At 38.9% G+C, this 135,362-nt stretch overlaps 18 protein-coding genes and 1 pseudogene across 22 annotated transcripts; 7 read left to right on the top strand and 12 right to left on the bottom strand.

The window, feature by feature from the left end:
* Positions 1-1,789: 1,789 nt before the first annotated feature.
* Positions 1,790-10,174, bottom strand: LOC147277982 (uncharacterized). 3 transcript variants are annotated; one of them, XM_086252237.1, is made up of 8 exons: positions 10,092-10,174; positions 5,282-5,351; positions 4,900-5,004; positions 4,555-4,814; positions 4,385-4,471; positions 2,977-3,246; positions 2,198-2,274; positions 1,790-2,072 (listed from the first exon to the last, which is right to left on the bottom strand). In XM_086252237.1, the coding sequence occupies exons 3-6, from the start codon at positions 4,993-4,995 to the stop codon at positions 2,985-2,987; spliced, it is 705 nt and encodes a 234-aa protein (XP_086108363.1). In that variant the 5' UTR covers positions 4,996-5,004; positions 5,282-5,351; positions 10,092-10,174; the 3' UTR covers positions 1,790-2,072; positions 2,198-2,274; positions 2,977-2,984. The 3 variants fall into 3 exon arrangements, with proteins under 3 accessions (XP_086108363.1, XP_086108362.1, XP_086108364.1); XM_086252236.1 differs by lacking the exons at positions 5,282-5,351; positions 10,092-10,174 and having other exon boundaries at positions 4,900-5,019; XM_086252238.1 differs by lacking the exons at positions 4,385-4,471; positions 5,282-5,351; positions 10,092-10,174 and having other exon boundaries at positions 4,900-5,019.
* Positions 10,175-10,689: 515 nt separating this feature from the next.
* On the top strand, positions 10,690-14,644 carry LOC147277981 (Pentatricopeptide repeat (PPR-like) superfamily protein). Its single transcript, XM_086250825.1, has 5 exons — positions 10,690-12,580; positions 13,145-13,297; positions 13,407-13,478; positions 13,698-13,885; positions 14,303-14,644. The coding sequence occupies exons 1-4, from the start codon at positions 10,817-10,819 to the stop codon at positions 13,806-13,808; spliced, it is 2,100 nt and encodes a 699-aa protein (XP_086106951.1). The 5' UTR covers positions 10,690-10,816; the 3' UTR covers positions 13,809-13,885; positions 14,303-14,644.
* Positions 14,645-15,090: 446 nt separating this feature from the next.
* On the bottom strand, positions 15,091-19,432 carry LOC147277980 (Zn-dependent exopeptidases superfamily protein). The gene is made up of 11 exons (XM_086251328.1): positions 19,160-19,432; positions 18,721-18,778; positions 18,537-18,647; positions 18,144-18,281; positions 17,466-17,535; positions 17,182-17,237; positions 16,717-16,842; positions 16,375-16,514; positions 15,703-15,775; positions 15,536-15,610; positions 15,091-15,447 (listed from the first exon to the last, which is right to left on the bottom strand). The coding sequence occupies exons 1-11, from the start codon at positions 19,309-19,311 to the stop codon at positions 15,130-15,132; spliced, it is 1,317 nt and encodes a 438-aa protein (XP_086107454.1). The 5' UTR covers positions 19,312-19,432; the 3' UTR covers positions 15,091-15,129.
* Positions 19,433-20,137: 705 nt separating this feature from the next.
* On the bottom strand, positions 20,138-20,719 carry LOC147277979 (limonoid 7-O-acetyltransferse-like). The gene has a single exon (XM_086250090.1). The coding sequence runs from the start codon at positions 20,717-20,719 to the stop codon at positions 20,138-20,140; it is 582 nt and encodes a 193-aa protein (XP_086106216.1).
* Positions 20,720-44,064: 23,345 nt separating this feature from the next.
* On the top strand, positions 44,065-44,803 carry LOC147277978 (uncharacterized). Its single transcript, XM_086250089.1, has 2 exons — positions 44,065-44,176; positions 44,277-44,803. Exons 1-2 carry the CDS (start codon positions 44,065-44,067, stop codon positions 44,801-44,803), a joined length of 639 nt encoding a protein of 212 aa, XP_086106215.1.
* Positions 44,804-45,308: 505 nt separating this feature from the next.
* On the bottom strand, positions 45,309-52,183 carry LOC147277977 (1,4-alpha-glucan-branching enzyme 1, chloroplastic/amyloplastic-like). Its single transcript, XM_086250678.1, has 14 exons — positions 51,978-52,183; positions 51,340-51,459; positions 50,770-50,980; positions 50,533-50,602; positions 50,165-50,434; positions 48,962-49,868; positions 48,568-48,684; positions 48,087-48,149; positions 47,554-47,661; positions 46,729-46,830; positions 46,346-46,413; positions 46,121-46,202; positions 45,837-45,953; positions 45,309-45,660 (listed from the first exon to the last, which is right to left on the bottom strand). The coding sequence occupies exons 1-14, from the start codon at positions 52,068-52,070 to the stop codon at positions 45,496-45,498; spliced, it is 2,493 nt and encodes an 830-aa protein (XP_086106804.1). The 5' UTR covers positions 52,071-52,183; the 3' UTR covers positions 45,309-45,495.
* A 2,300-nt stretch (positions 52,184-54,483) lies between these two features.
* LOC147277976 (small nuclear ribonucleoprotein SmD3b) lies at positions 54,484-56,508 on the top strand. The gene is made up of 5 exons (XM_086249922.1): positions 54,484-54,714; positions 55,536-55,588; positions 55,689-55,755; positions 55,840-55,896; positions 56,209-56,508. The coding sequence occupies exons 1-5, from the start codon at positions 54,556-54,558 to the stop codon at positions 56,266-56,268; spliced, it is 396 nt and encodes a 131-aa protein (XP_086106048.1). The 5' UTR covers positions 54,484-54,555; the 3' UTR covers positions 56,269-56,508.
* Positions 56,509-56,883: 375 nt separating this feature from the next.
* Positions 56,884-63,275, bottom strand: LOC147277975 (BTB/POZ domain-containing protein). The gene is made up of 13 exons (XM_086249921.1): positions 63,118-63,275; positions 62,134-63,004; positions 61,327-61,656; positions 60,876-61,106; positions 60,356-60,517; positions 59,467-59,679; positions 59,323-59,370; positions 59,159-59,217; positions 58,158-58,290; positions 57,981-58,055; positions 57,804-57,884; positions 57,645-57,713; positions 56,884-57,490 (listed from the first exon to the last, which is right to left on the bottom strand). The coding sequence occupies exons 2-13, from the start codon at positions 62,929-62,931 to the stop codon at positions 57,272-57,274; spliced, it is 2,418 nt and encodes an 805-aa protein (XP_086106047.1). The 5' UTR covers positions 62,932-63,004; positions 63,118-63,275; the 3' UTR covers positions 56,884-57,271.
* A 2,577-nt stretch (positions 63,276-65,852) lies between these two features.
* Positions 65,853-68,700, top strand: PUB15 (Plant U-Box 15). The gene is made up of 4 exons (XM_086251354.1): positions 65,853-66,425; positions 66,535-66,651; positions 66,973-67,398; positions 67,505-68,700. The coding sequence occupies exons 1-4, from the start codon at positions 66,117-66,119 to the stop codon at positions 68,558-68,560; spliced, it is 1,908 nt and encodes a 635-aa protein (XP_086107480.1). The 5' UTR covers positions 65,853-66,116; the 3' UTR covers positions 68,561-68,700.
* A 2,581-nt stretch (positions 68,701-71,281) lies between these two features.
* ABCE2 (RNAse l inhibitor protein 2) lies at positions 71,282-78,351 on the bottom strand. Its single transcript, XM_086251573.1, has 13 exons — positions 78,131-78,351; positions 77,264-77,387; positions 76,323-76,408; positions 76,129-76,226; positions 75,931-76,048; positions 75,725-75,814; positions 74,948-75,252; positions 74,633-74,828; positions 74,369-74,554; positions 73,996-74,265; positions 72,174-72,419; positions 71,710-71,842; positions 71,282-71,622 (listed from the first exon to the last, which is right to left on the bottom strand). Exons 2-12 carry the CDS (start codon positions 77,364-77,366, stop codon positions 71,723-71,725), a joined length of 1,818 nt encoding a protein of 605 aa, XP_086107699.1. The 5' UTR covers positions 77,367-77,387; positions 78,131-78,351; the 3' UTR covers positions 71,282-71,622; positions 71,710-71,722.
* Positions 78,352-79,551: 1,200 nt separating this feature from the next.
* LOC147277972 (F-box family protein) lies at positions 79,552-83,483 on the bottom strand. 2 transcript variants are annotated; one of them, XM_086251001.1, is made up of 8 exons: positions 83,321-83,483; positions 82,705-83,039; positions 82,308-82,383; positions 82,002-82,112; positions 81,134-81,308; positions 80,928-81,046; positions 80,132-80,192; positions 79,552-80,030 (listed from the first exon to the last, which is right to left on the bottom strand). In XM_086251001.1, the coding sequence occupies exons 1-8, from the start codon at positions 83,396-83,398 to the stop codon at positions 79,960-79,962; spliced, it is 1,026 nt and encodes a 341-aa protein (XP_086107127.1). In that variant the 5' UTR covers positions 83,399-83,483; the 3' UTR covers positions 79,552-79,959. The 2 variants fall into 2 exon arrangements, with proteins under 2 accessions (XP_086107127.1, XP_086107128.1); XM_086251002.1 differs by having other exon boundaries at positions 82,705-83,111; positions 83,321-83,460.
* A 2,389-nt stretch (positions 83,484-85,872) lies between these two features.
* On the bottom strand, positions 85,873-86,892 carry LOC147277971 (uncharacterized). The gene is made up of 2 exons (XM_086251517.1): positions 86,658-86,892; positions 85,873-86,315 (listed from the first exon to the last, which is right to left on the bottom strand). The coding sequence occupies exons 1-2, from the start codon at positions 86,850-86,852 to the stop codon at positions 86,097-86,099; spliced, it is 414 nt and encodes a 137-aa protein (XP_086107643.1). The 5' UTR covers positions 86,853-86,892; the 3' UTR covers positions 85,873-86,096.
* Positions 86,893-87,022: 130 nt separating this feature from the next.
* LOC147277970 (zinc knuckle (CCHC-type) family protein) lies at positions 87,023-92,555 on the bottom strand. Its single transcript, XM_086251516.1, has 7 exons — positions 92,248-92,555; positions 92,061-92,123; positions 91,788-91,951; positions 91,589-91,711; positions 90,488-90,689; positions 88,485-88,599; positions 87,023-88,390 (listed from the first exon to the last, which is right to left on the bottom strand). Exons 1-7 carry the CDS (start codon positions 92,467-92,469, stop codon positions 87,597-87,599), a joined length of 1,683 nt encoding a protein of 560 aa, XP_086107642.1. The 5' UTR covers positions 92,470-92,555; the 3' UTR covers positions 87,023-87,596.
* A 1,709-nt stretch (positions 92,556-94,264) lies between these two features.
* On the bottom strand, positions 94,265-97,217 carry ABCG14 (ATP-binding cassette 14). Its single transcript, XM_086249992.1, has 4 exons — positions 97,026-97,217; positions 95,922-96,789; positions 95,545-95,736; positions 94,265-95,447 (listed from the first exon to the last, which is right to left on the bottom strand). Exons 1-4 carry the CDS (start codon positions 97,197-97,199, stop codon positions 94,594-94,596), a joined length of 2,088 nt encoding a protein of 695 aa, XP_086106118.1. The 5' UTR covers positions 97,200-97,217; the 3' UTR covers positions 94,265-94,593.
* A 10,553-nt stretch (positions 97,218-107,770) lies between these two features.
* On the bottom strand, positions 107,771-114,419 carry UMAMIT2 (nodulin MtN21 /EamA-like transporter family protein). Its single transcript, XM_086251655.1, has 7 exons — positions 114,003-114,419; positions 113,121-113,183; positions 112,837-112,953; positions 112,397-112,682; positions 110,296-110,451; positions 108,525-108,676; positions 107,771-108,244 (listed from the first exon to the last, which is right to left on the bottom strand). The coding sequence occupies exons 1-7, from the start codon at positions 114,239-114,241 to the stop codon at positions 108,034-108,036; spliced, it is 1,224 nt and encodes a 407-aa protein (XP_086107781.1). The 5' UTR covers positions 114,242-114,419; the 3' UTR covers positions 107,771-108,033.
* Positions 114,420-115,906: 1,487 nt separating this feature from the next.
* On the top strand, positions 115,907-119,693 carry LOC147277967 (alpha/beta-Hydrolases superfamily protein). Its single transcript, XM_086250857.1, has 6 exons — positions 115,907-116,368; positions 116,640-116,751; positions 117,024-117,117; positions 117,289-117,466; positions 118,852-118,921; positions 119,237-119,693. Exons 1-6 carry the CDS (start codon positions 115,938-115,940, stop codon positions 119,543-119,545), a joined length of 1,194 nt encoding a protein of 397 aa, XP_086106983.1. The 5' UTR covers positions 115,907-115,937; the 3' UTR covers positions 119,546-119,693.
* Positions 119,694-123,940: 4,247 nt separating this feature from the next.
* On the bottom strand, positions 123,941-125,569 carry LOC147277966 (conserved oligomeric Golgi complex subunit 6-like; annotated as a pseudogene).
* Positions 125,570-125,829: 260 nt separating this feature from the next.
* On the top strand, positions 125,830-131,279 carry LOC147277965 (GDA1/CD39 nucleoside phosphatase family protein). Of its 2 annotated transcripts, none has more exons than XR_015123612.1 (3): positions 125,830-128,331; positions 129,023-129,125; positions 129,473-129,611. XR_015123612.1 is itself a non-coding variant. In XM_086252582.1 (3 exons), the coding sequence occupies exons 1-2, from the start codon at positions 126,360-126,362 to the stop codon at positions 129,781-129,783; spliced, it is 2,283 nt and encodes a 760-aa protein (XP_086108708.1). In that variant the 5' UTR covers positions 125,830-126,359; the 3' UTR covers positions 129,784-129,807; positions 130,863-131,279. The 2 variants fall into 2 exon arrangements, 1 of the variants encoding a protein (XP_086108708.1); XM_086252582.1 differs by lacking the exon at positions 129,023-129,125 and adding an exon at positions 130,863-131,279 and having other exon boundaries at positions 129,473-129,807.
* Positions 131,280-133,751: 2,472 nt separating this feature from the next.
* On the top strand, positions 133,752-135,339 carry LOC147277964 (protein root UVB sensitive 1, chloroplastic-like). Its single transcript, XM_086252394.1, has 3 exons — positions 133,752-134,514; positions 134,611-134,886; positions 135,212-135,339. The coding sequence occupies exons 1-3, from the start codon at positions 133,819-133,821 to the stop codon at positions 135,287-135,289; spliced, it is 1,050 nt and encodes a 349-aa protein (XP_086108520.1). The 5' UTR covers positions 133,752-133,818; the 3' UTR covers positions 135,290-135,339.
* Positions 135,340-135,362: the final 23 nt, after the last annotated feature.

Below are 135,362 nucleotides of genomic sequence, written 5' to 3'. Positions count from 1 at the left end.
GACGTCCAAACACTATCTTATCAAGCATCAAGAACTGGGAAGCGATGGTCCGGCCACTTAGGATATGCTCGTTTCTACAAGCTTATGCACACCGTGTCATGCTGCTGAAGGACCCCATTAAGGATGCATTTGAATGCCCCTGAGGAGAAAAATTAAAAAAGTTTAATAAGAACCTAAAAGTATTAAAAAAAAAAAAAAGGCAAATTACACGCAGGTACCTCAAGTATGCACTCTTGTTCACTTGAGTACCCCAATTAAAAAAAGTTGCTTAGAATTACCTTAACTACTGATTTTGCACACTCAAGTACCTCCGTTAACTAGTTCGTCGGAGAGGCCGTTAAGTGCCTACGTGGCACACTAACATACCCTTAGAAACATGACACGTGGACAAAAAAATAATAAAAAATGAAATAAATTTTAAAAAATGAATTAATTATTTTAAAAAAAAAAATGGAGTTGCAGGGGCTAGCTCCCAGCCTCCCTTCGCCTCCCACCCCTCCCTCCGAGACCTACCCAACCCAGCCATCCACCCCTCCGACCCCAGCTACCCTGCCACCGACTCACTCGGCCACCCATCCCCTCTCCTCTCTCTGCCTCACTCACTCTATCTCTCTCCCCGATCGAGCCACCCACCCTCTCTCTCTCCCCTCCCCTCTTCTCTCTCTCTGCCTCACTCTCTCTCTCTTTCCCTAAAACCCCAGCCCCGACCCGAGCTCCACCTTCGTTTAGATCTGAGAGAGACAGAGGAAGAGAGAGTGACAGAAAGAAAGAGATGAAGCTGGTGGCCGGAGAGGGGAGGGAGGTGGGTGGGTCACTGGGGGAGGCGGAGGGAGGAGGGCTCGGGGCTGGGCTTGGGCTGGGGTTTCGGGGAGAGAGAGAGAGAGTTAGAGAGAGAGAGAGGAAAGGGGCATGCAAAGAGAGGGGGTGGGTCGGCGGCAAGGTGGCTGGGGTCGAAGGAGTTGGTGGCTGGGTTGGGTGGGTCTCGGAGGGAGGCTGCCAGCTAGCCCCTGCAACTCCATTTTTTTAGTTTTTTTAAATAATTAGTTCATTTTTTTAAAATTTTTTAAATTTATTTCATTTTTTATTATTTTTTTGTCCACATGTCATTTTTTTAAAAGTATGTGACTGTGCCACGTAGGCACTTAATGGCCTTCCTGACGGAATAGTTAACGGAGGTACTTAGGTGTGCAAAATCAGTAGTTAAGGTACCTCTGACAAATTTTTTTTAATTTGGGTACTCAAGTGAACAAGAGTGTATACTTGAAGTACCTGCGTGTAATTTACCAAAAAAAAAAGGTACAAACACAATATAATAACTACTTGATTAGCATCTTGATACCCCTTAATTTTAAACTATTTGGGCATTGTTTGCAATTCCAGCGATCCTGAATACTGTCAATATGTTTCACATAGACAGCTTCTCAAACAAATCACCCAAGATGAAAGTCATAATCACAAACTATGCTACATGACTGAATGTTATAAAGAACAAAAGAAAAAGGATGGATAAATCAACAACTCGCCTACTGAAAATATTCCGATTATTGTTAAGATTCTTCAAGGGTCTTGGTTCAGGACATCCACAAGCAAGTTCTAAATGCACCCAGAATGAAACCTAAGAAACAATTCAAACTACCATTTACAGTAAACTTGAAACTAATTGAAAGTCTGGATAATCACCACATAATTTCTACGAGCAAAATGTTTTATTATGTCTTATTTTCTTCAAGAGATCTCTCACAAAGCTGGTCAATTTCCTTTCTAAATTTTACCCTTTCTTTTATTTAAAAAAAAAAAAAAGAAGAAGTAAATAATAGCAACAGATCTTAACTTTGTTACATTTGCTGGCCCCCAATAATCTTTCCTAAATTAATAGCAACAGATTATTACAAGTGGATAAAGGCCAATACAACAAAGAAAAGTTTCTATGGAAAAACATTTTCACACTGGGATAGATTTCTCTTACAATCTATCTTGAGAATATAATTATCTTACCAACAGGTTCCTTGATGCGTACCAACAGGTTCCTTGATGCAACCACGATGACCACATTTGGTCCACACCTCCACAGGCTGCCATCACCATGCACATCAATAAAGTTATTCATAATGGTTGAAGAGCATTCTTCTGATATGGTACACCATAAATTTAGAGAGAGAGAGAGAGAGATATTAGGTATCTTCTATGAGATTCTCACCTTAAACCACCTCACATCCTCTGGGTTATGAACATATACCTTACAGAAGCTTTTAGTTTTGATACTCGTTGAGGGTACTGCATCAAAATATGCTTATGGAGTTAAGGTACAAGAAATCAAAACTTTCAAAGGCAAACATCCAATGGTGTATCTCCTAGTGCTGCATACACTAAAAATTAAGGAAATCTCAAAAAGCATGTACTAGCTCTGCCAACAAGTATAAGCATATAATTCATCCTGAGCCTTACATTACAAAGGTTTCAAGTTAGAGAATTTTTCAGTCTACAAGTGGAGCTTGGGTGTTTGGAAAATACTAAAATATACCAAATACGTGATCACCATGTTGGACATCTGTCTGAGCTTTGGTTCATATCTATCATGTTTTATACAAGAACCATTCACATGTCATGCAAGTTTAACCATTAAAAACTAAAACTAAACTGTTGGAAAGATAGTCAGGAATGTGTATTATAGAATTGGAAGTATGGTTGTCAAAACAACAATGTAATGAAAGCTCTTCAGAAATAGGATTTTCAAATATGGTTTGGTTGTAACTAAAGGGTGTAATGATTAGTAACAATATACATTTTTGCAAAGATGGCATAATATTTGGCAAAATTCATTGATGGGATTTTCTCTATGTTGTTAAGCACGTGCTGAAACATTCCACCACAAAACCCTTTTCCTTCATGGTCATTACTATTACCTTTGGTACATACACATTGTATGCTTGGGAAGGGAGGGAAGAGAGGGGAGAAGGGCTGTAAAATCACCATAACCTTAAGCCTCAATCAATGGTCGAGCATAAATCATACCCAGTTAAAATGATCTTCTTTAGTATAATCCTGTCGGGCTCAATGCTTCTCAGTGAACCAACAGCAGCAACTGTAGGTGCACTTGCCACTCCTTCAGCCCTTTTCAAAGCTATCAATGGAAGAGGGGGAAATGAGATCGGAGCATAAATGGAAGCTATGGAAAAACGTCCTGCATGAAGAAACCTCTCCATTTTGTGCTTGTCAGAATTAATGTTGTCAGTAGAATATATTGGTCTGCAAAGAGATGAGCAAAAACATAAAAAACTTCATTACAAATCAACTTTTTTTGTGAAAAGAACTTTATTAAAAATCAATAAAAACCAGTGTTTTCAGACGCAAAAGCGTCACGCGAGGCGTTTGCAGTCTCGCAAGGCGAGGCGTAAGCCTTGACGCGTATAGCGTAAGCCTTTCGGGCATAAAAAAATATAATAATAAAAAAATTATAAAAATAATTATATAGCTAAAAAATAGTATTAATTGTCATTCATAAATAAAAATCATCCATATTACATATCAAATTCAATAATATTGTCCAAATTAAATAGAAATCCAAACAAGCATATTGATCTAATAAGTTCATTCACAAAAACATAGTAAAAACAACCACTTCATTCATCCCACTCATTATCATCAATATCATTCAAACTAATATCACTATCATCCTTGTCGAAGGAATCGATGTGGGAATGAGGAAGCACATTATCAAATTGAAGAGGAGCTTCTAGTTCTACTTCATCATTTTCATCCACAAGCATTGGGCCTTAATCTGAGCAAAAAACTGAAAAGCCCATTAATATTTCTAAAAGGCCCAAGCCCAGACCAACATAACTAGTCACTTCACTAGTCTTTCACTGAACCAAACTTCCAGCTATTCAGCTTTTGAAAACACTGCTCGCAAGTCGCAACCCACACTCTAATTCAAGGTCACTCATGGCCCTTCTTTTTCTACATCTTAGACCGATCCTCTTACTCTCTCTCTTGCTTTTCGGCCCAATCATCTTGTCCAAAGTTGCCTTGGGGTCACCGGTCGCCGACGAAGACTTCTCAGAGGAGTTGCTGCTGAGACCGTTACCGGATCGGAAAGTTTTGGGACTGAGTTTTTGAAAAAAAAAATCCCGCAGAGGTGGTCGCGGGGCGTCCGCCTTCAACGCCTTGCCGTTGCGAGGCGTATACCTTCAACGCCTTGCCGTCGCCTTTCAGTCCTTTTACAAATTCCGGCGACGTCGTGCGCAATCGGCCGCCGCCTCGCCATGACTCGCGCCTTGAGGCGCGCCTGAAGAACGCCTTTGAAAACACTGATAAAAACTACAGTTAAAGGTATGCTTTGAAAAATCAATAAAATCAATAAGAACTTTTTTTGTTAGAAAACTACCTAGCAACAAATTGGCGAAAACCAACATGAAATAAAAATTCTTCTTTGGCTTTGATAGGAGTACTGTTTGTGTCATGCTTTTTTATGCTGCAAACATAGATAATCTAAACTCATGAGACCTCCTCTTAAGAAGATCACAAAACTGCAAGTTTTGCGCATATACAAGATACCTGAAATGGAGTACAGACATCTTGGACTCATGCTGCAAAAGGCCACATGCTATAACAGGCATTGCCTTTGCATGCATACATAACTTAGAAGCAACAGTAGTTGGCACTTCTTTGATATGCAGCCTTGCATATGAGCTAGCTGCTACGCAGTCATCCCTGTTTTCTTGCTCTAAATCTAAAGCTTTGGCAAGAACGTGTTTCTGTGTTCGGTTGAAATTATCGAATGCAAAGATTCTGGCATACTCTGGAGGTAGAGACTCCTGAAATACATTAGAAGCTTATGTCAGTTGAACATTTATGTTCAGAATAGCGTGAACTTCTATTATACAAGTACAAAAATATTACTTTGGGATCCCATGAAGAGGTCCTAAAGGACTTGAGGCCTCTATACTTTGCAAAACGTTTTCTTGCTGGAATGTCTAGCGGGGGTATCCACTTCATCTGGAAATTCTGAAACATAACCAATAAACCATTAACAAACAGCTAGATGATGCAGCAGTAGCAGTAAATTGATTACAATAAGCCTAGTGTCAAATTAGGTTTGTCAAAAGTCCAACAAGCTAATATCTTATTTTGTGAAACCATGAAAAGAGATGGGAGAAAAAAAAACACTACAGAGACTAATGCCCAAGATGCTTTAAATATAGTTTTCAATGATATATATCATATAGAAACAAAATGAACATAATGAAAATTTTTATTTCAAGTAGTCCAAGAAACAACACACGGGGAGGACTTGATGATCCACTTGAAGCCCTCTTCTCTTTCAAAAGGGCTGCTCGTTTCTGTTCCCGTACCTACAGAGTGTGAAGTAGAGAGCATTCAGGTTGGCAACATTGGCACCGAAGAGAGAAAAGTGTAGAGCTGAGAACAGATATGCTTGAAGACTGACTTGAATATTATTAAAAGGATACATTTATACAGATCAAACAAAACTAATACTCCTTAAAAGGAGGAACACCTAAACGACTTTGCAGATACTTAGTAAACAAAAGAAATAACATAGAATTCAAATAGAACCACAACACTAGCTAGAGTAAGGAACGGTTACAAAGAGACCAAGTCAGAGAACAGCTCTTCGACATGCCCCCTCAAGATTGGCCGCTGCTGTGCAGCCCAATCTTGGTCTTTAACTGACTGAACCTGTGAGAAGCTAAAGGCTTAGTAAGAGCATCAGCTAGTTGGTCGTGAGAAGAGACATGGGCAACACATAAGGCACCTGAGTAAACCAATCCACGAATGAAGTGAAAATCAATGGCAACATGCTTCATTTTGGAATGGAAAACTGGATTGGCAAACAAGTGAGTTGCTCCAACATTATCACAGTAAATAACAGGTGCAGCAGGAAGTGGGAACTGAAGATCAGTGAGGAGAGAGCAAACCCAACTAATTTCAGCTGCTGTGTCAGCAACAGAGCGATACTCAGCTTCAGTCGACGATCGAGCAACCGTGTGCTGTTTGCGAGAGGACCAAGAAATGGGTGTCCGGCCAAGATAAAGTATATATGCACCAGTGGAGGAGAAATCATCTTTGTTGCCTCCCCAATCCGCATCAGAAAAAGCATGAAGAAGGGAAGGGGAATGCCTATATATGACAATACCATCACTTACAGTACCACTCAAATAACGAAGTAGTCTTTTAGCCAGCTACCAATGCACGTCAGTGGGCTTGTGCATGAACTACGACAACTTGTTAACATCATATGAGATGTCCGAGCAAGTAAGGGAGAGATATTGCAAGCTCCCAACCACAGCCCGGTATTGAGTGGGATCAAGGAGTTGCTGGCCCATGGAAAGACACGGTGGAGCGCCGGATGGCAATGGCATGGAAGTGGGCTTCGCTCCAGTCATGTTGGTGCGCTGCAAGAGATCCAAAATGTAGCGTGATTGAGTGAGAAGCAAGCCCTGAGAGTGCGGTTGAACTTCAACCCCTAAGAAGTAAGACAGAGAACCCAAGTCTTTGAGTGAAAAACGTTGTGCTAGGTCCTGCACAAATTGAGCTACAGCAGCTTTATTATCCCCTGTGACAATGATATCATCAACATATACCAAGAGATAAATCAAACGAGAACCATAGCAGAAGATGAACAGAGAGGTATCAGCCAATGAATTTTGAAACCCAATGGAGATCAAAAAATGGCGTAGCTCATAATACCAGGCGCGTGGCGCTTGCTTGAGACCATAGATTGCTTTTCTAAGCTTGCAAACATGTGTGGGCTTGTCTCCATCAATAAAACCCTGAGGTTGATCCATGTATACATCCTCAGTGAGATGGCCTTGCAAGAAGGCATTATTGACATCAAGCTGGCGTAATGGCCACCCATGACTCACGGCAAGGCTGAGAACTATTCGAACCGTCGTAGGCTTGACGACAGGGCTAAATGTCTCGTGATAATCAAGACTAGGTCGTTGATTGAACCCCTTTGCCACAAGCCGAGCTTTATAGCGTGCCACTGTACCATCAGAATTCCTCTTGGTCCGAAAAATCCACTTGCAACCTACAACATTGGAAGCAAGATGTGAAGGAACTAAGTCCCAAGTCCCATTTCGGACAAGAGCATCAAATTCTTCGGACATTGCTTGACGCCAATGATGGTGTTGGAGGGCTTGATTGACGGTGGAGGGCTTAGAGGTGTTTAGTGTTCGAAGGTGAGTGTTTAGGGTGAGTTTTTGAGTAGGTTTATGAATATTAATTTTTGAACGAGTGGTCATAGGATGTGTGGGTTGTGGTGGAGGGTGGGGCAATAATGGTGGATTTGGAGGAACCGAGGAGGAACTTGTAGGAGGGGAAGATGGGGGTGAAGAAGGGGGAAAAGATGTGGTAGGAGAATAAGAAGTCGTTACCTGTGGTGTATCTTGCGAAGTGATGCTCACGGGGGGAGGCAAAGAGCGTTCAGCAGGCTGAAGTGTAGGAGGGCAAGTTGAACACGTTGGGATTGGAATGGTGGGAGGAATCCACATGTCAGAGGTGTTGGTGGTGGAGGAAGACTCTTGTGATAGAGGAGTTATTGAAGGAAAAATTGACTCAAAAAAGGACACATGACGTGAAACAAAAATTTTGGAGGATTCTTTTTCAAAACAAAGATAGGCATTTTGAGATAAAGAATATCCCAAGAATATGCAAGGTTGGGATTTTTGTTGTAGCTTGTGAGTGATATACGGCCGGAGCCATGGGTAACATAAGCAGCCAAAAATCCTAAGCTTTGCATAGTTTGGGGTTTGTTGAAAAATGAGTTCATAAGGGGAAGAAAAATTCAACGTTGGGGTAGGCATTCTATTGATTAAATACACTGCAGTGGAGAAAGCATAGGACCAAAATTTTTGTGGGAGTGATGCATGGGAGAGAAGAGAGAGTCCTGTTTCAACTATGTGCATGTGCCTACGCTCCGAGAACCCATTGTGTTCAGGAGTATAAGGGGGTGAAGTCATATGGGAGATGTCATGGAGAGCAAAATAGTCCTTAAGTGCAATAAATTCTCCTCCGTTATCTGAATAAAAGGTGACAATTTTTGGTTTAAAATGATTTTCAACAATGGGTTTGAAACGCAAAAAAGTGGATTTGACATCAGATTTATGTTTTAACGGGTAGAACCAGATGTATTTTGTGAAGTGATCAACAAAAATAACATAATACTTGAACCCATCTAAAGAATATACTGGTGATGTCCACACATCAGAGTAAATTATTTGAAGGGGATGGTCAGATTGTAACGTTGAAACTGAGAAAGGAAGCTTGTGGCTTTTATTACATTGACAGGCATTACATACAAAATTTTTTTGAGTTGAAGGAGATGACTCTAAATGAAAACGTGACAAAATGTTATTTAAAACTGGAAGAGTAGGATGTCCTAGTCTATAATGCTAGTTTATGGGTGCTATTTTGACACTTGAAATAGCAAGAGGAGAGGTGGACAACATGGAGAAGCCCGGCCATTCATACACTCCATCCTTTGGTTCACCCTTTGCTCGAACTGCCCCCGTGAGAAGGTCCTTCACAAGAAAACACCAAGGTAAGAATTCTATAGACACATTGTTAGCAACACAGAATTGATAAATAGAAATCAGTGAGAGTAAATGAATGAGTTGGGGTTTTAAGTGACGTAGAGCCTGTGTGCGTTATTCGGAGACCAGTACCATCACCAATCATCACATCATCCCCACCAGTGTATGGAGAATGAAGTGACAAGTTTCGGAGATCAGACGTGACGTGGTGAGATGCACCACTGTCAAGTAGCCAAGGGGAGCTTTCGGATGGAGTAGCAGCTGCAAAATTTGCTCTGGGTTGCCAAGGACTTGAGTTGGCGTTGGAACTCTGATTCAGAGAGCCAATAGGTGTAAACCGAAATGAGGAACACCGTTTGGCTGTGTGCCCTTGAACGCCACAGATTTGGCAGTGGCCAAGGTAGGGTCTCGGAGGTGGACGATTTGAAGCAGCAGGAAAGGTAGGATAGTGAGGTCGAGACTGATTATTGTACTGTGGCCAGTTTTGGTGATGATTGAAGGATGGGCGCTGAGTGTTGGAACGAGACTGGTTGAAGGAACGTGTGGTGGGATGAGCAGTGGGCGGGAATGATATTGTGGACTTGTTGATGATGCTGAGGGAGGCTTCAAATGTTAGAAGCTTCTCATGCAATTCGTCAAACCGAATTGGTGTGTCCCGGGCTTGAACAGCACGCACGAGCTCCTTGTAATCATCGCCAAGTTCTTCAAGGATCTTTTCAGTGAGATCTTCATCATCAACTGCAGCGCCTAAAATGCCAAGCTCGTCTGCGCGGGCTTTGACAGCTTGCAAGAAATCAGTGATACTAAGAGTACCCTTAGTGAGAGCTTTGAACTGAGCCTTGACTTGCTTGATGCGGCCCCTGGAAGGAGTTGCATAGGTGGTGGCGAGGACATTCCATGCTTCTTTGGAGGTCTTGGTTCGAGCAATGAATGGAATTATTGTTGGGGACAGAGATCCAACAATGGCGTTGAGGATTAATTGATCCTGACGAACCCAGGTGTGGTACGCTGGGTTGGGAGTGGTTGTGGTGTCTGTGGTGATTGTCTCAAGAGGACAAGGCCTGGATCCATCAATGAATCCTTGAAGGTCATAACCAGTGAATAGTGTTTGAAATTGAAATTTCCAGGATATGTAGTTGGAGCTTGTGAGCTTGAGGGGGGCTTGGACTGTTACATTTATGGTAATGAGGTTAGTGTTTGAGGAAACAGGAACATTGAGAGGAGCTGCTTGTGCGGACATGGTGGTTTTTCAGGAAAAAAAAAAATAAAGAGGCTCTGATACCATGTAGAGCTGAGAACAGATATGCTTGAAGACTGACTTGAATATTATTAAACGGATACATTTATACAGATCAAACAAAACTAATACTCCTTAAAAGGAGGAATACCTAAACGACTTTGCAGATACTTAGTAAACAAAAGAGATAACACATAATTCAAATAGAACCACAACACTAGCTAGAGTAAGGAACGGTTACAAAGAGACCAAGTCAGAGAACAGCTCTTCGACAAAAAGGAGATTTGAAAATCAGTTACCATCTTGTTACGTTGAATTCGAGCCGCCCGAGCTCCCTTGGCATCATTGCGCTCCGATTTAGCAATCATACCCTTATCTGAAGCACCAAAAACCTCAAATTTAAAACCTGAAGTTGCTCACTTGCTTTGAGTTTGAGCAAACAAAGAAAAGAAAAATACTTGAAGTTTTGTGGAGGTGACGCGTAGAATTTGAGGAAAAGAGCGATTTATGGGGCTTGTTCAGTTGAACTCGCGAACCTCCCATGGCCACTGTTGACTGTTGCAGAGAAACCCTACCAGTAGCCGGTGGGCAAGCAAGGGTTTAACTTTAAAGCGATGCATTTTTATAATGCCGACCGCGATTATTCTGTATTCTGCATACATCCAATTCAAAGTATCAGGTGGTTCCGCGACTAGCCGACTACAAAAAAAAAATGTAATAAGCTTATGTGGCGCCTCAAAGATTTATCTGGGAAAGCAAATTCCTGTTTCGCAAGACAGAGGATAAGCTCTCCATCTATTTTACACTTTTATTATCTAATATAAAAATGTGAGATGTCCAGCATACTATTATTTATAACCTTTTCTCCTCTCCACAAAAACTATCCCAGGAAACGAAACCGATAAAATATTACTCGTGGCTTAACAGCCGATCCCCCCTAACCCACAGACACACATACACTGTCTGCACTCACTGAAGAGTGAAGAGTGAATTGAAGTCTGGAATAATAAGACCAACAATCAACATGCTTCTTGTACCTCTGCCACTACCAGGTTCCACCCACTTCCCTTGGAATCAATTAGCTTCTCCAATACTCATCCTCCGCCACCAGCACCACCAGCACCACCAGCACCATATATTCCACGTGCCTCTCGCCGCCACAACAGTCACTGCCGTTGCCAACTCTTCCATCGAAGCCCATCTCCCATCCTCAAGACGACGCTTTGACGACCAAACCGCTTCCCGCTATGACTTCACCCCCCTCCTCAACTTCCTCTCCAACTCATCCACCAACACCACCACCACTCCTGATTCCGCCTCACCAACCTCACTCGACCCAACCGAGTTCCAGCTGGCCGAGTCCTACCGAGCGGTGCCGGCCACTCTCTGGCACTCCCTCCTCAAATCTCTCTGCTCCTCCTCCTCCTCCTCCTCCATTGGACTAGCATACGCCGTCGTTTCATGGCTCCAAAAACACAACCTCTGCTTCTCTTACGAACTGCTCTACTCCATCCTCATCCACGCGCTCGGCCGCTCCGAGAAGCTCTACGAGGCCTTCCTGCTCTCCCAGAGACAAACCTTAACTCCATTAACCTACAATGCTCTAATCGGCGCTTGTGCTCGCAACGGTGACCTCGAAAAGGCCCTCAATTTGATGTCTAGGATGCGCCAAGACGGTTACCGATCGGATTTCATCAATTACAGCTTGATCATTCAGTCCCTCACCCGCGCAAACAAGATTGATTCCCCAATTATGCTCAAGCTTTATAGGGAGATTGAGTCCGAGAAGATTGAGATTGACGGGCAGCTCTTCAATGATATAATTGCTGGTTTCGCAAAAGCCGGTGAGCCGAGCCAGGCTATGCATTTTCTAGCCATGGTCCAGGCCAGTGGGTTGAACCCCAAGACCGCCACTCTGGTTGCACTTATTTCGGCTTTGGGGAATTCCGGTAGGGTGGTTGAAGCCGAAGCTATTTTCGAAGAAATGAAAGAAGGTGGATTGCAACCCAGGACTCGGGCTTACAATGCCCTTCTAAAAGGGTATGTAAAGGCAGCTTCTTTGAAAGACGCGGAATCCATCGTCTCCCAGATGGAGAAGAGTGGCATTTCACCTGATGAGCACACTTACAGCCTTCTCATTGATGCTTATGCAAATGCGGGTAGGTGGGAAAGTGCAAGAATTGTGTTGAAAGAGATGGAAGCTAGCAATGTGCAGCCTAATTCCTATGTTTTCAGTCGGATTTTAGCCAGCTACCGTGATAGAGGGGAGTGGCAAAAGTCATTCCAAGTTTTGAGGGAGATGAAGAGCAGTGGGGTGAAACCCGATAGGCATTTTTACAATGTGATGATTGATACTTTTGGAAAGTCTAATTGTCTTGATCATGCTATGGCTGCCTTTGAAAGGATGCTATCGGAGGGGATTCATCCCGACACTGTCACCTGGAATACGCTTATAGATTGTCATTGTAAGTCAGGCCACCATGGAAGGGCAGAGGAGTTGTTTGAGGAAATGCAGGAAAGTGGGTGCGCGCCTTGTGCCACCACCTATAACATCATGATTAATTCATTTGGGGAGCAGGAAAGGTGGGATGAAGTGAAAGGCTTGTTGGGGAAGATGCAGAGTCAGGGTCTACTGCCCAATATAGTTACATATACCACGCTAGTTGACATATATGGAAAGTCGGGGAGATTTAACGATGCAATAGAGTGCTTGGAGGTGATGAAGTCTGCAGGCTTGAAACCATCCCCGACAATGTATAATGCCTTAATTAATGCCTATGCACAAAGAGTAAGTTTTCTTCTCTAGACTTCTCCACACCTTCTCTAATTTCCATAATGGTTACCTTGCATGCCATCTTATCTTAGGTGATCTTACCTGCACTTTTTCATTGCACTATTCTATGAATTCAAACCATGATATGGCTAATTTTTTCTTCACTGTCCTGTCCACTTGTATTGACATGACCATCATTGAGTGGATACTGTACCATTTGAGATAGCTGCACTGCCTCATTTTTTAACCTCAGTACAATCTCAAACTTGTCATCAATATTACCAGTGGCGAGGTTCAAAAAAATGCTTAATATACCATGTTCTTCTTCCTGAATTATTAAACTTAATGGTCTGTTCGAAGTTGTAGGGTCAAGCTGTTATGTGTCTGTGTGTATTTATTTATGTATCTTGGACTGCTGAAGCTTTAGATGGATATGCTGATGAATTGTCCACCAGAAAGCTTTCATCTTACTCTACCATTTTTATCTTTCTATTTGGATCTCTGAGAATGAATTGGATAGTCTTATTGTAAGTGTGATGGTTGAGCATTCATTTCATCTTCCATGTTAATGCTTGACAGGGTTTGTCTGAGCAAGCACTGAATGCATTTAGGGTCATGAGAGCAGATGGCTTAAAACCCAGTCTCTTAGCTCTCAATTCGTTAATCAATGCATTTGGTGAAGATAGAAGGGATGCTGAGGCCTTTTCTGTGTTGCAGTTCATGAAGGAAAATGTAAGTTCTTCTAATGTTGTTCACCACTACGATTACTAGTTTACTACACAAATGGTAAAATTGAGCTTGCCATTTTACTACAACTACACTTGTTTCCTTATAACTGCAGGACTTGAAACCAGATGTAGTTACATATACTACACTTATGAAAGCCCTTATCCGTGTCGATAAATTTTATAAGGTATGAATCTTATGTAATGTCCTTTATCATAGATGACTTCTGCATCTTTTTGTATGCATAATAGGCCTTCAGCTTTTGTGGTGCCTCCATTACCTTTTGCAATAATATAAAAGTTTTTATTGTATATATTACCGTTTCACTTCTTTATATGTTAGATAATTTCAGCATCTGTGTGATGTTTTATATATTGAAATATATTAGTTGCTGGTTTGGTTTCAGGTTCCAGCTGTGTATGAAGAAATGATTCAATCTAGGTGCACTCCAGATAGGAAGGCCAGGGCAATGCTACGGTCTGCTCTGAAATATATGAAACAGACACTGAGATCATAAATGATATGATTGAGTCATACAGCCAAAGTTACATGTGTTCTTCTACTATGTCTGATCTAGTCAGGTCTATTTTGAAGGTAGGCCAAAACTCTCACGTTATATTTACACTTTTTTTCTTGCTTATCATCAGCAGTTTAACATATGTATAAATACATTACAATGCGGAATAGGTCTCACAAGCCATATCTCATCATATTTAAGATGAGGTATACCTCAACGGAAGCGGCATGTCTATAAATATATATATATATATATGCAGACTCCTTCTATTGAGGTATACCTCAACTTATTTATGTTGAGGTATACCCTATTGGGGCTCACACGAGTCGTTTTGTGTCGATCCGAATCGTGTATATATATATTTATTTATATATACTATATACAAGGATATTATATAAGCCTGAATTTATGCTAAAGGTTGTAACAAGATCACCAGCTACCACATCAAACAACTTTTTCTCTGGTCTGATGATTTTGTGGGAATGATGATTTAGGCTGGCCATCATGCAAGGGAATTCAACTTCAACGGCAATCATGTCCCAGATTTTGGGAACAAGAAATTGAGAGCTAAGGGACTGGGAACCAGGAATTGAGTCTAAGAGACTGGATTTTAAAACCACACCTTAATGACAAAACAAGAACAGTTGAAGAAACACCCCCTGTTGTAATTCTTTTTCTATAAACACCAGATAAAACATGATTTGTTGCTTGTATCTTGTAAATAATTGCCGATTATTTTTATATCATGAAGTGGAATGTAACTATAACACTAAATTGAATTATTTTTTCGTCATTTTTTTTAAGGGAAGGGCATGTTAATCACAACATTTTCTGTTTCCACATTTCTTCTGTCGGCAAAGAGGTGTGCATTATGTTTGTCTTGTTTTGTGATATGCACACAAAAAAGGGATTTCGTTTCAGACAATTTTTTTTTTTTTTCTTTGGGGATGGTATTTTGAATTAAGGACCTCTCCAACATTATTAAGAGAAATGTCAGTGCACCATTAGCTAAATGCAATATATATATATATTTAACTGAAGTTTGTATATCATAGAGTAAAATGCTTGATGCATTCTCTTGGCTATTGAGGGGGTGTACGAGGATTAATTCTTTAAAGTAAGATGCGGATTCAGTCTAGTCGCATGCATTCAATCCAAGCAAATACATTGATGCTTCACTTAAAAAGAATATTATAAGTTTTACAGAGAAAAATTACACTATGAGTTACAAAAATGTTTGTAATTGTGTGTACTTGTACAAATATTTTTTTTAGAGATATCCTTCCTCAAAATTTTGGCATACACCCTTTATATCTCAATGTCAGAGTGCAATAGCAGAAACAATTGGTCTAGCACACTTGCTTTTTGAAATTCTGGAACAGAACATGAACATTAACAGAACTGAGGATAGCAAGAAGAGCCTGAAATATGTTCTTATCTCCTGCATTCCTAGCTCAAGCACCTCCATCTTCTTTCCATATCTACTACTCCTCTCGACTAAGTACCCATCAAGATACTCATCTATTGATACCCACTTGTCTAAGGTGAGCACAGAGGCCTTTGAATAATTTTCACCAAGCTGGTCTGGCCCCAATTTAAAAATTGTGAAAAAAGCAGCAGACCATTCATTGAGAACTCTCTGACAACGAATAACATTTACACTGTTAATTTCACCAATGTTGGTTCTCTATATGCTGGAACTTAAAAGATGAACCAAAGTAACATACATTGAAGGTACCAAAGTCAGTGGGATTGAACATTTTGAAGCAATCTCTTGATGAGGCTGCTCCATCTCCATATATCTGCGTCACAATGAAAAAGGATACAGTTTTTATGAGTCAAATTTGCTGTGAGATTAGAAATTTGAAGGGAAAAGCGGGATGATTTGACAAACCTCAAAGGTGAAAGCCATTGGCACCCTTACAATGTCGAACATAAAATCAGTTGCTGTCCCATGAGCCAGATACCTAGAATTGAGCAATAATAACCTTGTTGGAAAAACTTACAATAAGCATTTTGAAACAGCAAACATTGAATCCTTTGAACTTTGGCTCATGAGCTGAAAAGATGGGGAGGGGTAAAGGTTAATGAATCAATTAAGCCACTTAAAATTGCAGACCCAGCATGGCTTTAGCCTTGCAGCCCCACTACCAGCATGTCCTTAGGAGTGCCAAGTTTCTTCTGTAAAGCCCACTAAACCTCAACCTCTGGCATCATTCAATGGATTTGAGACCAACATGCTCTATACCCACCAAATTGAAAAAATGCCATTGCACCATCAATCTTCTCCCTGAACCTTCCTTTCAAGCTCCACTCTTCCTAAGAATGCTCTACCCATGACCATCTTGTTTGGTACGAAAACGCTGATTTATTATGATGGGCACTAAGTAAACATTGTCTTTGCTTGACCTAAGTAGATTAGTAGAACTATGGCTGCCCATAGTTATTTCTCATCACAAAATGATAACAATTTTGAAAATCAAGTATTTATGACATCAATAGTAACAATGAACAACTAAAACTGGTACGAGACCCAAGGTTGGGTCTTGGTATCAGTAATACTAACCCAACAGAACCTCCACCAGACCCAATCATGCAACGCTTTTGGCAATGCAGATGGTTCAGTTCTTTAAGCAATGACTTCATCTGGTGCGAGGAAACTCCATCAGGGGTTGTGTTCTTATGGTCATACGGCATAAAGAGAGCCTGAACAAACCAGAAGCTATGTAAGAAATGTGCTATATGCAGAGTACAGAACCGAAACCCTAAATTGAAATGAAACACAAATTAAGGAGCACCATGAAACTTGACTGGTAATTGGTAAAAGAATATAAAACTGAATAGATTGTAAGTGATGAAATGGTATTGCAACAGGAGGAAATATGAATTGGAAGTTAGTTTGACCCACCTCCATCCCGGAGTGTATATTAACCCATACGTGTGGATCAAATGACAATGCAACTTTCCGCATAATTTGAGTTTCAGGCTCACTGAAAGGAGCAGTTCCAGGATTTTCCTCATATGGATCGTAATCCTGTGATAGAAAAACAACATCAAATAGAAAGAAGAGTCTTAAGCACAGAATAGCAGAAGAAATGAAATGACAATTGAATATTTAAGTAAAAGAAAGGAAGCAGGAACACCAATGGATAAGACTACAGCCTCATTTAATGGTGCGTTATACATAACTATTTCAATAGTAATGAATTTATACATTAAGCGTACTACTATATAATCTTAAAGAAGGTCCACCTCAAGAAGGCATCTTGACCAATACACTTGAAAAATGATATAAGCAAGCAACAAAATAAATGTGGTATAGCACGAATAAGAAAATAGGACTTGAGAGCATAAAATGAACAGGCATATTAACCTTCTCCTTTTTGCCCCAATCTACGCTCCAATTACGGTTGAGATCAACTCCTCTTCCTGTCGCAAAATACAAACTTAAGCATTTAAATACACATACATATATATGATGGAAAGTGGTGTAATTTACAATTACTATACTAAACTTACTTTTAAAATCTATTATTACTACCCTTTTAAATAACAAGAGTATATTTAAGATTTCATATATTCTGGTAGACAGAGAGGGTTCTGTTTATAATAGTGTGTGTGTGTATCATTTAAAGTTAAAAAAATCAACTGCATTACCATTTCTCCTTTCACAAAGGTCTCCTGCTTCAACAAGTCTGCGGCCATTTAAGTTTTCCATTGGGACCACCTGACATAAAACTTATATATCAGAACTCAAAAAATACCAAAGTTCTTGAAGTATCTCCAAATAAACAGCTAAGTCTTCAGGAAGAAAATATTTCAATTCCTGGGGGATGGGGTTCTAATGATGATTAATATAGCTCAACAACACCTTTCCAACTAAAAACAATTTTGGAAACCGCTAAAAAGTAAGAATACTACAAAATTCTCATCAGTAATGTATGCAAATGGATCCATGAGCAACATGGACAGAAATCATCCCCATGTAAGAGTTGCCAATGTGTAAGTTTGATCTCATGTACTCACACTAGAGTAAACAGCAGAGGCCACACCAATAATCCTTTAATTTCTGGAGAATGCAAGATAGATTGAAATGAAAGCCAAAGACTTGAAGTGGGAGAAAATGAGGATAAGAGGAGGTGATTATCTATTGTTTTCAAGTTCTAGTCTAGCCCTATTATTGCTAGCTCCTACAGTGGGGTGCTGCTTAGATGGATAAATCAAAATGCAAAAATGTTTGCATAAACAATTTACAACACTTGGTAAAGCAAATTGCAGCTACATCAATACTAACCATTAGAGAAAGAGTCTTCCAACATATTAATAAAAAGTTACCTTAATCACAAGCTTGTCAAGGGTACGTTCTAAGGAGGCTGGGTCCAGGTTGGGTAGAAACTTTTCTTTACTCAAGATTGAAAGGATTCGCAATGCAAGCTCAGATGTAATGAGCTCCCTCCCGTGCTGCCCAAAACTCTGGAAGACAAGGAATCATCTGTCAAAAACACCAGCCATTACCAATCTGAGATTATCTACACACTAAATATCAGATGATAAATATTTTGCAACTCGTTACTACATTTTAATGTAATGTTAAAGTAACAGAAATTCCGTCCTTTCTATAACTTCAGAAATCAAAAAAATCCCAAGGCATACAAACAGTCAACCCACAATGCAAAATCTGATTAAAAGGAATCATGTGTTAACACATCAAAATACTAGAAAACTTACAAGAAGGATCCGAAACTTTGGCCTGTCATCAGCTTCTTGCCTTCTCCGGCAATAAGTAACTACTGCGATCTCAGCAGAGTAGCCCTTGTTTCGAGATTTAATTGTATCCAACTGTCATTAAAATCAAAGTTTTAGGACATCAAATGAATTTGAGAAAAATGAGCGACCGGCAAAGGGAACCTACTGTGAGCTTGTCTGGGTGACGAAGGACCAAAGCTTTTATTTCTTTCATCAAATCCCCACTGCAGATGAAGAAAAGGAAAAATTGGATAGTTATATATGGTGTTCAAGGTTAAATTACCAGAGAAATTCAAAAGTTCACATCAAGTAAGCCAATTAATTGATTGAAAAGTTAGTGAATAGCCAAGATTCAGGCTTTCAGTTCCCTACAATTTTCAAGCAACCAACCATAGAGTCAGTCACTTATCAGCCTTAATTCTTTCCACCAAGAAAACAAAATTAAAGAAATAAACAGAAAACCCATGTCAAGATTCAAAGAAAAACCGATGAATCTGTTACTACCAAATTCAGCACAATTCATTAATAAAAAGATATGGTGAGTGCAAAAAGATTGGGAAACAATAAGGAAAAGAAAAATGTTGGATAAAGAGAGTAGACCTAACCTGGAATGGTAGAGATCGCGGTTAATGGGCGTGAAAGAAGAGTGGGTGAGATTAGTATTTCCATGGACGACCAAGAAACCGTGCAACCAAGCAAAGAAACATAAACTGATGGATAAGGGAGAAAAAAGGTGATGATGAAGGAGATGAGCCATGCCAGTTAGACAAAAACCAAGAAGAAGAACCAGAACAAGGCAAAGAAGAAGAAGAAAGTTTCTCTTTTTTTCTTTCTTGATGTTAATTTCTTTTTTTGGATTCTTGTCGTTTTCCTTTCCATCCTTGAAGCTGTCCGTTGTCAGTTTGTCCTGATTGTTCCAACTTCCACGTTCAACGGTCTTGATGGCTCCGTATATTCTTCCCTTCCTTTTTATTTTTTTTGGCCAATCTTCCCTTCCTTTAAATTATTTACAAAATATGGTTCCATCATCCATCACATTCACACAATCACACCACTGGCCACAGTACACGGTAGCAAACTAGCAACAGATTAATAGATTGGTGTCCGCAACTTCACTTTCTGAACCAGTTACATTTTTTTTGATACATTACCAGCCCAGCCCAGCCCAATCTAAATGGGATTCAATCCACTGTGCATCGGAATGACATCAGAACCACTTAGTTGAGCCCAGTCCAATTCGCTAGAAATTTATATCCAGTTGCTTTTTATTGATTTCCTCGTTTTTCCTTTGACTTTCTTTCTCATTTTTTTCGTTGGATAGTTATACTTTGGATGTACACATACTGCATATGAATATATGATCACTGAACAAGACACCATTTCCGGCCATTTGTCAATTAATCTAGAAAGAGAAGAGAGTAGACCAGAAAAATATGCCAGATTGCTAGAATTTCCTTTTCTTCTTCGTTCAGTTCTTATATATATATATATATATACATATATATATCACAAACTTAATTATCAAGATGATTAATATGAAAACATGCATGCATATATATAATTAATTAAAGGAGGCCGGCCGGTTAAATATTTAAAGGACTGGGATCGAATGAAGCAAATTTTTGGAGGTGGGAGTTGGACAGGAGACGAGCCATGTGATGTTGATCCAAGGTGACCCATGCTTCTATTCCGTCGCCAAACTTTGTGTCTACCAAAATGATAAGATTCATGAAGACAGGAGCAGTTAAAGCAATGCTGCTAACCCACAAGGGATTTCCCCACCCAAAATCTGCTGCTTCGTAGAACCCCAACTTACACCAACTGCTAAAACCATAATAATCTTCCCCATCTATCCGCATCCCTATATTAGTAATTTCCTTAAGACACTCAAGCATGAGAGTTTTCCTTGCATCATCATCAGGTGATCTAGATCTATATGGCATTATTATTTTCTTAACAAAATCACCATCAATTTTTGACAAAGCATTCCTCAACTCACTCACCAACCCATGCAGCAGCTGATCATCATCATCATCATTTCCTGGAAATGACGTTCCAGCTGCTGCAGGCGCAATCCAAAGGAGGTTTCCAATAGAATACTCCAGATTATCCAATCGTCCTACTACCGCAGGTGCAGGCTGGTCACACTCATGAGTCTGATGCATTAATATTCTTGTGCGTAGGTGTTGATGCAAATTCTCGTAGGGTAGATGCAACAACTTAGATAAGATGACCTGGCTGATCAGGTGCTTCGCTGGATGATGAAGTGGATACTGGTTGAGATCTTCCTGGGAATGGCGGCGGAGAGCCGAGCCGAGCCGATACGAACACATGTTCCCATGCGAAGACACGAAGTCCATATGTGGTCGGATCGGACATGGGATTCCAGGCCGAGCCGGTCCATAGATTGGAGTCTTTCCGAGCCCTAACTGGTCGACGCCAGAACTCGGAAGGAAGCCATCTCTTGTGCCGAGCCGAGCCGAGCCGGGATGATCGTGGGAAGATGGACACTCGATCCCATGGAAGATCATCGGTTCGGTTCGGACCGAACAAGGAGGGGCGGTGTGGAGATCCGGTCTGAGCTGATAGAGGAAGTGCTGATCAATGATGACGTGGAAGTCAAAGTTTGACCACTGAGAATTGACTCCGAGGTGGATGTTTGACCAGCCACGTGTCGAGCTGTGACTGGCTGTTCGGATTGATGTGGATTTTCCCACAAACAGGAGTCCCCCAACTTCCGATCCGAGCGGGCAGTCGTGGATTGGAAGTTGAAGTGTAAGGGCTACCCCAAAGATAGCAGGTTGCTCGATCCGAGCCGAACCCTGCGAGCCCATATTCCCGAAGATCCGAACACAAGACGACTTGTGATTGGCCAAAATATCTCAGGGACATGTGAAGGGACGTTTGGTTTTCTGCATGGGGGAACGTAAGGGTCACCTCGTTATGGGTATTTTTGAATGCTTGACAGGTGTCAAGATGTGGCATGCGAAGCGCCAGAAACGAAGGGCTGAGATTTGATTTGCATGGGGTATAAAAGGCCCCCCCTCTCTCTCTTCCTGTTCACTTTCCAGCTTTTCCAGAAATCTCCACTCTCTCTCTCTGCGAATCCTCTCCTCCACCGCGAGTCCTCTGCTATCTCCGTCGTCAGTGCAGCAGTCCGGCCGCAGTTCCGACCGAGCGTGGCCGTAGGCGAGGTTGGTCTGAGTGTGTGAGGGGTGGAGACTTTGGGCGGAGGAAAACCAGTAAGTGATTCTCCTCACTTTTGAGTTTTTTGTATTTTCGGGTTTGTGGGTGTGTGTTCTTGGTGTTCTTGAGAGAGACTGTCTTTTGATCCAAAAAGCAAGAGAGAGAAAAGTGAGAAAGTGTTTGTAATGTCTGAGACTGACTCGAGTGGCCGGCTCGGCTCGGGAGAAGCCTTTGAAGGAGACAGTGAGGCCGAGATGAGCCGAAGTCCATCGGTGGGTGAGGCCGAGCCGAGCCGAGGCCCACCTGCGGGTGAGGCGAGTTGGGACGGGTTGTCCGAAGAATTGGACGAGGCCGGCTCGGCACTAAATCGCAATCCAGGCGGAGAGCGCCGAGCCCGAGGGGACCAAGAAAATCCCGAGATACTGAGTTCCGACTGGGAACAAGGAACGGCCGAAGGGGGCGACGAAGAGCCTCTCGACGTTGAGCCGATCGCCACCATCCCGAGCAGACTCACCTCAGGCTCGGATGAAAGGGACAGGGGTCACGAGGCGTCGACCTCGGCTCAGGGGGTGACGGGGAGTCCGATCGACCCGGACTTCTACGAAGAATTGGCGTGGAAGGCCGATCAAATCCCCAATGAGATGACAGAGTATCATCTCAGGGATTTGAGGGATAGGTACTCAGTCCCTGACTCCGTGCTGATGAGGTTGCCGAATGAGGGGGAGAAGCCGAGCCGACCCCCAATTGGATGGGTGACAATGTACCCCGAGATGTTTGAAAATGGGGTCCGGCTTCCCCTGCATCCCTTCCTGCAGGACTGGCTCGCGACGATCGGCGCGGCGCCGCACCAGCTGAACCCGAACGTATACAGGATCATCCTGTCCATGCACATCTTGTGGCACAAAGTGCACAAGTGTGTGCCACACAAGGATATCCTGTTCTGCAATTACGCGCTGAGGTCGAAGCAGAGCGAGCTCGGATTTTATAACCTCCAGGCGTACTCGGGACCACTCTTCGGTGGGAATCCCTCCTCCCAGAAGACATGGAAGAAAAGATACTTCTTTGTCTCTAGGGATTGGGAGTTCGCCGATCCGAACAGAATCACCTCGGCTCGGGTCCCCAGAGCTTTTAGAATTCCAGGTGGGCATTGGGAGTTTGGGGCCGGTCCGAGGACAATTTGTATATGTCTTGTAATAATTGTATTTTTCCTAACTCTTTTTGGTTTCGTCTTTGCAGTCAGCTGGGGCAAGTACAAGCTCCGAGGCGAGCTCAAGGACCAGATCGCCGCGATCAGGGACTCACCAGCAGAATACTTGTCAACCAAGTTTCTGCTCGGGGAAACCCAGATCAGACAGAGCGGGATCTCCTGGTTTGTACCCAGGTGGAATCCTCGGGCAGAAAGGGGAATGGCGCCCACCGAACTGGAGGCTCGCCTAAGGAGGAAGGCTGCTCGGAGCGTCCAGAGGAGGGCCGCAGGACGGGCCCCCGCCGAGCCGGTCCAGGTTCCTGCCCCAGCGGCAGCTCAGCCTAGATCTCCTGCGCCGAGACCGGTTCGGCAAGCGGAGAAGAGGAAGGCTCCCCAGGCCGAGGCCCCGGTGGAGAAGAGGGCTCGGGCCGAGCCCGGCGGTTCTGGTGTCGGAGCGTCTGGTTCGGCGCCCCTCAAGGCGGTGGAGGTAGACCCCGGCCTCGAGCCGTTCGTCACGGGCCTTAAGCGCGTGATGACCGCGAGGGTGCAGGAGGGGCTGTGGGCCGATCATGGCGAGCCGGGCTTCAGCCACCAGGCTCTGATCGCATCCCGCCAGGCCATGTTGGTAAGTCTCTTTTACTTCGGATTTCGTCTATTCGCTCGGCTCGGATTAGTAATGAATTTGTTTTGTTTTGTTTGTTGTTTTTTTTTTTTTTTGCAGCTCGCCATGAGGCAGTTCGAAGCTGCCAAGGCCGCCGTCGATGCCGAGGCGAAATTGGAGAGGTTTCGGGCACGAATCCTGGAGCTAAAAGAAAAGCTAGCCGAGGCCGAGCGGACGGTCAATGCCGAGCGTGAACGGTCGGAGGGTCTGCGGTCCAGGCTGGCCGGGAAGGAGGAGGAGGTCGCTCGGCTCGGCAAGGAGCTTGCCTCTTCAGAGCAAAAGGTGGCCGACCTGGGGCAACTTGCTGACCAGCTCCAGCGGGATGTTGATGAGGCTGAACGAAGGGCGGCCGAGTCTCGGCGTCGAGCTGGGCTTCCAAGCGCCCAAGCACTGGCTGATGCCCACTTTGATGGGTATCAGGAGCTCTTGGAGGCGATCAAAGCGAAGAGGCCGGACTGGGATGTCTCATTCCTCGGCGAGTCCGATGACGAGGGGGAAGATACCCAGGGGAGTTATCAGGATGAGCTTCCTCCTCTCGATCGCCAAGTCCCCGCAGAAGCCGAGCCGACTCCGGAAGACCCTCCACTGCCTGCGTACGAGCCGACCCCGATCCCCCCGGTCCCCGAATCCGATCCCAACGCTGAGATGCAGATCGGCGGGGTTGAGGTGGTGCAGCTCGGCGAGGAGACGCCCGAGGAGTCAACTGAGCCGATCCAGGAAGGCCCTGCCGAGCGATCTGCATGATGGCTTATTTTGCTTAATTGTAAAGTTTATGTTTTTTTTATATTTCTCCCCGAGCCGAGGTGTGGCTCGGGTTTGACTAATTTTGGAACAGATTATATTTTGGATTTATCTCGTTTAATTTTATCAGTATTTTCTTTTTATGATACAAGTTGTTGTCAGTTCGGCTCGGAAATTAAGCTAAAGACAAAACTAATAACACATGGACAAGAAAATGATAAAAATGAAAAACATAATAAATTAGAACTTGGAGATCGGCTCGGCATGTCGATCGTGATGAAAATGAATGGTAATGATAAATTAGAACTTGTCTTCGGATCAGCTTGATAAGCATAACCAAGATAAGTAAAAATTTAAAGACCCTAGTCATCTCGGATGGGCTCGGCATACCCATTGAGATATTTAGGAATGCAGTTTTTTGAGAAAAATATTCAAACCTACTTTCAGATCGGCTCGGTATGCACGATGAAAGTTTTGGTTGGAGTGTATATTTTTCTTTTAGAAATATCCTGTTGAACGTTAGGACTGTAGGAAGTCACTTCGGCTCAGACAGGGATTTTTATAGACCTGATAAGTCTGTACCATGCCGAGCATTGGGCCGAAAGTGGCGCGCTAGCTCGGCACGGGAGTTTATAGACCTGATGAGTCTGTAATATGCCGAGCATCGGGCCGGAAATGGCGCGCCCGCTCGACACATGAGTTTATAGACCTGATGAGTCTGTAATATGCCGAGCATCGGGCCGGAAATGGCGCGCCCGCTCGACACATGAGTTTATAGACCTGATGAGTCTGTAATATGCCGAGCATCGGGCCGGAAATGGCGCGCCCGCTCGACACATGAGTTTATAGACCTGATGAGTCTGTAATATGCCGAGCATCGGGCCGGAAATGGCGCGCCCGCTCGACACATGAGTTTATAGACCTGATGAGTCTGTAATATGCCGAGCATCGGGCCGGAAATGGCGCGCCCGCTCGACACATGAGTTTATAGACCTGATGAGTCTGTAATGCACCGAGCGTCGGGCCGAAAATGGCACTTCGGCTCGGCACATGGGTTTACTATTTTTTTCGAAGGAAACACTTAGATCTTTCCTCTTTGTTAGAAGTGTATAGGAGTGGAGTCCCCAGTGTTTGCTTCGAAAAATAAGTAGGAAAATGAGTAGAAATGTGTTTATCCTTTCATTGATTGGAATGGGTGTTAGGTCGGACAGTCCCCGACCCTAACTACATTTTTACTGGTAATAAGTCTTCAAGTGTTCAGCGTTCCAGCTATGCTTGAGAGGCTTACCAGCCAGAGTGGCCAAGTTGTAAGTGCCGGGCTTGACTATGCCCGTGATTCTGTATGGTCCGGTCCAGTTCGGATCGAATGAGCTCTCTTTGATGGCAAGGGGATTCTTTTTCATGACGAGATTGCCCAATCCGAAGCTTCTGGGTCTGACCCTTTGATTGTAGTACTTGGCTACCCTCTGTTGGTAGGCGGCTCGGCAGAGATTGGCGTCGGTTCGCCTCTCCTCGACCATGTCCAGGCCGAGCCGAAGTCCGGTGTCATTGGTCTCGGGATTGTATGTGCCGGTCCGGAATGAAGGAGTCCCCATTTCGACCGGGACGACGGCGTCAGTTCCGAACGCCAATGCATAGGGTGTTTCCTTCGTCGAGTTGCGATAGGAAGTTCGATAAGACCAAAGCACCTCTGGCAGGAGTTCAGGCCAATTTCCCTTACCATTATCTAGTTTAGTCTTGAGGGTTTTCTTGATGATCTTGTTGATGGCCTCGACCTGTCCGTTCGACTGCGGATGGTAAGGCGCGGTGAAGCGCAAGTTGATGTTCAGACGTGAACAAAAACTCCTGAATTTCTTGCAGTCGAACTGCTTGCCATTGTCCGCAATGATGGTGTGCGGCATGCCGAACCGGCAAATGATGTTCTTCCAGACGAAGGTCTCCATCCGTTCGGCTGTGGTTGTGGCTAGGGGCTCGGCCTCGGCCCACTTGGTGAAGTAGTCGACTGCTACCACTGCCATGGTGACTTGCCCTTTTGCCTTCGGCATAGGGCCGATCAGATCGAGTCCCCACTGCGCGAACGGCCAGGGGCTGGATATGGAGGTCAGCAACTGGGGAGGTTGATGGGGAACCGCGGCAAATTGCTAGCATTTGATACAAGCGCGAGACAGATGATCTGCGTCCTTGTTCAGTGTTGGCCAGAAGTAACCCTGTCTGATCGTCTTGTAGGCGAGGGCTCTTCCTCCAGAGTGGTTTCCGCATATCCCCTCGTGGATTTCTCTCAGCACATCCTGACCTTCTTGGGGAGTGACACACCGTAAGTAAGGCAGGGAGAAACTCCTCTTGTAGAGCTGACCATCGATCATGCTGAACCGAGCCGACCTCGTTTTGATGAGACGTGCTTTATCCCTCTCCGGGGGAAGGATCCCGGAGACCAAGTAGCTGATGATCGGCGTCATCCAGTTCGGCTCGGCCTCGGTCTGCATAATTGCGGCCTCGGTTTCGGCGGTGCTAGGTCTGTCCAGGATTTCGACTGGAACATGCCTGGCGGATCCGGTGTCTGTGGCCGAGGCCAGGCGTGCCAAGGCGTCGGCCCTGCAATTTTCTGCCCTCGGGATTTGGGATATTTTGTATTCGTGGAAGTTCCCAAGTAGCAGACGAGTCTTCTCGAGGTAAGCAGTCATGCTGGGCTCTCGAGTCTCATACTCTCCCAGAATCTGATTGACGATTAGCTGAGAGTCGCTGAAGATGTTTAGTTTGGTCGCGCCGAGCTCCTTTGCCAATCTGAGCCCGGCGATGAGTGCCTCATACTCTGCTTCATTGTTTGATGCTTGAAATCTGAAGCGAAGAGCATACTCCATCACAACTTGTTCTGGGGAGATCAGAACAAGCCCGGCTCCGCTTCCCATGGCGTTGGAAGATCCGTCCACATAGAGGGTCCAGGTGAGGAGATCAACCTGGCCGCGTTCGCCGATTGTGTTCGGATCGGCTGCTGTTGTCATAGCGTCGGTGCGTGGTGGATCCTCCGTCGAGGTGGTCGACTCACAGATGAAGTCCGACATGGCCTGACCTTTGATGGCCGTCCTGGGACGGTAGATGATGTCAAACTCGCCGAGCTCGATTGACCATTTGATGAGCCGACCCGAAGTCTCTGGTTTTGCCAGGATTTGTCTGAGCGGCTGGTCCGTCAAGACAACGATGGAATGAGCCTGGAAGTAGGGCCTTAATTTCCGAGCCGAGCTAACCAGGGCGAGAGCCATTTTCTCGAATTTTGGATACCTGGTCTCGGCATCGGCGAGGGCTCGGCTCGTATAGAAGACGGGGTGTTGTACACCGCCGACCTCTCTCACTAGAACTGAGCTGAGAGCCGAGTCAGAGACAGAGAGGTAGAGAAAAAGTTCTTCACCTTCCTCTGGTTTGGATAAGATGGGAGGTTCCCCCATGTGCCTTTTCAAATCTTGAAAGGCCTGCTCGCATTGGGGGGTCCATTCTATGCTCTTCCCTGCTCCCCTTAAGGCTTTGAAGAAAGGGAGGCACCGGTCAGTAGATTTTGAGATGAACCGGTTCAGGGCGGCAACTCTTCCAGTCAGACTCTGGATTTCCTTGCGTGTCCTTGGGGGCTTCATGTTGATCAAAGCCTGGATCTTCTCCGGATTGGCTTCAATCCCCCGTTGGCTGACCAGGTAGCCCAGGAACTTTCCTGACCGAACCCCAAAGACACATTTGGCTGGGTTCAGCCGCATCTGATACTCCTTCAGGACTCCGAACATGTCTGAGAGGTCCTTGACGTGATCGTCCGCCTTGATGCTCTTGACCAGCATGTCATCCACGTAAACCTCTACGGATTTGCCGATGGAAGAACGGAACATGTGGTTGACCAGCCTTTGATAGGTGGCTCCGGCGTTTTTGAGGCCGAAGGGCATGACCTTGTAGCAGTACATGCCGCGATCAGTTATGAAAGATGTGCCTTCCTGGTCGGACTTGTGCATCAGGATCTGGTTGTATCCAGAGTAGGCGTCCATGAAACTGAGGAGCTGATGTCCTGCTGTTGCATCGACGAGCTGATCTATTCTGGGCAAGGGAAAACTATCCTTGGGACAAGCCCTGTTCAGATCGGTGAAGTCCACGCACATCCTCCACTTTCCGTTGTTCTTTTTCACCATGACCACGTTGGCGAGCCAGTCGGGGTAGTTGACCTCCCGGATGAACCCGTTGTTTTGCAACTTGGTTACCTCTTCAGCCATGGCGGCGTATCGAACCGGATCGTATGACCTCCTCTTCTGACGGACTGGTTTGCATCCCGGGTCAGTATTCAGCCTGTGGGTGATCACGTCAGACGATATGCCTGGCATGTCATCGTAAGACCAGGCGAACACTTCCGCGTTGGCACGGAGGAAGTCAATTATGGCGGAGCGCTGCTCGGGGCTGATCTGAGTCCCCACTCGGACGAGCCGATCCGGTGTCTCGGCCGAGATCGGCACTTCTTCCCAAGCTTCGGCGGGGAGGGGCCGAGAATCTGAGCTCGGCTCGGAAGTGAAGTCGAATGTCTCCGCCCTCGGCCACCTGCCCGAATCGGCGATGGAGTCAAGCTCCTGCGAGTTCGGCAGCTGACCCTTCTGCTTGATCGAAGCGGCGTAGCATGACCGAGCCGAGCACTGGTCTCCCTGAATGACAATGCAGTCGTCGCCCACCGGACATTTGATGAGGAGGTTGGCGTAATGGACGATGCAGTCAAGGTCGACCAGAGCCGGTCTGCCCAGAATGATGTTGTAGGCTGACGGCCGCTTGACGACAATGAAGTACGTCATGCAGGTCTTCTTGATCGGCCCCTTCCCGAGCGAAAGGGGAAGGTAGATGTGTCCGAGGGGTTGAACCACTTCTCCCCCGAACCCGACCAAGGCAGGTGTATCGGTCTCCAGCTTATCCTCGCCGATGCCCATCTGCGCGAACGCAGAGTGGTAGAGGATGTTGACTGAGCTCCCTCCATCGACGAAGGAACGCGCGACGGTTGTTCCGGCCACCTCAGCCACTATGACGACCGGATCATAGTGGGGGAAGATGATCTCGTTTGCCTCGTTCGGCTCAAAGGTGACCGGCGCCCAGTCCTTCCGCTGTCTTTTTGAAGTGTTGGGCTGATCTGCCTGGATCGACAGGGACTCGTGAGCTTGAGCCGCCTGTCTGACATACTCCTTCTGGGATCGGTTAGAGCTTCCCACGAAGGTCGGTCCCCCGCCGATTGATCCGATGGCAGCATCCTGGACCTCGATGGTGTTGGTGGGCTTCTTCGGCGCGGCCTTGGGCACCCTAGGCCCACCGGCCAGGAATTGATTGATCTTACCCGCCCGGGCAAGAGTCTCAATCCCGTCGCGGAGGGCGTAGCAATCACCTGTGACGTGGCCGTGATTGGAATGGTATTTGCAGAAGACGCCCTCCTTGATTTTGTCCGGGGGTGGTCCCTTTATCTCCCTCGCGACTGGGAGTTGATCCTTGACCTTGGAGTAGATTGTCTCCAGACCGGCGTTGAGGGGAGTGTACTCCGTGTACTGGACAAACTTGGGTCCCTTGCCCAGAAGTTGGCGTGGCTCCTCGGTCCTGGTCTTCTTGGGTTGGACCTGGGGTTTGGGACTTGCGACCTCTCCCTCCTTCCTCTTGGCCGAGGTCGGCCTGGGATTCAGGGCCTCCACCTGGGCATCCCACTCCTCAGCCCGCGCCCACTTAGTGGCTTCGGCAGAAAGCTCATCGTAAGTGTAGGGAGGATTCCTCATTAGGTGGGAGCGGAGTCCCCCGGCGTGCAGACCCTGCATGAGGGCATTCTTAGCTGACCTATCGTCGCAATCGTCGCACTTCGTGTATTCGATGTTGAAGCGGATTAGATAGGCCTTGAGGCTCTCCCCTTCCTGCTGTTTGATGAGCGACATATCGTTCAAGTTGTAGAGTCGTTCGGATACAACCCGATATCTCGCCAGGAAGGCTCTCCGGAGGTCGGGGAAAGAGTCGATGGAGTTCGGTTGGAGGGTTCGGAACCAACTCCGAGCCGAGCCCTTCAAGGTCGAAGGGAAGATTCTGCACTTCGTGGCTTCAGATGCCTGGCGGGCCTCCATGGCGTATCTGAAGCTGTCAAGATGGTCGTAGGGATCCTTGGTCCCGTCATACTGGTCCATCTTGGGGGGCTTGGTGTCACGAGAGACCTCAGCATCCATAATTCTGCTGGTGTACGGGAGGGGGAGTTCCTCTCCGTGGTCGGCCCTACCAGTGTACCCCCTGGAGACCTCGACATGTCCGAGCCGATCGTGGACGCTTCGGATTTGGTCCTGGACCAAAGTCCGAACAAGATTTTCCACATTGGGTGGGGTCGGCTCGGCCACATTCTCTCCTGAGCACTCGGCCCGGTTGCCGAGTCTCTCACTCACCGGCTGACGAGTGAGCCTTTCGCTCGCCGGTTGCCGATCGGACATGATCATGGTAGATCCCAGTCGGTCGCTCACTGATCGCCTCCCCGAGTGAGCTCCTGATGGGGAAGGATCCTGGTTGGCGATAGGGCCGAGTCTATCCCGAATCGGGCCCCTGGTTTCAGTTGAACCGGCCGGACTGTTGGCCCCCAATCTTGATTGGGCCGGGGGTCGTCGGTTTGTATTCGGGTCGGCACGGTTTCCGCCCGAGTTCCTGGGGGCATGCTTCCCGAAAGCCGCCTGTTTTTGCTGAAGAAGACGGTGGGCGTTCAGGCATTCGGCCTGTTCGGCCGGGGGCATGTCTCCGAAGCCCGGGAAGACGTAATCAGAATCCTGCCGATCGGTCTGGTCGTTCGGCTCGGCAGGAATGCTTTGCCGAGAAGGAGACGGTGAAAGGACCTCCTGCTCGGTTCGGGTCCGGCGCGATCGGAAACCCGATCCCCCACTGTTCTCGAGCTGAGCACGATGGCGTGCAAGTTCCCCGGCCAGCTCGGCCTGTTTTGCGAGCAGCTCGTTATTCTGCTTCAGGAGTGCATTCTCAGCGGCCAGGTGTCGCTGACTCTCCTTAAGGAGTTTGTGAGCGGCTCGGATTTTGGAGGAGCCTTTGGACTTTGGTGTTCTGGGGAGTTGTGCTCCCCTCGTTTTCTCAGGTGTCTCAGGCTGATGTTGTTCATCATTCTGAGACGCTCCTGAAGAAGAACTGGTGTCCCGATAGACGGTAGCCATGATGACTTGTTTGAAGGAAGAGCTCAGCGCTTGCAGTGATGAGCACAACGGCTGAAGTCGATCTTCCCACAGACGGCGCCAATCTGTTGATGCAAATTCTCGTAGGGTAGATGCAACAACTTAGATAAGATGACCTGGCTGATCAGGTGCTTCGCTGGATGATGAAGTGGATACTGGTTGAGATCTTCCTGGGAATGGCGGCGGAGAGCCGAGCCGAGCCGATACGAACACATGTTCCCATGCGAAGACACGAAGTCCATATGTGGTCGGATCGGACATGGGATTCCAGGCCGAGCCGGTCCATAGATTGGAGTCTTTCCGAGCCCTAACTGGTCGACGCCAGAACTCGGAAGGAAGCCATCTCTTGTGCCGAGCCGAGCCGAGCCGGGATGATCGTGGGAAGATGGACACTCGATCCCATGGAAGATCATCGGTTCGGTTCGGACCGAACAAGGAGGGGCGGTGTGGAGATCCGGTCTGAGCTGATAGAGGAAGTGCTGATCAATGATGACGTGGAAGTCAAAGTTTGACCACTGAGAATTGACTCCGAGGTGGATGTTTGACCAGCCACGTGTCGAGCTGTGACTGGCTGTTCGGATTGATGTGGATTTTCCCACAAACAGTAGGTTCACAGTGTGGGTCACTAGCGAAGGCCTTTGGAAACCATACTTTTCCTTAGAGGCAGCCATGGCGCATTTCCATATCAAAGCTGAAACCACTTCAACACGCGTGGCCGTGGCAGTGGCAGTGGGCCGTCGTCCTTGCGCAATTGATGATGATGATGATGATGATGATAATGAGCTCGTACAAATCTTTTTGAGAGCAGCAATAGCTGCGGCATCGAATACAAATCTTTTTGTGACACATGATGATGTCTTGCCTTTTATGAACAAGGAACCCCACATAAGAAGTGATGAATCTCTAAGCCATAATTCATTATTTGTGGGGAATAGAGAAGCTGCAGCAAATAAATTGGGGTATATTAATGCAGGCGCTGCTGCTGCTGATGTAGTAATATTTGTACTACTAGTAGTACTGCAGCAGCCACCAAGAGAACGAGGACGATGTCGTCCTCGTGCAATAGCAGTCCAGGCTTTGAGAAAGGTGCACAAAGCAGCACCATCAAGGATTTTGTGCGAGATGCATATGCCAATGGCAATGCCACCACAATTAAATACATTTACTTGAATATTGGTGACAGTTCTAGTACATGAATTAATATTACAATTACTACTACTACTACTACCTGATCCTGCAGCATCAATATTATTTGATTCATCTTTCACAACGATAAATTCACAAGGGAGGAATCGATTTAGCAACAACAGGTCTGGTCGATTAAGAAATTCATGCAGAGAATTACAGTACTTAACTCGGGCTTCCACATAGTTAGCTCCTTCATCGTTGCACTCAATGGAGAGGTCATCTTTGATCTTCCCAGCAAGTGGGTAAAACCCACTACTTAAGGTCTCTGATAAAGATGTCTTTAGCAAATCTAACCTATTTCTGATGACATGATCATTATCAAGATCATCGTATTGATCATGGCTACTACTACTAGTAGTAGTGCTGCCATTATTTATAGGAGGTGGATGATCATAAAAGAGGATAATTGGAGCATATGGAGCTGGAATTAGCTGATCAAGAAGAGAAAGCTTGAAAATCCTGAGGTGAGAAGGTGTTGGGGAAGACGGTTTAATTTTCTCTTTGGAAATGATTTCTACTTCCATTTTCATTGTTTGGCTTGCTTGCTTTCTTTCTTTCTTTCTTTATTTCTTTCAGTACGTATATACATATGGTGCGAGACGTTCAAGTTGATTGATATTAATTATTGGAGGGGAGGGGGAGGAATTGACATTGAATATTAAACAAGCGCAAAAATATTATAATAGGAGGAAACTAAATTGACCTAGCTAGCTAGCTAATTAATTAATCACTAGTTTTTTATTGGGAAATTAAAGGAATCTTTCTCCATGAGGTGCGGCTCCAGCTTTGATTGTCATATTATGATGGGTATTTTTTTTACTCTTTAATTAACTTAGAGTATAGTGGTTGCATGAGTACGGTGGTTGTATGACATACAGAGAAGCATGTATATATATATATATATATAACTTTATTCAGGTGTAAATGTTTGATACTGAGAACTTGATGTATGTAGGCTGAACACTGTGTGAACATATGCATCTGATCGAGTTTATATATATATATATGTTTAATTACAAGTTTAGACTTTCAACATTTTTCAAATTATGAATTTAGCACTTAATTGATGGCCGCCATGATTTATTACATTAAGAGGTAAATCACCGTTAAAACATAAATTTTTACTTTTTAATTCACAACATTTAAATCATTAATAATCATATATAGCAATCACTACATGGTATGTGACTTTTTTGTACTATTAGATGTTAAGTTGTTAACAAGTTTACCTTTTTATTATTAGGATATAGATTTTTAGATATATTTGCATGTGATAAAAAAAATACTGTATCTAAGACTACACATAATTGAGTAGCATATAGATGCATGTAGAGAAACCTTTTCATTTTTTCAATTACAAACTTGTTATAGTCTAATTAATTAATGTATCTTGACACCTAGCTACTCAGTACGCACTCACTCTTGTTCAAAATTGGATCATAAGAACCTTTGACATCATGTAGGGTCGTCTTTGTCCTCGATCGCCTCGCAAAATGAAGCCAGCTAGCTCTCTTATGAATCATATATATATGCCTCTCTAAATTAATGATATATAAGCTGATCTCTCATCTCATTCGTGCATATATGATTAAAATATATGATGATGTAACATGCATGCCAACCGCAGCCGGCTTGCCTGTCCTAATTAAGTGATCCCTAAGGACCCTAACCATCGAGCAATTAACTACTACATATTGTATGCATTGACCATTCAATATAAGTGTTAATAATCATTTTCTCTAGTAAATGATATTCAATTAAAAATAATAAAAAAATCAAATTCAAATCTTTTAAACGATAATTAATTAATTAAAAAAAATGAGTAAATTGCACCCAACTATCTTGATTTTACATCATTTTTTCAAGTTGGTACTTCAGTTAAAAAAAATTGCAAATACGTGCCTTAACTATTATTTATTGACACTCATGCACATATTTTTGTCAAGTGTTTTATCTACAAAGCCATTAAAAGTGTCAATGTGACATACTGACATATTGACATGATTTTAGAAAATAGACACGTGGACAAAAAAAAAAATTTTGAAAATAAAATAAACTTTTAAAAATAAAATAATTATAAACAAAAAACCCAATAATTCAATTTAAAAAATAAAAAAACAAAAAACAAAATCATCCCCCTTACACAAAATCAACAAAAATCATCAACCAGAACAATTCAACAAAAAAAAAAAAAAATCAGAAAATCAACACAAATCATCAAAAAAAACATTGTTCGTATGACTAATCATCTGGGTATAACGACAAGTCACATAAGGCTTAACATCATGTCATTTAGGCCTGGGCCCAAAGGATAAGCCCCTCCTAAGTTCCTGGGCTCCGACTTCTTAGGCCCAAAGACTAAGCCTTTCCTGGGCTCTTGGGCTCCTAGCCCCCGACCTCTTAGGCTCCGGCTCCCTAGGCTCCAGCCTCTCAGGCTCCGGCCTCATAGGCTCCAGCCTCCTAGGTCCTGACCTCCTAGGTTCCGGCCTCTCAAGCTCCAGTCTCCTAGGCCCCGACCCGTGTCAACTCATTCGGATCCACGAGACAGGTGACATGTGGCACTCCTGCAGTGCGAGTCATTACAAGGGACACGTGTCATCACCGGATTGGTTGACACTTTTCCAAAAGTACTATAAAAGAGGTACTTTCTTGTCACAAAAGGACAACTGAATCATTATCATATTATTCACTCACTCTGCTCACAGATTCTCTGAACACTGACTTGAGCGTCGGAGGAGCTTCGGTCGGTACCACACCGGTGCCCCTCCCGCTCACTTTTGTGTACTTGCGCAGGGTGCATTGGATATTACTCTTTCTCCATTATTCACCAGTCGAACCCAGCTACCTGTTCCTACCCCACTTCGACGTGTCATTCACTCAGTGGTGGGTCAACAAGTCCACGTGGTTTGACTCGACGTTGACTGTTTTACCATTTTTCAACATCAACAGTTTGGCGCCGTCTGTGGGAAAATTACAACTTTTCCCCATTTGATTCTCTACCCTCAGTTGAGGTGTGAAAACCTTCCGACCTTCCGACCCCCACAATGTCTGACGGAGGTCCTATTCTCGACCAAGTCGACAACACCCCACTGGGTGACAAACGAGGCAAGAAGATTGTCGAACTTGATCAGGAGGCATACATCCAACGGTTGGAAGCTCAACTCCAACGAACCCAGGAACAGCTCGACCTCCAAAAGGACACGACACAGCTGTACGAACGACTTCTCCACGACAGGGAAGAACATACCACTCTCCGGAGTGGTGAGAGGAGGAACCCCCACGACATGGAAGAACATACCTCTCTGGAGTGGTGAGAGGAGGAACCCCCCCCTGAAGGGACCGAAATGTTCTGCATCAACTGGACATAGGGCAAGCTAGCCGCCCACCACCAGGTTTCCAAAAGAAACTTGTCCACCCGGTCAGCCGGGCCCGATCTGACGAGCATCCTACCCGCTCTGAAGAGTTCCACATTTATGGGGACTGCCGCCATCTGCTCGACGACAACCGTTCTAGACGAGATAAGCAGCGGGCGACCCAGGGTGAATCCAACCCACGTCCCCAAGACTTTGAGGAAGAGGAGGCTATTCGTCCCAAGCGACGACGAGGAGAAGAGCAGGCTTTTTCGACTGGACGTCGTGCAGGAGATGATGCTTTCACAGGCGAGCAAATCGCTGACTCCGGTAACAGCGGATCTCTTCCACCAGACCAGCTCCAACAACTCCTCATGGACATCAGTGAGCGCCTGAGGAGAATGGAGGGGGGAAGTCGTGGTGGACACCCATCTTTGGAAACAAGGGAGCTACCTGGACCTTTCACAGCCCGCATCATGTCCATTCCCCCGGTTGGCGATGTCCGACCTCCCAAAATCACTCCATACACAGGGAAGGAAGACTCATATGACCACCTCATGAGTTTCCGGTCAGCTCTGGAGTCTAAAGGTGCCGATGACGTTACAAAGTGTCGGATCTTCCCTTCTACCCTCTTTGGCAGTGCAATGAATTGGTTCTATCAACTTCCTCCCGGCTCGGTTGATTGTTTCAACAAGCTCCGAGAGCTCTTCCTAAGCCAGTATATCATCCAGACCGATAGGATTTACACCACGGATGACCTGACGCGAGTCCGCCATGGCAGCAGAGAATCTCTTCGGGAATATATCACCCGATTTCAGCTAGAGCGATCTCGGTGTCGCGACTGTGATGAGAAGGTAGCCTTCGCTGCTTTCAAGGGTGGTCTCCTAGAGGGGGACTTCTTGTTTGAAATCAACCGCCGCAATCTGCGCACCTACAAGGAACTCATGCAAGAGGTCATTGCCTATGCTACTGCTGAATTCAAAACATATGGGAAGAAGCCACCTACCATAGATCGTCCAAGTACCGACCAGGCCATCATAGTGCCACCCCAGCTCAAGCCCTACTCGGGTAACCAGTATGGGGGGTCCGGGAAAGAGTTCAATAAATTCACCAAGAAACAATTTGGTGATGGTAGAGGTGGAGGATAACGAAGGGAGGAAACTTGTTAGACATCCTATGCCTCCAGGTTCCAAGTCTATACAATTCTCACTGTTACTTATACGGAATTGTATCCCGAGATCAAGGACATACTTCCTAAGCTCCCACCCCGCCCACCACAAACACGGTACCGGGCTAACAAGAACTTTTTTTGCCTTTACCATGACGACCATGGCCATGACACCGAAGTATGCAGAGCCTTTAAGGAGGCCATAAAAACTTTGGTACATGCAGGAAAGTTGGATGGTTTTGTAGACAAGGAAGCCACTGAGAAGGCTAAGACCGAAGGACAACGACGGGGGCGAGTCAATACCATCTGTGGGGGCCCGACCCTCGCTGGCAACTCCAACAGGGCTAGGAAGGAATACGCCCGAAGTGCTCAGCAATGCTCCGGCATTATGGCTGTTGACTTCCACCGTGGCAAAAAGACTCATAAGCTCGGGTGGTCGCCCATTTCCTTTACTGAGGAAGAGGAACGTGATTTAATCTTCCCACACGATGACCCTTTGGTCATTGAGGCCACCATAGCTAACTTCGACGTGGCTTGGATGCTTGTCGATTGCGGTAGCTCTGTCAACATCCTCTTCGCCCCAGCCTTCACAGCTCTTGGAATTCACCAGAAGAGGCTTGACCGGTTGGTCGCTCCTTTACTCAGCTTTTCGGGTGACATGGTCACTCCTCTTGGCGGGATCTACCTCTCACTCACCCTCGGACGATATCCTTCGTCCGCTACCACAACCACTCAGTTTTTGGTGGTCGACTGCCCTACAGCTTACAACGTCATCCTGGGACGACCGGCCCTTAATCAACTGAAGGTTATGATCTCCACTCACTTGCTTTTGATCAAGTTCCCGACCCCATGGGGAACGGGGGTAGTCAAAGACAATCAGGTATCAGCCAGGTCCTGCTATATGACTTCAGTCAAGAGGAAAAAAGAGGTCAAGCCCTCTATGGCTGTTTATGTCTCCAACACCTGCCCTACCCCAGACGCCCTACAAAATCATTGAGGTCATCCGTCCGGGCACATATAGGATTCCGCGCCACAACCAGCAAAGAACTCGGCCACCCATGATATGCCGAGCACCTCCGTTACTTTTACAAGTTGTACCCCCCGGGGACCTTTTCAATTTCATCTATCTTATATCACTTTAATGAATGAATGTCATACCACGGACATCTTTTCATTCCAAGTGTTGATTGTTTGTATGGACCTCCGGGCCATCATACATCCGACCCTACTCATATCTGTACCATGCATTCAAGTGAAGCTAAGTACCATGCATTCAGGCGCGGTTATGGAGAATGCATTCAAGGGAAACTAAGTACCATACATTCAAGGAAAAATAAATTTCATGCATTCAAGGGAAACTAAGTACCATGCATTCAAGAAAATTCCACAATACCATGTATTAAAAAGAAGAGCATCCTCCCCATAACGGATCAGACACCCTCCAAATCATCCAAATATCATCAAGTACAAACTTTATAATCTAAAGAGTTTGTAATTTGGTACGGGCCACATCCGACCCAACCATATAACTCAAACAAAAATAGGACGATGATCCGCCCACCCCTGCCCCCGGGCCATGTTTGCTTCAAACATTTATTTGGGATCCTTTCCCATGTCATGCTCCACACTTGTATGCTCCATCCTCGGGCTCTTCCCCCTGGGTACCTCCCTCTGGGACGTTGGCATGCCCATCATTACTGTCAGCCCCTAGCAGACCACGCACGCGGTCCCAGTCAAAATCAAAGCACATCTGCTCGAGCTCTAATTTGCAATCGCCAAAGCCCATTGCATAGCCGCTGTTATACTCGTTGTCCAACTTCTTCTTAGCTTGGCTCAGCTCCTGCCCGCACTGTTCCAACTCTTGCCTAGCCTGGTCCGCCTCCTTCCTGGCCTGCAGTAGCTCGGCCTGCAATGCATTGTTCTGCCCGACCACTTGCCCACTCCCATGTTTCCACACCCCATCCGGGGTCGGGGCACACTTGGCCTCGTCAGTGTCCCATCACTTGTAGACGCCTGGTCGGACTCTCCATCATCCATGGAATTGCCCTCCCTTAACGAATCGTCTGAGGAAACCATGAAATGTCTGACCCCACCACACCTGCCCATCCAAGACAAAAAAAAAAAAATCAAGATGGGAAGTGCTCGGAATACCAAGACAACACCATGAACATATCAGATCACTACTGGTTTCCCACCCCTCATATGTGCTCTTCCAACCCCAAATTTACAACATTCACCCTATCACTTTCCCGTGTTCACATAACCAACCATTTATCAAAGCCAATATTCACAATATCAATTCAAGAGGAAGAGCAATAAAAACCCAAGCTTTACCTGTATTCCGCGGCTTCCACAGCTCAGACAGGTTCCGACCCACTTATCTTGTTTCCTATGTACCTGGCCAAAAAACACAACAACACCCAATAAATTACAAGTTCAAAAATGAAGGCTTGTCGCCTACCCAGTGCTCGGCAAGGTTCATACCCGTCTGCCCCTACTCACAATTTTCACAATCACAATTCAAAGGTCTGCATCGAGTTGCACAATTACAATTTCTCACAATTCTAAATTTTCTAAGGCAAAATCAACAATTCAAGTGGCTAGGAAGATTCTCAACTACCTCAAGTGCTCGAAACAAGCTCCAATTTTCCGACCCGCCCAACCCGAGCTGCTGCCCCGCGCTCCCGAGCAGCCCCCATGTGCCCTCCGCGCAACCACCCAATGCACAACTTCCGAGCAGCCACCCACCTGCCCAACGCCCGAGCCGAGCAGCTCCAGCTCGACCCGCGCCCTTCGCGCACCGCTCCACCACGCAACGCCCCTCCGCGCAGCACCACAACAGACCAGAGCTCCTCCTGCTCCTCCGCCCAGCGCCTTCCGAGCAGCCCCCCCTGCGCAACCACCACCCTCGAGCCGCGACAGAACAGACCCCTCTCTTGCGAAGCACCTTCGGCCCGAGCCGTGACAAAGCCACCACCCCCCTAGCCGAGCTCCTCCGCCCAGAACCGAAGTGAGCTCGCCCTCCTAGTAGCCGCAAAGACCGATCCGAGAGATCCCGGCCTCCCCTGCTCTGTGCCGCGCCGCCAACCTGAGCTGTCCACTGCTCACCAGCTCCCGCGCGCCGATCCGACCCGACCACTGCACGCAGCCACCCCCCATGCGCCAACCAGAGCAGCAACACACACAACCGGCCCGAGCCCAGCCTGTGCACCACGCCTCCGGCCCGAGCCCAGCCTGTGCACCACGCCTCCGGCCCGAGCCCAGCCCGCGCCGCGCTGCCGATCCCAGCCTCCTTCTCTGACCCGCCCCAACGAGCAGCCTCCTCCGCGCACACTCGAACTCCGGCCCGAGCCCCCTGTTCGGATCCGAGCAGCCCGATCCGATCCGAACGCCGGCTCCTCCGCTCCGCTCCGCAGACCCGACCACCCCCTCGGTCCGACCCGAGCACTACCCCCACCCACCCGAGCCGAGCCCTTTTCTGCACTGCTTCCTTTCCAAAACAGCCGAGCCTATATTCGGTTATCTAAAAAAAAAAAGGGGGGGTCAGCTCTCTTTCTCCTACAATGGTCACCAAAGAAAAAATAATAATAAAAAAGGGGGGGAGAGATGAGGGTGTGGAATCCTTATATTTGGGCTCTACCATTTAATTCAAGATTCTCATTTACAAATGGCAACATCCCCCCATTAAATTGGACGGGATTCACTGGGATTTTGCGAAGTGTCTACTGCTCGGAATACAGAGTGATCAAATTCAAAATTCAAAATTCAAAGAAAAAAAAAATTGATCTTTTATATCTTACCCCCCAAGCTTTCTTACAGTACAGCTTTTCTTGATCAGGAACTTGGGGGACTTCTGGACAGTATCTTAAGTAGGAACAAGTATGTGGACACTTGTCGTTCTGCTCGAACTTCTTTGTACAAAGTTCCCAACCAAGAAGTATCTTTTGCTCGGAAACTTGGGGGACTTCTGTTCGTATGACTAATTATCTGAGCATAACGACAAGTCATATAAGGCTTAACATCATGTCGTTTGGGCCTGGGCCCAAAGGATAAGCCCCTCCTAAGTTCCTGGGCTCTGACTTCTTAGGCTCAAAGACTAAGCCCTTCCTGGGCTCCTGGGCTCCTAGCCCCTGACCTCTTAGGCTCCGGCCCCCTAGGCTCCGGCCTCCTAGGTCATGACCTCCTAGGTTCCGGCCTCTCAAGCTCCAGCCTCCTAGGCCCCGACCCGTGTCAACTCATTCGGATCCACGAGACAGGTGACACGTGGCACTTCTACAGTGCGAGTCATTACAAGGGACACGTGTCATCACCGGATTGGTTGACACTCTTCCAAAAGTACTATAAAAGAGGTACTTTTTTGTCACAAAAGGACAACTGAATCATTATCATATTATTCATTCACTCTGCTCACAGATTCTCCGAACACTGACTTGAGCGTCGGAGGAGCTTCGGCCGGTACCGCACCGGTTCCCTTCCCGCTCACTTTTGTGTACTTGCGCATGGTGCATTGGATATTACTCTTTCTCCATTATTCACCAGTCGAACCCAGCTACCTGTTCCTACCCCACTTCGACGTGTCATCCACTCAGTGGTGGGTTAACAGGTCCACGTGGTTTGACTCGACGTTGACTGCTTTACCATTTTTCAGCATCAACAAACATCAACTAGAACTTCTCCATAACAATTCAACACAAAATCGTCAAAACTTCTCCAAAATTAGAACCCACCCAAGCCAAGCTCATCCCCTTTACGCCCCTAACAAAGCCCCCAAACCCCAGTCACCCCTCATCATCCCTGACTCAACCTCATTTTCTCATCTCCAATAGCGGAAGTAGAAATCCATCAAGACGAAATCAGACCCAATTCTCTCTGGACCCAAACGCCTTCCACATCCATGAAGAAATCGGCCACGGCGTCTCCGTCGTCTACAAGGTCATCTGCGTTCCCGTCAACTTCACAATCGTTGCCATCAAAGCCATCGACCTCGACCTCGGCTCCCAACATCGTCGCCATCAAAGTCGTTGTCGTCGTTGTCGCCATCAAAGCAACACCTTGATCGACTCCAATGGCTCAGTCAAGATCGCTGACTTCGGGTCTTGGGCCGTCGTCTTCGTCGTTGTTTTTCCTGACTGATATTGCCAGCTGGGGTTTGGGGGCTTGGCTGGGAGCGTAAGGGGGCTGGGGTCGACAATGATGCCGCCTCCCTTCTCCTAAATCGTCTCATCCATTGTCACCAATGTCGATCCACTAGACCGACCCAGAAGATCTAAGAATTAATCTACAAACACAGACGATACTGCCGCCGGAGCAGTAGGTTCAGAGATTCCCTCACAAATGCAGACGTAGATGTGGAGTCGACCTTGTTCAAGGTTTGTTCAAAGCCGGAGAGATGAGGGGAGGGCTCGGCGCAGGGCATGGTGGGGAGAGGCTGGGCTAGGAGGGCCGGGGTTGTCGCTGAAGAGAAAAGCCAAAGAGAGGAGAGAGAAGCCGGAAAGGGGAGAGAGAAGCCGGAGAGAAGAGGGGAGGGTCGACGCGGGGTCTTCCTGGAGATGGAAGAGAGAACATAGAAGAGAGATTGGGTGTGTAATTGAGTTGTCCTTCAGTGTCTTTTCACATTGGGTTTTTAGGATAAATTCATTAATTAAGTAATTGGGAGTGTAAAAATAGCAACACTCTACTTTTAAAGATTTTATATTTTTTTAAATTTTTAAAAGTCAAATGGTGAGATCCACGTGTGCCACGTCATTAGATAACAGTTTTTTTGACGGCAAAACTAACAAAAGTAGCTTGTTGACACGATTTCATAGTTAAGATACTCTAATACAATTTTTTGAACTTAAGGTATCAAATTAAAAAGTGATTTATAATTGAGGTATATAATTATAATTAACCTTTTATTTATCCACGTGATTTTTTTTTTTTAACAAGAAAACTTGACGGGTATGTGGGTGTCAAAAATAGAGAAATTATTGTGTGTAATCATAATACCACGTGACATAACGACGTAGTATTACCAATCTACTTAAATTGTAACATGTGTATAATAATTAATTTATAAAATCCTATTGTGTGTAATCGTAACACCATTTGACATAACGACGTGATGTTACCAATCTACTTAAATTGTAACACGTGTATAATAATTAATTTCTAAAATCCTAAATCCTAAAAAATATCCTTAAAATCTTACTTGTGTTATAATCTAAGTAGATTGATAACACCACATCATCATGTCACATAGTGTTACAGACACATACAATAATGTTTCCTAAAAGAGGTAATTGAGACTCGTCTTTGCAACTTTTTTTAATTTGAGTACCAACTTAAAAAATAGTATAAATCTGAAATACTTTAAGTGTAATTTGCTCTAAAGAAAATCATACAATACGTTAGGACGTTTGAACTTTGTTTGGACTTTGGAGCCTTCCCTTCTCATGTGGGTATGATCTGGCTTAGGGCTGTTTCTAGGCCTGCCTAATTTGATTTGTTTTCTATTGGGCCTTTTAGCCTCCAGTATACCAAAATAATGTAGGCCAACTCAATATGTACGTTTTAGTTTCAAGCCCAATACAGATTTGAAAAAAGAAAAAGCAACTTCTCGCCCAATATTCTCAATTTAAAACGGTTACCATATTAGCATAAGAGAATTAAGAATATCAACTTTTAATGGAAACGTATCCACTGTTTAAATTTTAAACAATCCTAGACCGTCCGATGAAAAATATGACCGTTGGAGGCGATACCTTTTTCTCCTATAATATATTCAAAGCGACAGCACAACCGCTTTGCAGTTGTCTCTCTCTGTATTTTGCAATTTGCTCTGAATTTTGAATTCAATCAATGTCAAAGATGAAATCGGATCATCATAAGCCTCCGCTGGCTAAATCACCGATCAGGCTTCGACCCCGTCGGGTCCTCCGTTCGAACCCAAACTCTATGCAAAGCCCAGCAGGTGGGTCCGAGCGAACAGAATAAATTTTAGCAGTGTGATATGAATCACTGGTTTGGTTTTTTGTTAGTTACTGATACATTATTGCATTCCTATGTTTCAGGGTCTTTAACAAAATCCCAGAAACCAAACCGCACATGGGATATGGAAGAATCGGAGCTGCTTCGACCTGAATACCGCTCAATTTCGTGCGAATTGAGGGCTTTAGCGAGGATGGTTCGGGACGAATTTGGAAACGAAGATTCTGGTAAGGCTAGTTTTGGTAATTCGTTGAGCGCAAAATCGAACCCTTTGTTTGAAAGGGGTAGATTTTACGAGGAGTATTCTGCGAGAAGGAATGAGCGGCTGAAGAGGAAGAAGGGTGTAACTGGGAAGGAGTGTAAGAGCAAGAGCGCGTATAAGCTGGGTCTAGGTGTTAATGTGGAATCTGCCAAAAGAAACACTTGTACTAGGAAGCTTGAAAGCAGGAGGAAATCGGTCTCTGCGGCTTTCTCGTCGGTGGAGCCAGAGACTCCGACTCCGAGGTATATGCTGAGAAGCTTGAGCAAAGAGAACAAGAAACCTCCTCTGGCTCAGCCCGTCTCATTTGCCCGGGGACGCAAATTCGGAGCTCCAAGAGTTGTTCACTGAGTTTCCCAAGTCAAATCAGGATTTAATTTTTACAGGCATCATATGCATCATCTTAATGTACATTGCTTGCCTCTGTTTTCTCTGCTTCTGAAACTCAACTAAATATAAAAAATTTTAGTTTATTTTTCTTGCCGATTGTGATATATTCTCACTCTTTTATCCTGCCTGTTGCAAGTTTAACTAGTTTACAAGATCACTTTAACTCCTTAATATCAATTAATCAAGGTCTTGGTTGGAAATGCATCTGCCATGCTAGATGCATTTCCAGAATAACCCAACTAAAACCCCAAAGGTTGCTTGTGTCTGCTGCTCTCAAAGCCTTTGTAGCTTGCTCTTCATGATCACACTTCCTGAAGAGTAGCTGGCAGTGGGTGATTCTACCAAAATAAATAAATAATTCATTATATCCAACTTTTGATTAGAGTTTTAATTGCAATTTTACCCTATCCAAAATTACTAAAAAAACCATTCATAAAAAACCCAATTTAGAAATTATATGAAAAAAAAAAAAAAAACAGCACCGTGAGAGGTACCATTTTATAAAATTATAAGTGTAATGGTTTATTCATATACATTCTAGTCTGTAAAGTCTTATGCATCTGCAAGTCATACATTTCTCTACAGTTTTTTACTGCTGAAAGAAAACCCCGTTATTTTTATTCACATCCACAATCTATCACAGAGAAACATATTTAGTCATCAGATGACCCATCACCAATCTCTTCTGCTTTTTGACCAGCATTGCCATCTTTCACAGAACCCGGTTCTTCAAAATTCTCTTGCGTCACCACAACTTCTGCTGCTGATGTCTCATTCACATCTGATGCTTCCTGACTTTCATCCACTCGATAATAAACCTTGTAAGTTTGTAAAAAGACAAGTAAGATCAATCACAGATATTTCATTACTAAATTTAAACAGGACGTGACAAAATCACCCCATAACTTTTGGATATATTTGCATTGGAAGAAGAAATTAATACATGTCATCATTAAGATTAATAAAACCACAAGGACATACAAGATTATCATACCACACATGTGTGAGCCGGTGAGAGTACTTTGAAGGAGTTGGGACGGTTGTTAAAATTTGTTTCAGGAACCCCTGGTATTCCTTCAGGGAATGTGAAGTGGTCTACATCATGGCTCACCTGCAAGCAGAGTGAAATCAACAAATCAATAACATCTGATAAAAAAGAGACATGATACATTCCCTTTTCTTTTTTGTTTATTTTAATTGCATTATCCTTAAATACTCTCTTTACTTAGAAGTTAAAACTCTCATTCACCCCTTGGAAATAGGTAAGGGATTCCTTACTCTTCCATGTCCACCAAATTCCCAAGCATCACTATCTAGTGCAACTCTGTACTTCCCAGGTAAGTCACATCCAACTTTATACCTGTATGTTCACAACACAAGTCACTCATATAAACAACAGTGTTATTACCCTATAGTCCAAGCAGTGTCCAAACTGCTTTGTCTGCCATTTATGCAGAAGCAAACAGGCATGCAGTCCTTTTACAGAAGTCAAAACAAACATACCCATCATATGTGTTTTCTGGATGAAAATTGAACACAAAAACTAGATCTCCACGCTCAAAGACAATAACCTGTAACATCCAACAATTACTCAACGTTTCAAACATAATTGTCAGTTGAAAGTAATCCATCATGTTTGTTTACATTTGACTTAAATGGTTTATCCCTAAATTGGTATTCATAAAAAGGCAAAGGACCACGTTGGCTGGTGGGCTAAATAATGGATGATATTTGAGAAACATTGCCTGTTAGAAATATCTTTACTAAAATCCTAGGGTTGCTGATCAGAAACATACTTAAAACATACTATATGCACTCTAATTTAATTTTTGTTTTCGCTAATCCAATTTGTGTAATTAAAAATAAGATTTCCAGGGACATCTTACTTTGTCTTCTTCATTTGTGCTGCTCACTATCTGCTTTGTTGATGAAAGGAATGAAAAACTCTCATCAAGCAAGTTCATAGCTCTGTCAAATGCATTCATAAACTGGACAAGTTCAAAGAAAAAGGATATAAGCTATGACATTAAAGTTTATTTAAGGGTGCTGTTATTGGCACTCCAAAAAGGTTATTCTGCACTCTAACATGTACAAATTTTCTCTTATGTTTTTTTAAAATTGGAGTGCAGGATGACTTTTTTGGAGTTCCAATAACTGCACCCTTATTTAATAGTAAAAGTAGAAAAATAAACTATGCAGCAATCAACATAAAGTCATCATATATTAAGACCCATTACATGGGTGACTTTTTGCATGATACAGGGGTGGAAGTTGCAAAGCCATCAATAACCATGCCCCACCATGGTTCCATGCCATAAGTTTTCAATCATAAACATGCCCAGATTCTTAGGACAGATAATCTAGGACATCAAATCTGTAACAGATCACATGGTTGAGGCCATATTATGGCCCCCAGTAGCAAAATGTGTGACCTTAAAACAAATGTTTGTTGACAAGAGCTGCATTTAAATATAGGCAAAGATAATAGATATACAGTATACTATGCCGGTCCACTTATCTCTCTAAGTTGTGTCAATTTTATATGCTTACATACATGAAACCTCACATGCAAGCATGGTAATTGAATTCTTCATGTAGATGCTATGTGGTCATTTCTCAGCTCATCTCTCAAGATTAACAAACTGACAAAAAGCGTAATAAAGAATACCAAGATTAACAAATGGTAATGACTGAAAATGTGTCTCCAAAACCTTATATCTCAAGTGATCTGTATCCACCAGGTTCCATTGGCGTCTGCACTTTTCATAACTCCACCCATTGCCTTCTCTCGGAAAGTCGATCCATTCAGGATGGCCAAACTATACAAATCATTCATTATGAAAACCTTTAAAAGAAATCTTGACATTGCATAACCAGCATAGGGAACTATGGGGATATACACACTTGCCTCTTTAGAAAAAGTGGGATTTTCATTATTGTGATGAGAAGAGGCAGTGAGCCCTTCTCTTGGTAACTCATAGCAAGTTATTTAGTACATTATCCCTCACTTGTTATTCTCAATTCTATGTGTGTTACATACAATCTAACAGTGATAAAGAAGCCAAACTTCTATAGGGTTGCCAACAGTACTTTTTCATATGTTCTAAATGTTCTCCCGAATAAAAAAAAAAAATTAAAAAAACAATGACACCCTCCATATGCATTATATCAAAATTTATCCAAGTCCTGCTGCACAGTGACACCAAGAGTTTGGCAGGTATCAAACTTGGGCCAACATGCTTACCTCATTTCCCATAAAATTAAGGTAGCTCTCGCCTCCTAATGCCATAGTTAAAAAATGTATGATCTGCAAAAATGAAGACAACAATGAGACTGAAATAAATAAAAAAAACTGAAGTTTTATAGTAAGTGAGCATTTAAGAGATGAATCTGCTAATGAAATTGACAGTAGTTCAGTTGTTCTCCATATCCAAAATAAGTCATCACGACTAACATTGTGAAAGAGACAAATAATTTTCTAGTTTATCAGTTATCTAGGTGGTGAACAATGTTATAAAAACATAATTTTGCTACTTTGTCAGTTAATTAGTAAGTGAACATGATTGGTGCAATCTGATGGTTGTGACCTTGTTGATGTAGCCACATTTAAGAAAAAAGAAAGAGAAACAAAATAAGAGCATAAGAAAGAGACTGTTCAGATAGACAGCAATGAACTAAACCAATATGCAAACATCTACTTCTGGTACAGAACTAACAGGACAAACCTTGTGAAGTGCGATCCCTCGCTCAATAGTAGGAGAAGCATCATCTAAACAAGACATGCCAGAATACATTTCTTTATCCATCAAAAAGAATGCAACAGTCTTATCACCCACAATTGCCTGCAAGTAATAACGACCAAAATTGTAATGAGAAATATATATATATATATATATATATATATATATAGAGAGAGAGAGAGAGAGAGAGAGAGAGAGAGAGAGATCAATTTTGGCAACAATGAATGAGAAAATGAAACAAGAGCATTGACACTATAAAGTTAGTTTTGACTTTTGGCAAGCATATTCAATATGATAAAATTTGAAGCCTCTTATCTTCTTTTTGTCACTTTCTTCATCCATTATTGAAACACACAAACACAAAAAGAAAATCTCATACCTGGTCATGACTCTCAGCATAGGAGATACACTTCTCAGTGTATCTCCTATTTGTCAAGCTCTGTGAAATTTCTTTCATCGACCACTCTTCATCTTTCTTGTTTTTCAGGTAGTCAATCCATTTGTCAGGGATGGCCATTGCCAGCCGGTAGTCAAAACCAATACCACCTTCAGAGACAGGCCGACCAAGTCCAGGCATACCAGAAACATCTTCGGCAATTACAGTTGCCGCTGGAAAAATCTTATGAATCAGATAGTTGGCAAGCATTAAATAAACAACAGCATCGACATCTGTTGCCTCACTAAAATACTCATAATAATTCCCTGTAAATTGCATGTTTATCCCATGGTGATGATATAACATCGAAGTTACTCCATCAAATCGAAACCCATCAAATTTAAACTCCTCCAGCCACCACCTCAAGTTGGATAAAAGGAAGCGGAGAACTTCCCAATTAGCATAGTTGAAAAGTCGACTATCCCATAACTTATGGTAGCCTCTATCTCCTGTGTGGAAGTAGGACTCTTGTGAGCTTTGACCAACTTCAAAGCCATTAAGGCCATCGGTGACATTGTTACTTGCATGGCTGTGAACAACATCCATCAATACACGCAAACCTAGGCAATGGGCTTTATCAATTAGATATTTAAGGTCCTCGGGTGTTCCAGATCTACTGCTTGCGGCAAAGAAGTTTGTGACATGATAACCAAATGATGCATAATAGGAATGCTCCATCACGGCCATCAACTGGACTGTGTTATAGTTATTTGCTCGGATACGAGGCAAAACATCATCAGCAAATTCTCTGTATGAACTAATGCGGGGTTCTGAACTACTCATTCCAACATGAGCCTCGTATATTCGTGGAGCCTTGGGATTTGGAGGATGGGGATACTTAAACTGAAACCTGCATGGTCAAAAGGTCAAATATAATTTAATAAACCACATATTACCATAAAATTGAATTGAAGACTCCCTTGTTTGGATGAAATGGGCCAAGCCAAGGTGGAAGCTCTGAAAGATGATTTAAGTGTATTTTGCAACCTGACTCTTGTATCTGAAACAGGTTTCTAGGTTTTGGACTTTGATGCAGCTATGTTAAGTTACTAGAAACTCTGCTTGTCATTAGACCATATTGTTCAGTTATCTATGAAGATATTCACCTAATGCAACTTAGAAGAGGAAAATATGAATAACTGGCACCTTTCTGATGGTGGTGGATCCCAGTACACACCATCATATGGTGCTGCAAATCTTGTTGGGTCCACAGTGGCATATTTGATCCAAGCAGGGATGCGATCAACCCAAACTCCATTTCCATGCTTGAACCGGAATTTAACCCTTGATTTGTGAGGAATGGCCGGATGTCCACCAGAATTGGGTATCTTGATACTCCAAACCCCAAATTGGTTCTTCTCCATCTCATGTTTGGAGCCATCCCATCCATTAAAGTCCCCAATAAGTTGTGCCTCCCTAAGTTAAAAGAAATATAGCTTCTAAGTGAGCAATTAAAACAAGTACCATGCATCAAAAGGTTTTCAAATTGTAGTTCAAAAAGGTAATGAACTCACTGAGCAGCAGGGGCCCATTCACGGTACACAATGCCTCCTTCTTCTTTGTTAAATCCAAATTTCAAATAACCTACAGAAGAAGCAAACAGGTTTCCAAACTAAAAAAGAATCCATTTTAGGAAACATGAATATGATTCAGCATCCCTCACACACACTCCAGAAAATTCACAGATATCCATGTATAAACCAAAAAGGAAAGATAAAAAGGCAACATTCATGACATGACATAAAGATCACCTTGAGCAAATTCCTCTAAACCTCCTTCAAATTTCTCAATAAGCCTTTTCTGATCCACATATCTCTTTATTCTGTACTTGAAGTGCTCTTTGTGTGGTTCCAATCCTGGATCGATGCTCAAGATACCAAGACCTTCCATCTCTTCATCAGTTGCTGCCATTGTGGAGCTGTCGTCTTTCAAAACAGCTGTAATTTTTGAACTATGCTCCACCTAACAAAGGAAGGCGCAGATCACAACTTATTTACTCAAAGGCAATAATGAGAAATAAAAAAATAGATGAACATGAAAAAACATGAAATCAGTTACTACATAAGTATTGAACATCAAGCAATGCAGAGAAGATTACAATTTACTTGTGTATAAGAAATTATTACTTGGCAAAGCCAGCAGGTAGAAACCAAATAGATAAAAATTGTCCAGAGTCCAGACTATGCCCAATGACCAATGTACATATTTCAACAATAGTAAATATTAAAATCTAATATAATTATAATGATAATTCCCTTAAGATAAATCGTTGGCTCTCATCTCACCTACCAGTTCATGCTAAAAATGTCAAGCATACCTACCTTCCCACATCTTGAACTTGTTGACGGGGACAGAACTCTGTGGTACCCAACCGAGTTTTGAGATCTGAAGGCTACCAGTGGTGGTTGCCTTTTTCCGAAGTGTCGGTTATTTCTCAAGGCCTGTAATAGTAGAAGAGATGGTAAATGATGGATTTGAAAGTTCGAGAAAAACAAAATCTAGTATGGATAATGGATGCCCTGCAAGACTTATAATTAATTAAGAGTCAAGATCATAATATCGGCCACAGAACTATAAAGAGAAAAACCACATTTTATGCAATATCCAAAACTCAAGCAATGGAAGTAAAAATTGTTTCTTATTATTTATGGTGGTTGACGATATCAATGAAGTTGATGAATAATTGGATAGTGCATAATTACAATCCAGGAAGGCTAGAAGAAGGCTAGAAGCATATGTATCAATGATTCAATATGATACGAATAAGATTCAGTACACATTAACACTAAAGCGGTACAGCAAAAACACATAACTATGAATTCAGTGACGACCAAATTTATAATAGAGAAACGAATTTGATTCAAGTGATAGACAATACAAGATAGAGAAAATTCATGCAAACATTTACTGATCAATAGCATAAATAATTAAAGTAGGAAAAAGGTTGAGGTTGAGTTACCCTCGGCCTCAGGCTCAGGTAGTCCTTGCTTAAGGAATCTAATGATGAAGACCCAAGAGCAGGAGTGGGATGAAGACCCAAACAACCCAACATCTTAACCGACTCAACCTCTCATCCTCATGTGCGGCACAACAACTCTCATACTCGCGCTGCCATTCTCTCGCAGTAACACTCCTCCGGTACAAGCCTGAAGATCTCGACGGTTGGTACTCTGTGGGACCCACATTCGCACAAATCATTGACTTGTTTCCAGCTTTTTCTCCTCGTTGAATTGATTTGATTTGATTTTTTTTTTATGCTAATCGATCGATTGTTTTTTCTTTAGAAAATTAGGATTAAATGTCAAATTTTAATAATTTTTTGATATAGTATGAAAACTATATAATAATTCAATTAAACTACTAAATTTAAATGTAGTTGTTTAGATTAGGTCACAAATATATTAGCTCATTTGATTTGAGCCTTTTTCATTTGATATTTTTGTATTTTAACCCACATATGATGGGTGTTAGTTAAAATTTATAAGGTTTTGACAAAATTGTTCTTGTGACTTTTATATTATCTTGAAAATTTGTTAATGTAGTCTCAACTTCACATTCAGTTGTGACTGTACGACACTCATAACTTCAAATTTAGTTGTGACTGAACGACAGTCACATCTAAGTTGTGAGACAGTCACAATTAAGTTGTGACTTAATTAAATTTTTTTTATAAAAATTATACTACAATATAGTATAAATAGAGGTCAAAATAATATTTTTACTCAAAATAATATATAGTATAGTGGGGTGAGTTGTCTCTTTCAATTTACCAAGACAGTCACAGTTAAGTTGTAACTGAATTGATTTTTTTTTAATACAATATAATATAAATTAATGTAATATTTGTGATGTAATATTATTTTTATTTTTTTATTATAGTGATAGTGATGTAATATTTATTAATTCTAATACATTTTACTTTATTATTTTGTTTGACTTTTCAACTAATACCTAATCTACAATACTATTTAATTTTGGTACCTAAACTAAAAAATTATTGAAATTTAATATTTAAAATCAATAGACCTTTTTTTCTATGCAAGGGATATTAATCACTGAAAAGTAAAGTCAGCTGTAAAGTAAAACAGCTGAGTGTTTGGTAAACTATGTTTTTAAAAGGGTTGTGAGTACAAAAAACATTATCAAAATGTTTGGTAAATGTTAATGTAAAAGTACTGTGACTGTGCATAATTACTAAAATAAACATGATGTTTAAAGTGTCTTTCACTTATTTGTTTGGTAAAAATAAAATATTTTTTTACTTATTTTTTAAATTTTTGGCTACAAACTCTTATTAACATTAATTTTTCTAAGAACAACATTATTAAATAAGTATGTCTATTATGTTTTTAGGTATATTATAATTTTAAACGTACAAATAAAATATCATAATTAATTATCACAATATAAAATATAACTAACAATAGACATATTTTTTAATTTAAAATAAACAAATAAAAATTATAGAAATCAATGAGGGTATTATATATAAAATAAAATATTCATTGTTGCTGTGATTCACTGCAATTTTCAAAAGTACATAAAAACCTACTTTCTGTTTTTGTTGTAGTGAGTTGAGAATTGTTGAGAAAAGCAGTTTTTAATTTTTTTACCAAACACTAAAACTGTTGTAGGTGATTGAGAATTATAATCCATAACAACTTTTGGGTATTCCACTGCAATCTCAAACAGGGCCTTGGTATCCGAACTCAATAACATGATGGCACATATGAAACTTCCTTAGATTTGGCAGTGCTTCTTATAAGCACTTTTACTTAGAGCTCGTTTGACACTGCTTCCATTAAGAAACACAAACAAATTTTTATAAAATTCTAAAATTATTCATACAAAAGCACTTGAAAATGCTTCTTAAAAAATCTTTTAAAAGCGTTTTTACAATTCATAAGTACTTTTATTAATTTTTCCAAACGCTACAAAAAACGCTTTTACTAATTTGAAAACGTTTTTGGCAATTATAAAAACAATGCCAAACGGACCTAAGTGCTTTTACTGTAAGTGTTTTTGCTAAAAAGCACAAACATATTTTTATAAAAATTTTAAGCGTTTTTAAATTGTCATGTGCTTCTCAAAAAACTTTTTAAAAGCGTTTTTATAACTCAAAAATACTTTTATTTTTTTTTATCAAATATTATAAAAAAATGCTTCTATTAATCTAAAAGCGTTTTTGAGAATTTTAAAAACAGTGCAAAAGCCCTTAAACCCAATGCTCGTCCAAAGTACTTCAGGTTTGATTGGGCTTGAGTCTTATCAAGTTCGAGCCGAGTTCAGATCGGTTTTTTTGGGGTGAACAATCAGGATTTGGGCTTTTGAGTTAATTTTACACCTAATGCAAGCATGATTAGGACGGCATCTCGTGTACTTTTATGTTGACTCTTAAAATGACAGAAAAGTCCCTAATAAGAACGACGCCGTGTTAGAGACTATAAATACGACGGAGAGGGAGCCAGGGAGGAATACGGTGAGGTTGGGTCTTATTTAGGGTTTTGCACAGCGAGAAAGAGCAGAGAAGGGAAATCATGAGCAGAAGCTTGGGAATACCAGTGAAGCTTCTTCACGAGGCGTCGGGGCACGTGGTGACAGTGGAGCTGAAGAGCGGTGAGCTTTACAGAGGAAGCATGGTGGAGTGCGAGGATAACTGGAACTGTCAGCTCGAGAACATCACCTTCACTGCCAAGGTACCACTTAATCTTCATAATGTTTTATCGTTTCGTCTTCAATTTTCTTGTTACTTTACTAGTTGCTTTCTCATCAAGCCCTGCGTTCTCCGAATTTAAAACCCTAAATTTCACGCGCTCACAGTGAAACTGCAACTTTATGTGAATCTGATCCCAAATTTTTAAAACCCTAGAGTCGTTGAACACCGATGTATGGTAGTGTTCTAAAATCCTGGGCTTTTAGTAGCCCTAAAAGCCAGTGAAAAAAGTAATGAAAGGAAAAGAAGTTGAAATTCTGCACTATGTTAGGCCATGGCCCTAGACGAAGCTGAATGATTGTTTCATTGGTTAGGATTCAGAAAGTGAGGTGCAACATCTTAAGCGATGGTTTATTTGCCCTGTTACAAATTGTGGAAATAGAACGAGCCTGTAAGGTTGAAACTGCCTAATAATTATCCTTGTCATGTGGTTTCAAGTCTATCACTGTTGATGTGCAGACTACATATGATCAAATTCTTTAATTTTAACTGGATTTTGGCATCTATGATGCTCTAAAACTTAAAGGTGTAGTTGAACTCAAGTTTTTTATAACTTATTTTTATTAAAAATTGTTAAACTTTATTTTCTTTTACATTTTGGTGTGTCACGTCTATTCCCTTTTGCTGATCTTCTTCTATGCTCTGATAAGGGATTCTTGAGGGATTCTTAATTAATATGATAATATCAGTAATTGGATGGTATTGGGTCGTTCTTATTTTCAATGCTTGTACAATTAGTTTATCTTCTTTTCATTTATTTTGTTGACTTACATTTGTTAATGATATTGGTACACTCCTCTACAGGACGGGAAGGTCTCACAGCTTGAGCATGTTTTTATTCGAGGGAGCAAAGTCAGGTATATGGATAATATTTTGTTTGACAGCATACATTTGTATTTTATATGAGACGTATTGCTATGCTACACCAAATTGACTGTTCCTCTGAAAATAATATAGGTTCATGGTCATACCAGACATGCTGAAGAATGCTCCAATGTTCAAGCGTCTGGATGCTAGAATTAAGGTATTCTTCTATTTGCAAATGATCATTGAATTGTCCTTACTGAGGACATTTTGTTTGACTAACATTTGATTTTTAATTTGGAAGGGTAAGGGTGCTTCACTTGGAGTTGGCAGAGGTAGAGCTGTTGCAATGCGGGCTAAAGTAAGCTGTTCATATTCTACTAAATCTTAATGTAGTTCGTCTTTTGTCCATGCTTAATAGCAACTTTGAAAAGAGGTTTCAATAAAAGCAAAATCATCTAGAATCTGTGCCTTATCTAATGGGTGGACTTTCCTGTGAGAAAGTGGAAACGATGCACATTGCAATGTGATAAATACTGGGCTTCATAGTTTAGTCTTCCACATCATATTTCAGGCTTTGGGACACAAAACATGGAAAATATTGCTTGATAAACCCCCCTTCCCCCTCCTTTTTATGTGGAATTGGCTTGACCAAAGATATTCTGTTGTGCAGGCTCAAGCTGCTGGCCGAGGAACAGCTGGTAGGGGTGTTGTACCACCCGTTCGGAGGTAATCAACCCTCTCTGCAACCCGTTTGCGGAGTCCCTTCAATAGCCTCAAAATCGGTGTAAGAGAATAGACTTATTTGTTAGGGAGAAGAGAAAATCAGAGAAAGCTTGTTGTCTGGATCTTGACAGGTCTCTTTTGGCATGCATGTTTTGGATGCCAAATCCAAATCTTTTGACTCTTACATGTACTCCACCTTTCATGTAGTTTCTATTGTTGATGTAATAGCTAAGGTTTTTTTGGTGTCCGGTTTTTTTTTTTTTAGGGTCAGATGGATGTCTATGGTTCTTAATCTCACTCTTCAAAATTCAGGCGTCTATGGTTCTTAATCTCATTCTTCAAAATTCTCCGTCTCTCTTACAAACCATACATTTTTGCAAAGGGTGCCTGAAGGTTAAGGATTCACCGTATCCTTTTGGAGCAACGTAATGTAAATGGGTTTTTTCTAAAATTGACGGTACATTTAATCTGCATAAAACAGTCTGGCAGGTGTTGAAGGTAATGTTGGCAATGGCAGTCAAAATTTGCTGGCTTTTTCTGATGGCGAATATCCATTCTTGTTAACCTGTAGCTCGATAGACTGACAATTTTTCAATCAAAATTAACATGACATCTATCATACTGAACCCAATTGTGAACCTTAGAGGGCCGGCCTTTTATTATCGTCTGTGTTATACCCAAAAAAAAAATTATTTATGAAAATTGGGGAGAGAGAGAGAGCAGGTCTGTTTAACAAGTTCCACTTTCCAATGACCAGCAGCCCTCCCATGAAATGATGCCAAGGTTGACAGAGCCAATGCACCCCGCATTCTCCCATAAGGCTTGTCCAATACCTTGCAGTACGAGCAACCCAAAAAGGAATGCTGATGAAATTCATTGTGAGAATGAGAAGAATACACAAAGTGTTGGGAGAGAGAGCATAGATTCTTTCTTTAGTAGCTAAATGCCCTTTGATAGCCAATCAGAGAATGAAACCCGTCCTTGGCATGCTTTCCCCAAACCGAATCAGATTAGTGGAAGTAGCCATAGAGTTCTAGAAGGCAGATGCAGAAGTTCCAGGGGTTGGAAGCATCTGTTGTAGGACCCGTCAGAACAACCCTAAAGAATCTAAATGGAAGTAGAGCATTTGGTCCAGTAACGGGCCATGATGCAAACTGCCCAGGTTTGCATATTGTTTGGTCATTCTCGTGTACTCTCAGATTTGTCCATGTCTTCCCATCCAGAGATCCCTGGAATACATTGAAATAAAGGTCACTCCATACTCTTAGTCTTACCTCCATATCCAGCATTACTTAGAAAGACATAGAACCAGAAAAATCAAATAACAAATGATAACCAAAAATTAATAAATAAAAAACAAAATGGCTTCTATAAGATCTTTACCTGGAAATTCCAATATCTCATGTAGGCCCTGGACCCATCCTGCCTCAAGGTGTAGTAGTTGCAAATAAGCTGTACCAGAGAATATTATGCATCAGAATGTCAACCAAAACAAAATTAAGACACCTCCTATACTAGACATGTAGGTAACTCAAAAAATACCTGATGATCTGCAGTAATGTCAACCATCCACCAGGTGCAATTGTGTCCATCTTCGATCTGTGGCCCAGCAAAAGATGTTCCCTGATGTGGCCATATAGTGTCAATTAGCTCACAGCAAAACCTTTTTATAATATTTCAATTTATCATACCTTCTTACAATATTTTAATTTATTGTACCTGGTAAGTTCTCGAGACCAAAACCTTGGGATCAGTGAACCTAGAAGGGGGACTACTAGCTGTAATGATAATTCTCTGAAACATGCAATTTACAAAGGATGGTCAGCTGTATTAAAAATGATTAATCCAATAGAGAGCTATAGAAGGGAGGAAAGATGGAAAGAATTGAGAAATTACCTTGGCAAGAACAGGATTAACCCACTGATGTTCCCCATATGATGTGCCTGCAAAGTACAGAACTCCATTGCTGTCCCCATCACATATGTACTGGAGCTCCTTATAACTAGATCTCCTGTGTTGGATTCTCAGACTACAAAGTAAAACTATGTTAACTAACTCTATATACAAGTTCTCTAAATACAAATTTGCACGTTAGCCAAGAATCCCTTTCAAACACAAAATCAATAGGAGTAAAGAGTATGTAACTGATTACAATAATACAAAAGTTCAATAAGCTCAGAGCATGATCACCATGTTACTTTTGATGCACCATGTAAACTCCAAATCTCTTCAGAAGTGACACAGCAGAGGTCCTATTCTAATAATAATGGTGCATGGACCTCTACCTCGTAATAAAACTTCTCTTTTAACTATTTCATACATGCAGAATTTATATTAATCCATTTGAAGAGATACCAAATGAAAAATAGAAATTGCCACTCATAATAGTAAAGCAGTGGTTGTAAGAAAGGTGGCATCTGAAGCATAGTGGTTATATCTATGAACTCCACCTTTTCCCCCTATCTTCACCATAATAGATTCACAAACAGAGAAAAAATAGCACAATTCTCTAAAACACTTCCACCTTCAAACATTCATTTATTATTTTAAGTTGGAATGTTGAGTAGAGAAGAAAGAGAGGGTCCTGCATATAGCTAGATGGTGAAACAAGATCAGCACACTCGACCCAAAGACATAAAAAAGAAAAAAAGAAAAAAAAAAAAAAAGAATAACACTTAAATGGTTGACTGACTGATGTGCATAATTTAAAAGTTATACATACAACATCCAAAATAGTGATATAAAACCCTAACTTAAGAAAGTAAAAGGTTGGTTCTCCTGTATCTTCTATTGTCAGCAACCGAATAAAAATTTTAATTTGAGCAGGCCCCTTAAAGTGAAGATCAAAAGTTTGGACATGAAAGAATAATGCAATACTTCAATACTTCAATACTCACTTATGCTCATTTTCTGGCCTTTCCAATCCATGCTCGATATAATTGATGGCCTCCTTAACCTGTGGTGTTAGCATAAACAAATATTAATTAGGAAAAAGAATTATTTCCATATACCCGTTGAGGTTCATTTTCCAAAAACTAATCAAAAGAGATGCTCAACTCACAAGATTATTAAAAGTAGAAATATGCCTGCTAATGTTGCTCTTCTCCAACTGCAAGATCATTATTAAATAATGGTAAAGTCAGGCAAAAAATTTCATGTCTTCGGTAGACTGGTGGATGCATCTCTATAAGCGAGGTCTACATACCTTCTCAAGCAAGGGGAAGGACAGTAACAGAAATCGAACAAATGGCAAAAGGTCTTGAACTGTCTGCAGCCTGTCCCCAAAAAGAAGTTCCGGGGTGGAATATATCATCATCTCATCCACAACCTCCCATCCATACACTTCCTTTGCTTTCACACCCCACATTAAGATTGCATTGAGAACCTTTTCTTCAGATGTTACAGTCAAATCTGGATGCTGCAATAACATAATATACTATAAGAAAATACTCAAAATTGACTATGCAAAAGTACCAATTTCTCAATGTTTCCTCTGACTCCATATTCATACAATCTTTTAAGTAAAAGTGAACTACTTTGGTCCAGTATACTACCCTCATCGTAGTTAAATAGCCCACAAGCCAGAGGCGGAGCCATTATAAGATCTTCGCCGGGGGGGGGGGGGGGGGGGGGCTTTTCAAGAATCCCTTTCAATGTATATCATTATACACAATAGAAATTTTATGTCTATTCTTCCCTTAAGCTTCGCACAATTTAAAGCTCAAGATCTCATTTTCTCAAATTTGTTTAAAAAGAAAATAAGGATCTATAATCTTGTAAAGTTGTAATGTTGTTATTATTTCATATTCAATATTTCTTATTATATATATTAACATATTACTTGTACTTGTGTTTTATATTTTGGCCCCTCCAAAGTTAAAATCCTAGCTCCACCCCTACCACAAGTAAACCTCACTTGTCTCTCATCAATCTGGTGAACATACTCCCCCCCATAGGGCACCTTTCTGGTTTCATGTTGTAATTTATGTAACATCTAATACTGGTCCTTCTGTATGCATGATCTGATGTAGTTATCTTGAGCCTTAAGCTATCCATCAATGTTAATACCAGTGACTAAAACAATAAGAGCCTACCTGAATGATATTGCTAAAGGTTGTCTCATCTAACAAAACAAAGTCAATGCTTGCAGTTGTACAATAGTCAAAGTGCATTGAAAAGTTCATCTCGCAAGTTTCTTCAATAAGTTTACATGATGGAATCGATGAAACTGCTTGAAGGATCAGACATACTGAGTCCTGCAACAAAGGTCAACAGTTAGCTTCAAAAGCACCAGTTGAATTACTTTTCCAAAACAGTCTGCTTCCTCGTCCATTAAACTTGTGCATAATAGAAAAACTCTTGTTGTATGACCTTCTTCCACTAGAACTCCATCCCTGCATATAATGTGCACATGAGAGGTATCAATATCTCTATAATTCATTATTATAAAAGGGATCTCTTCTTTTGTTTTCAGAAGTCCGAAACCGCAAGTCACTTCTCCGTTCTTTTATTCTAGTCATGCAAGTTGCATACTGTAAAACTGACAATATATTGGCATGATTGAACTACTATAGATGAATTAAATTATGTTGTAAGATAAGGATTACCAGCTACCTCTGTGAGGTATTCTAAAAGTGTTTTGCAGCACTCCTGATGAAGGAGAGTGACTCCAAATTGATCAGCCAACAGAAAGAGTTGAAGTAACAAGGCACCAGAATCCATAGTAACTTCTAAATTGAGTTCCCCACTATACATGAACTCAAGCAAAGCCTTGAATGCTTCGGGCGATATGTCTCTTAAAAGAACCTCCGAGGAAATTGTTTCACTCATTCCATTTGTGAACATCTGCCCAATGCAACATTCATCTTTAATTGTATGAGATTCAATAAATAAAAAAAGAGCAGGAACAGAGAATAATACACCCCAAGAGCACATCTATTACCAACATTATGCTCTTATAAAGATGCCTTTCCTCTCCAGAACAATTATGTGCTCATGTGATTTATCTGAGAGGCATAAGGGTGTACACAAGACAGAATAAATATTAAACAATGAATAGGCTCACCTTTGCAAATGGGAGACTCCATAAACTGAGAATAATTTTATGTGACTGGGCAATAAGTCCATGACCCTCAATATAGATATTTACATCACTGTACTTGCTGCTTAAATGCAATTGTTTAAGCCTCAGCATATCAACAGGAACTCCAAAGGGGAAGGATGCACAACAATGCGGCCGACTGCATGGATATGATAGTTCCACACTTTTGCCCGAGTCAAACAACTTTTTATTTAGTTTAAATCGTTCCATGGCTTCCTCACATTGCTTCACTAATGGAATCACTTCAAATTGTAAGCCTAGAGCCCTCAAGGAACCAAGTTGTGATTCTGGAATCTATATCAAACAATGTCATGAGCCCTATTAGAATTGGAATCTCTATAACAAACTTAGAACTGCCAGAGCCACCTAGTATAGCATATTTAGCATACTAGTCTGCAATCAAATGGTAAAGGATGATGAACTTGACATACAAACAACCGACATGTAGTTTTTTCTAAGATGAGAAGAGAGAGAGAGAGAGAGAGAGAGAGAGAGAGAGAGAGAGAGAGAGAGAGAGAGAGAGAGAGTAGAAAAGTGTCATGCACCAAAATAACAAGTAACTGGTTGTTCACATAAACGTGCTGTTGAAGGATGCAGGAGCATCTGTGACAAAAAATAGCATATTTTGTAATTTTGTACGCATTCATGCAAATTACCCTATGCTTTTGAGAATAGATATGCAATTCCCCGTACTCAAAGGTTAAAAATCATAAGAATTGAAAATACAGATGATGAGAATTCACAAGTATCTGAGATTAGAAAAGGGTATACCTGGGTCCAGCCTGTGTAAATATATTGAAGTAGTGCATGGAGAACTGGATAAGTTACCCACTTTAGCTGGAGAACATCTTCTGATGAACTCAAAGGGAAATTACCAGATGCTACCAAAATAGTCTTGTGAGCAGGTACAGGCCTTTCTTCTGTACCAACGATGAAAAGAACATCAGATAATTCCCAACTTTCGAGAAAATTTTCGAGCCCCCATTTCTCATAACCTGTTCGTTCATCTTCCAACTCCTCTTCGCCATCCTCCTCACATATGTACTCATTACAATCCACATGCTTCCACAAGGATATATGGTTGTGAGTTAATGGCAATACGTTGACATTCCTATACCCAACATGTTTATCCCAACTACTAAGCCCAACATAACGAACACTACAATTTGGATTCGAATCTAGCCACTGAAAGACAAGATTCTGAAAAGGGTATCTTCCCTTACCAATACTGATCAAACCATCACAGATACTGATCCAATAGCTCTGAAATGCAGAAGAACAACAAAGACCAACACCCTCCACATCCACCACAGTTTTCCCATTAACCTCAATTTTCAACCGCCTATTCCTATGACTACCCAGAATTACAGTATAGTGAGGACTATTATCTCTTTTGTAATGATAATGCTGGCTTCCCACATTCTCCCGGAACACCAGTGTTACATCATTGTGAGCGAAAGCTTCAAAAGCAACGCAACCCCTCCCGGCTTCCCGGAATTTCAAATCCTTTCGCCAAGCACACTCAAAGGGCGCCACTGTAAGGAACTTCTTCTCTTTTTTATCCATCATCTCACCTTATTGAATATCGTTCAATCCCAGAGATCGACAGTATTTATAGGGACCTCGCACCCACCATGACTATCTGAAAAATAAGGACAGATTCTCATTTAGGCAACAACAAAAACATCTTAGATTTTAAAATATGACTGGCTCTCATAATCGTACGAGTCATGTAGATTGTAGAGGAAAACTCACCAAATTCAATCAATCGGAAACACGTAAGATGATGAACCTTGTGCTCAAATTCTAAGGTTTGTAACTCTAAGACGGTGAAAAAATGCAAATTTAATGGCTAAATAGAAAGCTATGACAGTTCCAAAAGAAATCCAGAAATTGCTAGAAGACCAATACCCTCAACTTGCCAAAAAAATATCTGAAGCCCACTAACACTGACAAAGATCAATCAGAAATCGCTGTCAACCCGAGACCACATTCTTATCCAAGTACACGAGCAATAAAAAAAAATATCTACAAGGAAAAGCTCATTCCGGCTTAAAAAAAATCCCAAAAAACGACAAATGAATGCCATGACTTCAAATAATAACAACAAGAAATCAGTTTCGGATAAAAACCCACCTCAAAAATTCATTGATAATTTCGTGGCAGGTATTTTAACACCTGGTTGAACATTCATGGACCTGACCCCTTGAAAACATAGATATTTAAACAACTGGGAAGGCAATTTGATGGACTCGGGGAACAACCGAACAATAAGTGAATGAAAATCAAACTAATTAGAGAGATTCCGAACTTGATGCCCTTTATTATTTGTTATGAGTTGAAGTATTTATGGTTTGTTTTTTTGGTATTTACGGTTATAACTTATAAACGGTCTGGTGGGTACGTGGCAGTTGTGCATTCATTTGATCCGAATCAATCAAAGTAGCGCCGCACGCGAAAATGGTCAAGATTCTGTTCACCTTCGATCCTTAGGACTTGTGACGGGCGGGTTGGGCGGGTTAGGACCCAACCCGTTAGCCGACCAGTTCTCGTCGGGCTTGTCGGTGGACGGGTCGAAAAGTTCGGAAATCGGGTTGGCCGAGAATGAGAAGGAGAAGAGAGCAGAACTCGATCTTGGTTTATCACCGACGATGTCGCAGTGAGCGACTGCCTGGGAGAGAGCTTGGGAGAAGAGAGAAGAACTCCGACGATGGTGGCTTGCCTGAGAAGATGATGGCTGGTGGAGGTGGTTCATGTGCTGCACTAGTGGACGGTGTCGAAAATGGAGGTGGTTCGAAGTCAGAAATGGAGAAGATGGTGGCTGGCAGGCGGGTTGGCTTCGACGGTCGGTGGAAGGGATGGCCCGATGTGTTATTACTGGACATATATTTCCTTGTTTTTTTTTTTGTAATGTCTAATATATAAATATCATATAAGTTAAAAAAAAATAATTAAAAAAAAAAGTTGAGATATCTAAAATTACTGATATTTGCCATCTTAAAAAGCAAATGGCATTTAGAGCTCACATAATTATTTAATTAATAAAGTTTAAATTAACTATTATATTTTGAGCCCGCATAAGTATTAAATACATGACATAATCTTTGATATATTCATTAGAGTTACAAATTTCAGAGGAAGCAAATTTTCATAACAAAATGTTGCAAAGGTTAGCAAAGTATAAATTTTGCCTATAAATTTGCTACCTTTTTTCTTGTAGTGAAGTTCTATTTGTATTTATAGTGTATATGGACTATATTAGTACCTAATATTGATCAATACTCTTTTTTACACGAGATATAACACATTAACACCTTCATGTTTCATCATCAAAAATAAAAAAAACTACTAAAATTCATTAGACATGAAACTTTATAATTAATATGGTATGGTATTAATTAATATGTTTGGTAGCGCAAGCTTGAAACTTTATAATTTTTTTTAATTATATTAAATGAAATTGAACTCTTGATAGATTTTATATGACCATATGTACGTATTCAAAACCACGGGTTTCACTCCCAAAGAAGAGGTGAGCTTCCTATACCCATGCTCAACTTTTAACTTTGTAATAAATTAAAGGGAAATTTTTTTTTAAATGACTTAAATTTTGACTCATGTGTCAATTCAGGATGCGTATTATAGTTGTATTAATGTGCCCTCTTAACTTTAATTTTAAAACTAATTTGCTCATTCCATTAGTCCAATTACATATTTCGTCCAAAAAAGGGCCATGTTTAAGAAGTGATTTGATTTCTATGTTCTTTTATTACAAGTAGAATAATGAATTTGCTCATGAAAAAATGATTACATGCATGATATGTGATCACTTTTGGATAAAATTTATAAATCGAATTGATGGAAGTGACATATTGGCATCGAAAACAAAGTTAAAGAGATAGATTGGTATAACCTATAATTCATATCAAAGTTTAAGTCATTTTTTAAAATTTTTCCCTAAATTAAAATAACAATTATAAAATAGACACAACACTCTTTTGGAGTCCACTCTATTCATTTTTTTAGATAAACCTATAAGAATTGTTCATGAAAATTAACTAAATTGTAAATCATTCAGCCATTTAATTCTAATCAATATCATTTTTATGTTTATGAGAAATACTATGCTCATCCATTTATTGGATGATGATTAGATGACAAAATTATTTTAATTTTGTTGAACTTTTATTGGGATGATTAGGGAAAAACTTAAAAATAAATGGTTATATATCTTAGAGCTACCTCACAATCTTGTCCTTACTTTTGTAATTAAAAAGAGTACATACACATTTTAGAGAATTCTCCTTAGAATCACTACCTCTTTTCTAGTCATCTTTTATGTCACAGGATCACTGGCATTATTCCACTCGTCTGTTATTTGGCACTAGCAATTTACAGGAAAGCCCAAAAGAAGGTTTGGTTAATTGACCAAACAAAAAAAAGCAGGTTGGTTAGAAATTAACGAACTTTCAAATAGCTATCTATTTTAGGCTCCATGTGTAATGTGTTTCCTGTAAAGAGCAACAGACCCGAAAATCCCGCGAAAAGGTTCTGACAGGCACCAAGAAACACACAGCACCTACAATCCATGGAAATTAAGGTTAAGGTTTCGTTATCTTCACGTTTCTTTTTCCTTAATTCGACCCTCCTAATATTCCTGTGAATGAAACATAAACCCTAGCTTACTCGTAAATCCAACATATTCAAAACCCTAAAGAAGTAGTTTTCTGGGTTATGTATAAAGGTACAGGCCCATGTTGATGGATGGAGAGAGAGACGAAGGTGAAGGTGGAGGTGGAGGTGGAGGTGGAGGAGGAGAGGAAACTGTGGAGGGTGTGATTGAATTGGTAGCTCAATTCGGAGATTACCGAAGGACGCATAGGAAAGAATGCTATAACCTTGTGCGGCGTATGAAGCTCTTGTTACCGCTTTTTGAAGAGGCACGAGACCTCGATGGGCCAATTCCGGAGAGGGGTGTTGCTTGGTTGGGTAATTTGAAGAAGGTGCTTCTTATGGCCAAAAAATTGTTGAAAACTTGTAATGAGGGGAGCAAAATTTATCTGGTTAGGATTTTCTTTTTGAAGATTTCCAGTTATTTCTTTCGGAAATGTGAATTGGGTTGTCGGACTTTTATTTGTTTTCTTTGTTCTGATTTTTTCTTTGGGTATTTAGGCACTTGAAAGTGAGGCAATCATGGTTAGATTTCATGCGGTTAATGAAAAACTAAGCCAGGCTTTAGAAGGTAGTTTGCCTGATGAACTTTGTATCTCAGATGAAGTTAAGGAGCAGGTATGTCCTTTTTGGAACAGGTGCAGGCTTCAATTTGTTATTTCCTTGTGCATCTACACTAGTAAGATATTGCTCCAGCATATATGAATTTTTCAATGGTCTTATTGGCTTAACTTGAAATCATGAATGAGAGCAAAAGAGAAAAAAATAATTAAATAATAAATTAATAATACTCAAATTTCAATCAAACGCAATGAAAGATATTGAATTAAAAGATCTGTATGTATTTAAATGCCAGCTGGGAGGGCAGCTTGGTACTTCCATAGACAAATTAGCTAATCCTACAGTTTGTTTCTGATGTAAGTTTTTGCTGCGGTTCAGGTTGAACTCATGGTCATGCAACTTAGACGAGCAAGGAAGCGAACAGATACACAGGATATAGAACTTGCAATGGATATGATGGTGCTTTTGTCCAAAAAAGATGAAAGAAATGCTGATAGTGCCATTATAGAAAGGCTGGCGCAAAAGCTAGACCTGCATAAAATTGAGGACCTTAAGATAGAAACAATAGCTGTAAGGAACCTTGTTAAAGAAAGAGGAGGGCAAAGTTCAGAGACTACTCAGCAAATCCTTGATCTTCTTAACAAATTCAGACAACTTGCAGGAATGGAAGTAACCAATGTTCTTGACGACCCTGTTATGCCTAGAGTGCTTGAGAAGTGCCCATCTTTGATGATTCCTCATGAGTTCCTCTGTCCAATCACACTAGAAATAATGACGGATCCTGTTATTGTTGCAAGTGGACAGGTGATTTTACATGTGCCAAATGGAACCCTTTTAATACTAGCCGAACATGAAATAATGTTAACAGAACAGAAACTAATTTGTTTCCTTGTTTGGTTATTTATTGAAGACATATGACAGAGAAAGCATACAAAAGTGGTTTGACTCCAATCATAGGACATGTCCGAAGACCAGGCAAACTCTGGCTCACCTGTCACTTGCACCAAATTATGCTCTCAAAAATCTAATCATGCAGTGGTGTGAGAAGAACAATTTCCAGCTTCCAAAAAAAGATACTTCCACAGGCCAGGAAAGCTCCTCCACCGAACACAAAGAGGAAATCTCATCATTGGTTGAACAGCTATCTTCCAGTCAATTAGAAGTGCAAAGAAAGGCTGCCATGAAGATTCGTTTGATCTCAAAAGAGAATCCCGACAACAGAATTTTGATCGCCAAGAGTGGAGGAATCCCACCATTAGTGCAGCTTCTTTCCTATCCAGATTCTAAAATCCAACAGCATGCAGTAACGGCTCTTTTGAATTTATCAATTGATGAAACAAACAAGAAAATCATAACCAGAGAAGAAGCCATTCCGGCTATTATAGAAGTCTTGCAGAATGGAAGCACAGAAGCTAGAGAGAACTCTGCAGCAGCTTTATTTAGCTTATCAATGCTCGATGAGAACAAAGTAACCGTGGGATTATCAAATGGCTTTCCCCCATTAGTAGATTTATTGCAAAATGGGACACTTAGAGGTAAAAAAGATGCTGCCACTGCCCTGTTTAACTTATCTTTGAACCAAGCAAATAAGGCGAGGGCCATTACTGCTGGCATTGTACCACCTCTACTCCAGTTACTCAAGGATAGAAACTTGGGCATGGTTGATGAGGCCCTCTCCATATTCTTACTTCTTGCATCACATCCAGATGGACGGCAAGAGATTGGAGAGCTATCATTCATTGAAACTCTTGTTGAATTTATCCGAGAAGGAACCCCCAAGAACAAGGAATGTGCAACATCAGTTCTTCTTGAGTTGGGATCAAACAATTCATCTTTCTTACTGGCCGCACTTCAGTTTGGAGTATATGAGCATTTGGTTGAGATCACAAAGAGTGGAACCAATAGAGCTCAAAGGAAAGCAAATGCACTTCTACAACTCATAAGCAAGAGTGAACACATTCCCTGAAGTTATAAAATAAATTTTCAACCTGTTGGCTATGCTTTTATTTGATTCTTGGGTCCTATGAGATGTGTAAAAGAGCATTAATTACAAAAGAAATGTTCGTACAATTTGCTCATGAATTTACTTTCCCAATTTTTGACTTATTGGTTTTTGTTTTGTATCGATGTATCGAACTAACACCCACCTCAAAAAAAAAAAATACAAATAAAAACAGGTTCATCCTTGGAATTGCTCCACTACTTTTTTCAGGGTTAGAAACTTATGCTTTTAACACTTAATGGAATATGGGCGCTTCACATTTATGACTATTGATTAAGATGTTTGCGATATATATGAGAAAACATAGAAGAAGGGTTTATAAGGTTACCTTTCAACACTATCAAATACAAGGTTTACCTTGCACGCAATCAAATGCAAAGTTATTACATGCAACGGTGTAAGGTAAAAAAAAAAAAAAATGCTCCTTCTATTTTGAGAAAACTTTCATTTTGCTCTTAGACTATTATACTTGTATCAATTTACTTTTCATATTTTCAATTTGAAAAATTATTGTACTTGACTTCTCAATTTTGCGAATTGAGATAATTTAGTCACTTTGCTCGCTTTCCATCTAAAGTTTCGTCTGCACAAAATCAAATGAACATTAAAAATAGTACTTATTGAGGGAAAAATGTAATCACATGTCCATCACTTATATCAATTTACCGAGCAAATTGATAGAATTATCTCAATTGAAAAAATTGAAAAAGACACCTTAATTTTCCAACTAAGAAGTCTAGAGAACAAATCGATACAAGTATAATAATCGAGGGAGCAAAATGACAATTTTATTTTATTATTATATATTTTGGGAGCATCAACACACAATTTTCTTTTTCTTTTTTTCCAGTGTTTTCTCCTTTAATTTCCTTCCTTGTTAACAAATGGTTAGTGGTTCGACAAAAAAAAAGGTGCTTTAATTAGAAGCCCGAAATGAGAAAGAAAGATAAGTTAGGGTCCAGCCAGCCCAAAACTTAAGTAGAAGCCCAAAAATTCTACCGAGCGCTTAGCAATTTCAACAGAATGCTCGGCGATTCTTGCCGAGCACTCGACATCTGCATCTGCAACCTAAAACATACATTTACAACCTAAAATCTGTTAACTAGTATTGATAACTAGTATTGCCTCCCCGCCCAGCTCTATCTGCAGGCCCAAAAGTCACTACCGGATTCAAAGAATGAACCTTCCTTCCAAGATGTATGTTGGTACTTTTGCTGAGCACTCGGTAGCCTATTTATGGCGACCATACCCGCGCTTATCTTTTTTTCTCATTTTAGGCTTTAACTTAATTTTTTATTTGGCTAAATTTTCACTTAAATTTTTTTTCAAAAACTTAACTTGGCATAATTTATTAAAATAAGAAAGTGGTTAATCAATAAAACGAGCTCTATGTCCAATTCTTGATGCGTGCTTGTACTCATTACCAAGTTGTACAATTCATTATTGCATATGGATTGTGTACATATGGAGCACATAGGCAACCAAAGCGTGCTCAGCCCTCCTTCCTCCTCCCTCCTCCACTCCAAACCCACACCGTAACTTATTTGGACATGCAAAAGTTCTTGAAATTAGTCAAATGGCAAAGGAGGGTTAGGCAAATGGGGTAAGAAAGATCAATGATTTATAACTCATTTTTCCTAAAGGAGTCTTCTTTATTACGCGCGTGTGTGTGTTATTTGGACACGCAAAAGTTCTTGAAATTACTCAAATGGCAAGGGAGGGTTGGGCAAATGGGGTAAGAAAGATCAATGATTTCTAACTCATCTTTCCGGAGTCTTCTTTATTACGTGTGTGTGTGTGTGTGTTAGTAATGATCACTGGCTCACCATAAAACGAAAAATTTTATGCTCACTTAAACATTCAGCAACTAATTTCAATGATAGGAACTGTTCATATTTTAAGGCATCATTCAAAGATCACCCTTATAAAAATCAGCCAAATTGAAAACTGTGTATTTGTCTGCACAATTTGAATGACCAAGCAATTACAAATTTTGCTGAATTTTTACATAGGCAACCTTTATTTAGGGACCTAAAAAATGAATGGTCCCGATCATTAAATTCTCCGCCCATACTCTGTAGTTGCTGGGTGATTAGGTGAGCATAGAATTCTCAACTCTATGATGACTGAGTAATAATTTCTGCTATAAGAAATCCAGATTCTTTGCTGCCAAGATATAGAACAGTAATAAGTCTAGTTTGAAAAAATAGTTCAGTTTCATCCAGCCCTGCGCATCACACGCCCATTATTTTCAAAACTTCAATGTTAAAACCTCTGCCCCCTTGTTCCAGAGATAAACCGATTTCTGAAACATTTTTGTAAAGTATCTTTATATCTACGGGAAGCTCTTGTTAAGAGCCTGCTCAAACAATTTTATTTGAGGAATCCCTAGAGCCTACTTAATATTATATTTCAACGAACCAAATCATCTATTTTTCAAATTTCTACACAAGAATTAGACAAATAAAAAATCACTAAAATATCTAATTTAGATCAAATTAATAGAGAATAAAATATTTTTAATAAATACCTAAAATGATAACCATTTTAATCAAACAATTTAATGATTTCCAATTTATCTTTTTTTTTTTTTTTTGCAGAGATAAAACTAAAAAAACAGACGGTTACGATCACCAAAAACAGACGGTTACGATCACTCTTAAATAAACTTATTTAAGAGAACCCTTAATAAAAGCTCCCTCCATTTATCAATATATAATGGCGGCCCCATTACATAAACCCAGAAAGCCCAAAAGTTATAATATCTATCCAGAAACTCAACGTCACCCCAAGAAAATAAAAAGCCAACTCCATTCCTCACAAATCGAGTCAAATGCAATAACTGACGCTAAGAGAGACGTACATTTACCAAAACTGGATAACTGCAGGCACACTATAGGGCATACTATACTCAAGTAGCAACAATATCGAATGGCCTGAAACTCATTCACGCAGGAAACCAAACATCACCTCTTCAGCAGACAAAGGACCTCCGAGCATTTGTATGCCCTCTGAACTTGCCAAAACTGCAAAGTTAACTACAGTAAATATCAAGATGCCACGAAAACATGAAATGATGAATATTAGGATTTGTACGAATGAATGAAGCATACCATCATGATTATATCAATCATCCAGGTAATAATAGGACCCAGCATTTTTTTGTTCCCTATCCTTCGTTGACTCCAATTTGTTGATTCTTGGGCGAAAGTTAGTGGGGTCACGTCTAAATGTGATATCCAGATGCTGCATTCAGCATGTAAAGAAAAAATCAATAAAAGTTACTTGTAGAGAGAGAGAGAGAGAGAGAGAGAGAGAGAGAGAGAGAGAGAGGGAGATGGCAGATCCAGTAACTTGCTATCCAGGGAAAAGTGATCAATCTCTAATCGTTTAACCATTTTAGACTCATTCTGTGAGTGGGGGTACAAATAACATTAGTCAAGAGGAGTAAGTGTGATTATGCACAAAGAATTAACACAACCAAAATTTAATTTTTATCATCACACTACTCTCCCTCTCCATAATCAGAGGCCAAAATATTTGCAGTGAATAAATAAATAAGTTGCAAGAGGCTTACAGATAAGAAGAGATTCATCCCAGTCAACAACGACTGCGGTGAGTTTGCAGTACAATCAATTGACGGCTTCCCCTCATATACAATAACTCTATCTGCCAAGTAGGTAGCCATGATAAAGTCATGTTCAACCACGAATGCAGTTTTCTTAGCATGTAGGATAAACCTCTTTATGACTTTTGAAGCAACGATACGCTGCTCAGAATCAAGATATGCACTTGGTTCATCTATCAGATAAATGTCTGCAGGCTGCATTAAGAAAATAGAGACATGCATTAGAATGTGTCAGTAAAAGCCGATGTGCATGCACTTTCACCAGCTAGAACAAAAAAATTACAATTTGCCTTCTCTGCATCCAACAATAATTTTTTTAAAAGCAAAGCTGTGCTTGTGAACATCTAACCACTATATTTACACTGTTTACTCTGCACTATTCACACTATATTTACTTCTAATTCTGAAAACAGACATATTTTTATTCTTCAATAATTGTATGCAGACCAAGCATGAAAACTGTAAACATGATATCTAAAAGCAAAATTTACATCATATAAATAGTGGCAACAATGTGAAAGTGCAAAATCAGCAGGATGAGAAATATAGAGCCAGAAAGCCCTCAAGTAAAGAATGAAGAACAATGCCTGGAGGCTCAGAACTTGACTAACTCCTACGGATCACAATATATCCCATGGAGTACCAGGTGTCAACACCAAGCATCTACCAAGGCCAGGAACATGACCCATGGCAGCCGGTCTCCTAACCATGCTTCAGCTACAGCACAGAAGGAATCCAGCATAAAGGACCTAATTAGTTGAACAGATCACTGAAGATGAGAGCATGTCCATGCAATGAAGTGAAAGGCAAGAAAATGAGTTGAAGGTTCCAAAACCAATCTTAAAAAGAAACTTATACCCAAATGAAAACGAGCACAAAAGAAACATCTGCTATAGCCGGACCAACTTAGCAGGACTACCACAGAAGGAAGCACAGAAAAAGAAGATCAAACAAAATCAGGATGGTCAACTAATTTCACCAGCTAACCCTACCCTATTTTACCTCTAAAGCCTTTTAATACTGGAAAAACCTAAACCACAAAATCTAGCAGTCCAAATATTCCACCTCACACTCCTTAACAGTGATAGTAACCCAAAAGTTCCACCTTTTTTCTTATTTTTGTGGAGACAGGTAACAGTACCAAGCACATCACAGGAAGTCAATGAAAGTTCCTAGCATCATCATACACCATAATAATGTTAGAACTCACTCCCTTTACCCACAAAGCCTTTCAGGCCACCCTCTGAAGCTGAAGCACTTGAAAGATCTTTGTAATATCCAGAAGATTGTCAAATGATAAGGTGTCTTAGTACTCCACACATTTACCAAAATTTATTTTTTCGTTTTACCACCATGAAGAATATGAACTCTTAACATCCAAGATCCCTTTCATGGGAACAGAAAAAGAAATAGGGAAAACAATAATTCCTACTCACTTCCAACTTTACTCGCAAGGGTGAAATAGGGAAAAAATTACTTCTGATTTTCAAGAACAGAAAATAAAAGATATATAGCCATTCAAACCATGCAATCACTTTCACCAAGTTAATTATCTAAACTACTAAACCAACTTGTTCCCCTTCTGTTGAAAGTCAAGAATCCACTAAACTGATGATAATAATTGTTTATTTTTTATTTCCAAAATCCAAAAATCCACATCCAAGAGAAAACATGCAAAAGCTTAACCCATCAACACTAAGCAACCCAACTACATTGCAACATTATGTTACCAACACAATAATTTGCGTATATATAAATAACAATCATTTACCTTTCCAAGGCATAGACATAATGCAACCCTTTGCAACTCTCCACCAGAAAGATTCACAACTTCTTGATCCATTAATTGTTCTATGAGAAGAGGCTTCATCACATCTGACATGAATTGGGGATGAGTACATGAATCACGTATTTTTGAATATAGTAAGTGTTTTACAGTGGATTGAAACTTTGGACTGATTTTCTGCGGCTTGTAAGAAACATTGAATTCAGGTATCTCCACATCAGAATCTTCTATAACATCAGGTCTCAAAAGACCAGCCTGCAAAATGGACAAATATGTTGGGCCAACGTCCCAAGATGCAAAGTCTGCAAAGTGGTTTATGACTGAAGAAGAAGAAAATAAAAAATAAAGAAAAGAATACCAGCATTCGGATAAATGTTGTCTTCCCTGTTCCATTCTCACCCAGCATCACAATAATCTGAGAATCAGTAAATTCACCCTCAACCACACGAAGCTTGAAGTTTCCTTGAGTTTTAGACATTGTTGGATACCTATACCGTGCATATGTCTCAATTTCCTCAGCACTTTCCTGTGGAGTCTCAGCAACCTAGAAAAGGCAACAAAGTAAATCACAAAGTACTGATAAGTCAAAAGAGCATTTCATGTACAAAATTTATAATCTTGCCTTGAAGGTCAGAGATTCATCCCGGAACCTAAGATTTTCTGTAGGAACAAATCCGGCCAAAAAGATGTTGATTCCTTCTCTAACTGAGAAAGGAAGGGTTACAACTCCATATGCACCAGGTTTCCCATACAAACAGCAAATGAAGTCTGATAAGTAATCCAAAACACTCAGATCATGCTCCACAACAATTACATAGCTGAAAATGACAAAGAAACATAACTATCACCCAAGTGTGTAGGAACAAAATCAAGAAAGAGGACACCCCAAAATGTGTTAAAAATTTGAGGGAAGAAGAAAAATAGACGAAAATAAAACCTATTAGGCCTCAGCAAAGATCGGACAACTTGGGCTGCTTTAAGCCGCTGTTTCACATCTAGATAACTTGAAGGTTCGTCAAACATATATATCTCTGCATTCTGTATGGCAACAACTGCAATGGCAAATCTTTGAAGCTCTCCACCTGATAAATCCCCTACATTACGATCAATAACCTGGTTCAGCTCAAGATCAACACAAAGTTCCTCCTTCATATCCCTCTCATCTTTCTGGTTGAGCACCTCCCCTACATTTCCTTGAACAGCTCTTGGAATGTGATCAACATATTGGGGCTTTATAATGGCCTGTTAAACGAAAAGAAAATAAGCATGCAAAAAGCAGGAAGAAAAATTATTACATGAAGCAATTTAATTGTTAGGGAATAGAGACAACCCATGATGACCAAAAAAAGGTGAACGCTAACTTTTTTTCACAATGTATCAGGTAATAGATATCCGTAGAGTCAGACACAACCAACAACAATCTTTATGGCCTAAGCTAGCTTCCAAGGTAGTTGAGTCAGTGTATATCATCCTCGTCAACTACTAAGACAACTAAAACAATAAACAAACAAAAAAAATACCAATATTCTACATATTTGAACAAACCATCATTAGTCAAAACAAATGTGCATTAAATGTCCAAAAACTAAGCTAATTCAAAAGGGCAGTAATATATACCTAGAACTGAACAGACAGAAAAATTCTTATTCCTCTAAAAGCTAGACTGATATCCAATTCAGTAAGAAAGGTTATGAGCATCAAAATCCAAAGGTACCTTCAAATTATCTTCCAGGATACGGGTAAAATAATTCTGCAGCTCAGATCCTCGAAAGTAGGTTAAGATTTCCTGCCAATCTGGAGGATTCTGCAAAAGAGCCATCAAGATAAGATAATCAAGTGGTGTATCAAACAGAGCTTGAGAAAATGATATACTTATCAAAGAAGGGGGTACGTTTAAAGACGAGGTGTAAGGAGAATTACATTGAAACGACCTAAATTCGGTTTCAGTTTTCCAGCCAAAACTTTGAGGGCGGTTGACTTCCCAATGCCATTAGTTCCAACCAAACCAAGAACTTGACCTGGCCTTGGGACTGGTAACCTGAAATTGTAAATTCCTGCTATCTCAAACCACAGAAAACCTAAAGTGACCACTTCCCAATAATGTGGTAAGAAACTCACCTGTGTAATTTGAAAGTGTTAGGCCCATAACGATGGGTCGTATCTTTGTCTAAATCCTTTGGCAAGTTGATGATTTGAATTGCTTCAAATGGGCATTTCTGCATCATCAGATGACATAGAGTCCAAAAGATGCCTTTAATACACAACTAGAGTAGAGAACAAGAAAAATGATAGTGAATATACTTTTTACAGACCTTAACACAGATACCACACCCAATGCACAATTCTTCCGAGATAAAAGCAATCTTGGATGCAGTGGTAACTTCAATACATAGTTTACCTGCAGATTGATCGATTAGGTAAGACAAAGAATATCTGTCACGCTAAAGGACAACAATACATACATATATTCTGGGTTCAAGACAAGTTAATTCATGAAGCAATTCATTTACAGAGGAGTAAACATAGCCACTATGATGATGAGTAAGAGAAATTTTCCAGTACAGATAAATTAAAACTAGTTCGGTGGGAGCCTCCTCACTATATTATTTCCACCGCACTGTGTTTTGGGCCTTCATTAATACTCACCATTTGGGTTATTAGAACCACATTGGCTGTTAGTTAGGCAGTGGATAAGTTGTAGCATGCAGCCCATACAATACAAGAACTCATGCCTGTAATTTTATGACCGTTTGTTAGCATCTTTCCTTGCCTTTATATACCCATGTATTCCCCTATGGTTAGCTATCTGGGAGCTTAATACAATTTCTAGGTGTTTCTCCTTGGGAGCATTCCATTTCCCTTTTAGTTACTTAACATAGTCATGCAAGCCATTCTCACATACAAGTAGCTTCCATGACCAGTTGAACACAATGATACATATCGTGATAAATAACACATGATCAACAGCCAGCTGAGGAATCCTAGTAATGAAGGATTGTGCATTGCACATACCCTAAAGAAACATAACATCAAGATCATAATTCAAAAAGAACAAAAGATTTGCCTTTTTTTGTAAAAAACAAGAAAGACCCATTATCATCAGTAATTTAATGAATCCTGATAATTTATTTTCTTTATATTTACATATATCAATAAATAAATAATATACTCCTTTAAAAAAGGAATAAGTAATATATAAACAATAATGGAAATTATATATACATATATATAAGCAGGGGTAGCCATAATATACCAGTCTTGACGACGGGACAGCTCTTCTTGCATTCCTGGCGGCACTTCTTGGGCTTGCATCTGTCGGAGCTCACTATTGCAATACGGGTCAACCGATCTGTCATCTCTCAATCTTCTTCTATTCACTGTAAATCAATGGATCAAAATGAGCAAAGGTACAAATGCACATGGACAGAGCAAGAGATTAGAGATATCTGCCAGGAACGCCTATCTTTCTTTCTCTATACTTGGTAATACACGTAGTCCACATGCACCTAGAGTTTCTTTCTATTTCTCAATTGGATGCATCAAACTAGGGTGTTCATCAGTTCAAAACTGATCAATTTTGGCAAAACTTAATCCAATCCAATGCTGTTCAGTTTGTTAATTTTGCGAACCAATCCAACCTTAGATTTCATGACAACCTTCTAATGGATAAAATTGGAACATAAAAGATCGTCAATGAAATCCAAGTATTTGAAAATACATCTGCCAAAAATTGATGTATTTGGAGATGTAAAGTATTTGGTGCAGTCTACCAGGAATAGAATGATAAATGGACTGTATGCCAAATCAAACGAATAAACAATGAAAACCACTCAGTATATGAAATTGAAATCATTTCATTCATCTCCAAAAAGTTTCAATATGCTAGGGAAACACGATTAAGCTACAAATATTGGGAAACTGAAAATAAACATGAAACCTGCAATCTAACAGAACGCTAAAATTGATCCATATAAGCAACATACCGTAAATGGGTTTCTGCCTTGCCAATTTTCAATTAATACTAAAAATGATCAAAGAGAAATACTAAGATGCTTACCGATTTGCAAATAATAATCAAACAATTTTCAATTATTAAATACAAAAAGAATAAAATACTTACCCAGCCAGACGAAGATGAAACCGTGGTGGCGGCGCAGAGCAGAGAGGTATGAGGCTGACTGACTGTTAAGTGATAAGGAGGGAACGTGTGGCGTTGCAGGAGAGTTAGACGGGGGAAGGCTGTCTCTTAATTAGTTTCTCTGTTCGAATGTTAGGGTTTCGAGAAGTAAAAGAAACAAGGAGATGGGAAGGGACAGATGCGGCGCGTGAGATTATGATGGAGTGTTGCAACGTTTATTTAATTTAATCTTTTATTTTGTTAAGAATCGATGGCTTGACTTTTTTTTAATTAAATTGTTTTTGGCACGCCTTCACATGTGTCAATTGTGTCAATTGATATTTATATTGTATTTTTTTTTATATCTATTTATTATTTAATAAATTTTTATCACTTTTTTTAGGTTTTAAAGTAATATAAAAATATAAAGAAGATTTGAAATATCGTCCGACACTAAAAAAGAAAGAAAATACCATTAATTTACAAAAAAAAGGAAAATATCACTAAACTTACAAAATGATTTCACTCATGTAAAAAAGAAATTACAAAATCAATTTGTCAATATATTTATTTTTTATGAGAATATTTTGATTCACCCCCATTCATATTTCCCCCCTCCTACAAATTTTAAAAAATATTTATCCACCCCCAATTTATTCCTAAATTGCCACTACCTTCTGCTTCCCCTTCCCACAACTCTATTGATTAATCAGACAAGTAATTTAAATTCACATAAAGGCATAAAGCAAAAAGAAAACAATTATTGTTCCATATTTTCATGAATGCTCTACAATATCGAAGTTTAAACACAATCAAAGTCTTAGAACAACGAGCAACAATTTAATGCCAATCTTATTGTTGCCATAAAGCATGACATTTTCTTACATGTGCATTTTGTAATTTGCAGGAATCTAATGCCAGCGAATTGGAGAGTAGAAAATTAAAACTTGTTCGCACTAGAACTTGGAGGAGATCAAAGTCGTGTGGTATATATGGGATGGTTGGAAAGCACAAAAACTGCAATTAATCAATTGTATAATTTCACAGTAGGCTGCAATCTTCACGAGGCACCATGCCCCAACACTCCCAGCACTTCGGCACTAAAGTTGCCATGGAAGATGGCAGCCCAAGATTTTTTTTCATTTAAGTGTCCTTTGTAATCTTACAAAAAGAGGTAAGATTATAATTAAATCTTTTTTTAAAAGGGGTAGAGAAATAGGATTGGTGGGTGGTAATAGTGCCACTCTTTTTATAAATATCTCATTTTCTTTTGATGCTATTGAACATTTTGAATTGCAAGACTAGTCCAATCCCAAAAAAAATGTTATGGTATCAAATTAACTATTTAGGATATCAGTTTTTTTTTTTTTTTTTTTTTGTCAATATTTAGCAAGTAGTCCAAGCAAGCAATGTGCAAACTGGAATTGGCTTGACCGTCACAAGATGATTCTAAGAGATTGAATTTCTCCACACATAGCAATAGTGTACAACTGCTCAACCGCTCAAGTGCCACTAGTTCAGCACAAAAAGAAAAAGGGCAACAACAAAAAAGGATAGGATGGCTAAATGGGTCACTCGGCCCTCCATAGGCCAGACTAATCTGCATTCTGCAATTCAATTTCGCAACAACGCTATGTACTAAGAAATTACACCAAGGACGACCAGCAAGAGCACCACTGATTACACTTCCCTTAATCTAGTACTAAGAAATTATCTCATGCATACACAAAGCTGAGAATCAATCTATCTTAAATAATAAATACGTAACATTTGCTGCAACTTCTGGACATGCCAAATAAAAACATCCACCAAGAAGGGGACCTATATTTTGTTCAGCAAAACCTCAAAGCAGCTTCTAGCTCTTTCTCATCAGCACAATTATATCCCAACAAATAAGCTCGTGCTGCCACCAAAACATCAAAATGAGGTGTGCACACCAGGAAAAAAAAAGTCTTAGAAAATCAACAATACACTTTCCAAAAACAAAAAAGGCAACTGAATTACCGAAGCGGCCAGATCCCATAAATGGTTCTGCCTCATCTGTCACACCTCCTTGTTGCTGTTCCTGAAACATTTTTTAGTGTAATGAAGCAAATGAGACAATCACCTTTCTACATGACCAACAAATAACCAAATCAGAGGTCCAGAAAAATGGAACACACAATTCATGTATCGTATCTTTAATACACACCACACACACACTCTCTAATACCCTAAACCCTAAATTCTAAAACATATGTATTTATGTATACATACATATATATGAGGAATTTTCACTTGTACAACATTCGACATCCTTGATGTTGTTGATTGTGGTGACTTTATTTGAGGTTAATGCTCGTGATGCCTGCCCGTGGCATCCAGAAACTATATATATATATAGGAGAGAGAAAAAGCGAAAAACAATAGACAAACCTCCCGATTCTTTCAATTGATTCCAAGGATAGGCTATTCTTACATTGAGGATTTTGTAAATTCTAACAAGAAAGTTTGGATTCAAAACACAAAATATTTGCACCCATGGGAAGGCATGCACATCAAACTATATAAGAATTTTCCTATAAAAACATATATAAAAAATCTTCCTATACAAAATATTAAAAAATCTAACCAGATGTGCAAGAGGATTCATTAGTACCTGCATAAGTTGACTAGAATTTTCTTCCTATAACAATTAAATAAATTCTTAACTATTTATATAATTCCACAAAATACCTCACAAGGATGAATGAGGGACAATTTAATGACAAATTGTAGTATGAAAATTAAAAATTGCAGGTTAGAGGATATTTTCACTCACAGCATCTGACTCCATTTCTGCTGGTAGGAGTAACCTATCAAAACAGTGCCCAGATATTGTGCAGACCCAAAGCTCACTGGTGGGATCCATAACAGTTTCTCTGCAATTATCATCACATACTGACAAAGAAAAAATGACAAATAATTGGATGAGAAGACCTTCAAAAAATTCCTAGATACACACATCAACACACAAGGTGCTCCTACCATGAACATGTCCAGTCTTCTCACAAACAAATACATCTCCAATTTGGTAGAAAGTACACGTTTCACCAGAACAAGCATGATCCACTACCACCTTATCAGTCAGACCTTTACTATTTTTCCACATAGACACTTGATCAGCTACTGTCTTGTCAAGAATTATCCACTCATCATTCACCTTCACAAGCAAACAAGCCAACCAACAGATATAGCTGAAAGGGTTGTACTTCTAAACATTGGGAATACTTTTCTATGCATTGCCAAGATCTCTTGTATAGATCAAGAAGCTGAACATGAAGAGTAAAAGGCGCATCTAATCAAGCAAAATCCGCAGCATAGAATACTATTCTGAAAACCTGTCCTATATAGCAAAGAAGCTCACTTTTTTCTGTAACAAAGAATAGAGAGAGAGAGAGAGAGAGAGAGAGAGAGAGAGAGAGAGAGAGAGAGAGAGAGAGAGAGCATCCAATCAAGCAAAATCCACATTGCAGCATAGAATACTATTCTGAAAACCTATCCTATATAGCAAAGAAGCTCACTTTTTTTTGGTAACAAAAAATAGAGAGAGAGAGAGAGAGAGAGATGCAAACAGATAAAACTAGAAGGTAATGATTTGAGAACAGCAACTAAATGTTAAGTTTTAATCAAAAGGTTTTTTTTTTTTGGCCAGGGAGTTTTATTCAAAAGGTTGGATAAAAGATATTCAACACTAAAAAATGACTCAAAAAATAAGTCTCACATGAAGGATCTCAAAGTTGCACAATATGCAAGGTTTTAAGACCTATAAAAGTATGCTGCATATAGTGGAGGAATAGGCATAATCATCAAAACATAACTATACATATATAGACAACAATTTTGAGGCAGAAACCTGTGAAGGAAGAGGTGCTTGACTTCTTTTGGCAGCTTGCATTTGGATATAATACTCCTTGAACTCAAGTGGACAATTCCTAACAAGTTCCACCATGTCCTCTTCATCACGCTGCAAAAGAGAAACTTTCTTACAGGTTGATATCATTTTTCTAGGTTGATACTACAAGCAATTCCAGGTTTCATGAAAACTTAAAATATAGTAAATTCAGTATTTTGAGTACAAAGTAAGTGCTTTTGTAAATGCTGATGATGATGGAGCAACTAATATTGGGGAAAAACAAAAAACAAAGGAAGAATGAAGTACCTGAATATAAAGCTTCTTCCAAGGACATTCACGTAACTTTCTAGTGGGGGGCAAAAGACCCCATCGCATACAGTATCTGCACATAGACAAGCAAGAACATTATTCGCATTATAAAATGAAGTAGATTAATAAAGTGCATTAGTCAATTCGAAAGAAGGTAAAAAAAATCCATACTGAGAAACGAATTCTTAAATAAAAATTATATTGAGCTCTTGAAAAATTGTGAACAAGTGGAGCCAGAAGATTTTACAGATTACCCATTAATAACATTCGATACATTGATTGATTTCATAAAGAATTTTCAGAAAGATGACATGGGAATAGCAAGAAGCTTTGTTGGCAGAAAAATTGAAAATTGAAGAACTAAATTATACAATGACTTGGAAGAGTTACTCACAAACGGCGCCATAAGGATTCATCGGATGCTGCATAATTTAGAAATCTACATACGAGGGAACAAGCAATAAGATCCTCAGAAGATAGGAACTTGAGGATGTGAGGGAAGAGTTCGGGAGGAACTTTGCTAAATATGCCAGTCTCAATCCTCCGAAGCATGTTCCCGCAATTATTACCACCCATAGCGCTCTTGGACTGAACAAACCATGAAGAAGATGAAGAGGAGCTTCCTCTGTCTTCTGGGTTTTTGAGAACTTGAGGGTCTTTCTCTGTTTTAACCTCTATTGCACGCAATCTCTTTGCTTTGGGCTCCTTTGTCATCTTACCCTCCTCCTCCTACAATGCAATCAGAAACCCAACATCATCCTTCAATTTATTCAATGTCCCTCTATCCTTCTCCTCCTCTGTCTACAACATATAATTATAGAACAAACAACCCAAGAGCAAATTCAACTCAAATTTAACAAAAAAACCCCTAATTCCGCGATTTGAATGTCTTAGAAAGATATAACCAAAAGAACGGGAAAGATCGAATTTTGAAATCCACAAAACTGTTTAGTCATAAAACTGGATTAAAAATAATAAAAAATGAGAAGAAGAAGATGAATAAGATTAACCTGGTCTGAGACCTCGGAGAGTACCTCCGATTCAAGGTAATGAGCCAAAATTTCGTCCTCGTCCTCCGATATAGTCATGGCGGTGGCCGGGGATTGCACAACCAAAAATCCGCTAATTTCAATGGACAAAGGGTGGTGACCATGTGGGCTCTGTCCGATTCTCTTACAGTCTTACGCATCAAATTTATCTTCACACGCGTCTCCTCCTGCGCGTGGGATTTGCTAGTTCAAAGTTCAGTAACGAGTGTCGTTTTGTACCTCGAGTGTCTCCTATATTTTTGTTTTGTCATAGTAGCTTACAACTCACCACACTTAGACCTAAATCCCAATTTTCTAACGAGTCATTGAGGAATCCTAAATCTAGAACTATGAATTGGCTTAATCTCTCAAAAGGGTGCATTAGCTTGACCTAGGTTGAAATTTATCTAAAATTTAAATCCGAATTCATTTATAATATTTAGATTATTTGATTTAACATGTCAATTTATATCTAATTAAGATTGTATTCAAATCAAATTAGATTTTAATCAAATTTATTTAAAGACTTCGACAATTATAAATTACACTATTAAGTTTCAGGGTCATTCAGGTGTTGCACATTCGCACCCAGCGTTGAGCGTTCGGTAATGCAAAATTTTTCTGCAACGAGCGCTCGAACCTGGTTTGTCAGCATTTATATTATGGTTTAGTTTTGAGATTTCTCTAACATAAGACCTCCACAAAGGCCATTCGATACACCTTCGAAGCGGATGAGGTAAACTCATCGGTCTATACCCTCAAAACCAGGCGGAGGAAGCAGCATCGAGCACTGCAAGCCTGTTTTAAAAAATCTTCACCAAACTCTCGACGAAGCTACCGAGTATTCGGTGACACGTTCGCATGTTCGCTCATCTACACCTAATCGAATTTAGTACTATTTTTTTCTTGTATATGTATGTATTTTTCATTTTTTATATTGAACTTATAAATAGGTACAATCATTTAAGTGTATCATCAATGTATAAAAGACCTCAATTTACTTTTATGCACATATAATCTTTATTAAAATATAAAAAATGCATTAAATATTATATTAATTGGATCGGACTGTTGTCAAATCGAATTAGCTATAACTCATATTTTTCTGTTATGCTAACGAGTTATCAGATTTGTATTAAAATCCAATATATTTTCAGGGCTAGTGTTAACTTGAATAATCCCTTAAATTATACAAATTGCTTTATAGGAGCGCTCTAAATATAATTAGTTTAGGTTTATTTTTTTGGTGTGCCACACGATATAATCTCATAATCTAAACCGTCCATTTTTTATGCATCACGTCAAATATCATTGTTTAAGGAAAAAATAAACTAAATTAGAAACCATTTAGTCATATAATTGTGATCAAATAAATAAACAAATACAATATTTTCAATAAAAACATTGAAATGATTGTCATGACTTCCATTCTCTCCTAAGGTATGCTCACTAAACTTGAAAAAAAAATGGTATGAATTAGAATGAGCATAAATGAAAATGAGGATGAATTATAATCATACATTCCCATTAAAGTTCTTACTAAATGCTAAAAATCATAATGAAAATAAAGCTGATTTTCGTAAAAGTGTTTACCAATTGACATGAATTGGAACAAAAATTAATTTGATTACTAAAATGCCCTTTTACAAAATAAATTATATTTCATGTCAATTACCTACTAATCATAATTTTCGAATGACAAAAATTATTTTTCGTCTAGCTCAATATTTTACAAAAAAAATAATTTGTTTATACTTTTAATTATACGTTTATAATATTTTGAGAAATGTTTATGCGATTTACAAAAAATAAAGTTTTAGTTCCTTATTTTTTTGTTAGATAACCAACTTAACTCTAACTATATTATTATTTGTAAGAAAAATCTAATTAATGTTATTAGAAGTCTTATATTTTTTATCAATCCATTGTCGCCTATGAGTTTTGAAATCGGACCTTAACTTGAACAGTAAACTATTGGATCTTAATACAAGAATTAGGGTTACAAGTCTCAAGCATTTGATATCAAGTTCTCTATTTCATTAGAAAGCATGCTTAGCCAAATTTGTAAACTGAAAAATGATAATTAATCCACTTTACATCATGTAAACAACATGGCAATAGTAAAACAATTTCATTACAACATAGTAATAACATGGCAAAACAAATAATTGAATCACTCATGTCGTGTGGATTCCTAGTCATTATTCATTCCCTATGTGTTAGTAAATACAAGAATAAGAGGGAATGAGAATAAATCTCATTTCTCCTATTCTCATTCCTAATTAGTAAAAACGTCCTCGGTTTCTCTCACATCTCTCATTCCCACACAATGTAAATCTTAATTATTTCACATTTTATTGTCAAGGTCAATTATTTCATTTTATTCTAGATTTCTAACAAAAAAAAATTATTTAACTTCATTTTAACATAATCTAACAGTTCAAGAGATACACGACACAATCAAGAAAATCAATCACTAGATTTCGATTATATAATCTTGAATGGACTTGAGTTCATCATGAGAAATAATTTGGAATATGTTAATTAATTTGGCCAAGAAACTAATTAATTGATTCGCGAGCTCCCAAGCAAATTGCAGGGTCTAAAAATTCCGTCAAGCATCTAATGTTGTGCCGAATCTCTTATGAGGGATCAAATAAACAGGTGCCCCATGAAGAATTGAAGAGGAACATCAAAGTAAGTCTATATGCAACAGACCACAATCGAAATAGGACAATAAGGATCAAATGCATTTCTGCTACTTGTTTCTTGAGGTCTTCCCTTCTGCTTTCTTGGATTTGTTAGTATCGTGATGTTTCTTGTCAGCGACGTCTGTGGCTGTGTCGGTGGTTTTGAGACAAGAATAGGTGAACTCTGGGGAGAGCAATCTAGTGATCTCGGTGAGCCCAACTCTGTCTTTGCCATGCAATAAGGTCTTCAAGTTCTCCTCCCAATTACGGTCTTTGATACCAGGACTCTGCAAAGATGCAATAGCTAACAACCTCCCTCACCTCTTTAACATTTGACAATGAATAAGCATTTGATCTATGCCTTCGCACAGACACATTACTATATTAATGGTGCAAGACTGCAAGTGCAATGACTAATGGGACTGATATATGCTGTAATTAGTTGAAGATAATGCGACAGAAAAACAGGAAAAAAAGAAGAAGGAAAACGTTTGTTCCACCAAATATATTGAAGGTCTGATGATACACGAATTTCATAGCATATAATCCAAACCTGTGATAATCTTTTTTCTTGTTCCTCTAATTCTAAGAATCAAAATTGAAAACATTTGGAAGAGTGTAGGAGAGACCTGATGGTTGCTGAGCCTGATGAACTTGGAAATTAAGAGTGCGGTGGGAGAGCGAGAGCGCTCAGGGACGCCAAGATACTTGCACGACTCTGAACAAGTCTTTGTCTTCAATTTGGCTGCTATTACTTTGGATTCTGAGAAAGCGGCAGCCGCCATGAGAGACCCACTTACCCTACCAGCGCTAGCACCCACCATCTAAGTGCATTGCCAAACCCTAAGCTTTTTCTCACATATATATAACCCTTTATTTTCCCTTCTAAATCCTCCGAATTGAACTAGGTTGTACACTTGTAGAAAAAAGTGAAATCAAAATCAAAATCAAAATCATCTCTCTTTTCTTTTTTTGTTATTTCTACTTACTATCATTTTGGAGAAAAAAAGAAATCAAAATCATATTTATAGCACTAAATTACATACATATTGACGAGACTTTAGATTTAGATGTACAATTGTACAGTCTGCATAGTGCATCCAGAAGAGAAAGCAACTGCCGCTTACATTACATGCATATTTTCTTCTTTTTTCAAATAGAAAAAAAAAAATACCACTCCTTTCTCATGTTGGAATCACATCAATTGATTATCCAAATGCGTATCCTTATTTTAGAGAAAATAACAAGTCAGTTCAACGGATACAATGTCCTGAATGTTCCCCATGTTACGAGGCTGAACCCATGTTTTTCAGGCAACACTAGCTGAGCTGCAACCAAACACAAGAGACAGATAATTGGGGTCGTGTCAGTTGATTCATTTCCTTCTCATCACAATTTATTAGAGCTTATTTCCACCAGAACACTTGCTGAGGCAGCTTTTCCTAAAGACATTTATAATCTTACTCTGATAAAGGATGAGATTGATAGTGTCGACGACAGACAACAATAGTGTTGACGACAGATGACAATGGTGTCTACTTCTACCATCCCCCTCAGAGTCGGGATCCTCAGATCCACGAATGCTTGAGTCTGCTGTTTCTACTTTTACGATGCTTCTCATTTTTGGTTTCACAATACGAGTAAGAGTGCTTATCCCTGCTCTTTTTACTTCTATTTTGCCTGTCTGTGTCAGAATCTTCTGATGAATAAGAACACCGGTGTCTACTCTTGACACTTCTATGGTGCCCATCAGGATCAAAATCTTCAGATCTGCTCTTGTCCATTCGGTAATGCCTATGAATCTCAGAATCTTCAGATGAATGAGAAATCTTCTTACCGTTCTTTGTACTTCTATGATGTTTTTCATAATTCGAATCCTCAAATGAACAAAAATGATTGTGTCTGCTCTTGACACCTCGATGGTACTTATCAGGCTCAGAATTTTCAGATGAATCAGTACACCTGCCTCTGCTCTTGTCCCTTCTGTACTGCCTATCAATATCGGAATCCTCAGATGAATGGGAATGAGAATGCTTCTGTTTGTTTGTTGTACTTCGATGATGTTTTTCATTTGAATCCTCAAATGAATAAGAATGCTTGTCTCTCCTCTTTTCTTTATGTCTACCAAATTCCAAAATCTCCGATGAGCTCGATTCAGAATGATTTCGCTTATTTTTATTTACCTTGCATCTTTTATTCTTTGACCTCCTCTTGCCATCCTCATAAGAAGATGACAAACCGTCTTCGCCACTAATTGGTGAAGACTGTTTTCTTTTGTGCTTCATCTTCTTTGTGGACTTCTTCCTGGGTTTGCTTGTGAAGTTGGTCAGAAACTCAGGGATGACATCCCCACTAAGAAACCCTGAACAATGGAGGGGTTGGCAGTTATCTCGCATGCATCACAAAGATACAAGATAGACATTGTCATACATATTCTGAAACTGAAAACTAAATACCTCCATACTCATCAAATATTTCCTCAGAAACTATTTGCTGGTTGGGATCATCTGGTTTAAACCCTCCACGTGGAGGACTAATTCCTGGTTTTTGCTTGAGTTCCCACTTTAGAGGCTGCAAAACAAGCCAAAATAAGAAATAGATATCAGTTTCAAAATGGCAGTAGGGTCCTAGTTTTTTTTTTTTTTTCTGCATATTAATGATAAATGAATGCATTAGTCAGTTGCCAGGGCTGTAGGGCACTATGGCCTCGTTTGATGCATAGGATTGGATAGGATAAATGGCTAGCCCTTATGATTAGTCCATCTCATTTCCATCTTCTTCTTTGAATACACATGATTTTGCCATTTATCCTATCACATCCAATCCTATGCACCAAATGAGGCCTATATGTATAGTAGATGTGTCTCAAACAGAGCAAAAAGAACAATGCTCTATATTTGTAAATAAGCATGATTGTGAGACTATAACAAATAAATAGACAAAGTTAAAATATTTATTGATGTACGAATACACAAAAGTTGGTGTTACAGCACACCTTTTGATGGAAAAAAAAAAAAAACAGCAAATACAGATATGCCTCAAACATATATATACATATATATATATATATTAAGGATGAAAAAGTTGAAACAGACCAAGAAGCCAGGTACAAACCATCGATACAAACGAGGAAAAAAAACAGAAACAGACCAAATACACACACAAACACTTGTTGGCCTCTCTTTACATTACCCAATCCACTATATCACTGAGAGAGAGAGAGAGAGAGAGAGAGATTAACTACTTTCTAGAATATACAGCCAAACCACTCTATTCTTTAGTCACAGATTTACAGCTTGTTTAAAATTTCTTCATTTACAAGCTCGTAGTCATAGCAATTATGGTGGATAGCTTTTCTACACAATTCCTTCATTAGTTTCTCTCGCATCTGGATCAGCAAGAAGCCAATAACACAGGTAAGTAGAGAACTTGAATATAAATTTCAGAAATATTCACCCAGTATATCGTCAAAATTTCTGTGGATATTTGGGAATTGATTGGGAAAATGAGCCATTTTGACAGTGTCAGTGGTAAGATGGAAGGATATACCTCCCAACCACCCCCCCTCACCATTCACTAGCAAATCACAATCTGGGGCAATCAAAATGCAAACTGAAGACATTTCAATTCCAAAATACTTGGCAATCTGGAAATTTCTTTACATTTTTTTACATTTATAACACTAATGTGAAGTAATATAATTTGAGGCAAAAGAAGGTTATAGTTTTGAAAATTTAGAGTCACTATGTTACCGTTTCTAACTTAGAAATCTACATATGCTATATGTATACACGACCATTGAAATCTATCAACCTGCCAGTGGTCTACCATATTTCCATTTCTCCAGTCACAGTAAACTGCATTCTGAGCAACACAGGTTTACTTTTTGGCCTAGTTAACAATAAAACAAAATTAATGACTCTTGCAAGCTGTTACCCATAAGTATATTGGTCATGACTTACAATTTCATGGCCAGAATTTTCCCAGCCTAACTGTCACAATTTGATTTCAATGGTTGCCCCACACCCAGTAACCATACCCCAAATTATAAACTTGCTCCAAATTCATAAATAATACCGACCCATTCTTTCCCTCATAGCCACAGAAAAAAACAATAGAATAAGAAGGCAAACTTCACAGAGTAATATTAATGAGCTTAAATATCTGCTCTTTCAAAGGGATCAAAACAACTTTTGATGGTAATATAACTCAAGCTTCTTTTTCTATAGGAAATATATTCATACTTCTTTTTTCTTTTTTGAAGAGAAAAACAATTCACACTTCTTTAACCAAAAAAAAAAACACTTAAAAGATCCACACCCCATGCTTTGAGGCTTATGCCATCCTAGCCATGCGAACCTTAACTCAAACATTCACCTATTAAGAAGAGATAGGAATAGTTTTGGAGCAAGGGATAATAACAGCCTCCCAATTTCAAGATAGGGATAAAAAGACTGACCTCACTAGGATCTGTGTGGGCAAGGATAGCAGTCAAAGGGTCATCCCTTTTCAATCGGCTCTCTTCATTAGGCATTATAGCATCCTTCAATGGACATTCACGATCGCCACTTTGGTGACCAAAGGTTCCACACCTTACACACTTCACATTGCGCACTTCAACTCCAAATGGTTTCACCCTTGCAGGAACACCAGTCTCCAGCCTTAAAAAATTATCATCAATGTCATCATCATACAGTATCAACTTAACTGTAGCAACTGCAATTTAAGACTTTTATGTTCAAAGGTACCCTTACATGTACCAACTGTGAGTCTTGGTCAATTCAATAGATATAGACACCAAGAAAACCCAACCATCATTAACAGAAAGTGAAAACTGAAAAGTACATCTTAAACTACGTGAAAGAAATTTCATGTGGCATAACTCAAAATCAGTATCATAATTAATCTGAGGAAAGTGAAAACTCAGTACGAGATTCCAACTCTATTTAATAATAGTGTATATAAGTCGATGTTTCAGCCATAGATATGCTTGACTCAAAAAATGTAATATCTTCTTTTATGCATTTTTAAAATAACAACCTATTGACTTATACTTTTAAACTGTCCAGAAAGGTTTGAAAGAATCACAAATGCATGCTACTAACATGAAAAGCAACAATGATCCATGGGGAGTTAATAGGCGCACCGAGGTAGATCATCTTTTAATTATCACAAACATGCACCACAAGGTTTTCAGTTAAAAGTCAATTTACATAGAAGAAACCGAATCTTAAAAGAGAACACCCACCTTTGAAATTTGGGTTATGAAGAAGTTGATCATGAAAAGACTGTATAAAGCTGTGCAAAATGTCTACACTGAAGAAACTAGATAAAACCAAATCTAGAAATCTTATCATCTAAAATCCTATATGCATCAAGTGATCAATGCAAGCAACAATAAAGTATATGAAAGATCATTTGTTATAAGTAATCTCCTTACTTACTCAACTTCTTAATGCTATTGTTATCCATGTGGTCGCTGCCACATATAAGTCAACCAAGAATCTATAAAGTAACAAAAAAACATTGCATCTTACTGTAAAGGCAGCAACAGGCACACCTTGGAGCATTTTTCAAAATTTCAAATTCTTGTTCCGTTGGTAAAGGACGACCAAACACATCTTTGGGCCTTGGTTTCCTAGCTTCTTCACCACTACGAGGCATAGACTCCAGTGGCCGTGGCCTAATGAGAAAGAGACAATCAGTTCAAGATGCATTGAAAGAATATAATATAATTGCAAGAATATAATGTATTGTACCTTGAAGTGGAAGGGCCATCCGTTCGTGTTTGTGGGTCTTCAAGGGAGGGGTTATTATGGTGCTCTCTTATACTTTCATCAGCAATCTCTGCAGCTTTGGCACTTTCGGCATTGTAACCAGGTGGACGAACATACATAAAGCTAACAGCTTTCATCATCTCAATCTACACATCAACTTAAACAATGGGGTTTGGGTACTTGTGGAGTTTGAATAATAATTAAGAAAAATTAGCAAAATGATCAATAAATTAAGAAAAGAATAAGTTTCAGAACCTTTTCCTTGTCTTTCTTGGATATGAGAGCGGTCTGGCGAAAGAATTCCTGCTCTTGGGCATACTGCACAAATGATAAAAGAACGAGAGAGAGAATTGAAATTACCAATAAAAAATAAAACAATTGACAATTGACATGAAAGGAAAAGGGGAGGGGGGGGGGGGGGGGGGGGACGGCGGGCACGTGCCTCGCGGGAGACCTCCTCGGCGCGACGCTGGCTCTGGTTTTGGATCTGCTCGGCAATCCACTTGCGGCGTTGATTGGGGTAAGAGAGAGGGTGCCATGGCTTCTGGTTGAGATAGGAATGGCTCCACGCCGTGCCTGACTTGGTCTTGTAATCAACCTCCCCTCCTCCTTTGTCCGAAAATCTCTTGCTCAACCTTATCCCTCCTCCCTCTTCACCTTCCATCCCTTTCTTTCTTCTATGGACTTCTTGCTTTCTAAAACCAACTATCTTCTGCGAAAGTAAAACAAACCTATAATCAGCTCTCTTCTGCTTCGTTGTTGTCTTTGTTATGCTCGCTTCTGTGGGTTAGGCAAATTGGGTTTTACTAATTGGGCCCATTCTCTAGGTCAGAGAGCACTTTTTTCTTTGGGCCTGAAGGGAGAGTATTCAGTTTTGACGTTTGTTATCTCCTAGGATACTTTTTTTGGTCTAATATCTCCTGGGAGGCTAGGATATTAAACTAACCATTTGCGTGACAAGCATTCTACTTAATTTCTAGTATACATATTATTAAAATGTAACAATAATTTAACATTTGTAACCTCTAGGTCACTTAACTTATTTAATTTAGTTTTAATTCGTTATAAATTTTTTTCTCTTAAATTTTTTTAGTTTTTTTGGTATATAAAACTTATATTTGTCCAAAGTATAGTGAAAATATGTTTACAGTCGTAGTTTCAGTTCGCATATCCAATTTGCAATTTTAACAGTTTGGCTTTTGCTAAAACTATTTTGGGTGAGTTGGGCTTGTATTAGTTTCTGCTTTTAATTTTAGATTGATTGGGTTTGTGTTAATTTCAGTTTTTATTTTGGGTGAGATAGGCTTGTGTTAATTTCAATTTTTTATTTTGGTATTTGTTTTTTCTCGGCTCGCAATTGAAGAAAGTGGTCCAATAGGAACACGCTTGGTATTTTTTATATTTGATATGTTGTGTTTTGTCCTTTCGCTGGCTCTTTTATCTTGGATCTTCTATAAGGTTACTTGTAAGTTAAATTTGAGTGTTAAGATAATTTTAATTAAATTTTTAGTTTGTCAATACTTGAAATTAACATATTAAAAAATAAAAGGCAAAAATCAACCAACCCCACCCACCGTGTTGCCCGGCCTTCCCCACGGTTGCCCGGCCCACCTCCTTCGCTCTCTTTCTCACATGTTGTGCATGTGTAGTATGACAATTTAAACTTTTAAAGGTTATAATAGGAAGAAAACAAATATGGCATGTGAGAGAAAAATTAAAATGGGTGCGTAGAAGGTGGGGTTTAATCATCGCTATATTAAGCTTAGTTTTTAAGACAATGCCCTGGCCGGGCGTGGCTCTTTTATTGTATATTGTAAGCACTGGGACGTTTTAATGAAATTGAGCATAAAAAGAAGAAGAAAGGAATTAAAAATTAAAAATAGAAAATTAGATAGTTACTAATACAAATTGATTGTATAATGAGATAATTAGGTTTAGGTCATTTAGAAAAACAGTTTTTAGATAGAGATCAAATGTGTTTTAAAATGTATAAGAAATTTTTTTTAATTCATAATAAAATCCTTTAATTTATAAGAATTTTTTTTTAATTTATAATAAAATCTTTTTAATTTATAAGAATTTTTTTTAAATTTATAATAAAGTCATTTCCCGATTTGAAGGATATTTCTCCTAATTTAAAAGGTATTTTTCCTCCTAAGGTGTAAAGGTTGCATGTTAGAGTATTTTCAGAATTAAAACTTAATATAAAGTCGTCAAAAAAATAAATTAAAAAATTTTAATTAAAAATCCTAAATCAATAATAGACGGTACTCTAAATCTCTTTTGTATAAATTGTCAAATACTAATAATTTTTCCTATATAAGATAACGTACGGGATGGAGAGAGTACAGTTACCTGCATTTAGTGAGGGATGTTTTCTTTCCTATATATATATATATATATATATTCAATGTATTGATCTAAGATTAGAAACTTCAATTAAGTTAGTAATATCAATCTAAAGCTAGCCACAGAGGCTGAATGCGGCTGATACATGGGCAGGCCAACTCAGAAGTGAGAATTAAATTAATAAGGATATATATGGCTCAAAATTTCAGCACATGAACATGATCATGATTTTCAGCTAGCCAGATAGCTAAATGGTATGCCTAATAATCCTGATGGATCAGTTGAAGATGAAGGAGAAAACTCTTCAGACTGTCTATAGTAGTTATTAATTAGGTAAGCAAGGTAGGTGGGTGGGTAGGAGTAGTAGCTAGCTAGTGTACTAGTAGTCTAGTACTTAATTGTTGGTGATGGAATTAAGCAGTCGCGAGCTTGCTAGCTACTAGCTCAAGCGCACTCGATGCAGTGCGAGATAAGCAAGAAGGCGGTAACCCAGTAACATTAAGGCTAGAATGGAGACATCTATCCACAAATGGTTAAGACCACCCATGGATTTGATGGCAGGCAAATCTCCAACTCGGCACAAGACTCCTTTTGAGCACTCATAATAATCATCCTCGTCGTATTGAACTCCAAGAAGAAGCTTGTAGCAGTAGTAGCTATAGCTCAAGTACTTCAACCACACAATGAAGGGAGGAATCTGTTGAATATAGTATCCCCCGGCGATGAGGAAAACAAGTGTTGTAACCGAAGCTAGAGTAGTGGCTTGCTTTATGTCCATGAGAATGGCGCCGATGGCTAAGCCTAGACTTTGGGACACAAGGACATTGTAAAGCACCACAAGTAGAGAAAGGATGAAAGTGAAGGGATCGGGCTTCAAACCCCCCATCCAATAGATTATCAGCACAAATGCAGTAGGTAGTGCAAGCTCCAGTGGCAGGTCCCCAACTGTTCTTGCTAGGAAGTAGGAAGACAGCCGGTACATTCCTGATGATCGTTCCTTAATCAGCATCCTTCTTTCCTGGGGGAATGTGAAAACTGCATTGTAAAGTGGGTAGAACCCCCAGAACACAGAGAAAAAGAAGAGCAGAGCGATGCGGTCTTCAATGTGGGACGTGGGTGTGTGCCACCAGAGGAGTCCGCCAAGCGTGGCCACACTTATTACTTGGAAAATTCTTAGCCTGTTGAATGCTTCATACCTTCGCTCCCTCAGCCCCCTCTGAAGCAGCACCTTGAACTGGTGCCACCAGCTTGTGCACCAATATTCCTCTGCAGCAGCTTTCATCACATCATGTCCTGCACTACACCACGATTATTAGTTCATATATTCATCTAAAATCGATCTAATCAAATTATAAATTAAAAAATTAAAGGGAGCTAGCTAAGGATTTACTTGCAGAAGCTTCTTTGTTCGTATAATTAATATTGTAGTTGTTGACCTCCAAACCAGCACAGAGCTCAGCTTTCAACCTTGCACAAATGTTTTTATCATAGGCAGAAATGAGAGCCTTTCTCACCATCTTCTGATCCTCTTCCATGTTCTCGCGCTGCTGATCAGATGCAGCTTTGGAATCAGGGGGGATTCCTGGACGTTCTCAGGCACACACGTACATATATAATTAATTAATTATATAATTCTCGATCGATGGATTGATCATCATATATATATACGTACACGCGCGCCTCGCGTCGTATGTATATATATATATATATAATTTATTGATGAATTAATGAATTACTGTATATATATATATATATATATATACGTACCGTTAGCAAGATCCAGCAAGAGATCAGCTGGATTGACACTAGTGATGGAAGAGGAGGAAAACCCAATGGAGGAAAAATATTCGAGGGCTGCGGAAGCAGGACCATAATAAATGGGGGAGCCCTCGGAAAGCAAGACTAGCTTATCAAACATGTGGTAGAGGCGGCTTGAGGGCTGGTGAATGGTGGTGACCACGGTTCGACCTCCGGCAGTGGCAAGCCTTTTGACTGTGGTCAGGATCCGTTGAGCCGTAGTGGAGTCCAAACCTGAGGTGGGCTCATCTAGCAAAAGTAAGCTTGGGTTAATTAGCATCTCTTGACCAATACTCACCCTCTTCTTCTCCCCACCTGAAATTCCTCTAAAGAGTGGGCCCCCAATCATGCTGCTCCGGCACCGAGTCAATCCCAACTCACTGATAACCTGCTCCACATGCTGCGCTTTCTCATCTCGACTCAGGCTGTTGGGTAACCTCAGCAGAGCAGTGAATAAAAGAGTCTCGGTTACAGTGAGGTGCGGGTACAAAACGTCATCTTGTGCAACAAATCCTGTTCTTCGTTTGATGGCACCGCAAAATGGCTGCCCATTATACGTGATCTTTCCTGACAACTTCCCATTATTGTGATGATCATGATGATGATTCATCAGACGGCCACCAAGAGCCGTCAGAAGGGTGGTTTTCCCACTCCCGGATGGGCCTAACATGGCTAGTATCTCTCCTGGGCAAACCGTACCCGTTATCCCATTCAGTATCCTTTTTTCTCTGCTACTACTACTGCTGCTGCTGCTGCTCCATATTGTACCGCTAGTACCACACAAAACTCCTCCCCCTCCTTTCTGCTCCAACTTTACTTTGTAAAACACCTCCTCAAACTGCAATTTAAACCAGATCGTGATTAATTTTTGAATCACATATAGATCCATCCATCCATCAGATCAAAATCAGCTAGCTAGCTAGCGCACACAAGTCAACCAAATTCATTACTACTTACTACTAATTAATGTATTAATTGTATATATAAGGGCTGCTAGCTAGCTAACTAGATAAAATATTATACATATATTTTGATACATCGATGCAGGAGAGAGAGAGAGAGAGAGAGAAAGACCTTTAAAGTTATAGGGTACAAGGTGAGTTGTAGGAAAGATTGTGAATTAAGTAGTTGAGCGGGATAGGCAAGGACAGGCGCCTTGTTGTGGGTTTCAGACATCTCCGGCCGACCTTCCACGGTGACGTCACTGCCGCCATAGTCCGGTTTTGGCACTATGCAGCTGATAGACATGGCGAAGCTATAGATAGGCACAAGTATTTAATTTTAACTTGGAGTAGTCCCAAAGTGAAGTGGAGAGCACCTAAATTTATAGCCGATATATGAGATACAGAATTAAAGAAACCACCGAGGATCTATACATATATATATATATATATCCTCCAATCCATCTCCTCTGTGTGCGCGGGCTCAGTGTCGACAGTGATGTACTAGCTAGCCCTGGCCTAGCTTAGCCTTCCAATTCCATTGTCATACATGGTGGGTTCCCACACCTTTTCACTTAATTTATTCTGACACTAACTATTAACCATTATTTATACTAATCTCGTCCTACCTAGCCTCCCTTCCTTATTGGCATCTTTTCTGTCTTTTCTTGATTAATTTTAATAAACACTATGATCATCGTGCATCGATAAAATCTTTTATATGTACAGATGATATATAGTTAATACAACATTATGATTTTATTATTTGGAGACATTTGGCACTCCATTTTTTTTTCTTTCTGCGGTCCTCATCTCTGTCTTTATCTTTTTATAGTTGGGTTTCCAAATCAACCCTTATTACCTCTTTCGTGAACCTTTCGACATCATCTTCTTCTTGTACACCACTATCCCGCGCTGCACTATTGCCCCACCAATATGCCAGCACGCTTTAGGTTCTATATAGTTCGGTGGAAATATTGTGAGGAATAAGAACCTAAAATATTAAGATGTATATTCAACTTGTAGTGAGAAACAAGGAGTTGAACAAGCTTTTATTACTTGATCGAAATGAAAGTTCTTGTGTTATTTTTCTCATTACAGATCCTTGGTTTCTAAATAAGTTACTAAGACAGTGAGATATTTTCATATTCCAATTGATAAATCAATCATTCATAGGTATGCTTTGGTAGCATATAGATCGATCTGGCAGGGTCTCTGACTTTAATGGCAGATAAGGCTATTATTATTTACCATGGGAAGAGGCAATTAAAGAACGAACAGGAGAAAGAGATTTGTGAACAGTAATATACACAAGAAGATGATGTTGGAAAGGGTAGATTAAGAAACTCAGATAATAAAAAGATAGAAAAATTTATAAAGAAATTAGGAGCATAAGAGGAGAAAATTGGAGTGCTAAAATTAGCTCTCTTATAGTTTACCTAAAAAAATTACTAGTATATGACAATTGATAAAGTTTTGGTAACGTGATGTAAATTATTATTAAGACTATTTTTATCAAAACTAATGTAAAAACGTTAATTATGCTTTTTTACATTAAACAAAATTAATATTAATAGAGATAACAATTAATGTTAATGTAGAGATTAATTAAACTCCATGTACGTTCACTACAAGAAATGTGAGCAAAGCACACCCCTCATTAGTGGCACAAAATGGGGTGTCAATTGGAAACTTCAGTCCCTATTACCCAATTGACACCCATTTTTGTTAAAATCGAGACACTTCAGTCCCTACTGCCTAATTGTCACCTCATTCTATGCCACCAATGAATGTGTGCTTTACTCATATTTTTTGTAGTGGTTCTACCCTCCCACTTTCCTTCTCACACTATTTTTACCTATAAACAAATTGAATTGGCCTATCAATCAATTCAAATCATATTGATCGAATTATCGGATCTAAGTGTCGAATTCAAATTAGAATAGATTAAACTCTAATTTATTTAAAAGACTTAGATATGAATAAAATATGATTATGCACCATATAAAATTAAAAAAGAAAACATTTCATTACTCCTCTTTTATGAAAAGCAATTGGCTGGAATAGCTCAGCTGTCAGCACATTCTCATATGTTGAGCATAATAAATTCATGCCTCTATTTGTAGAATTTACTTTTCCTGTAACAGCAAGAATAAGTTCAAAAGAAAAAAGCAGGGAGCCAAGGGAAAAGGGGAGTTACGGGATTACGAGAGAAGCTATGGTGAATTGATTGTCTAAATTAAGAATTTTTAAGTTTAAAAGTGAAAGTAATGGGCCTTTTCCTTGTAAAGCCAACTGATTCTTATATTCCTTTCCTTTTCTTTTATTATTTATATTCCTTGCCTTTAAATATATAGTTATTCATTTTGGACTGTAGTTTTCAACATTCGTATCGCCGAAATTCGATATGACTCACTGTTGTATTTTATATATGATTTTGCGCGCATGTTATTATATCACTAATATTATTCATTTAAAAAGGTGGGGAAAAGTTCCCAAGTTAGATGCTAATTATTAAACGAAGTCTTCTGCCTATTGCTTGCCCATTTGCCTTCTCTCTCTCTCTCTCTCTCTCTCTCTCTCTCTCTCTCTCTCTCCCCTCTATAGCTTACTTTTGTTTTGTTTTGCTTGATTTGTTAATCGATTTTAAAGTACTTAAGCTAGCTAGCTGAATAAGAGGGAAGAATGATTAAAGGAAGAACCCATCAAAAATCGGATTCCAATTTGTGTCCATACAAAATTAAAAAAAAAAATTATCTTTTGGCAGAGCAGAAGCCACTACTGAGAGTCTGCATGAAAGATAAAAGTAGTGAATGGGTCCTGCATATATATATGGTGGAGCCTGCTCTGCCCCTTCTGGTTTCAAAGACTGAAAGACTTGGAAGTCTTGGCTACTTGATGCTAGCTTGCTGGGTGGGGTGGCGCATCATATATACTTTAATGCATTCCCTTTTTATCCCCACTTGTATATGAATATCTATAAATTTTATTATAAAGATATAGATGACTTTAATGGGATTGAGTTTTTGTTCCACTAGAGTCTATAGACCTTGTTTTTTGATGTACATATATTTTTATGGCTTAATTATATTTTTACTACACATAGTTTTAGTTGATTCTCACTTTATCATTTAGATATTTGTCTCGCTTTACCACCTACAAGTATTTCCCTTATCCTACTCTACTTTTTTTCGTTCATTCCGTCAGCTGATCCGTTAATATTGGTGACAAAATAGACAAAAAAAGGTAAAGTGAAAAATGTAAATAGTTGCAGGTGATAAAGTGTAAGTCAAATAACATCTGGATAGTAAAGTATGAATCAACTAAAACTATAGGCGGTAAAAACATAATTAAGCCTATTTTTATTCATAATGAACTCCTTAGTACTCTCTTACCTATGTTCTCCCTCTCTCTAGCTTTATATCGTGTAGAGACTCTTTCTCTCTCTTTTTTCTTTTTCTTTTTTAAATCCCTATATTTGTATAAACCTTAGTTGAGTATAAGTTAGTACCGACGTAATTAACTCTCTAGTATAATTGGTGATAAATCCATAACAGTGTGTTTGGCTGCAAGAAAAAAAATTGGAAAATTAAAAGTTCCTTGTTTGGCCAAATTAATAGGGAAATTCACAAATTATGAGGAAAATATTTGTGAGATTTGCACAGCTGAAATTCTGAGTTTAAATTCCAACAAACTATGTGTCATTTTACAATTCCTATTCAAGCAGGAATTCTCTTTTCCAAATGAGAAAAAAATTATTAATTCTAAAAAAACAAAATTACTCATAAAATTGCTCAAAACAAAATTACCTATACTTTCTACAGCATCGCAAGCATCTATTATTTATGCTCCAAGATGAAAATAAATTAAGGTAAAAATTAACAAAGAGCATTTTGAACTTACTTTTTCAAACAATTATTTCCATTTGTTTGCAAACAATGTTAAAATATATTAAGTTTCCATGTGAGCGACTATATAAATTAATTTCTATATATTCAGCTCTCTATAGTTTTTCACTACTCATACATATATGATTTTAAATGCAAGATGAGCCTCCCAGAAGTTGCAAGATGATTGCAATCTTAAAAGACAATTTGAATAAGAGTTTGCAATTAATTTCATCTGGTTCATTCATACGTACTACTTCCCTTTGTTAATTGTTAAGCCTTATGGCCAAACAAAATCCTTTAGCTTATCAAACAAGACTAGGAACAACGTGCATCATTAAAATATCGTTGTAAAAACAAGGCAGCTAGCTATATCTGAAATTGTTATTGATCAGCTACCAACCAAATATTAGGGCAAAAAATCTATCCATAAAACTTAAAATCAAATTGTAAATTATGTAGGAATTTGTTGCATGCTCTAGGTTACATTTAATTTGCAAGATATTTGGGGTTACAGGACTGTTATTGATGAAGTTCATTTGATTGGAGTTTCCCAGCATTGTCCCAACTATATTCCGGGGAGTTTAATTAACTCATTTGACTGTGTCATCAGAGCTCTGTGTAGTATGTGAGTTTGCTGAGAATAATGTCAAAACTCATGGTGTCTGCCAAATTAATGTTCTCTCTTGTTGATAAATATTTAGCTTCCACTGCTCCACCATAATTTATTTATAAAAAAAAAATGAGAGAAATTGTTCCCTGCACTATTTAAATTCTTAAACAAATTTCATCAGTTATCCAAATAATAAAATTTGTAATTTCTGTAATTTTATAAATTTTACATGCATATATTCAAATAATAAAAAATACAATTGATGAAAATTTAAATTATGAAATTTTAAATTTCATCATTTATAAATTATTGTGAAAATTAGAATTACTTCATTTTGCTTAAGGGGTCAAATAAATGAAGAGAAAAATTTAGAGAAAATACAAACTTAGGTAGGAGTTAGGGCTCTGTCCGATGGGTAGGGTCCGTAGGGACGTGGGGGTGTGTTTGTTGGAATGTTAAATTTTCTTTTTTAAGTTATTGGCCAAAACCACGTCATCATAACCAAGAAAGTAAGTAAAATTAGCCTCTTAATAGCCTCTTGTCAGACATGTGCTCCTCTATTCTTCTCTCTTCTTAGACAATCAACAACCTCTTTGAGGCTTCTACACTTCTACAAACGTACACCATTGCTTCCTTTAATTTTTTTTTGGTGGTTTTGACTTTGTAATTATTTTCTTTTTTTTTTATTTAAGAAAAAGAATTCAAACTCAAGAGTCAAGACCCCTTCTAATTTTGAAAAGAGAAATACCTACCACTTTATGCTTGTTTCTAATTCTAAGTTTTAAAATCATTTACATTGTTATAACAAGTACAAGTATATCAACTACAATTTTAAAATTATATTCATTTTAATAAATAAACATATTGTATTAGATAAATATTTTCACATTCGTCTCAAAAAAATTCACATTGATTTATTTATTTATCTAAAAGAAGCTAACCAAAACAACTAAAAATTATATGCAAAAAATTAAAATAGAATAATTAAATAAAAAATTTCTTATCAAGTAGTTGTTAGTTTAGTAATATTTTTTTATAATCTGGGTGGGTATAGACTATAGAGGGAAAATAATTGGGTTTCAATGATTCCCACCCTATTAAATTGGGATGGCAGACTGAGTTTCCAATAGATTGTCGTCGTCTAGAGTGTTTGGCAATGCAGTTGGGAAATCGACACGTGGCATGCAATCCCGGTTTATAGTGGGGGTGGTTAATTATCATTTGGTGGAGGGCCCAATTGCATGTGGTCCCGTCAACTCAATCTATTAACTAAATAGAATTAATTATACTTACACTCTCTGAGATTTATCGTCTTTTCACATACATCATCTGAAATTTTAAAAATTACACATATACCTCATGAGGTTTCAAAACTATTACATATAACTCCCTACAAGAAAAAAAATAAATAAACAAAAAAGAAAATATCTGTATTGAGGTTGGACCTTACACCTTAAGTAATTTTATTAGACCATTTAACCCCTTAGTATGCCTTTTTGTATAATTTTTCATCATTTTTTGTCTCACTATAGGGGGTTATATGCAATAGTTTTGAAACCTCAAGAGATGTATATGTAATTATTAAAACTCCAAAGGGTGTATATGAAAAGACGATAAATATCAGGGAGTATAAGTGTATTTAACTTGAACTAAATACCCATCTTTTCCAATCGATTCAAATTTCAATTAGTTTTATTTTGCTCAAGTACCAATACCCTCCTGATCGATCATCCTAACCATCTCATAATAAGTACTGCCATAAATTAATTTAGGGTTGTTCCATGCGCAGTGGAGTGCTACCCTGTGCTAGTGCTAATTAATTAGTCAAAAGGAAATGATTTTTGAGTTAGCTAGTATTGAATTAATTTGATTATGATCAAATAATGGCATATATGAGTATGAATTTATGATGGACGTCATTTAAAGCACAAGAGAGGAGGTTGTCTTAATGATCACATAAGGATGACAGTACGGGTGAAAAAATAATGGAGGAGATCTGCGAAAAGTTATTGGGTAGGATACTGATGTTCCTTTCGGTGGCATTTTCGTAAAAATTTGAAAATTAAAGGCATACGTATTGCAATATCCTACCATAAGAGAAAAATCATATATATATATATATGATTTTTCTCTTATATTTTATCTTAATTAAAAAACAAACATGTACCTTTTATATCAAATTACATTTACATTAATAAAACATTTTAATATTACATAATGGTTAATGTGAATTTTATTTTCCCATAAAGATCAATGAATTTTGAAATTTTATCTCACTTTAGTTACTAAGTTCAATCCACTTATTGATATCATGTGTTTTGATGCATTAAAAAATATCAATTTGCCCATTCCATTTTTGTTATTACTTATGGGCGTAAAATTACGTCATTGCTCTTAATTTTGTTTAAGGTATAAAAATAAGGTTTAGGGTATATAATGGGGTTTAGGATTTAAAATTAGGGTTCTAGAGCTTATAGCTTAGGATTTAAGTCTCAAAAGCCCAAAACCCGATAGCAAAATCCTAAGCCGTTTTGTTGCGTAGCAATCAAATACAAACTTAATACAAATATAAATTTGCATAGTAATGTATGTTTATTTATCTATTATAATTTATCTTTTTTCATTTTGGTCAATAATATGATGACCAAAATGAAATTATGAGAAAATGCATTGACTAATATGTAATTTTGAAAAATTTCATTGAATTTTTTGTAATTGGCCCTATATTTTATGACACATTTTTTTTATATATTTTGATTTTATTTTTAGCAGCATTTGATATTTTAAGTATAAATCATTAATTAAGACTCGTTTATTAGTTTTAATTTTTAGTTTTGGGCTATTGTCTAAAACGCAAAACTCGAGAGTTATCTTGAGCTATAGTTTGATATTATAAAATATAAAATTCTATGTCCTAAAATGTTGAACCATATGTCAAAGATGAGATAAAATGGCAAAAAATCATAAAAAAAATTTTACTTATGTTCTTTACTTAAAAAACGAACATAAAGCCTAAAAAATAGGGGTTGGATTCGAGGAACACACCCTTTGACACACTATAATATAACTTTTCAACCAACCATTAAATTAAAGGTTTTTAATGGTTCAGATTGCATCTTAGTGAGAGTGGTAAATGCTTATTTGGTAGAGCTATACGCCTATTCGCGAGTTGATCGAGGATGCTCCATCCATGAATGATCCACATATGTGTACTTATTATTCCCTTTTCCCGTGATACACATTTTACACAGAATCATGTTATCCATGGATTCCAAAGCATGCCACTGCCACCAATGGAGCACTACGGGGAGTGAATGAGTTGTGGCTTGTAGGATTCCCGCGTGGGCAAGGTTATGTATGGTTTTTGTATTAAGATCAAAATTGCATGATAGAATTAGAGCATTAAATTCAACATTAATTGAAAATGAATGAAGAAGCTTATGATATTTTATATTATAAGGTTGGGATTTACTTCAAAATATAGATATAATTTCAACACACTGTGTATTTCTTTACTTATAATATGACTTTAACAAAAAACTTAAACAATTTATATTGGGTAAAGTGAAAATATATATATAGTCATTGAACCTAACATGGAAATGCTTACTCATATAACAAAAAAAAGTTCGATCATTTAACTCAAATTTAATTAATTAGTAATAAGTACAGAGACTAAAATATTATATATTATAAAACTAGACTTTACATTTGAGCTATACTCTCAATAATGCATTTGCATTGTGATGAAAGTTTTTCTATTTTTCTTTTTTTAAATGATAGGATTCTAACTTAAACTCTTACCATTTTGTCATTCTTCCCCTATTTGAGCTGAAATTCATGGGCTAATAGCCTAATACGATAGAAGTTACAATAAAAAATATAGAAAATTATGATTAAATACCAAATCTCAATAATTTTGTAGTATAGCATGAAAACCATATAATATTTCAATTGAACTACCAAATTTAAATGTAGTTTTTTAGATTAGGTCACAAATATATTGGCCCCTTTGATTTGAGCCTTTTCCATTTGACATTTTTATCCTTTGGCCCACATATGATGAGTATTAGTTAAAATTTATAAGATTTTGACAAAATTGCCCTTGAGACTTTTATATTATCTTGAAAATTTGCTAATATAGTCTCAACTTCACATTTAATTGTGACTGTACGACACTTACAACTTCAAATTTAGTTGTGACTGAACGACAGTCACATCTAAGTTGTGAGACAGTCACAGTTAAGTTGTGACTTAATTGAATTTTTTTTAGAGAAATTATACTACAATATAGTATAAATAGAGGTAAAAACAATACTTTTACTCAAAATAATATATAGTCAAGTGGTGTGAGTTGTCTCTTTCAATTTACCAAGACAGTAACAGTTAAGTTGTGACTGGATTGATTTTTTTTTTTAATACAATATAGTATAAATTAATGTAATATTTGTGATGTAATATTTTTTTTATTTTTTTATTGTAGTGACATGTGATGTAATATATGTAAATTATAATATCTTTTACTTTATTAATTTGTTTGACTTTTCAACTAGTACTTAATCTAAAATGTTATTTATTTTTGGTACTTCAATTAAAAAGTTATTGAAATTTAGTAATTAAAATTAATGAACCTTAAAAAATAAGAATATAAAAAACAAGGGGTATGGGAAAGAGAGAAAAAAAAAGGGTGAGCAGAAGAAGCCAGAAGGTAATTACTAAATAACTATAGTAATTTTGTTTTCCAATTTTTTATTAAACTTTTTTAATGTTTGATGATTATATTTGTCCCTAATTAATAAATTTAATTCTCTTTATTTTTAACATAAATTTTGTAGACACTACAGCAGAACCCCACCGAACCACGCGTGTGCCTCTCTTGTGCTTTAGTTGTACTCCCACCCACTTCAACTCATGCCATAAAAATTAATTGTTAATTTGTAACTCTCTCTCTCTCTCTAATAGACTAATACATGTCTTTCGATTTAGATATGGAGATAGAGAATGGTCGTTAATTATGATCATTATTGAAATGACATAAATATATTATTGTATGCAGGATATATGGTCGATGTTGATAGGTTCTAGGCTTCTAGCCAATATATTTAATTAAGAGAGAAAGAGAGAGAGAGAGAGAGAGAGAGCGAGCAGAAAAGGCAAGTGCAGCTCTTAGGTTGTTGTTGTGTTGTAAGTGGGATTCTAGCTATCTGATAATTGGAAATAATCATTGTGCGACTTGAAAATCAAACTAGTCTAATCCAAGTATCTTCGTATAAGCTAGCAAAGAGCACGCGCGCAAAGTATTACCCTCTCGAGTCTCGATCATTCTCACGTAAGCATGAGCACTGGTAACAATCTTTAAACCTCCATGTGATTTTTAAATAGCGAGTAGAATTTTTATATTTTATCAGGTAACATTTTTTTTTAATTTTAAAAAATAATCTATTTTTTAGAATATCAAGTCAGTTTATATCTTTATTATAAATAAATTTTTATTTGGCAAGTTTGAACCTGCCATATACTAAAAAATCTGAAAAATAAAATAAAGAGTACTTTTATTTGTACACTATTTTTCCTCTTACTACACACTCTTTTTTCTTTTCAATTTATTTAATTTCTCGACACACATTCCTAAAATTTTAAAAACACCCTTATTAAGAAAAAACACAAGAACCAGCCACCTAAATTCCGACCCCAATCACCACACACGGCCCGTCGCCGGCAATTCAGCTTGGGTGCCCTTTCCCTCTCTTCTTCCATCTGTAACCGGAGAGAGAGAGAGAGAGAGAGAGAGAGAGAGAGAGAGAGAGAGAGAGAGAGAAGGGTGTTGGCTGGGCTGGGATCGGGGAGAAGGGTGGTTGGTTTTTTTTTTTTTAGTTGTTTTTTATGGTATTTAAACATTAGAGTAAATTTGTAATTTTACAAATTAATAAAAATAAGTGTGTAGTAAGAGAAAAGATGGTGTGCAAATAGCAGGCTTAACAGCCCTCAAAAGAAAAAGCCATATGCTGGAAGAAATCTTCTATATACATAAATTTACCATCAACCACGCATACAAAGTTACAAACCATTTGTCTTGCTACACAGCCTACAATACTGTTATATACTCTTATATATACCATGTGTTGGTAGTCCAAATAATTAACGGTTAATGTTTATGTTTTTGTTCGTAGTTCAAATAAATAACATTTTACTAATCTATCAAGTAGAATCACCAAAAACATAAAAGAAAATTTGAGTATTCCCACATTCCTGGGTAGCCAAAGCGTATAATCACGATTCACGACCAAGGTGCAGTGGCTAAGACAAGGGAAATATTTAGGTTAACAGCCGAATGAAGAAGTTGAATGGATCAGATCATCAGAGACAAATAAGTGCGCATAACATGATATTTTATTTTTCTTTTGGTTGAATATTATTTTATCAAAGATTAAAATGTGTGAAAAACATAGAATATTTTTCTCTATCCTAATAAAGATATCTACTGAACTGCAACTCCTCCACTGACTCTTCAATAGGAAATCATATAAACGGAAAGACATGAATCATTAACCCAAAAAAAAAAAAAGACATAAATCATAGGCTCATAGCTCAACGGGGTTTACTGTCGGAATTCCAGAATTAAGAAAACTTTACATCACTTCTTAATCTGACGATTTAGGTAATGAATTGGAAGGCCCTGAGAAAATGTGTCCTCTCTGGTATGGTATCTTGTTAATTGTTGCATCTTTGTGGATGAGAGGTTCGGAGTCCCGAGCAACATGAGGTATAACACCCAAAGCTGCTTGTCTTTCTCTAAAAGATGCCCAAGTTACCACATAAAGGCCAGCAATAATTAGTGATCCCCCTAAAACACTGTTTTCACATGTAAAAAAAGACCAAATAAGCATCATTCCAATAAAATGCCAGCTAGGCCGCAACTAATCAAGTAAACAATAACATAGGATACAAAAGATCATATGTGACTCGGCCAAAAAAATTTTAAGTAATAATTAAATAAACTAATAATGAAACAGAACTCAATTTTATTAAATAAAATGAGACCATTTTAATTTTTTAAATATATATAACTAAATTTATGGCCAACCAACAAAAGGATTTAGTCACAGAAGTACTGGATGTGACCAGAGCAAACCTTCCCAAATAGATAGCGCTTCCAAGGAAAATTCTTGACAAAACAGCTGAAGCAGCAGGTTGAAGTGGATTGTATAGAGCAACCAAAGCAGGCCCCAAGATCTTATTGCACCATGTCAGGAGCCCATAATTAAGGGCAGATGCAACAGTTCCCTGAAAGCCAAGTAGCGATGCTCACAACTTTTAACAATTAAACCAGCTTGGAGGGGCCAATATATGCCCATTTTCATATTTATTCACATTAGACTTGCTACAAAAGTCTTATGCATAAATAATTCAAAAGAAATTTTTATAGCAGTATTAACAGTATGATTCAATAACTGCAATAAAAGTTACAGGCTATTTAACTTTTAAGCAGAAGATATTGAAAGGAGCACAAACAGCCAATAGATATGCTACAGAGTCATCATCAATGATAAATAGTTTCTGGAACCTGAGATTAGAGGCCTTATGATTAAGGGCAGAGGCAACAGTTCATAATTAAGGGTAGATGCAACAGTTCCCTGAAAACCAAGTAGTGATGCTCACAACTTTTAACAATTAAACCAGCTTGGAGGGGACATATTATATATGCCCATTTTCATATTTATTCACATTAGATTTGCTAGAAAAGTCACATGCATAAATAATTCAAAAGAAACGTTTATAGAAGTTTTTTTTTTTTTTGAAAAGAAATGTTTATAAAATTTACAATCTATTTAACTTGTAAGCAGAAGATACTATAAGGAGCACAAACAGCCAATAGACATGCCATAGAGTCATCACCAATGATGAATAGTTTCTGGAACCTGAGATTAGAGGCCTAATAATGATGCAACCAGAGTCAAACAGTGAATAATAAAAAGAAGACACAGACACAAAATCAGAGTCAATGAGTGATTACATAGCTGATTATCCTCGGTGATCTACATGGCTGGTTGTTTCAATTTTTACTATAATGGAAGTTGCGGTAGAAAGGTCTGATGCGTTTTTTTTGGGGGTCCGGTGTTATAACCTGAAATTAAGACCTGCCCATTTTCGTTATAATTAGTTCCAGCTGTTGGATGAATCTATGTCCCTTTTCTTTCAAAATTTGCAGGCATCCTCTTAAGAATCGGGCTACATGTTTGAAAACTCAAAATTAAATAATTAATAAGAGGTAAATTACTTTTACAACTGTTTGTTTGCATTTGAAAATAACTTTAAAAACTCATCTAATTAACAAATGTTCGTTTGATTTTTAAGGGATAACAAGAATTGACAGAGCTTCAAAATCCAAGGTCACCAGAAAAAAAGAGTTGACTTTAAGATTTTAATTTTAAGCCCTCTTGACCACATAGTATTTAATCCATCAGCAATTAGCACCCTAGGCCGATTCACTTCACCTAAGAAGGTTAGGCTTCTGCTTCATTAAGTCCCAATAGCTCAAAAAATATTCCTTAAATAGTAACCCATTACAAAAGAATATAATTTTCCATTATAGTCTATAGACTCCATACATACCCGACAAGATGACAATGATGATCATTTCTACGATTTTGTGAGAATCACACACTATTATCTATTGAATATACATAATCACACGCTATTATCTAGTGAATATGCTGCATGGGGTGTCATCAAAATACATAGCATCTAATCTTTAAAATCATTAGCATATCAAGCACAAGCCCAAGATTAAATAGTCATTCAGAAACTATGTTCAGACATAAGGAATTAGTACTAAGAAAGCTGAAAAATTTGGCATGCATAACACCAGATTCAGGTAAATATATCATTAGTTGGAAACTTACAGCGTAAATAACCGCAAAAAGCTCAGACCTTGTCAAGCTCCAGTCTGTTGACTCATTTGTCATAAATAATGCAGTCACCACCATGAATAGAGCACCAAAGAAGTACGAATATGCTGTGACTGACAGGTTGGCAGGATATCTTTTCAAAAGTGGAGCCTGAAAATTTCCGCAATAGTAAATGGAGCATTAAGGTATGATGTAGGACAATAGTAAAGAGTATGGAAAGAGAAGATAGATCCGGACGCACTCCGGCCTTTGGCATCACACCAAAGGTGTAATGGAATCACTCCAAAAGAAAAATAGAAAATTCTGGCTTCACACCGGCCTTCGGCATCTCACCGAAGGTGGCTTGGAATCACTCCAAGTCAACTTGTGCTTCACACACACCAGATTTTTCACCATAAACTTAATTTCAAAGATTACAAAGTAGCCCTTTAGAGTCATTGGTACATGAACAATAAAACCCACATTAATACACCTAGGAATTCTAAAAGATAACTCTTGACAGTTAACACATTGATTATAGGACATAAAGAGAGTAAATATAAGACTCTAAAACAATCTAAAATAAATGCATAAACTGCATTTACTAACTGCAAAGACTCTTCATGTGGTGCTTGGAACTTGGATGGACTTATTTAATGTACTTTGAACTTTACTCCTGCATTAAGGTATTTTATGCACTTAAAAAATGGAGAAGTTTCATAATTTAAGAATAACTGTAGGACCTCCTGACATCACATCAAATATTACACTACATTGATCAGTGGCTTCCCTCTAAGCTAAGGGTTTGTAGATCATTTGCTTGTAGCAATAGAGGATGACAGAATTTAAAATATTAAAAAAATGAAAGTCTAAAGGATTGCCTGCCTCTCGAAGAAGATCTCAAGAAGAAACAAGAGGAGATAGCTTTGCTTAATTAAATATACATGGTAGCCTTCAAATTCAGAAGATGGTGGGGATTGCTACTCTTCTGAGAGTGCGATGTACAGAGAGTAAATATAGATAAAAAGTAGCCATTAACCAATCATAGTTTCAACGTTGTAACTAGGGACCAGCTATCTAGGAACACTTACAATAATGATCTAGGGTTTTAATAATATGTACTTGTATCTAAGATATGTAATTAAATAAAAAAATAACAATTTGAGGTGCCCCTATAACAATTTGATTAGTTTCTTTCTTTTCATATGTATGTGATAAATGATAAAAATAAATTTATGTAAATTTTCCCAAGCATGCTCAAAACTATCCTTGTGAGAACGCAATGTAGAAAGGGTATAGATAGGGAAAGCTTCGCCTACAAATACAATAGTTCTAACAATGTAACTATGAGGAAAGCAGTTTAGGAAGATCTATAATAGTAATATAGGCTTTTGATGATATATACTTGTAAGTTGTAACCAAGACAGGTAAGCTAATCAAACAATAAATTATTGTGCACATCTAAATGATCTAATTCAATTAATTACTTCTGTCTAATATGCATAGTGAATGATTGCTTACTGTGAATTTCTGGTGCAACATAAGAAACAAATGTACATTACACACATTCATCCACTTGAAGTGCATTTTTCTCCTAATTTATCTAGCATCCATCTGAATTCAGTTCATATATGATTTTCAAGCAAACCAACATTTTTTAAGAATTTTTGTTTCTTCATGACTTTTGAAATGTTATACACACATATCAGAAAAAACTAAACAAGTAATCGGTATTGCCAGCTTATGATAACCCTACAAAACCAGGTCTTGAAAAACAGCATACCTCTACATAAGACACAGAAATTATATCATCAAAAGCAAGAAAACTAACTATACTGGCTTAAAACTTTGAGTAAAGCCAAGATGTAATGATATTTTCCAATAAATTCTCGAAACAGATTCTTTCAAAGTCTCAAGAAAAAATGTTTACATGGATGCTAAGTTTTGTACAAAATATTTATTATGTGAACTCGTTTAACTAGGTAGCAAGCTCAAACTTCTTTAATTGAAAACAAAATATATTTTCCCAGAACAAAGGAGAAAGGAAAGAAAAGAAAACGACTATTTCAAGGAATGTTTTTCACAAGAGAAAAGGTAAAAGTATATGGTCATGCACCTGTATGGCTAGAAAAGCAGCCATGCACATACAGTTCCCTATTAAGCATAGCACTCCAAGATGAAAATGATCTAGCCCAAAATCCAGAAAACTAGACATCAACCATCCAGCAGGCTCCGGTTGACCTCTGGCACTTATTTCGCTTTGTGCTGCAAAGTCTGGCTCTGTATATCCAATTAAAGTAGGTCCACGGAATAAGACCATTAATATGGCTCCAGAGACACATACAAGTGTACCGCCAACCTTCGCCTGCCCTTCAGTTTTGAGCAAGTTCACTCTTTCTGTACTGCATGAACAGGTTCACATATGATATTGAACAAGTAACATCCACTACAAGTTAAACATGCAAATGCATGTATCTGTGAGTGTAGAGAAATATACAGATGCATAGCATCAGCCATTAGTAAAGCTAGGATAAAGGTAAAAAATTTCAAACTGACCCCATTAGTAAAGCTAGGATAAATGTAAAAACTGGGATAGCAGGCTGTATGGCAGCAGCATAAGTTGGATTTGTGTAGCCAAGACCAATGAGAAACAGGAGCTGGTTGCCAAAAATCCTATTTAATATAAAGAAACAACAAATATCAAATGTCAAAGGGATGTTGCATCAATTAGACCAGTAGATTATATAATTATAATAATAATAGCACTAGTAATAGTAATAGTAATAATAAAAGTAATCACGATAAGACCATAAGGATGGCATTGAAATATCTTTCCTTACCCAGTTAGCCCAAGAAAGAAGAAGGACATGAACAAACGTCTATTCATTGGTTGTCGAATCCGTCTACATACAGGAGACGAGAAATGTTATAGAGTACTATATTTGTCCCATTTATGATCATTCCATAAACATAAACTGCAAAATCATGTGCAAAAGGATGAAGAAGCTGATAGGTCCGTGTTCACGATTAGGATATAGACTTAAAAGTTTAATTGGTCAATCTTATTCCAAAGTATGGCTTCAAATACAAATGGACCATCATCTGTTGAGCTATTATATAAAGCGCATTCATGCTCACAAATAAAAGACCACTAATAATGGATTTGGATCTGGACCTAAACTTCCACAGTTCTAGCATAAACTATCCGTTCTCGAGAATCCAAACCATGCAGTTGCATTTGACCACCTGAGACTTTCATCGGGTCATGAGACAATGACTCAGAAATAATGGTGATAATCTCTAGTGTAATAGAATTCCAAGGAATCGACCATGACTGACAAAAATAGTTTTAACTTAATTTGATTGAGTTATTTTCAAGGTGATAGATTAACAAGTAGGGGACTCTATGCAAGTAACAATGGGGCATTCAATATAAAACAGATGGGACGCCCAAACATGCCCCAAAACAGTAGAAACAACAACACAATACCAAGATACATAAGTCTTCAAGTCTCTTACATCATAGTTTGAGCATCCAATACAGGAATTTTGTTTAATTGAACACAAGTCAAAATGTTCGTGCAGAGTATGAATGTTAGGGGAGAGAGAGAGAGAGAGAGAGAGAGAGAGAGAGAGAAGAACCAAATGGAATCGAAACTGATGGGTCATGGGTGGCGTCAAGGCCCAAACTAAATAAATAAAATACGGAAAAGAGGACATACTTTTCACGGACATAGGCGATGGGAGCAAGGATGGCAAGAGCAAGGAGGTCCCGGAAGACGCAGAATACAAGCTGGTTGATGCCAACATTGAGGGCCACTTTGGTAATTACATGATACCCTCCGTTGAAGAGCTGAACCATTGCCATGGCCGCATGTGCCCTCGAAACATCTCCTCCTCCACCTCCAACGCCTGCGGACAAAGAAGCTACCCCTGCCCCTGCCATGGCCACAGCTGCCATGACTCTCTCTCTTTCTTTTCGGCTTTCGGGTCAGAGAGAGAGAGAGACAGAGAGAGAGCGAGAGCGAGAGCGAGATTTGAAGGGAAATGACAGTTTGCTGGGTTAATGGTTGGTTGAATTTTGTGTGAATCAAACTCTATCTGTAGGGCAATCCTTGGTCTTCAAGACTCCTTTGCTATTTGCTGGTTTTGGAGATTCCCTTTCTATATATATTATGACCATTGTAACTATTAAGTATTAACCATAAAAAAATTGTATTTTCTCATGATTTTATTTGCGTTGCTATTTCATTTTTTTCACCATCAATCCATTTCCACGTCAAGAAGAAGTGACGAACATCCCTGCCTCCAGAAATTCCCAATCGGCTTCTTCTTTAATACTGCTTGAATTGAATTTAGTAAACAATTTTGGAGAAGAAAAATTTGAATTTAGAAAAGTCTTCAAATAAAGTAAAAACAAAATGTTAATAGGCAATTAGTTAGCGAACAAATTTGACAAATGTAGCAATACTTTAATTAAATAAATGAGAAAATGTTTTTTAAAAAATTTAAACTGTGAATAATGTGTTAATTTAATATGCGTATTATAGATTGTATCAATGTGTCCCATAATTTTAGAGTGATGCTATTTGTACACTTTTTTTTTTCTTTTAGCAACCCCCATCACTTAATTAGTGAATTTACAAAATTATCCCAATATAAAAAGACGAAAAACAATTCACACCCTTTTTTCTCTCTTTTCCTCTCTCCTTTCTTCATTTATCTGTCTACCCGATCAGAAACTCCCACCCCAAACATTGAAGCTCCCAGCCTCCCTCTCTTTCTCTCTCCCTCTTTCTCCCCACTTCACCCGACCCACCCAGCCCCTCTCTTTATCTCTCTCTCTCTCTCTCTCTCTCTCTCTCTCTCTCTCTCTCTCCCAAACCCACTATCTCTTGACCAGCCTTGGCCAAGCCAGCCATCGCCGCCCACCTCTAGGTGAGCAGAGACAACCGGCGAGCTCCCCTGAACGGCACAGACCCCTACCATCCTTCCACCACACAGCCAGCCACCCCCACCCCACCCCACCCCACACTCGTGAAACCAGCTTGGGTGTCTCAGTTCGCCGTCCTTGGTTTCTGCGTGCGGTGGTGGGCAGAGGCAATTTGAGTTACGAGCTGGTGGTCGGCACAGAGGAAGCTGGCACGACGGTGTGGTCGGGCGTGAGCTGGGCAGAGGCACGAGCTCGAGAGAGAGAAAGGGAGGGGCTGGGTGGGTCGGGTGAAAGGGGGAGGTGGTCAGGTGAGTGAGGAAGGGAGGTGGCCGGGGTAAGGGATGAGGGTGGTCGGGGTAAGGGAAGTCGAGGGGCTGGGTGTGTTTATTTTTTTTTGTCTGAGTTGATAGGGTGTTTTGGGTAATTGGTGTGTTGAGGTGATAAATTGTATGAAATGAATAAAATAGAGATATTATAATAATTGAAAGAGATGTGTGTATGATAAAATTCAATTGTTGAAGGAGTGTGGAAGTGTGAAATAAAAAAAAAAAGTAAGAAAAGAGTGAAAAAAAAAAAAAAAAAGAAGTGTGCAAACAGTAGCACTGTAATTCTAATTTGAAACACCATTGAAAAAGTGATTACGTGCGTGGCTATTTAAAATAAATGTGTGCGGTACAACATTACTTTTAGAAGTTGTGCTTAATTAGATAGAGAAGGAGAAAGAATGGGGGTGAGGGTAAAGGCTCCCCATTCACTTTGGCTTGGGCCGCCGGTACATTCGCAATTGCGGCAGTCCACAAACAAGCAGAAAGGGAGAACCTACTTGCTTAGATGTGGTGGGGGTGTCTTATTTGTTCAAAATAGCCATCTTAATAGTATGACTGTTCTTCCCTTCAACAATAGTGTCTATAGCATCGTGAAATTCAATTCTTCTACAGCTGCAAAGGCAGCTACAGGCGCTGGCGATGTATTGGAAGTAGAGTTGAGAGAGATTAAGGAGAAGTGCAATAAGTGGAAATGGAAGGGTCGATACTCCATCAATTACTTTGTTTCTCATCCTCATCATCAACAGCAAAAACAAGTGTCAGATACAAATCCAAATCCTGCTTTACTACTTGTTCACGGCTTCGGTGCCTCCATCCCTCACTGGCGCAGGTTTGTCTTTTGTCCTACTATGCATGCATACTAGCCACTCATCCTTCCTATCCACACACCCACACACTCACACACACGCGTATCTTCTTTTGTCATTTTATATTAATCCCAACTCCTTAATCACTATCCTACAACCTATACCTATTTAGTGTTGTCACATTACAGTCAATCTAATGAATGACTTCTGATTTACAGTATAACAAATGAACTCTTTAGTATGCATATATATATATATATTTTCCAAATGATTACTTATTTGAAATTCTCTCAGAAATATCGGGACGCTGGCCCAAAATCATACCGTTTATGCTATTGACCTCCTAGGATTTGGTGGCTCAGATAAGCCAGTTGGCTTTTCATATACCATGGAAAAATGGGCTCAGGTATGCATGCATGCTTTGAGTCGGATTTTGTCAATAAGATTATATTGGCCCCTTCTACTAATGATTCTTTAACAAGGAACTATTGCATGTTCTACTAGATTAATGTATTTTAATGATTTGGATTGTCTATTTTTAAGTATAATTTTGATAATCATCTTTATGAAAACTTATTTGTCCTAAATACTTGAATGATCACCGATTAATCAAATGATTAAACAAACGTGTTTAACATTGTAAACATATCTTGCTAACTCAAGTGTAACTGTAAACAGTTAATCTTGGATTTTTTGGATGAAGTTGTCCAGAAGCCAACTGTGTTGATAGGGAACTCTGTCGGAAGCCTTGCTTGTGTAATTGCTGCCTCAGGTCCGTGTGCTTAAGACATTTTAACCACTTAATTCGTTCCTTTGTGGATTTGTCTGAATTATATCTCGATGGTTTCTTTAACAATCATTTCCATCTGGATCTAGTTACTTGTCCTTTGAATAGGTTATGCTTAATTTGCCTTATTTTATTAATTTTGTTTTGTCCAATTAGAATCTAATAAAGCACTCGTGCGAGGGATGGTGCTTTTAAATTGTGCTGGTGGTATGAATAACAAGGCAATTATTGATGATTGGAGGATCAAGCTTTTGTTACCTTTGCTTTGGTTGATTGATCTACTACTGAAGCAACCACGAATTGCTTCGGCAATTTTTGAGCGTGTCAAACAGAGGTATTCTATTCTTTTAAAAAGTAAACAGAGTATTCTACTTATAATCCAACGATTATTCAAGCCTTTTGGATTCCAACTAATGGTGATATTTTATTATTTGTTCAATAATTGGGTACACTACTGATCTCATTTATTTATGGTAAGTACTAATCTCATATGTCATATTGCTGAACAAAAAATTGAATAATAGTTGGTGTCTATTGTATTATTGTATAAATATATTTAGAGGGAGGTTCTACTAAGAAATCCCTTAAATAATATGAGCTCCTTCCATAATATAGTTTTGTGATCGGAACCATCTATATTCTTTTACTGCAATTGATTATTTTTTATAAAAATTAGACAAATAAAACTTTTAATATATTAACAAATTTCATTTAAATCAATAAAACATTTCAATATTACATAATGAGGATGGATTCGTGGCACCATATCTTTGACACAAGTTTTTAATGGGGCCCATTCCATATAATATTTTAACGATCTGAACCGTCTATTTTTTTGTCTATATTAAAATATTATCTTTGCAACAAATTAGGTAAATCGAAAATTATTTACCTACAAAAATTAAATGGTCAATATTAGTCAACAAAATAAATACTTGAAATGTTGACAATTTAATTTTTGTAGGTAAATAATTTTCAATTTACCTAATTTTTTGGATGATGTTTTAAGTGAAACCTACAAAATAAACGGTTTGGATAGTTGAAATCCTATATGGAATAGGCCTCATTAAAAACTTGTGTCAAAACTTGTGCAAAAAATATATTGTCATAGATCCATCTCCTTACATAATAGTCACAATGAGTCTTTTTTTTTTCCTAAAAAAGTTAATGAGTTTTGAAATTTTATCTCAATTTAGTCAATAGGCCTAATCCACTAGGGATGTTATATATATATTTTTTGGTAAAGGTAATGTCATATATTTTTGTGCGTTAGAAAATACTAGTTTGCCTATTCCGTTTTTTTAATTACTTATAAGTGTAGAAATAGAGTTCTGAATCTTATGACTTAGCATTTAGGTTTCGAATTATAAGCAAATCTAATACAAATATAAGTATAAATAGTAATGTATATTTATTGATCTATTGTAATTTATATTTTTACATTTTAGTCAATGGTGACCAAAATTGAATTATGGAAAAGTGCATTCTAAAATGTGGAAAAATGCATTAAGAAATATATAATTTTCAAAAGTTTTATTGATTTATTTGTAAATAACCCTTAATATATTTAACAGTAACAAATAAAAAATAAATAAATTGGTTATTTTGTTTCTAAAAAATATTGAAATTATCACCTTATTTAAGCGATCCATTAGTGAAAGCTTCATATACATATTTAACGCTGTGAGTATATCTGACAATGTGCAGTGCTTGATGCAGAGATAATGTAAGGAATATTTTATTGTCTGTTTATGGGAACAAGGAATCCGTGGATGACGAATTGGTAGAGGTACCCCATTCCCATGCATCCTCCGAGCTAGTTCTAGCTACTAGCTAGGGAGAGTTTGTCTTCAAAATACCTTTTCTTTCACTTAAATTTCAACGAATACCAAACAAAAGTTTTTAATGTCAAAAATTGGATTAAAGATCAGACTGGAAATAGGAGATCAACGATACACACAAAAGAAAAAAACATTGATACAACTATACAAGGATAGGTAGGGAATTTTTAATAAATTTGAAAATAGAGGGACTCTTTGTACTCATACTTTGGTTGTTTATTTTTAGTTCAATGATTGTTTATTTCACCTCACAAAAAATGCAGATAATTATGGAACCAACGTACGACCCAGGGGCACTGGATGCTTTCGTTTCTATCGTGACTGGCCCACCAGGACCAAACCCAGTACAGTTGATGCCAAGAATCTCCGTACCTATACTAGTTTTATGGGGAAATCAAGACACATTCACTCCCCTTGATGGGCCTATTGGCAAATACTTCGCTTCCTTGCCTTCTCAACTACCCTATGTGAGCCTTTTTGTTTTAGAAGGGGTTGGACATTGCCCCCACGATGACAGGCCTGAGTTAGTCCATGAAAAACTTCTTCCCTGGTTGGATCGCCTTTCTACTTGATCAGAGAATTGGGTTGTATACTAATGAGTTGTTTCCAACTGCTAAGACCTTTTCATTAACATTCTAAATTTTTTGTCGATAGACAATCATAATGCAGGCCCTATTTTTTTTATTTTTTATTTTTTCAACTTGGATGTAACTTCTTTTACCATTTAAACCATTGTAAAAGCGTAGATAGGGGGGAAGAATTACAGCCTAACATCATGAGAAATTGAGAATCAACTAAATCCCTACAAATTAGGAATTAATTAGAAAATACGTTTATTACGCTGAGCGCCATGCCTTGCCAATGACTTAGATATGGGTAGCCATTCTTAAGATCCATAATTTGCCCGGTGAGTAATGCTATTTGTACATAATCTGATCATATTAGCTGACCACCTTATGTAGTAGCTGATTGACGTGGTGATGCTATGCAATTAATGACATGAGTAAATATACAAATGATTAAAACCTAAAATTTATGTCAACCTATCTTATTAATTGACATGACATGACCACATAAGATGGTCAGTTAATGTAGTTAGATAAATGTGTACAAATAGCAAGCCAATGATCTAGCCATTTGGATACACGCTTCGGGATGCTACTTTGCAACCTGCATCAGCTGAAATTCAGGCAGGGGAACACTCACTTCCCAAAATAAGCCCAAAAAATTCCTTCAGTTTGTACCAGGGCTTATACATGTTTATCTATCATCACCCCAAGTTTCTTCACGTATTCCGCTGCAACCTCATGCCCAAGCAATGGTTGCTAAATGGCGCACGAGCAATTGATGAGGGCAATCTTACAATGTTTCACTGAACTGGAACAATCCATGAAAAAGGCAATAGGAAGGAAAATAATGAATTATAAACAAGAATCATGAGAGCAAATTATTACAATTACAAGGACCTGTATTTTTTTGTTGAGAAAATTACAATTTAGTACCTCAATTTTACGTGTTGTTTCAATTTAGTACTCCAATTTTAAAAACATGCAAAAAAGTACCTCAACTTTCATTTTGTGTCAAAATAGTACCTCCGTTAGTTTTTATGTCAAATAAACCGTTATTTGCTGATGTGACAGGGGTATTTTCGTCTTTTTCTCCACATTTAAAAAATAATAATATTTTTAAAAACTTTTTAATAAACAAAATTTTAAAATAATTAAAAAATTTCTTAAAATTTTTTAATTAAAAAATTTATTAAAACTTTTTAATAAACAAATTTCTTAAAAAAATCAAAACATTTAAAAATTAAAAAAAAATCTAGGGGGGGTGGGTGGGGTGGAGGGACTGTGCGGGGCTGGGTGGGGTGGGGTGGGGCGGGGCAGGGCTAGGGCTGGGGCGGGTCTGCGTGGGTGAAGGGGAGGGGGTGGGTCGGGTTTGGGGGGAGTTGGGTGGGGTGGAAGGAGGTGGGTCAGGGCTGGCCTGGCCGGGCGAGGGGGATGAGTGGATCGAGTTTGGGGGGAGCTGGGTGGGGAGGAGCTGGTCTGGGGGAGGGGCTGGGCTGGGCGAGGCGGGTCTGCGTGGGGTGGCGCTGGGTAGGGGAAGAAGAAAGAGGGGCGAGGGGGGCTGCTGCTGGGTGGGCGGGGCTGGGTGAGGGGGTGACGGGTGCGACGGGGATGGGGCTGAGGGGAGGGGGTGCGACGGTGTTGGGGCAGGGAGAGGGGGAGGATGGGCGAAGGGGGCTGAGGCTGGGTAGGGGCGGGCTGGGGGCTGCAGGGGGTTGGCTGGGTGGGGCGGGGAGGAGGAGGGAGGGGATGGGTGGGGGATGGCTGGGTGGGGGAGGGGAGGGGCTGGGATTGGGTGGTGGTGGGGGGAAATTTTCAGCAATTTTTTAATTATTTTTAGAAATTTTTTTAATTATTTTAAAATTTTGTTTATTAAAAAGTTTTTAAAAATATTATTATTTTTTAAATGTGAAGAAAATGACGAAAATACCCCTGCCACGTCAGCAGATAACGGTTTATTTGACAGAAAAACTAACATAGGTACTATTTTGACACAAAATGAAAGTTGAGCTACTTTTTTGCAAGTTTTAAAAATTGAGGTATTAAATTGAAATAACACGTAAAATTGAGGTACTAAATTGTAATTTGTTCTTTATTTTTTTTTTAATTTTTTTAATTATACCAATTTCCCTTGTCACAGCAGGTCTTTTTATAATATTCTATTTCCAAACATAGGCTTCTAATCTTGACAAGTGTTTATTTATTTGGGGAGACTTTCATTTAGGTCATTTAATTTTATAATTTACTGATTAAAGCCTTATGACTTTTAAAATTTTAACTAAAGTCTAATAATATTATAACCATTCCATCTTACATAATATTGATCTATTAATTTATATTTTTTTCACACATTTCAGGCGCTGAGCACTTGGTGACCATTTTCGAGTGTTCGGTAATGTATTTTTACTTATTCAAGCCCTGATTTATCGGCCTTATATTAGATTTTAACTCTGAGATTTTGAGAAATCTAGCATGCAGCCTCCACAAACCTAATTTTATATCATAGGAAGGTATAAGGTGAACTCGTACCCTATGCCCTAAAAAAATTAAAAAATGATGACATATTTCTTTGATAAGGCAATTGTCATAAGGCTTTATTTGGAAAAAATAAAAAAAGCCATAAGGTTTTTTTCTAAATAAGAAATATTAGAAGGATTAAATTCTAATTTTTTCTTATTTGTATTTAGTATTACATAGGGGTGGGCACGGTGCGGTTCGGCCCGGTTCACCCCCGAAACCGTGCGCCGCACCGGACGTTCCTATACAGTGTGGTTCGGTGCTAAAAACCGAAAAGGAAGGAGAAAAATCAAACCAAACCAAACCATTCAAAGTGCGGTGCGGTTCGGTTCGGTTTGGTTCTCCACTATGGTTCTGGGTTTAATGAGTTATTATTCATATTGGCATTTTTGGGGAGATTGAGATTTTGTTTGGGGTTTGGGCAAATTTGGATTATAAGTTATAACTATATATAAGATTATATATAGCTATTATAGAGTAATGAGTATAGTATATATATAACTATATACTACTATAATTATATATTACTTATATAGTTATATATAGCTATTGTAGTATGTATACAACTATATACTAAGTTACTAACTATATAGTTATATATAACTAACTATACTAAGTTTATATATAACTCTATATGTATAAAACATTATTATATATAGACTATAGACTATAGAGTATATAGAAATAGAATATACTAATTTTATTATATAAGATATAATTAAAATTATATACTAAAACATTATTATATATATAATATTAAACTCATAGGGTTATATAAAATATATTTTAGGGTCAAAAATAAAAATGTATAAAATGTGTTTAAAAATGTATAAAATGTGTACAAAAATGTATAAAATGTGCATAAAAATATATAATTATATTTTTTAAAAATGACACGGTTTGGTTTGGTTTGGTTCGAGTAAAATGAGCATGAAACCGAAACCGGAACCATCCATATACGGTTTGGTTCGGTTTTCTCTTACGGTGTTGACTTTTTGGTCAACTCGGTGTTTTTTCGGTTTTTTTACGGTTAGTTTGGTTCGGTGTTTCGGTGCGCCGGTTATTATGCCCACCCCTAGTATTACAGGCTTCATCAAATTGGGTTTACCAAGAATACCTTTTGCTAAGCAAGCTATTAAAAGAAACAAAACTTGTCTTCTCAAAAAAAAAAAAAAAGAAACAAACAAACCTTTATTAAAGGTTAAAAGAGTAGAGTCATTTATATAAAATTTAAAAATAAGAAACTAATTGACCCACTAACTACAGTTTTATGGTGTTTTTCACCGCTCTCTCTCTCTCTTTCTCCACCCCATCTCTCTCTTCACCTCTCTCTTCTCTCTTTGATCATTAATTCATCACCTTCTGTTTCTTTTTGTTTCCGTTAGTCAAAAAATAATTTTAATTGTGCAAAAGAAAAATCATCTTAGTGTGCTAAGGGAGCATGCCAACAGGCTAGTATATCTAAATCTCAAGAATAGTCATGATAATGTCTTTGGTATAAGAGTAGAAGTTTCATTTCTTGACAAGTTTTTTAAGAAAAGTGATGGCTGCATGATAAGCTAGAAATTTTAGTTTTAACTAAACTCAGTTACACAAATGGGAACAAAACAATTGGGCAGAATATGAGAGGGAGTGACAGAAAATCTTAAAAAATAGCTTGAGAAAGGGGAGGTTGTTGAAATATCTATTTGATATTTGTCATCATTTGCACCTGGAACAATTCAAAACACTAGAGTTGATGAAAATTACGACAAAAAATAACAGTAGGCCAATCAAGATAACTTGCAATCAGACAGCTGGGCAAGTATTGAGAAAAGAAAAAAACTAGTAGAAACCTGAGGGGATCGGGCAGCACTGCTGGACATTAGTGCATCAACTGATGATTTACTGAACAGTGGCCAACTCCCTTGGACTTGTGTGCCCCTGCTGCTTGCTCGCATATCTGCAATTATTGAAGTAAGAGATTTTAGGGTTTATTTCATATTTAGTATCCAAACTTTTATGTGGTATATAAATTTTTATTTGTCCCAATTGAGTACCTAAATTTTTATTTTGTGTCTAATAGGTATCAAAATGAATTTCTGTTAAAATTGTCAACAAAAGTTAGGGGCAATATAGTCACTTCAATAAAGTTTAAGTACTCAATTGGGACAAATAAAAGTTTAGGTACACATTAAGACAAGGTCAAAGTTTAGTTACTGTATATAAAAAAATTCCTAGATTTTATTCAACATATCAAACAAATTGGAGACTACCACATTTCTCAATTTCTGACTGAAAAGTTAAAAATTAATTTTCACACGGAGTAAACGGAGCAAGAAACTACAATTAAGAGATGATGAATTATGATGTACAAATAGAACATAACTAACAGGCCTTTGTTTTCACACCTGATATAACCACCTAGCATGTCCCCAACATATCGTAAGGATCATGAGCATGAACTTCAATGGGTCGTGGAACTCCACCCGGTCCTCCACATGTAAGAGCGCTGATAAACTGTCTAATACTTGAAAAGGACAGGCCTTTCCTTGAGGCAACACACTGCCATTTTCAAAAGATCAGTAACTTGAGGATTATCAGAGTCACCAAGTTTTGTACATTCCGCCTGAACCCACCTAGAAGAGGGAGTAATTAAGGAACGATATTTATCATATCTCATCTATCCAAGTAGCATACTACTACTATGCTAGTGTTAGAAAATTGAATCAATCAGTATATAAACATATATGTATATTATGGACGATGATCAGAGAAGAAAAACCTGCAGAGGCGCTCGTACGCTCCTCCTCTTGGTAGATAGCCATCATATCCATGAGCTCCAGATCAGCACGCTGCAAATAGTAATTGAGTATCACCCTTATGTTACCTAGATTCAGAATTTCATATATGAGAGAGAGTACCTGGTGATGTGTCCTCAAGAACAGTTTGCAGTTGGCATGAATTTCTTGAACGTGAGAAAGAAGTTGTCATTCAGTTCTTCATCACTCAGTGCATTTATCTACCAAACATGAATAAATCAATCGACCTCATTTCGATTCACTCTCAAGTCTCAACGCATATCCTATTACGCTACCGCTTGGCTAGAGAGCTGGTAATTACAGAGGAAGCAGGGCACGATGTGCTGCCTCTGGGTGGTGACATGGAGCTCGTGCTTGGGCCTTTCGCCTTTGGGTGGTAGTGTTGCAGCTGCTGAGAGCCTTGGCCGTCTTGCCGCAGCAATTGGCCAAGGCATTGATCCCTCATCCTCCACGAGATCCAAGGCTTGCTGGGCGGCTGCTTGGGAGGCTTCCAGGAATTCCACATTGATGGTCGATCTGAGGTTCCACCGCGACTGAGGGATGTTTTCGTTGTAGAACCAAGACAGAGTGTTGAGAGACGCCAACACATCGGGAGAGTCGGTGCGACACTCCAACACCTTCCTCAACTTCCGAGAGAGTTCCGGCGCCACTCGCCAGCTTCCCCATTTCCCCCTCTTATCAAGCTGAGATGGCATACCAGATGGGTGTGAATGAATTCTTTGGGTTTTTTTTCATCCGATGGGCGGTGATTTTAGAAGCAAATGGGTATTGGGTCCTGGGTGGTATTATCTATTTATGGGTCGAAAGTCCTGGGTGTTTTAACTTTTAAAGAGGTCTTTTAATCCTGGACGGTCCTTTTGATCCAACGGCTCGCAGTTTTTTCCCACATTAGTTGTCTTGCAAGAAAGCAATTCTTTAATGAAATAATAAGTAAATTGAAAGGAGGAATTACATTTACGTTAAGGGAAGAAAATAAAGAAAAGAAAAGAGAGAGGTCTTGCGTTCTGATTGTGGTTGGATCTGAACAACCCGGAGACCACTTCTCAGAGAAGAGAGGGAGGATCAATATCTCCAGTGATGAGTACTGTGTAAGCATTGTACATAAAAATGAGGCATTTTCATGGTTCTGTTCGTCTTCCTCCTCCTCCCGATCCTTTCTTCGGCTTCCTTAGGTTCCCCCGTCTAGGTAATTAGCCACCTGCTCTTGCTCTTTCCCTTCGTATGAGCATTTACGCTTACTTTATGTTTCTTCAATCTATTATGGATTGTGTGCTCTTAGTACCCAACTATAGTGTCACTCCGGATCTAGACTTGATGTCAACTTAACCCTGAGTACTTAAATTTGCTTTTGTTATTGGTTATGTTATATTTGCTTTCATAAATTTCTCAACTCTGTCATATTATGTGATCGATTGATGTTGTTGGGTATGTTGAGATTCCATCTCTTTCTTCGTAACTGCTCGAATTAGCCCCAAAAAACCACCAACCGAAATTAATAAAAAATGGTGTTTGGTCGAATTGCCAATATCATTTCTGCCGCATCAAATCGTTGGTCGAATCCTCAGTGTTCCACGGTATCGCCTCCCAAAACTTGTGCTCATGCTTTTGCTTTTGCCAACCCTGCACGAAACAATAACAATCTTCGACTATCATCATCCCTCCAAGATTTCTCAGCTTATCATCAGCTCGATCCTGAAGATCCCCTTGTTACCCATTCCAAACACCCTCATTCTTTACAGAGAGAAACTGCTGGCTCCAGCTTCTCAAAGGAGAAAGCACTCCCAGGAGGAGGAAACACATCTGCCCGCAACAAGTGGGTTCGAGCCCTCATGCTTCTGTGTTGTATCTTGTTGTTTGGTTTTCTAATTTATTTGGTTTCCATGTTCATTTATTCTTATTGGTCAAAAGTAGCGCCCAAATTTTATATTGTGCTTGATTGTGGAAGTACTGGAACTCGAGTTTATGTATATCAAGCATCCTTTGATAATGAAAAAGATGGCACTTTTCCTATTGTCATGAAACCATTAACCGAAGGTCTTCATAGAAAACCTAATTCACACAGCGGGAGAGCGTATGATCGAATGGAAACTGAGCCTGGGCTTGACAAATTGGTGCACAATGTTTCGGGATTGAAGTCTGCCTTGAAACCACTTGTTCGATGGGCAGAGAAGCAAATCCCAGAGAACGCACATAAGACAACCTCGCTCTTCCTTTATGCTACTGCAGGGGTTCGCAGACTGCCGAGTGTCGATTCAAAACGGCTTCTAGATAATGCATGGTCTATACTCAAGAATTCACCTTTCTTGTGCCAAAGAGACTGGGTTAAGATCATCAGTGGCCTGGAAGAGGCTTACTTCGGCTGGATAGCCCTTAACCATCACACAGGAATGCTGGGGGCCAGACCAAGACAGCCAACATTTGGTGCACTTGACTTGGGTGGTTCATCACTGCAGGTTACATTTGAGAGTAATGAACATGTGCATAAAGAGACAAGTTTAAACCTTAGAATCGGGGATGTGAACCATCATCTCACAGCATATTCTCTTTCGGGCTATGGTTTGAACGACGCATTTGACAAGTCTGTGGTTCATCTATTCGAGAGGCTTCCAGAAATCACCAAAGCAGAATTAGTAAATGGGAAGGGAGAACTTAAACATCCCTGCTTGCAGTCCGGGTACAAGGAGCAATACATTTGCTCTCAATGTGTTTCTAAATTCCAAGAAGGTGGAAGCCCTGTGATTGCAAAAAAGAGTTTGGGCAAAGGAAGTAGAGCAGGGATTCCTGTGAGGCTTATTGGTGCCCCAAATTGGGATGAGTGCAGTAAACTTGCAAGGGTTTCTGTCAATTTGTCAGAATGGTCCAATATAAACCCAGGAATTGATTGTGACTTGCAACCTTGTGCTCTTCCCGATGGTGTACCCCGTCCATATGGGAGATTCTATGCAATTTCTGGATTTTTTGTGGTTTATCGGTTTTTCAACTTGACTTCAGAGGCATCGCTTGATGATGTGTTAGAAAAGGGTCGGGAGTTTTGTGAAAGAACTTGGGAAGTTGCAAAGAACAGTGTTGCTCCTCAGCCCTTCATTGAACAGTACTGCTTTAGGGCACCATACATTGTGTTCTTGTTGAGAGAGGGTTTGCACATTATAGATAATCAAATCATAATTGGTTCTGGAAGTATTACATGGACACTTGGGGTTGCTCTGTTGGAAGCTGGGAAGGCACTTTCAACCAGAATGGGACTTCGCAGTTACGAAATACTCCAGATGAAGATAAACCCTATATTTCTTATTGCAGTTTTGTTTATTTCATTCCTCTTCCTCCTTTGTGCATTATCATGTGTTGGCAATTGGATGCCAAAATTTTTCTGGAGGTCATATCTCCCGCTGTTTAGGACTAATAGTGCATCTTCTGCATCCGTTCTGAGTATTCCATCTCCTTTTCGGTTCCAGCGCTGGAGTCCTATTAGTCCCGGTAAGCTCTTTCCCAAGACTTCTAATTTGCATGTAGTTCTTAAATGGTCCCCAAATGATACTGTTATATTTATTGCATATTGCAAAGCTGGTTTCATTGACAATTTCAATACTTCACTGCTGATTTCAGTCATAATTTCAATTTTACTGCTGGCATTGGTACTTCTTTTGTTGATGTTATTAGGCCATCTATGTTTTGTAGTACAAAGGTTTAAGCAATCAATACAGAGAATATCCATAAAATGATTGTGGTTGAGGTGATGGTGTTGAGTTGGTCATGTGGTACAGGGGAAAGTAAGATAAATAATGAATATATTTTATTTATAGAAATGGTGAGAGTGACACCTGCTGGGGATGAGAGAGCCCTTTGAATTTGTTCGACAGTGTGAAACTTCTTAGACTTAAGATGGTGGGAACAATGGTATTGATTCAAAGTCACGAATGAAAAGAGTTAATGTTACAGAGGTAGTGGTCTCTAATCCGGCTGAATAATGATGATTCTTCTAGCCAGTTTCTATTAGTTGAGCTAGCGGTTAGTTTAATTTGAGCTGTATTATTCACATGCCAATATTTTGCTTCCTCATGTTTGACCTTAATTTCATATTTTTAGTTTATTTTAATCAAGGCTGTTGAGTTCTTTAAACAGAGCAATTTTGTCTGTCTCATCCACTGCAAACATAACTTTATTGCAGAATTTGTTGATTTGGCACATAATCTAAGTTAAGATTGCAAGTAATTCTGATTACAATTGGATTCATTTGGGAGCATATTGAAGCTCTAATCCCTTATATTAAGGTAAACAGACTGCATCGCTGTCCGTACAATAGTCGCGTGGCATGAAAGTCACATGGCATGTGTTCTGTGACTGACCTTTGATAACCCTGTAAGCCGTTGGTGTTTGCCATATCAGCCAAAACAACATTTTCGCACAAAAAGAGATTGACTTTAGTAAATGGAAGAACCACATTACTTCAATTGAAAGATAGAGGAATTTAATTGAAAAACATAGGAAAAGTAAAGAAAAATAAAGACCAGATTTAGATTTTAGTCCAACGTGAGCCTTTTAATATCGTACTGTTAATTTGTTATATAATTTTCCCGTGTTTAGTCCTTAGAAATCAACGTTAACTCTGGCATTTCAGGGGATGGAAGAGTAAAGATGCCTCTAAGTCCAACTATTGCAGGTGGTGCCCAACAGAGACCATTTGGCTTGGGACATGGTCTCAACAGCGGCAGTGGCATCCAGCTAATGGAGTCTTCCTTATACCCATCAACGAGCAGTATGGCCCATAGTTATTCCTCAAATAATCTGGGACAGATGCAATTTGACAGCAGTGGCATGGGTTCCTTCTGGTCTCCTCACAGATCTCAGATGCGTCTTCAAAGCAGGCGATCACAATCTCGAGAAGACCTCAATTCTTCACTGGCTGAGGCACACATGGTGAAAGCTTAAGGCATGTTCATCTACAAAATTTTGGTATGCTCATTCCTTTCTTGTTCAAGTTACATTTTCTTTTAATAGAGAAGGAAGAAATGAAAATCACCATTAAAATTTAGGGTATTCTTTTTGTAACATGTATCCTAGTTCAACTAAGAATTAGATTGATGCATACCCCAAAAAAAAATCCAAATATGGTATAGCTGCAACAGGAATGAACAAAATGATGATTTTGCATATATTTCTTTATTTTTTTTGCCACATTTGGCATATATTTCTTAAATGATTTAGGCCTTCTACAATGGTGATCCCCAAATACCCAATACCCAAATCAATTTTGGGTATCAAAAAATGTAAAAATATAGATTTTGGGGATCACCAAAACAATGGTGTTGTGCCCCAAATATGGGGATATTAATATTTAACCCATTTATTTGTTGGTGGGCCAGCTATTTAATTTGGTGATGAGCCAGCTATTTAATAGCTTTTATTTGTTAGTGGGTCAGCCATTTAATTTAGTTTTGGGTATAGTCTATACCAGAAATTGGGGATAGCTTTTGGGTCTCAAAAAATTATGGGGATCACATTCCGGCCCTTTGTGGCTGGACTCTACCTATTTTATACCCAAAAAATGAGTTTGGGGATCAGATTTAGGCTGCATTGTGGAAGGCCTAAGTGCTCTTACTTGCAAAATAAGAAACGCATCTCTTTGCTTGGGTATTGCCAATAAAAGGGATCTACCACATGAAATAGCACTTTCCAGTGAGGCCAAGAATTCTATTTCAACTCTCATCAGCCGATCAGCGTTTGTGCCTTATGGTGCATCCAGTTTTTTGTTTGAATTTTACGCCTATTGTTAACAGTGTATATTTATTAATCATGCCAGGTTACCAGTTTTAGTCAGAAGAAACTTTATTTTCTTTCACGTGTTAATTGATCCTTAAATGTGTTCTCTTGAATTTCAAATTTTTTTTTTTATTCTTTTGTAAATCTTGAAGTGTTTCAGATATTGTATTTGGGGGTGAGATAATTGTGGTTCGTGGATCTAATGTTGAACCGGCCTGATCATTTCATTTCAACGGATTGTTTTGCAGGGGAATTCACCTGTTAACAAGGCCGTTTCCTTGGGATTTGGGGTCATGGTCACTGCTATCCTCCAGTGATTGTGAAATTACTCCTTGTGCCATTGCTCGTATTTAACAATCTTTTCATACCTCCAATATCTTCAAGCATTACCATTCAATCACGGCAGCTGAGCATTATTACATGAGGCATCTGCCTGATCTGATCAGGCATTCTACAATCAACAAACATATATAAGTACCGCAGTCTCTCATTGAAATTAGCAGTCAATTAACACAGGATTCAGGATTCCCTTTCCTCCCCCCTTACTGTTGACATGGAAAAATGATGAAAGATGATTTAATGGCAGCAATTATAGTAAGGTATACAAATCGCCTCATATACATCCAGTTAGTGTTTATATAGTTTCATCGTGTGCCAAATTGTCAACGTTAATATTTCAGTTTTTACACTTTCCTTTCCACATTAAAATGGAAGAGAAATGTCACATGCCAATAAATAGGTAATAAAAGCTAGCATTCCCCTAAAATCTATTTCATGTATCTCGGAATGGTTTTTCAAGAGATGTCATTCCCATGTCCATTCCATAGAAGATGGAAATGAATGATTCTTTTTGGCGGAAGGAAATGAATGATTCTCATTACAATGTTTGGAATGTTTGAAAAGGTTGAGAATGGAAATTAGGAAATAATATTTTTTCTCATTCGAATATTTGTTTATGCAATAATACGAATCAAAATCAATTGAGCTTTCCCATAATATCCCTATTTATTATGCATAAAGACTAACAAATATATTCACAAGAGAAGAGAATGGCAAATCCAAAGGAGCCCATGAGTTGGGATGTTCTCAATTTGAATTTTAATGGATTTAAAGGAGTTTGTAGATTTTATATATTTGATATACGGGTTTTTTTTTCATATTTAATACTTAAACTTTGATTCTTGTCTTAATGTGGTACTTAAATTTTTATTTGTCAGAATTGAGTACCTAAATTTTTATTTTGTGTCTAATAGATACCTATGTGAATTTCTGTTAAAATTGTTAATAGAAGTTAAAGACAATATGGTCACTTCAAAAAAATTATATTTTAATTATTATATTTTATATGTTTAAAAGAAATTTTATTAAAAAAAAAAAACCACCACATGCAGGGGCACACACATACATCCCCACGTAGCAAACCGATTCCTCTCTCTCTCTCTCTCCCATTCCTTTGCAGAAGAAGAAGAAAAGGGGCGGGGTCCATGGGGTCAGGGGTGAGTGGGGGAATTGTTGTGTTTTTTTTTTTAAATTTTAAACATATAAAGAAAATAATTAAAATATATTTTTTGTAGTGACTATATTGCCCCTTACTTTTGTTAACAATTTTAACAAAAATTCATTTTGGTATGTATTAGACACAAAATAAAAATTTAGGTATTCAATTGAGACAAATAAAAGTTTAAGTACCACATTAAAACAAGGGTCAAACTTTAGGTACTAAATATGAAAAAAAAAAAAAAAAAAACCTTTGATATTCTTATTGACTTTCATAGAATTAATCAAAATTCAAGGGGAAAGGGCTTGAATTGTCATGACCTTTGTTATTTTAACAAAATTCATCCAAATTCACCACTTAATAAAATCCATGAGTTTTTTAGGGCACTTGGATTTTTAAGAAATCTATTAAAATCGAGTTAGGGATACCTAGATTTCTATGGAATCTATTAAAATTGTAAGAGTAATGCTAGGGGGATCATGTCATTGTACTATATTTGTGGTACCACATGATGTGGCTTCCTATTCATCCTTACTAGAGAGAGAGATGAAGAGATCAAGAGTGACTAGGAAACCACATCATGTGATACCACAAATGTGGTACAATGACATAATCCCCATATCATTACCCAAATTTTAATTGAAAACATCTAAATTTTGTTTGACTTTTACAATTCGAGTTGGGGTCTCATTCAACATTTCATTAATATTCCGTTATCATGTAAAAACTAATGCATTTCTAAAAATGTGCACACAAAATGTGGTATAAAATTTCAAATTCATTCCCAAACACGCTACATAAAATGATAGAAGTCATTGTATTAAACAATAGCCAATATGGGCAATTGGCGAAAAAATAGCAAGGTTACAATTGAAGAGTTAAAATACAAGTTACAAGTTACAACATAGCTTCATAACAATCAAAAATATTGTCATGCTTTTGTTCACTATATTTGAGTAATCCTCGTTATATTATATTTTGGTATCACCTCTCTAATCTCTAATAAATGTGAGATTGATTAACACAAATAGATCTCACCTCTATTAAAAATATGTTACAAAAATTATATTAAAATGTAGTGCACCTATTATAATATTTTATTTAAGCATTGCTACATCTACCAAATAACCTGTATAAGTGCAAGCAACACCAATTAAAAGACAGATGGGGAAATGCATGAGTGAGCATCTCCATTCCAAAGGCAGCATTTTCAAGATGATCAGCAAACAACCTCCACCCTTTTGGATTGACATCAAAATGCCTTCCATATTTGGAGAGCATAATTTTGCGGAGGTATCCAATTCCATCCTTAAGACCTAATTGACAGATGCATAGTGCATCAATCTTTTCTGGACTCACTCTGGCTCATTATTTAATCCTAACATAATATTGACACATCATATTAAATAAATTTGATGAACAAAATTTAGTGTACATGTCATTTTCCATTTTAATTTACAACTTAGGGACCATCTCTTTAAGAGTTTTTTTTTTTTTTTTTTTTTTTTAAGAGTTTAATGGTGCCGGCAAACAATATAAAGTTGGTCCCGACCCGAGACCGAAAAAATAAAACTTAGAAAGGCGGTATCCGTATCCGTGCAAAGACGGCACGATTAGGTTTGTAGAAACGAAAAAAAAAAAAGGAAAGAAAAAGTTAGAAAAAGAGGGGGAGAGAGGGAAGCGGGTGAGTGGGAAAGGAAGGAGAGATGGGGTGCGCTTGCAAGTCCTTGTGCGTCCAAGGAAGCATTACACCACCTCTACCACCTACTTACGTCCGTGATAGCAGTTCTGGTGCGCCATGGTCATCTGCTCTAAAATCCAGTCCAGTGTTGTTGTCTTCGCTTCTTCTCAAGGCATCACAATCTCACGTTCATGGGCTGCCTTCAAAACGATTTAATGCACCTACTATCCTGCTGGGCAATGGCGGCTGTGACTCTGGCAACAACGGCGGCGGCGGCGGCGGCGGCGGCTGGAGTAACCTATTTGGGTCATCCTCATGGGGGTGGCATGAGGATAGTGGTTCCTCCTCGGGTTCTTCTGGCCAGTCTCATCACCCCTTTTTCTTCTCCCTCGTCTTCTGCTCTGTGGCATGTTGTTTCTGTCACCTCCGATTGGCTTATGCGCTGGCATCAGAGGAGTGTGAGACTGTGTGGGAAGTGAGGGGAGGCAAGTGGACCAAGCTTATTCCTGATTTTGTTAAGGATGCTTTTGTTGTTGCTCACGGTGTTGGTTATGGTTCAATAAGTGTTGGGAATCTTTGGTTGCAATGCAGACATCTGTTTATGCGATTGATGCTCCCAGAAGGCTTTCCCCACTGCGTTACCAGCGATTACTTGGACTACTCTCTATGGAGAGGAGTTCAGGGCGTCGCCAGCCAAATTAGTGGAGTCCTTGCCACTCAGGTACCTCCCTCTCCTAGCATGCCTAACCTAACCATCATCTTTGCTCAATATTATAGTGAGTTTGCATTTCTTTTCTTCTTTTTTTGGTATTTATAGGCCTTGCTTTACGCTGTTGGATTGGGAAAAGGAGCTATTCCAACCGCTGCTGCTGTCAATTGGGTCCTTAAGGATGGAATTGGATACCTCAGCAAAATTATGCTCTCCAAATATGGAAGGCATTTTGATGTCAATCCAAAAGGGTGGAGGTTGTTTGCTGATCTTCTTGAAAATGCTGCCTTTGGACTGGAGATGCTCACCCCTGCATTTCCCCATCTTTTTCTTTTAATTGGTGCTGCTGCAGGTGCAGGGCGCTCAGCTGCTGCACTTATTCAGGTTATTTTCTAATTTCAGTTTTGCGACTTGTGTAGAATGACAAGTGGTTTTTATTTTTATTTTTTATTCTCAGTTTTTATTTTTCAGAGCATTTTTACCACATAAACAGTCTTGCATTTTAGTACATATGCAATAATTTGACTGTTTTTTTTTTTTACTATAGTGCTGTTATTTATAAAAGTACATCTTGTGTTGAATGAACCTTTTTGGCATCCTATATAATTCCAGTAGTTAATCATTTTATGATGCCCCACTGTAAGCACCCTCACATTCATCCAATTTAATGATGCACACTTATTGAAAGTTTAACCCCATCATTTCACAGGCTGCTACCAGGAGCTGTTTCTATGCTGGTTTTGCTGCTCAAAGGAACTTTGCTGAGGTATCATATTTTGAAATGTGATTGACTTTAGGAAGCTTGGAAGCCTCTTACTTCCATTCGTTTGCATGGAATTGGGTTTAACATGCAAATGGCA

This window comes from Dryas octopetala, chromosome 7, assembly GCF_963921425.1.
Source record: "Dryas octopetala chromosome 7, drDryOcto1.1, whole genome shotgun sequence".
NCBI classification, from domain to species: Eukaryota; Viridiplantae; Streptophyta; class Magnoliopsida; order Rosales; family Rosaceae; genus Dryas; species Dryas octopetala.
This window is presented reverse-complemented; position numbering and strand designations above follow the sequence as displayed.

Bases quoted from the DNA above. Each gene is read 5' to 3' on its own strand.
- LOC147277982 (XM_086252236.1), bottom strand. From the start codon at position 5,013: ATGTTTCAGAATTTCCAGATGAAGTGGATACCCCCGCTAGACATTCCA. The intron at 4,815-4,899 runs GTAATATTTTTG...AATGTATTTCAG, and splicing joins CCTCTTCATGGGATCCCAAA to GAGTCTCTACCTCCAGAGTA. The intron at 3,247-4,384 runs GTAGTTTTCTAA...ATCTCTTTGCAG, and splicing joins TTTCGCCAATTTGTTGCTAG to ACCAATATATTCTACTGACA.
- LOC147277981 (XM_086250825.1), top strand. From the start codon at position 10,817: ATGCTTCTTGTACCTCTGCCACTACCAGGTTCCACCCACTTCCCTTGG. The intron at 12,581-13,144 runs GTAAGTTTTCTT...AATGCTTGACAG, and splicing joins TTAATGCCTATGCACAAAGA to GGTTTGTCTGAGCAAGCACT. The intron at 13,479-13,697 runs GTATGAATCTTA...GTTTGGTTTCAG, and splicing joins GTGTCGATAAATTTTATAAG to GTTCCAGCTGTGTATGAAGA.
- LOC147277980 (XM_086251328.1), bottom strand. From the start codon at position 19,311: ATGGCTCATCTCCTTCATCATCACCTTTTTTCTCCCTTATCCATCAGT. The intron at 16,843-17,181 runs GTTAATATGCCT...TTTCTATCACAG, and splicing joins ATTGGGGCAAAAAGGAGAAG to GATTACGATCCATATGAGGA. The intron at 15,776-16,374 runs GTTAGTATTACT...GCTCAATTCTAG, and splicing joins TCTGGTGGAGGTTCTGTTGG to GTATCTGGCTCATGGGACAG.
- LOC147277979 (XM_086250090.1), bottom strand. From the start codon at position 20,719: ATGCATCAGACTCATGAGTGTGACCAGCCTGCACCTGCGGTAGTAGGA.
- LOC147277978 (XM_086250089.1), top strand. From the start codon at position 44,065: ATGTCAAAGATGAAATCGGATCATCATAAGCCTCCGCTGGCTAAATCA. The intron at 44,177-44,276 runs GTGGGTCCGAGC...CCTATGTTTCAG, and splicing joins CTCTATGCAAAGCCCAGCAG to GGTCTTTAACAAAATCCCAG.
- LOC147277977 (XM_086250678.1), bottom strand. From the start codon at position 52,070: ATGTTGGGTTGTTTGGGTCTTCATCCCACTCCTGCTCTTGGGTCTTCA. The intron at 50,981-51,339 runs GTAGGTATGCTT...TTCCTTTGTTAG, and splicing joins CAAGTTCAAGATGTGGGAAG to GTGGAGCATAGTTCAAAAAT. The intron at 46,414-46,728 runs GTAAGATGTCCC...TGGATGTTACAG, and splicing joins GCACAAATGAAGAAGACAAA to GTTATTGTCTTTGAGCGTGG.
- LOC147277976 (XM_086249922.1), top strand. From the start codon at position 54,556: ATGAGCAGAAGCTTGGGAATACCAGTGAAGCTTCTTCACGAGGCGTCG. The intron at 54,715-55,535 runs GTACCACTTAAT...ACTCCTCTACAG, and splicing joins ACATCACCTTCACTGCCAAG to GACGGGAAGGTCTCACAGCT. The intron at 55,756-55,839 runs GTATTCTTCTAT...TTAATTTGGAAG, and splicing joins GTCTGGATGCTAGAATTAAG to GGTAAGGGTGCTTCACTTGG.
- LOC147277975 (XM_086249921.1), bottom strand. From the start codon at position 62,931: ATGATGGATAAAAAAGAGAAGAAGTTCCTTACAGTGGCGCCCTTTGAG. The intron at 59,218-59,322 runs GTGAGTTGAGCA...CTAACACCACAG, and splicing joins TTTCTACTTTTAATAATCTT to GTTAAGGAGGCCATCAATTA. The intron at 58,056-58,157 runs GTAATTTCTCAA...TGCATGTTTCAG, and splicing joins TTAATCCTGTTCTTGCCAAG to AGAATTATCATTACAGCTAG.
- PUB15 (XM_086251354.1), top strand. From the start codon at position 66,117: ATGTTGATGGATGGAGAGAGAGACGAAGGTGAAGGTGGAGGTGGAGGT. The intron at 66,652-66,972 runs GTATGTCCTTTT...GCTGCGGTTCAG, and splicing joins CAGATGAAGTTAAGGAGCAG to GTTGAACTCATGGTCATGCA. The intron at 67,399-67,504 runs GTGATTTTACAT...TATTTATTGAAG, and splicing joins TTATTGTTGCAAGTGGACAG to ACATATGACAGAGAAAGCAT.
- ABCE2 (XM_086251573.1), bottom strand. From the start codon at position 77,366: ATGACAGATCGGTTGACCCGTATTGCAATAGTGAGCTCCGACAGATGC. The intron at 76,049-76,128 runs GTGAGTTTCTTA...TTACAATTTCAG, and splicing joins AACACTTTCAAATTACACAG to GTTACCAGTCCCAAGGCCAG. The intron at 75,253-75,724 runs GTACCTTTGGAT...TTCGTTTAACAG, and splicing joins TCCTGGAAGATAATTTGAAG to GCCATTATAAAGCCCCAATA.
- LOC147277972 (XM_086251001.1), bottom strand. From the start codon at position 83,398: ATGACTATATCGGAGGACGAGGACGAAATTTTGGCTCATTACCTTGAA. The intron at 83,040-83,320 runs GTTAATCTTATT...ATTGCATTGTAG, and splicing joins TCTCCGAGGTCTCAGACCAG to GAGGAGGAGGGTAAGATGAC. The intron at 81,309-82,001 runs GTTTCTGCCTCA...TTGCTTGTGAAG, and splicing joins AAGCACCTCTTCCTTCACAG to GTGAATGATGAGTGGATAAT.
- LOC147277971 (XM_086251517.1), bottom strand. From the start codon at position 86,852: ATGGTGGGTGCTAGCGCTGGTAGGGTAAGTGGGTCTCTCATGGCGGCT. The intron at 86,316-86,657 runs GTCTCTCCTACA...GCATCTTTGCAG, and splicing joins TCAGGCTCAGCAACCATCAG to AGTCCTGGTATCAAAGACCG.
- LOC147277970 (XM_086251516.1), bottom strand. From the start codon at position 92,469: ATGGAAGGTGAAGAGGGAGGAGGGATAAGGTTGAGCAAGAGATTTTCG. The intron at 92,124-92,247 runs GCACGTGCCCGC...TCATTTGTGCAG, and splicing joins CCGAGGAGGTCTCCCGCGAG to TATGCCCAAGAGCAGGAATT. The intron at 91,712-91,787 runs GTACAATACATT...CTTTCTCATTAG, and splicing joins GATGGCCCTTCCACTTCAAG to GCCACGGCCACTGGAGTCTA.
- ABCG14 (XM_086249992.1), bottom strand. From the start codon at position 97,199: ATGTCTATCAGCTGCATAGTGCCAAAACCGGACTATGGCGGCAGTGAC. The intron at 96,790-97,025 runs GTCTTTCTCTCT...TTTAAATTGCAG, and splicing joins TGTACCCTATAACTTTAAAG to TTTGAGGAGGTGTTTTACAA. The intron at 95,737-95,921 runs GTACGTATATAT...GAGAACGTCCAG, and splicing joins CTTGCTGGATCTTGCTAACG to GAATCCCCCCTGATTCCAAA.
- UMAMIT2 (XM_086251655.1), bottom strand. From the start codon at position 114,241: ATGGCAGCTGTGGCCATGGCAGGGGCAGGGGTAGCTTCTTTGTCCGCA. The intron at 112,954-113,120 runs GTAAGGAAAGAT...TATATTAAATAG, and splicing joins TTCTTTCTTGGGCTAACTGG to GATTTTTGGCAACCAGCTCC. The intron at 112,683-112,836 runs GTCAGTTTGAAA...CTGTTCATGCAG, and splicing joins ATCCTAGCTTTACTAATGGG to TACAGAAAGAGTGAACTTGC.
- LOC147277967 (XM_086250857.1), top strand. From the start codon at position 115,938: ATGGGGGTGAGGGTAAAGGCTCCCCATTCACTTTGGCTTGGGCCGCCG. The intron at 116,369-116,639 runs GTTTGTCTTTTG...AAATTCTCTCAG, and splicing joins TCCATCCCTCACTGGCGCAG to AAATATCGGGACGCTGGCCC. The intron at 117,467-118,851 runs GTATTCTATTCT...TGCTTGATGCAG, and splicing joins TTTGAGCGTGTCAAACAGAG to AGATAATGTAAGGAATATTT.
- LOC147277965 (XM_086252582.1), top strand. From the start codon at position 126,360: ATGGTGTTTGGTCGAATTGCCAATATCATTTCTGCCGCATCAAATCGT. The intron at 128,332-129,472 runs GTAAGCTCTTTC...CTGGCATTTCAG, and splicing joins CTGGAGTCCTATTAGTCCCG to GGGATGGAAGAGTAAAGATG.
- LOC147277964 (XM_086252394.1), top strand. From the start codon at position 133,819: ATGGGGTGCGCTTGCAAGTCCTTGTGCGTCCAAGGAAGCATTACACCA. The intron at 134,515-134,610 runs GTACCTCCCTCT...TGGTATTTATAG, and splicing joins GTGGAGTCCTTGCCACTCAG to GCCTTGCTTTACGCTGTTGG. The intron at 134,887-135,211 runs GTTATTTTCTAA...ATCATTTCACAG, and splicing joins CAGCTGCTGCACTTATTCAG to GCTGCTACCAGGAGCTGTTT.